Consider the following 144,179-nt stretch of genomic DNA (forward strand, 5'->3'; position numbering starts at 1 on the left):
GTGGGTACTTCTGCTGTCCGGATAGTTCCACTCGTACAGTGCTTGGTGGTGTGGTTACGCCTTCCCAACCCGTCCCGTTGGCTCATTCGGACAGTCAGAGTCGGCTACACGATTCAGTTCGCCAGGCGTCCCAGCAGGTTCAGCGGCGTCCTGTTCACCTTGGTGACAGGTCCAAACGCCCCTGTCCTGCGGGCGGAGATTGCGGTCCTTTTGGCGAAGGACGCAATAGAGCCTGTTCCTCCAGCTGAGATGAAGTCAGGGTTTTACAGCCCGTACTTCATAGTACCCAAAAAAGGCGGGGGGTTACGGCCAATCTTGGGTTTGCGTGTCTTGAACCGGGCCCTTCACAAGCTCCTGTTCAAGATGCTCACACTGAAACGCATCCTCATGTGCGTTCGCGCCCAGGATTGGTTCGCAGCGATCGTCCTGAAGGACGCGTACTTTCATGTCTCGATCCTCCCTCGACACAGACTGTTTCTACGTTTTGCGTTCAAGGGTCGAGCATATCAGTACAAGATCCTACCCTTCGGGCTGTCCCTGTCACCTCGCGTCTTTACCAAAGTCGCAGAGGGGGCCCTCGCCCCACTCAGGGAAGTGGGCGTTCAATTATTCAACTACCTCGACGACTGGCTCATTCTGGCCCAGTCGCGAGAGCAGTTGTGCAAACACAGGGACTTGGTGCTCAGTCACCTCAGCCAGTTGGGGCTTCGGGTCAACTGGGAAAACAGCAAGCTCTCCCCTGTGCAGAGCATCTCTTTTCTCGGTGTGGAGCTGGACTCGGTCAACATGACGGCGCGTCTCACCAACGAGCGTGCACAGTCAGTGCTGCACTGCCTGAACTCGTTCTCGAAGAAAACAGCAGTTCCACTGAAACAATTTCAGAGGCTCCTGGGGCATATGGCATCCGCAGCTGCGATCACGCCGCTTGGATTGCTTCATATGAGACCGCTTCAGCACTGGCTTCACAGCCGAGTCCCGAGGTGGGCATAGCGCCATGGCTCACTCAGTGTGGTCATCACACCGAGTTGTCACTGCACATTCAGCCCGTGGTCGGACCTTGCTTTTCTACGGGCCGGAGTGCCCCTAGTACAAGTGTCCAGGCATGTTGTTGTCACAACAGATGCCTCCACCACCGGCTGGGGTGCCATATGCAGTGGTCAGGCGGCGTTGGGCTCCTGGACAAGCATGTACTGGTCCGGACGGACAACACGTCGACCGTAGCGTACATCAACCATCAGGATGGTCTACGCTCCCATCGCATGTCGCAACTTGCCCGCCATCTCCTCCTTTGGAGTCAGCGCCGACTCAGGTCCCTGTGCGGCATTTACATCCCGGGCGAGCTCAATCGTGCGGCTGATGCACTCTCACGACAGCTCACGCTCCCGGGAGAATGGAGACTCCACCCCCAGGTGGTCCAGCTGATCTGGAGCTGGTTCGGGGATGCACAGGTAGACCTGTTTGCCTCCCAGGAATCCACTCAGTGCCAGTTGTTTTACTCCCTGACTGAGGGGACCCTCGGCACGGATGCACTGGCACACAGCTGGCCCCGGGCCTACACAAATATGCATTTCCCCCAGTGAGCCTTCTCGCACAGACACTGTGCAAGGTCAGGGAGGATGAGGAGCAGGTCTTGCTAGTTGCGCCATACTGGCCCAACCGGACCTGGTTCCCAGAACTAATGATCCTCGCGACAGCCCATCCCTGGCACATCCCTCTGAGGAAGGACCTCCTTTCTCAGGGGCAGGGCACCATATGGCACCCACGTCCCGACCTCTGGAACCTACACGTGTGGTCTCTGGACGGGACGCAGAAGACTTAAGTGGCCTACCGCCCGCGGTGGTTGACACTATCACTTCGGCTAGAGCCCCCTCTACGAGGCGCGCTTATGCCATGAAGTGGAGTCTGTTCGCTGAGTGGTGTTCTTCCCGCAGGAAAGACCCCCGGAAATGCTCGGTCAGTGCCGTGCTTTCCTTCCTTCAAGTTGGCTTGGAGAGGAGGCTGTCCCCCTCCACCTTGAAGGTCTATGTGGCCGCCATTGCAGCACATCACGATGTGGTCGATGGCAGGTCGCTAGGAAAGCACGACCTGATCATCAGGTTCTTCAGAGGCACCAGGAGGTTAAACCCTCCTAGGCCTCACCTCGTTCCCTCTTAGGACCTCTCTGTCGCTCTGACGGGCCTACAGAGAGCTCCCTTCGAGCCCCCTGAGTCAGTCGAGCTGAAACATCTGTCTTTGAAGACAGTTCTCCTGACTGCGCTCGCCTTCTTTAAGAGGATTGGGGACCTGCAAGCATTTTCGGTCAGCGAATCGTGCCTGGAATTCGGGTCGGCCTACTCTCACGTTATCTTGAGACCCCGGCTTGGATATGTGCCCAAAGTTCCCACCACTCCCTTTCGGGACCAGGTGGTGAACTTGCAAGCACTGCCCCTGGAGGAGGCAGACCCAGCCCTAGCGTTGCTGTGTCCCATTCGTGCCCTGCGCGTTTACGTGGACCCTTTTCCCACTCCTCAGTTCAGTTCCCCACATGGTGAACTATGTGGAGTTCCTCCTGCATCCTGCGGCAGCCAGACGAGCCGGAGGCATCCAGCGCCAGGTCCAGTACTCGTGTGCATGCCCGATGGGAAATTGCATTTGGGCACGCCACAGCTTGCCAGCATCTGCTTCCCTAACACTCGTAACGTGGCTCAGTTGCTATGGCGCTTTCCATTGGACACCATTACGTCAGTATCGACATAACGTCGAACGTGACTGACTGAATGGGAACGTCTAGGTTACTATTGTAACCCTCGTTCCCTGAAGGAGGGAACGGAGACGTTACGTTCCCTTGCCATAGCCCTGAGTCACCGCTGAGCGGCCAGGACCTATCTCGGCTCCTCAGCAAAATATGAATGGAAGTGAGTATGCCGGTCCTATTTATACCCGGATGCCGGGGGTGTGGCCCGGCATGTAAATCTCACTGTCCAATTCCCATTGGCTTGTTTTGTACCTTTTGGAGGTGATTGGGCTCCCAGGCAAGACCCCATTACGTCAGTATCAACATAACGTCTCCATTCCCTCCTTCAGGGAATGGGGGTCGCAATAGTAACCTAGACGTTTCACCTCTCTGCAGCACCACTACTGCCATCTGCTGGGCAATAATGATATGCAGTTAAAAGACATAACTGAAAATAACCTAATTATTAGATAAAACTAAAAATCTCTTAACTCTGCTTTTAGGTTAATTTTAAGTAGGTTACATCATGTTATGAAAAGAGGAACCTGATGCAGGAAAGTCATAAACAAGTTTTGTGTCTGTAGATGAATAGAGTGGGGGCTTTTAAAAGGGACAAGAAGTAGTTTGCATAGACTGCCCTCTAAAGGTACATTTACATTTTCTGTGCCCTTATTAACCTAGCCATGCCTTTTAACGTATTGTTTGTTTGTTTGTTTGTTTGTTTTTATTTACTAGTTCAGAGACACAGTAGCTAATTATGATTTTTTTTTCAAAAATGTTTGTATAGCTAAAGCGTATTTGCTTCTATCATCATTGAATGATCATTGATTCTGCACTATTTAGAAAACCTGTTCAAAAGATCATTCAAAGATATTAATTTAACATACCAGTTCTAAAAGATTATATACTGTATATGATACTGTCTGAACTTTATTACAGCAGTAGTACAGTAGTACTTTGTTCTGTAATTTATTCATGATGTGTTATTTGGTATTGTGTCAATGTTTCAGAGATGCAACCAGACCACCAAATCTGGCCTGGGATTGGTGGTAACAATCTACGGTGTCAGTTGTTTTTGGGCACAAGGAGTACATTTCAAGAGGTTCTGGTTCCTGCCTTGTAGGCTGTATTTACAGCTTATCAGGATGTATTTAAAGGATGTATTTATGTATTAGTAGAGTTAATTAAGTTATTTGGTAGGAGGGTTATTAGAAAAAAAAATAATCTAGTCCATTATTAATATAAGAGAATGTAGGCTAGACTGAACAGATCTACTTCATACTGAGACATGCTGTGGGAAACAGACGAGTCAGTATGATTCGAAATAAAGAATCATTTTAATAGCAGCATGTTTTTTTTGTTTTTGTTTTTTGTATTTAACCTGGAGACACAACTACTGACTGTTCAGATTGTGTGAGCACAACCTGAGAGTCAATACCTGTGGATAAACATAAAATGTACAAATAATTAGTATTATGTATTTATTTACACTACTTACAAGACACAGCGGCAAGAGATATGGAGTGAACATGATTTATGTCAAGGCTGAACTGGTGATGAGTCCTCCACTCAACAGTGTAGTTGTTTAAATATGGAACGGACATCAGATCATTTGCATTGAAACCCTGAATTAGCAAAACTAGATCTTGAGGCCATTGAGGTTAATTTCAGGGACAATAGTTCCACATCTTAATACAGATATAATATTGTCCTTCTGCGACATTAATAAATGCGATTATTTTTCAAAGAAGGCATGAGTATACAACCTCATCTGAGTTCCATTAAATACAGATGTGATGTTGTGTTACATTCATGTGAAAGTGAATAAAGGACTGTAGCAAAGTTGTAGAGCACAAATAGTGGATCAGACTCCTAATTCTGTTGCTTTTATATGAAAATAAATATGATGAACAAGACACCCAAAGTAGGCTACTGACTCAGACTCAGTCAGTGACACCAACAGACTGAAAAATGAGCAATTCAACATTAGCATTTACAACAGTACACATTAATACGTCTGATTGTCAACAGGTTTTCAGGAGCTCTTCTTACATTCTGTGAGAGCAAACATGAAGATAAAACCCAGTTTAGACACAATATCCATTGCCATGTTTTTTTTTTTTTTTTCCTCAACATTTTGTTCTTTAAAAATATATATCCTTACATCTTTGTGAAAAGAAAAGATTATATATGAGAGATTTCCAGGTTGTTCTATTTAGTTTACACCAGTTACCAAAAAAAAAAAAAAAAAAAAAAAAAACAAGACAAGACAAGACAAATAAAATCACTTTGTCTGCAGGAATTTAATATGCTTATAATGCTTGTTGTTCATTAAGAAAGACCTCCATAAAGAAGTTTGTTTGTATAGCTAAAGCGTATTTGCTTCTATCATCATTGAATGATCATTGATTCTGCACTATTTAGAAAACCTGTTCAAAAGATCATTCAAAGATATTAATTTAACATACCAGTTCTAAAAGATTATATACTGTATATGATACTGTCTGAACTTTATTACAGCAGTAGTACAGTAGTACTTTGTTCTGTAATTTATTCATGGTGTGTTATTTGGTATTGTGTCAATGTTTCAGAGATGCAACCAGACCACCAAATCTGGCCTGGGATTGGTGGTAACAAGCTACGGTGTCAGTTGTTTTTGGGCACAAGGAGTACATTTCAAGAGGTTCTGGTTCCTGCCTTGTAGGCTGTATTTACAGCTTATCAGGATGTATTTAAAGGATGTATTTATGTATTAGTAGAGTTAATTAAGTTATTTGGTAGGAGGGTTATTAGAAAAAAAAATAATCCAGTCCATTATTAATATAAGAGAATGTAGGCTAGACTGAACAGATCTACTTCATACTGAGACATGCTGTGGGAAACAGACGAGTCAGTATGATTCGAAATAAAGAATCATTTTAATAGCAGCATGTTTTTTTTTTTTGTTTTTTGTATTTAACCTGGAGACACAACTACTGACTGTTCAGACTGTGTGAGCACAACCTGAGAGTCAATACCTGTGGATAAACATAAAATGTACAAATAATTAGTATTATGTATTTATTTACACTACTTACAAGACACAGCGGCAAGAGATATGGAGTGAACATGATTTATGTCAAGGCTGAACTGGTGATGAGTCCTCCACTCAACAGTGTAGTTGTTTAAATATGGAACGGACATCAGATCATTTGCATTGAAACCCTGAATTAGCAAAACTAGATCTTGAGGCCATTGAGGTTAATTTCAGGGACAATAGTTCTACATCTTAATACGGATATAATATTGTCCTTCTGCGACATTAATAAATGCGATTATTTTTCAAAGAAGGCATGAGTATACAACCTCATGAGTTCCATTAAATACAGATGTGATGTTGTGTTACATTCATGTGAAAGTGAATAAAGGACTGTAGCAAAGTTGTAGAGCACAAATAGTGGATCAGACTCCTAATTCTGTTGCTTTTATATGAAAATAAATATGATGAACAAGACACCCAAAGTAGGCTACTGACTCAGACTCAGTCAGTGACACCAACAGACTGAAAAATGAGCAATTCAACATTAGCATTTACAACAGTACACATTAATACGTCTGATTGTCAACAGGTTTTCAGGAGCTCTTCTTACATTCTGTGAGAGCAAACATGAAGATAAAACCCAGTTTAGACACAATATCCATTGCCATGTTTTTTTTTTTTTTTTCTCAACATTTTGTTCTTTAAAAATATATATCCTTACAACTTTGTGAAAAGAAAAGATTATATATGAGAGATTTCCAGGTTGTTCTATTTAGTTTACACCAGTTACCAAAAAAAAAAAAAAAAAAAAAAAAAAAAAACAAGACAAGACAAGACAAATAAAATCACTTTGTCTGCAGGAATTTAATATGCTTATAATGCTTGTTGTTCATTAAGAAAGACCTCCATAAAGAAGTATGTTACGGATTTAAAACCATATTTTAATCAAGAAAAAAAAAAAATTAAAGTAACTTCTTGTATTTTAGGGAAAAGTGCTCTTGGGCCGTCAGAGATCACATGAATAGTTTTTGTTCAGCCCTGCAGCTTTTTGTGTAACTGTGAATCTCTCGCACAGTAATAAACAGCTGTGTCTTCAGTCTTCAGGCTTTTCACCTCTAAATACAGCATGTTTTTGCTGGTGTCTTTTGTGATTGAGAACTGGCCTTGTAGAGACTGAGCAAAAATAGTGCCAGTGCCACCGTCAATACGGCCGATCCACTCCAGTCCTCTCCCTGGTTTCTGACGGATCCAGTGCATGTAGTAGCTGCTCATTGAGATTCCAGACACACTGCAGGACAGAGTGACTGATTCTCCTGGTCTTTTCACCACAGAATCTGAAGAGGTCAGAGACTGACCACTAACGGCTGAAAAAACAGAAAATTAATGTTAGATGGATTAGAGAGCAATGAAATAACAATAACAATCTACTACAAATGGGAGTTTCTCACATGCACTAATAATCATCAGTAGGAGTCCATACAGCAGCATCTCCATTACAACAGAAAAACTGTCAAACTAAAAGGCAGTAAAACAGTTATAGGTTATACTGCAGCTGTTTTAGTCACTGGACACATGCACTGACTGAAAGTTCAGCTTATAACACAATCTTTCAGGAGTCTGGAAGACATTGACCCTTCCCACAAAATAATTTGCATCTTTGGAGGTTTGCAGACCTGTAGTTTAAAGCAGTAATCTGAATATCTGAATGTTTTATAGTAGACAAGGGGGAAAAAAATCTTAACTTGTATTTGATAAATGATAAATATTTGATATTGACCCACATCCTGTCATTTTCAACAATCCAGTTTCTAGCTCAGAAAGGATTTTTATTTATTGCTTTGTCTCCTTTCTAATGAATGTCATTGGTATCAGTGTCAGAGAGGCTCTTAGACACTCTTTTTTATTATTTGAATAATATGAATTTTGAATAATAAATGCACTTAACAGATTTTATTATATTTTCTCTGTGTATTGAGCAAGAAAATGAAGACAAACTACTTAGGACTGTTTATTGCACCAAAAGTAATTTGAACAAAATCCTTAATATACAGTTATGGAGTTATGGTTACAAGTTTACATAGGCCTATACCTTGCACAATCTTAAAAAAAAAAAAAAAAAAGTAATAATTAAAAAAAAAAGAGGGATCATAATTTATATAGTGCTGCTCTGGTGCAGCTATTTCACATAGCAGACGTTTACATATAGTCCACAAGTCAGAATAATTATTGGATTTACACAAAAATCACCCAGTTCAAAAGTTGAAACTTTTTATTCTTAATGACCAATTAATGTGCAGGACCTGGAAGATTTTTCTGAAAAACAATAGGCAGTTTAACTGCTCAAGACAAACATGGGACTCGTGAACAATTATCACAAAACAACAACAACAGCAACAAAAACAAAAACAACAACAATTCATCCAGGAAATAACAAGCAGTATTAAGAATCAAGCATATATGTAAACTTTTGAATGTGGTCATTTTTATACATTTTTATAAACATATTATAAAGTTGTTATTGTAAATGTAAATGTAAATGTAAAATGTGAATGTTGTCCTGTGGATTGTAAACATCTGTTAGGTGAAATAGCTTCAACATGTCAGTAACTATAAATATAACATTTTAATGATCCCTTTTATTTTTTTAATTATTAGTATTTTGCTGATTCTGCAAGATGGATGTAAACTCAATAGCCTATATCAACTGTACATGCAGGCTACTTGGAATACAACAAAGATTGTAATATGCTGATAAAGTATTTTTTATTTATTTACATTATTTTTCCTGGCTTGGGAATCAATATTCTCTGATATTTCTTCCATTATTGTGCATCAATGTGGTTTGAGTGCATCTGACTAGAGATTAGAGTGTGATTGTGATTATTATTTGCTTAGTCAGTCAGTGGCTGTCCTGAGAAGCGATCACAAACGAGGTGATTGGAAGCTTCAGAAAACTGCTCAGAAATAATTCCAGTTAGAGTTACAACACAGGGCTGGAGCAATCCCATAAAGAACAAGAAACAGTGCTGAGCTAATGTGTCTGCGAGGGAGAGTTCAGAGGCACGCTAGAGAAATATGCCACACAATATAACTAATTTTAGAACCGGCCAAGCTGTTTGTGGTTCCACATGTATCTGGATTTGCAGCTTTTCAGGATGTATTTAAAGGATGCTGGAGTTACAGTTTTTTTTTTTTTTTTTTTTTTTTTTTTGTTAAAATAAGCTCCATCTTGACAGCATGTATTAGAGGTAATGAAGTTTAAAGGTTATTAGAAAAAAAGAATCCAGTCCATGATTAATATTAAAGAATGTAGTCTAGACTGAACAGATCTACTTCATATACTGAGACATACTTTGGGAAACAGACTAGTTAGTATAGATTTACTGAGTTGAGCAAATATGATTTGAAATAAGGAATTATTTTAATAATAACAGGTTTTTGTATTTAATGTATGTACATTCAAAACACTGACTGGCCTTATGTTACTTCAGAGGCTCTTCCCTTTCTTCAGCTTGTAAATAAACCATGTCCACTTCGTTTCTCATGATGAGTTTTTGAACAGCTGCCTGTATTAGTGTTTCCACAGTGTATCTGTTGCACAGTAATACACCGCAGTGTCTTCAGTCTTCAGCTGATTCATGTGCAGATAGAAATTAGAGCTGTCCTTAGATGCTGTGAACCTGCCCTGCACTGACTGAGCTGAGCTCTTATAAGAATCTGAATAATAATAAATAATCCATTCAAGTCCTTTTCCAGGTGCCTGACGGATCCAATGCATGTAAGCGCTACTAAGAGTGAATCCACTGCAGGCACAGGTCAGTTTGTGGGAACCACCTGGAGACACAACTACTGACTGTTCAGACTGTGTGAGCACAATCTGAGAGTCAATACCTGTGGATAAACATAAAATGTACAAGTAATTAGGATCATATATTTATTTACACACACACACACACACACACACACACAAAAAGAGTTTATTTTGTCCAGGGAATATACTTACAAGACACAGTGGCCAGCAACAGCAACAGATATGAAGTGAACATGATTTATATCAAGGCTGAACTGGTGATGAGTCCTCCACTCAACAGTGTAGTTGTTTAAATATGGAACGGACATCAGATCATTTGCATTGAAACCCTGAATTCGCAAAAACTGTGGAGTCTGTGGATCTTGAGTCCATTGAGGTTCATTTCAGGGACAATAGTACCACCTCTTGATGTAACAGTTTTTTATTTTGTTACAGTGGGCAGGTGCGTGTAACTTCTGAGTTTCTTCAAACAGATCAACAGTGATGTGTTCTGGTGAGAGTGGGTACAGGACTGTGTTTTAGTAATGGCAGAGTCATATTACTACAGCTGTGTCTTTAGCCTCTGCAATGTTATTTTGTTAAGACAGACTCTAGAGACCTTATTAGCTGTTTTAATGTTAAAAACATCACCAAGCAACAGAATAACAAGCTTTATTGAAATGTTCATAAGCTTTATTGAAATGGCAGTTTTTGTGCACAGCGCTGCAGTCATTTCAGTCACTGTGTCTCTCGGGCACAATAATATACAGCAGTGTCTTCATTCTTCAGGCTGTTCATCTGCAGATACACCTGCTTCCTACTGTTGTCTCTGGAGATGGTGAACCGTCCTTGGACAGACTGGGAGTAATAAATATACTGGCTATCATATCTGATCAATGCCAGCCATTCCAGCTCTTTTCCAGACTTCTGTCTGATCCAAGCCATCCAATAGCCATCAAAGTTAAAACCAGAAGCAGTACATGTCAGTTTATGGGATTCTCCAGGCTTGATGACTACAGCTTCAGACTCAGTCAGTGTCTGACACCAACAATCTGCAAAATAAAACATGATAAGTATGTGTAAATTCAGATAAAAAATAAACCATTATATTCTGAGCAGTAAAGACTGGAATCATACATTGAAAAGCCAGTAACAGTACTGTAAATCCCAAAACTTTACGCTCCATATTGTTGTACTGAATTATTGAGCTGCACACTGATAAAGAACTGATTATGAAGGTTCAAGAGGAAGATGAATTTGCATAACCCACTTAAATATTCAGTTAGGGATGTATTATATTTAAACAGGGGCATCATATTACTGAATCAGATATATGCATTTTATGGATCTATACAAGACATAGAAAGTAATGTACTCAAATTATTGTATATTGAACTCTAATATTTATTTATTTAGTTGTTTGATGTGTATCTGATGTGTATTATTTAAAATATATAATTCATAATTATAAATAAATGATTTTACTTAAATAAAACAATTTTTTCCACAGTTTGTTGTCAATAGTAAATATACAGATTCATTAGAGTGTTTAATGATTAAGGTCGTATCATGGTATTCAATGTCCAAACTAGTCATGCATGTTCAGTGTTTGTGCACATGTTGTTTTTGCACAAGCTTTAAAGTGGAATTCATCACAGTGCCTGTATACCGAACACAATAATACACAGCCGTGTCCTCAAATTGCAGATTTTGTCCTTTAAGATATACTGTGCTTGTAGATGTGTCTCTGGAGATGGTGAACTTATTTTTCAGTGAATCCTTGTAGTCTGTGCTACCACCAGCATGGATCATGCCAATGAACTCGAGGATCTTCCCCTGAGCTTGTCTAATCCAGGAAGGTGCCTTGGAGCCATCACTGAGAGCATAACCTGATACTGTACAGGAAATGGTAAAATATTCTCCAGGTTTTACTGAAAGTGAGCTTGGTTGGTTGTGTTCTACAGTGCTGCACACATCTGCAAATTAAGCACAAAAATATGTTCATTTTGAAAAGGAACTTTTGGTTATTATGGTTGTATCAATGGTGAACAGTTTAATACTGCTCAAAAAACCTTAAAGAATTGTACTCATAAGGCATGACAGACATCATTAGGAGTACAGACGGATAAAACATGATTTTATGAGTGGTTCTTCTTCTTCTCTACTTCGTGGGAACACAAGAAATATACAGAGCTAAGGATGGGCTGGGTATATAAATATTGGAGAATTTGCATATTGGTACAGTTCCCCCGCATGTGTACAGGGTGAATATTAAAGGGATAGTTCACCAAAAAAATGAAGATTTTGACATCATTTACTCACTCTCATGCCGTCCCATATGACTTCTGTGGAACTGAAAAGGTGGCTGCTTTTTCCATACAAAGAAAATAAAAAGACTATGTCTCCAAAATGACAAAATAAATAGCATTAAATTTATCATTAATGTAGTCACAATGAAACAAAACCATATAGGTTTGGAAAGAGACTGCATTTCACTGTTCTATAAAGTTAAATGTAATGACACAATGTTTTGCTTTTAGTCATATTTTTGGTGAATTATTCCTTTAATGTGAAACGATCTGATTTTAAATGTATCTTATGGGAGTTACTAGTTTTTAGTTTTTATTCATCTGTTGAGAGCTCCATCATTAAGAAGAATTCCAGACAACTGCTGAAATTTAGAGACTGCTGTTTTTAAACTGACTTCAACACTTTTTTAAGGATAAGAGAGAGTTAGAGAGAAAGATGGTATCAGAGTAATGTATTAATTTGAAAATAAATCATTAAGTCACTGTACAAATGAACAGATAAATTAAAATACATAAAAAAAACAAACAAAAAAAAAAAACAATAAATTAAAATACAGTCTGGCCCGTCATTTCCATTCTTCGCCCCTCCCCTTCAGGGTTTTTGAAAGCTGAATGAAAACAAAGTAAATCTTGCACAGTAATACACCGCAGTGTCTTCAGTCTTCAGCTGATTCATGTGCAGAAAGAAATTAGAGCTGTCCTTAGATGCTGTGAACCTGCCCTGCACTGACTGAGCTGAGCCTGAGCCTGTTTGCTGTAGGTGTGCTCAAACAAAAATTACTCCAATTATTCATTTTTTTCGTATAATGGGGAAGGGTACCCTCTTCTGTCCTCTGAATGATTCTTAAAATTTTGCTTATTGCATATTAGCTTGTTTGCTTATTGCACACAAGGATATTACATGCAATTTAACACTTAAAGATAAGTGATTTACACACGCTAATACCTCACCTGACCTGTGCAAGATATTTGTCTGTCTATCTATCTATCTATCTATCTATCTATCTATCTATCTATCTATTAACCTATCTTTGGCATACAAACTTTGGTATTTTGTCATAAGCTATACTAAAAGTCTGAAGGGTCTAATATTATGTCAACAAATAAACTTTTTTATTGAAAATGTCTTCATTGAAGAGAGGTTCTTGTGCAGGTCCTGTGGCAGTTTGTGGTACAGTGTATCACGAGCACAATAATACACAGCTGTGTCTTCAGTGTTGAAGTTTTGTCCTGTTAAAATGACTGCGTTGCTGGAGGATTCAGATGAGAAACTGATCTTATTTTTCAGTGAATCTTTGACACCATTGCTACTGGAAGTGTAGAACCAGCCAATCCATTCCATCGGTTTTCCACTTGAATGTCTGATCCAGTTTGTATAGCCACCGCCTGAAGCTGAATATCCAGTGATCTTACAGGCGATGGTAAATGTTTCTCCTGGTTTTACTACCATGACAGGAGGCTGTTCAGCTCAATACAGAAAAGACCTACAATCATTAAAGCATTTTTAGTAATACAAATTTAGTTTATTAGTTTTATTAGTTATTTATTATTAGTTTATTAGTTTTTTTTTTGTTTTACTCACAGGGTGCAGTTGCCAAAACCAGCAGTATGGAAATGCAGTCCATGATTCTGGTTGTATTTTCACTGCACTGTGGCTCTGTAAAACACTAAGAGCCTTTATTATGTCTGTGTGCTCCTGTTTACATGAGAGAAGGGTGGAGATTTGCATTATGTAAAATGTATCTGTCAGTAGTTCATATGATAATTATTAACAATGATGCAAATTTAGTTGCTTGACATTGTGTTATTGATTTATAAAATAAAGTCTCAAAGAGAAACAAGATACACGTTTATTCATATTTATAGTGTAAATATCTTGATACTACTGACACATTTTATCCAAAGAAAACATCAAATGCACAATATTTTACTTTCATTTTTAGTTTGTTTGTACTTGTATACAGCAGTTCAATAATAAGTTAATACTGAGTAATTTACAGTTTAGACAAAATTTATGGTAACACTTTAGAATACTGATCCTTCATTAATGAATAACTACACAGGGACAAATGAGTAATGCATTATTAACACTCTAGTAACTACTATTAACTAACAAGAAACTCTGATTAATGAATTAGTAAGTAATAGTGCTCATTTGAAGGTGGTAGTTCACTATTAGCTAATCAGTAACTACGTTTTTTTTTTTTTTTATTTTTTTTTATACTGCCCAGAGAACTACTAAGAACTACTATATACCAACCCGTTCTCACTCCCGAGGCGTCAAAAATTGAAGCATGGTCGAGCGCCCCCAGCGTCGCTTGGGATTCGCCAAAGTTGCCCCTCGGCGTCACTCTATGGATGAACTGGGAACTCCATTTGCTTTCAATAGGAAACCTCTTTTGCTTTTCATTGCTTTCTAAATTAAAGCACCTTACTAAACTAGGGTGATTAAACACTGTCACGTGACGTGCAATAGACCTTCAATCAATTAATCATATTCAGGTTCAAAGTAGTACAAGTGTAGTTTCAAAATGGTATTTGTAGTAGAAGCACAGTAAAAACAACACTTACCATGCTTTTACCACAGTATTGGTAGTTTTAATGTGGTATTTGTTGTCAATACAGAGTAACCACAACACTTACCATGCTTTTAATGCCTAATAATGTAAAATCCAAAAATTTTAAGGTCAATCAGTACTTTTTTCCTATATATAATCCTATATATTATAAATAATGATATTTTCTATTCTCTTGTTTCAGCTGAAAAGACCAAAAGGGCCTTTCGGAAATAAACGGAGGAGATAGAAAGCTGCAAAGGCAAATATATGTGCAATGGTATGTATGTGTTGATTTTAACCCTTTATCAAACATTTTATCAAGCATTTGTTAGAGCATAGTCTCAAAGTCTTAAATTAAAGTTAAAGTCAATTCCTGTACATATTTATCACCATATTTGTAAATCAGTTGTGCCCCTTCTTGGACAGTCGGATGTCACACACACTGTCAGAAAGTTTACATTAATTCCATTGAATTCTTCAAAAAGAATACAAATTGGGCCCAAAATGTTCCAATGATACATGATGTCTCTCCGTACCTCATAACCTACCTCTGTTTGCAAGAGTGGAAATGATCATTTGACTTGTCACATGACATCAGATATTCGATTATTTTGTCATAATCAGTTACACTGCTGATAATGTCCTGCTTGCATGTGAAACATGTTATTTTTTATTTTTTTTAATTATATGAATATAGCTTGCTATTAAAGACATACTTTTAATCATGGAAATGCCCACATATCAGTGAACTTATTACTTAAATGCATTTAACATTTAATTATGCAACACTCTTTACAGAAGCAAATCCTACAGTTATGTATAAACTCATAACATCATCAAGTCCTGTGCTGGGCACATTGGGCAACAAGTGTCCTCCAACATATCCAATCTGTGGCCACATTCTCCACATCTTCCCATGGGACACCGGCATTCTTCAGGTCTTCGTGAAACATCTGTCTCCACGTCTTCCTTGGTCTTCCCTGTCCCCTGCATTCTCCTGGTGGTGTCCACTTCATAACTGTGTTTGGGTGTTGTTGTTCAGGCATGCTTAGGATGTGTCCAGGGAGGTGCACCCTTCGCTCCGTCACAGTTTTTAAAAGGCTTCACGTGGACTCCTTCTTATGATCTCTTTGAAACATGCAGAACCAATATTGAAAATAGTAATTTATCTTTTTCCATATTGTTGCCTTTATCAAAGAAGCACCAGTGCTCATCAGGAGTTTTGGTAAAGGACATATTGCCATCCACTAGTTCTAGTCATGCAGCGACTTCATGAAGCGATAGTCAAATATATATTTCTGCATGTGTATATAGCAGGTGTTTGTCCAAACAATTGAAGATAGTGAGAATGTTCAGGAAAACCCTTTGAAAACAATCAATATTTATGTAATTCTGTTTGGTGCTGATAGAATATAACAGAAATGACACATTGACATACTGGACATTATTCTGTGAGTTTGTTACCTTTATTTAGATGGACTTAAAAATGTCTTGCATTTTGCTTCATTAAACCTTTTATTACAGTGGTCACTATAGCAAATGTCCACCTTAACTTCATCTATGGTTATGGTTATGGTATCATTATATCAATACCTGGATAATGTAAATGTAACACCCATGAATGTATTTTTTATAAGCTTTTTATTGCTGAAAATATTTAACATTTATGATATGCATTAACTATTTTAATTTGCCTTTCATTTAGTTACAGTAAAAGTGAACAATAATCACAAGGATATTGTATTATGGTATTGTATTGTTTCACTATAATAGATTGTAACTCTGTAACTGGATACATTTTTTTTTTTTCTCTCTCGTAATTAACTGATTTTTATACTGTTGTGCAGTAGTTTGGGTCCTATGTTTGTCTTTAAACAGTTTGACATTAAATATTGGAATATGATTACAAAATTGCAAAACTCTTCCAAATATATTTATGCATCAGTTTAACTACACAAAGGAGTCTTTCGTTTTAAAATGTGAGTTTTATTATATTTAATTAGATTAATTACATATTTACAGTTTTTTTCAACTGCTTACACACAAAATCTTTACTTGTCACACAATTTCTGAAACCTGACACTCAAACAGCAATACCACACACCACATCTGCAAAACCATACACTAATTCTCGGCCTTCGACTCAGTTTTCAATTTCATAAAACACTTTTTACAAAACACAACACACAATTCTCTATGTAACACACAAAAATCTAACAGGAAGTATCTTGATTTCCTTTTTCAAACACAACCAATCAAAATGCCACACTAATTCATCAGTGCCTCACACGAACTCCTCACATGTGCAAACACTCATTGCTTTACTTAACACCAACCAATCATGGCTTTAGAATAGGCCTATAAATAGGCCAAAGGTCAAGTTATAGATTTTGAACAACTTTTCTGTTGTTTACTTGCTTCCATATTCATCATTTCTAAACCCTATTGAGGATTTTTTTCTCCACATGGTTGCTGGAAAGTGCATGATCGTCATCCCTATGTCAACATAACACTTCTCCAGGCAATGGAAGAGGCATGTGGAGACACTGACACTGCCTCCATCCAACGTTGGATACGCAAGAGAGAACATAGCATGTGACGTGGATGAAGTATTGTGGCCGGACCCAGCCAGGTGGAGAGATGGAGCCTAGATACACCCAACCATCTCGCCCACCAACACACACACACACACACACACACACACACACACACACACACACACACACACACACACACACACACACACACACACACACACACACACACACACACACACACACACACGTTGGGTTTCCATGTTTTATGGGGACACTCCATAGGTGTAATGGTTTTTATACTGTATATTCTGTATATAAATGTCCCCACAAAGTCAAAATGCACTGGTATTACTATACTTGTGAAGACATTTGGTCCCCTACCAGGACACACATTCACACATTCCTTTGGAATATTCACCTTTTTCAAAAATTATGCTAGTTTTTTTTTTTTTTTTTTCAACTACACATGGTTGATGTATTATATTTTATTCTGTACTGTGCAATACTGTATTCACAACCACAAATGCTTACAGTAAAAAAAAAAAAAAAAAAAATAGTTTGGTTTCAATCTTGCTTTCCTGTTTACCATGAATTTTTCAACATCTCTGCCAATTACTTTCAATCTTGTACAGAAATGTACATAGCAGCTTATGAAAGAAGAGCTTTAGGTTTTGAATAACTGTGTGTATATGATATATCCAAAAATAGAATATTATGGTAAATGTGTTTGAAAAGACAAACGTTTGCTTTTGAGATGTATTTGTGATATTTTGAATGCAGTGCTTCATTTTGCAAGAGATGTGAGCCATTTTGGATTTTGTGTGTGCAATTCTTGGATTCGTGTGTAAAGTTTTGAAAAAAAGAGGCAAAGTTTTGAAAATGTGTGTAAGCAGTTGAAAAAAAACTGTAAGGAATCTTTCCCTTTAGCCGGAACCGAAGGAGAGCTGTCATCATTTACCATAAATGGACAGGTAAGTGTGACGCCTCTGTTCAGCTGGGTTGTCATTGGCTGTGACTTTATCGCAGAACTTGCTGTGATTGGACTTTTAACGCATATAAAACGGCGCTTTATCTTACAAAGTATGTTTTAGTGTGAATATTACGTTACTCATACATTAAGTTAACTATAAAGTGTTTCTATGTTGTGAGAAATTACTCCTATACCGAGATCCCAACCCTAACCCTAGCATCTCTGCACATTTCAATGAACTACAGTGCCATGTTTTGATATTTTACTGTGAGCACTTTTAAAAAACCTTTCCATACAGCTTTCCATTTATGTCTGAAAACTGTGCCCAACATTATTTAGTAAACATAGCATAAGCAGTTGTCCTGATGATTTTCTAACCAGACTTTGAGTTACAGCAATTTGAAATGTGCACTTTTTTTGCTCTTCCAGGGGCCATTACTGGCCCCTCGGGGGTGGAAGGGCAGTAAAATCTACACAGATGTATTCTCCTCATCATGGATAACAAACTTTGTTGAATCACATTAAAATATTGGAGTATTTGATCTTTTCCCCCCTTTTCTATTCTAACATCATGCTTGTATAGGTTTTGATGGGTGTTGTGAGACCATCTGATGAAATATGGAATTATTTGAACAAAATGTTGTAATACAATAATAATAATAATAATAATAATTGATTGAATAGTAGTTGATTATTTTTTTTGTATGAACACCAATAAATATAATGGATGAACCCACAACGACTTGCCATTATCCAATTTCCAGTGTTGGCAGTAAAAAAAAAAAAAAAAAAAAAAAAACCTATAAATGTACACTTCACTATTACACAAACATAAGGCACCATTCAGTAAAATAACAAAGAAACAGTGCCAAAATTTCATCTTCACCCCCTCTTCTTGCTCCTCACATGCCTGACATCAGTAATGTCCATGCTTTCATTTTTAATGCAGTATTAGATGTACCAGAATGATCAACATGGATCATCTTCTGTTCTGCTTGAAGTGTTTGTAGCAGCATAGCCCACTGCAGCCTCTTGAACTTCACATTCCTTCCCTTTATTTCTCTGGAAACTGGCATACTTGTCACAACATGAAAGTATATGCAACTTTTGGTGCATTGTTGTCCCAAATATCATTAACCGGATCAAAAATATTTATGTCCTAATTAGAAGAATCATGGTAATTAATTATATGTAGTTTTTTTAAATTATGAAATAAACTCATAAGAGCCTAGTAAAATTTTGTATTCACTGTACCAAACAACACATTCACACCATATTCACCATATTTTAATTACACAACACTTCATTGGAAGATACAGCATAACATTGAAAGTAGCATAAAGACAAATGAGATTGAAGATAAACAAAAATGTGTCTTCAAAAATACGTTAACGTCATATTAATCCATTCACAGCTGCTGAAGCCACACAAATGAGTGCCACAGAATCCCATCCAGTCAACTGTGATACAGAAAACAGATCTGATATTGTGTTTAAAATAAAGATTCATTATCACAGCTAAACTGGTTTCTTGCTCTTCCCTGTACATGTCTCTATCATGTTCATGTTCTTCTTCTAAACAGTTTGTTCAGTTGTACCCTACAGTACAACTGATGAACAGAAGATGTGATCACTGATGTGGTGTAGCTTTTTCTCAACCAGAGGAAGAAGTCTTAAATCCCATTGTCAGGTGTTCTCCAGTCCTGGTCTAAAAGTAAAACAAAAACACAAACAATTCAAATGAAGTAGTTTAATGGACAGCCAGGTAAACCTGAAGACTTTGGTCAAAATTTTCAGGTGTGTTTGATTATATATATATATATATATATTAAAAAAATGCAGCACAGACTGTAAGCTAAGCACTGAACAAAAACTGTTTTACTTATATCAACAGCAACCTGTTTTAAAAGATCTTTTAGAAAGGCATGCTCTTTTTGCCAGTGATTCTTGATTTCTTTCAAGACAACATACTCTTCTGTCACTTGTTTCAAGAGCATCATTTGGTCAAAAACCAAGTGATAACCTGTACAATGTAAAATTGTAATAATACAAACTTTATGGCAAGAATTAAGAATAGGCACAGGACTTAGCATATTCATGAAGCACCCATGGCCGTGCATAGTTTTTGCCTCTTGTATTCCTCTGTGGCTGCACATTAGTTTTTTCTCTCTAGAATCTTCTGTTAGTGACTTCTCTTGCTATCCGTCTTAAAACACAAATACAGTGTTTTTGGTCTGTGCAGTATAAGGCCTTGTTTCAAGCCAAAGAACTAACCAGATATTACACATAATTTAAAGAACATTTATTATTTCATTCCTATTATATGCCACAAATCATTATCTTCCAAAGCTTCCCAGAACTCCAGCATTTACAAAACAATGTAATGTGTTTTTGTTAACTAAATGTTTAGCACACGTCTGCTTTTATCTAAGAAAAACAGAAGGTGCCGTTTTTAAGAACTTAATAGTCCTTTGAGAGATCAACATCAAATTCTGTATTACATATTACAGCATTACCTCAACACAAGACATACCAATGGACTTGCGCACCTTTGGGCACGAGATGGTCATGTTCCTTCCTCACCCAAAACAAAGGACTTCAATGAGCTTGCTTTGATATAAGGACTGGTGTTCCTTCTCTGCACAAAAAAACAAAGTCTCTACTTACACTATGTGCAATTACTATTGTTCTTAAAACATACAAATTGAGACAGTTATAAATAAGTTAATTTACCATACAATTCAGGAGAGCATTTGATGAGTAAATACTGATTTAAATATCTAGAAACTTTACCTGGGAAGGGCTGATCACGGCAAGATTTGCAGCAACTCACTAGTAGCTCTTGTGAGGGTTGGCTCTTAAAAGAGTTGTTGAGTTTGATATTGTAGAGATCTTAAAAAGAAGTACTAAGTAATCTGCAAGTAATCCCGCAAGATAGAAAGGAAGGTAATTTTATTACATTACATTCAAGTTGTCAATTTATACATAACTGTAGGATTTCCTTCTGTAAAGAGTGTTGCGTAATTAAATGTTAAATGCATTTATGTAATAAGTGGGCATTTCCATGATTAAATGCTGGGCAACACTGGCACACATACACATGCACTCACACAGTGACTAACCTTGGTAATGGTCCACGCTCATTTCCCCTCCCACTGTTGCTGCTGTCGGCGGCACGGGTGCACACGCAGTCCCGATGGCACACGGACATGTTGAACATTATTTCTTTTACCACAGCCTGAGATTAAGTGAAGGTCTGACAATGAATATCTGTGGAGTAGAAACAAAATGAAGACACTGAAACATTTCCAGAATCTAAAGTAGACAACAGTAAATGAAATGTAATCCCACTGATGAATGGCATTATTTACTGACCATGTGTAAATAATATTAGTAAGAGTGAGTGAATTAATACTGTCATTGTCAATTGATTCTCCTTCTCAGTAATTGGATCTGTGCTGTCAGCGAATACAGACATCTTACAATTGCAGCTTAGGAAGGGAAAAAAACATCAGTTTTGCATGAACTCCTTCCACCTACATGTGCAAATTTTCTTGCCAATAAACAAGTGCAGAGGAATTTATAAAGATTTATTAAAAATCATTATTAAAACACATTATTTTAGGGTCTTTTAACTAGTTGCTTAGTAGCATGTATATTAATAGAATATTGGCTATTTATTAGCAATTATTAAACACATATTAATGACTTATTTTGCATGACCTTATTCTACATTCTTAATCGTGCCCAATACCTGAACTTAACAACTACCTTACTAACTATTAATAAGCAGTAAATTAGGAGTTTATTGAGGGAAAAGTCATAGTTAATAGTTTATATGTGTTTCCTATACTAAAGTGTTACCAAAAATGTTATAGAGTTAGTGGTACAAGTACTCTCAAGCATATCAAAAGTGGGTCACACAATTACCTTTATTACAGCGAATCCCAATTCTTGACAGGAAAAAAAATTGCTATTTAAAGGGATATGATTTATATATATATAAATCATATAATATATAATATATATATATATATATATATATATATATATATATATATATATTTATATATATATATATATATATATATTTTTTTTTTTTTTTTAAGATGATAATATTACAGTTTTTTTCATCTGCTTACACACATTTTTTTTAAACTTTGCCTCTTTTTAATTTTTTCAAAATTTTACACACAAATCCAAGAATTGCACACACAAAATGCAAAATGCCTCACATCTCTTGCAAAATGAAGCACTGCATTCAAAATATCACAAACACATCTCAAAAGCAAACATTTGTCTTACGTTGCAAACACCTTTGCCATAATAATCTATTTTTGGATATATCATATACACACAGTCATTCAAAACCTAAAGCTCTTCTTTCATGAGCTCCTACGTACATTTCTGTACAAGACTGAAAGTAATTGGCCGAGAGATGTTGAAAAATTCACAGTAAACACTAAAGCAAGATTTTTTTTTTTTTTTACTGTAAGCATTTGTGGTTGTGAATACAGTATTACACAAAGAAAATAAATACATCAACCATGTGTAGTTGGACAGAAACAATGGTTGTGTTTAAAAAAAGGGAATCAACATACTTCCTGTTAGATTTTTTTTTTGCAAAAAGTGTTTTATGAAATTGAGTCAAAAGGCTGAGAATTAGTGTATGGTTTTGCAGATTTGGTGTGTGGTTCTGGTGTTTGAGTGTCAGGTTTTAGAAATTGTGTGACAAGTAACGATTTTGTGTGTAAGTAGTTGAAAAAAAAAAACTGTAAATATTTATATATGGATGCGAAAAGATGGTTTTAACCTGAGAACATTTTAGTTGTGTCTTGTTTAGTCTGTGTATCTGGCACAGTCATATACAGCTGTGTCTTCAGTCTGAAAATTCTTTCCCTGTAGAAACACTGTGTTTTTGGACATGTCCTGGCTGAAACTCATCTTGTTTTGCACCATCACTGCAAAGATATCCCAGCCATTCCAGGGGTTAAGTGAGCTCAACACCACCTGAAAGCAACAATAAAAGAATGAAATTTATTATGTCTCCAAACTTCTGGTAACAGAACAAGCCCATTTTATTTCTTTAGAATTTAAATAAACATCAGTGAAGCTCACAGGATGAAGCTGCTGCCAGATCATGATTTGAAGTCAAAGCAGTTTTATTGTACTTGAAACACACTGTAATGGATCGGTGACTGTAATAAGTGCACAATGCAGGAGAATCAGAAAAGTAATTTAATAAATCCAACAGAAACACAGGAAAACACAGGAGCTACAATAATCCACAACCATGTCAAAAGTATTTACAATAGCAGACAATGAACTGAGGAAAACTCAGGACTTATATCCATGTGGAGTAATCAGGGAGAACAGAAACAGGTGTGATGAAATAATAAACAACCGAGGAGACTGACTAGGGAACACAACAACTATGTACAAAAAACATTTTTCCTTTGCGTTTCACACATAAAGACATTGTCCCCGTTCCCATGGATCCGCAAAAATTACTAAAAATGCTGTATGCCAGGCCAGTAGTTGGTGATGTCACTTTGTAAAGAAAAACACGCGTCTGTAGACTGAACACTTAATATGCATCCACATGACGTCACCGTTTTCACAGGTTCATGTTTTCAAAAGTTTGCCTTTTCAGGCCCTTAAAACGCTGTTGTCATGTAAATGTTCAGCCAAAAAGCATAATTTTTTTTTAGTTTGTCAGTGTCATGTAAATGGCCCCTATAAGGAAAAGGGGCACACAGAATCTAAACAGAAACAGAGCATTCATGTGACACAAAATCTAGAGCAGATTTTGTGATGAAGCTACTCTAAGGCTTCTGCTATTTAAAGAATTATTTGTGTTGTTTCTTCAGACTTTCAAAATACAGTCTCTTTCTTGGTCAAGAAAACAAAAGTAATGCTCAAAACAGACAACTAAGACTGCTTGACAAGAGCGCCACCTCTTGGAAATACAAAAGTACATCTGGATCATAAATGAAGTCAACAGGAAAGGAAGAGGTTTTTATATTGCTTTGACTCTGAACTCATTCACAGTGACTCTCTAGCACAGTAATACACAGCAGTGTCTTCAGTCTTGAGGCTGTTCATCTGCAGGTACAGTTGACTGCTGGAGTCATCTCTGGACACTGTGAACCTTCCCTGGACTGACTGGGAATAGTAGATCGGAGTACTGGATGTGCTGATGAATGCAACCCATTCCAGTCCTTTACCGTGACCCTGTCTCACCACAGATGGCCAGGAGCTGCTGAATGTGAATCCAGAGGCGGTACAGACCAGCCGAAAAGATTCACCAGGTCTTTTTACCACAGCTTGAGACTGAGTGAAGGTCTGACAATGAATATCTGTGGAAGAGAGAGGAAAAAAGGCTTAAGTCTAAATGTAAAGATGTAAAACTATAAAAAAAAATTACCTGTTGTAGTGGGCTTTCTAAAATTATTTATACATATATTATTGTTATTATTTATAAATTAACAAACCATGTAAAAATAGTAATATCAGGAGTGAACTGATCATTGTTGTCATTGCTGATTGATTCTCCTCTACAGGATCCACATACAGTCAGTGAACACAGACACAGAAATATACAGCACAGTTTTGCATAAACTCCTCCTCCAGTCTGTCAATGCTTGTTTGTACCGTTGTGTATGAAAAACAGAAATATATACAAACAAATAAAAGAAGACCATAACGTATAATGAAAGAGCACAACGGTGCTAGATAAAGTAAGCAAAAAAAAAAAAAAAAAAAAAAAGAAGAGAAAAGTGAAGCAGCTTTAGTTGCCTCTTTTGAGCATCACTCAATAAACTTTTATTTTATGGTTAAGCTACTCTGAGACTGCTGATTTAATGTGTTAAAGGGTTAGTTCACCCAAAAATTTAATTTCTGTCATTAATTACTTACCTTCATTTCATTCCACATCCGTAAGACCTTCGTTATCTTCAGAACGCAAATTAAGATATTTTTGATAAAATCCAATGGCTCAGTGCACAGCAAAATCCCCAGTGTTAAATTAACACCCAAAGTGTACATATGAGTCCATCTTGCCAGGTGTTAAAAGTAACACTGAAGCAGTGTTAAAGTTAATGAAATAATTGATTGATGATTGAGTGATGATTGACAAGTAGTGGTGACACCTGATGTTAATAAGCAGAATCACTGAAGGAAAGAGAGAAAAAAGGTGTTAATTAATGTTTTATGGAATGTTTCATTTCAAGTCACCATGAAAGAGGTCAGCGTTTGCTTTAGTTGGGCTCTTGACGCTTTACCTTTTATTGTTAGTTTTTCTTTGGCTGTTCCAACTTTGTGTTTGTAAAGCACATTTGTTATGACCAGAGAACATATGAGCTGGTCACAATATGTTTTAATGATGATATTATGGCTGGAAGTCAGTTGTAGTTGTCGTGTCTCTCTCTTTTTCTCTTGTTGTTTCTTCAGTGATTCTACTTATTAACATCAGGTGTCGCCACTAATTCTCAACCATCACTCAATCATCAATCAATTATCTCATTAACTTTAACACTGCTTCAGTGTTACTTTTTAACACCTGGCAAGATGGACTCATATGTACACTTTGAGTGTTAATTTAACACCGGGGATTTTGCTGTGTGTGGCCTGCATTGACAGCAAGATAATTAACACTTTCAGGTGCCCAGAAAGCTACTAAAGACATATTTAAAACAGTTCATGAGACTACAGTGGTTCAACCTTAATGTTATGAAGCAACGAGAATACTTTTTGTGTGCCAAAAAACCCCCCACAAAATAACGACTTTATTCAACAATATCTAGTGATGGGCGATTTCAAACCACTGCTTCATGAAGCTTCGAAGCTTTACAAATCTTTTGTTTCAATTCAGTGGTTCAGAGCGTGTATCAAACCTCCAAAGTCACGCCCCTCAGTGGTGAACCATTGAAATTTTAAAACATTTATGACGTAACAAAGCCTCGTTTACTAAAATCACGTGACTTTGGCATTTTGTAACTGCTTGTGTCTGGGTCTCGCTGCTTTGATATGTTCGTAAGCAAGATGAATGAGGGAGACTGCGTGGAAGCTCAGAAGTACAGACGGCGTGCATGTAGGACCAACACAGTGGCCGTGATCGTGACAATCATTGCTCTAACCATCTTCTTAGTCTTTATGGGTCTTGGAACCTTCCATAATTTATTTGGGCATCTCTCAGCAGTGTCTCATAATTTTGGCACTTCTTTTTCCTCTGAAATATCTTCCCACGTAGAAGGTGACATTAGGGACGTTCCTAAAATGTCCTCTTTTGGTAATGAAAGTGCTGCAGTTCAAGGTTCCTATATGACATTAGGGGGAGGTTCTCTTTTGTTTATTTTATGGTTGCACAAGAACGTTACAAAGAGGACATTTGGGAAGTTAACAGAACGTCCCCTAAACATTCCCAGAATATCCTGAATGTTGCCTGAAGGTCCACCAAATAATGTCCCCCAACCCTCAAAAGAACTCCACATTGTGACCGTCTCTGAACGTTCTGAGAACGTTACCAGGTGACAGGTTAGATGTTGATGTTTTATAGAAAATAATACATTTTGAAGTCACCGTTACGGAGGTGAGCATATGCTTTAGATGGGCTCTTGATATTTTAAAAAATCTTTTTTGTGACTTTAGTAGCTTGTTTTGTGATGCTCAGAGTTAATCTGTTTATCTGAGAATTGTGTCACCATTGTTGAGGTTCATACGCAGAATCTTGATGTCTGTGTGTGTCTCTGTGATGACAGAGTAATATCTGCATGATGACATAAAAACTTACAAAATATCGAAACAGAACAGGATTTTATGCAGTATTATAGAGCTACAATAACATGAAAGAAATGCAATATTCAGAGATCATTGAAAAAGGCTGCTGTATGACACAATAAGCAAACAAATTCATCTGATCAGTTTTTTTTTTTTTTTTTTTCCCCTCACAGTTTGTTTGTTTGTAATAAATGTGCTTTAGAAACACACAGCTACAACAATTGGAGAAAAATTTCAAGGATCAGGAGCCCAATTAAAGTAAGCGCTTTACCTCCATAATGTATCCATAAATAAGGGCCCTGTTAGTGTTTAATGTTCTGTTTCTGTTGTCAGTTTTGTGAGGTTACATTGTGCTGAATTGTAGAGCCTGTGCTTCAGTCAGTGATGATCGCAGAAACACTGATGTTATGTTGCTTTATTTAAAGACACTAACTGTGTAGTTGCTGATGCAGTGATACAGTAGTTACATTAGCTCATGTATGTGTTGTCAGCTAATGGCTTACTGCAAGAGATTTGCATTTTAAAGAAAAGGTTTCATAAGAATTTAAGAACAATTAGTTTTTGTTTGAACAGCCACTTTTGTTAGTCAATTTAACTCTAATTTTCAAATTAATTTTTTGACAAGGGCAGCAGGGACGTTCAGGGAACATCACATTTCCAAATAAAATATGGTTCCCTAAATGTTCAGAGAAGGTCCTGAATGTTCTGTAAAAGTTCGCCAAATAACGTCCCCCCAAATAAATTATGGCTACCTAAATGTTTAGAGAACATCCTGAATGTTCTGTGAAGGTCCGCCAAATAACGTCTCCCAACCCTTAAAAGAACTCCACATCGTGACTGTCTCGGAACATACTGGGAACGTTACTAGGCAACGTCATTGGCACCAGTGGGGACATTCTGAGAATGTTCTGGGAACGTAAAATTTATAGCGGGGATTATGTCAGTGTACTGAGCTTTGGGTGGCAAGTAGAGAAGACAGAAATATGAATGAAATATTTGCGCATTTAAAAATAAATATATCTCTGTTTTAACTTTTACTAACAAATTTCAAAGGTTAAAACATATACTGTCATTTTTTGACCATTGAATATAATCTGGAACTGAACTATTTGTGTGGTGAGTGACAATGTTGTTTTTGAACAAGGCAGTAACTGCTCTGTGTCACTGTGACTCTCTGGCGCAGTAATACACAGCTGTGTCCTCAGTCTGCATATTCTGTCCTTGTAGAGTCACTGTATTGCTGGAAGTGTCTCTGCTAACTTGATATCTACTTTTCAGTTTATCACTGTAATATGTGTTACCGCTACCACATATGTATCCGACCCATTCCAGAGCTTTTCCTGCAGCCTGTCGTATGAAGCCAGTGCAGTAGCTGTCAGTCACTGAATATCCAGAGATCTTACAGGACAGTGTCAAAACCTGACCAGGCCTTAAGACCATAGAATCAGTCTGGGTCAGTTCAACACAGTGGACACCTGAGGAAAAATAACATGATCTGACATGTCAGAGACATTGAAAAATTAACTATACCCAGAAATAGGTCATTTTTATTATGAATTATTTCTGTAAAAACTATGGAGACTTACGAGAGACAGCTGCTAGCAGCAAAAACAACCAGAGAGATGAGGAGACCATGGTGTTAGAAGTGTGAGAGCAAGCTGTTTCTTTCCATCTTAATACTCAAATAAAAAGGGGGAAGAGGAATATTTGCATACAGTTCTGCATATGCAACCAAGAGTATCTACATATTTTGAGTTTGTATTATGGGCTCTTTTTTTCACATTTCTTTCAGAAGACAATGTTGGCAGTAATGATGGATGTACTATAAATTGTATTCTGTCAAGGGTTCTGAAAGGGAGGACCCAGACAAAGAATAAGTGGGGGGTGATATTTATTAATGCATAGCATAAGAAAGGGTGAGGCAGGAACAGTCCAAACAGAAGGGCCGACAATAAACAATGACATAAAAGGTCGAAGAACTGCTGAGGATGTAACTGATACTTGCTGAACACAGACTATAAACTGGTCTAGCTGCCAGGCAGAAGGAACCAGGAGGCGGGGAATCTCAGGGAGCAGTCAGGAACCAACACGAGACACACACGGCACGACAAAACATGAAACAAGAGACAAAAGCAAAATAAATCAGGCATATAAGAAACAAAATAAAGAACTACACTAATACTGGAACTAGCAAAAAATTTAAATAAACAAAAGAAATATAAACAAGACTGCTACCTTGCAGAGAACTAGAGAGAAAATAAATGAGCAATAAAATCTAAATCAAAAGATAAAACCAAAATTAAGAATAGAGAGAACTAGAGCAAAAAGACTTGAAATAGACTAGAATAAAAACATGAACAAAGGGGAAAAACAGAAATAAATCAAAACAAATGCAAAGCTTGGGCTGAACAGGGAATACTAAGGCCTGGTTTCACAGACAGGGCTTAGACTAAGCCAGGATTAGGCCTTAGTTCAGTTAGTGCACAAAGTGTTAATTCACCAAAAAATTAAAATTATGTAATTTATTACTCACCCTCATGTTGTTCCACACCCGTAAGACCTCCGTTCATCTTCAGAACGCAAATTGTTTTTAATAAAATCTGATGGCTCAGTGAGATCTCCATTGCCAACAAGATAATTCACATTTTCAGATGCCCATAAAGCTACTAAGAACATATTTTAAAACAGTTTATGTGAGTACAGTAGTTCAACCTAAATGTTATGAAGTGACGAGAATACTTTTTGTGCACCAAAAAAAAAAAAAACTTTATTCAACAATATCTAGTGATGGACGATTTCAAAACACTGCTTCATGAAGCTTCGAACCTTTACAAATCTTTTTTTTCAATTCAGTGGTTCGGAGCGCATATCAAACTGCCAAAGTCACGTGAACTATAGAAATTTATAAATACTTATGAGGTAACAAAGCCTTGTTTACTGAAATCACGTGATTTTGGCCACTGATTTGAAACAAAAGATTCGTAAAGCTTCATGAAGCAGTGTTTTGAAATCGTCCATCACTAGATATTGTTGAATAAAGTCGTTATTTTTATTTTTATTTTTTTGGCACACAAAAAGTATTCTCGTTGCTTTATAATATTAAGGTTGAACCACTGTAGTCACATGAACTGTTTTAAATATGTCTTTGGTATCTTTCTGGGCATTGAAAAAGGAAATAATCTTGCTGGCAATGCAGCCCTCACTGAGCCATTGGATTTTATCAACAAAAAAAAATGTGGTAACGCTTCAGATTACAGCCCGGAAAGTACTGCGTAATTACAATGAATTTATAGCATAACTTTCAGTAATTATAGTAAGTATCCAACTTATTCCTATGCCCTATGACGCTTTGCGCGAATTATGGGTGTAACTTCCGTTAAGCTGTAAACAGTCATTGAAAGGCTTGCTCTATGAACACAATAATACATTTTATTTTTAAAGTGTCAAGATACTTTCTACAGGCCATGAAAAAGCATGATTCTTTCCACAGCAATAACGGACGGGTTAAATATAACTATAGTGATATATATATCTGTATTATGTAATATACGTTGCCTTAATAAAAAATGTTCATGAACTTCAGCATTGCGTGATACTATTTTAAAGTGATTTCCATAATTTTTACAGATAATAAATTGTATTTACCTGTGAAAACAAACCTGGAAAGAGACGTGAGGCTTTGAGGAGAAAAACAAGAGATTCTTCGTGCATTCCAGTGAATTATTAATGGGATATATCGTAAATTATATCGGGAGAACAGACCACAAATGTGCAGTATATGTTGTCCTTTTTCATACTATTACAGCGGTATGCAAAGGGACAAAAGAAAATAATCACGAGGGTAGAAAGCAGCGACTGAGCTCTTGCCATATTCTTGTTATAACATGTTACGTTAAAATACCAAGCGTTACGTTATTCTCATGATGTCTGAAAATAAGACATGAAAGAAAAATTGACAGCTCATTCAGTCAAACTGACGGATATAAGCTTTATTTGTAGGGCAATCTTATGATTTGAAACGATTCGTTTCAGTCTTTTTAAATGGAAGTTCCACAAACCGGAAGTGGAACCCATAATTCGAAACACAGTAGGCTGGTCAGGAATAAGGTGGATAGGGGAACAATATGTAAAGTCTTGGGAATAAAGGGGTAACAACCAGGAAAATAACAAATTATTTATACTGTAAGTATTTTTGAACTAAGGATTTTATGCATTTTACTACTTATACTATTATGATACTTATGTTTGGGAGCAATTTAGCGAGAAAGTGCACTGATTAAGTTCTTTCAAGGCAAGTAGAAAGAACTATTGCAATCTTTTTTAATACATGTGGAAATATACTTTTGTTTCATGTAGTTACAGAGTAAGTATGACATTGCAGGCTGTAAATTAAAGTGGTGCTTGTTACACTCTTGTTTCATGTAGTTACAGGGTAAGTAATTAAAAAAAAAAACACAAACAATCTGATATCACTTGGAAACCTTTATTTGAAGGTTATTTTGAACTTATTTCAAAACAGATTTAAAGTTACAACACTTCTTATTCATTTCTCTTGCTTGGCTTCCTCCTTTCTTTCCACTGATGAATCTTAAGAGGGAATCCCATGTCATTTGCTATTCTGTATTAAAAGAAAATACAGTACACCCGGAAATGTGCTCACCGTTTACTCATCTTTTACCCTCATGCCATCTGAGATGTGTATGACTTTCCTTCTTAAGATGAACACAAACAAAGATTTTTAGAAAAATAAATAATCTCTAGGAATGCTTTATGCAAACATCATGTGTTCCTAAAAGTCGAAGTATCAAACAGCACATACAGCAATAACAACAGTATCCATACGATTCATCCATTGCGATCCCAATGGATGAATCAATGTCTTTCTGAAGTGAAACGATACGTATTTGTAAAAAAAATACCAAATATTTTAAAATGTTAAACTTTCGACCGTCAGTTTTTTTTTAATTTTTTTTTTTTATTAATGCTCACAACAAAATACACAGAATAACAGATAATGATAATGAGAAACAAACAAGACAGAATAACAGAGACGGCAGTTCTCGCACAAGTTTCACACGAATCTCCCACGAGAACGTCATGAAAGCTTCACGTTGCTCATTACAATATGCTTCGTCGAACGCAAAGTCGACTCTCATGCAGGCGCTGGTGACAGTTGTTGCAGCCTGGTCTCATTGTTAATACGTACCCAGCTAACATCAGACCAGCGGGCCACTGGCGGCCCACCGGCGGACGCCGCCAGCGGTGCACTGGCGTTTTGCTCATCGTTATTCCAGCGGACCACCAGCGGCAGCTGCCACTTTTCCGACGGTGGTCCGCTATCGAGCCGCTGGTTTATAATAAATGTTTTCTGGCGGCCCGCGGTCGGTCCACGGTTTATAATCAGTTCCTTATATTAACCACTGTCCTTCCACACTATAATGAATCAATGTACACCACTCTCAATAGCAGTTGCAAATTTATTTTTAAATACATTTTCAATGAACAGATTAAAATACATACATTTATTCATTTATCAGATGATTTTATCCAACGTGACTATTAGTCAAGTAAATTAGGAGCATTAAATTCACGTTTATTTCTAAATTAACCTTGGTTTTACCACAGCATTTGCAGTAAAAACAACAAAATGAACCATGGTTTTACTACAACTATGGTTTATCTATGATTGTTGTTGTAAAACCATAACTACAAAACGCATGGTTTCAAAACCTATGGTTACTAGTCATGATAACCATACTTTTACTCTAGTATTACTGCAATATTACAATAGTAGAACCATGATTTGAAGAAAAAAAAAACATAGTTGCTACAGTTTTACCATAGTAAAACCATATAGTGCTTTTTTATATATTAGTTTCAAAGCAGCTTTACAGAAAATGCATGTTCAAGATTATACAATTGCAAAATATCCTTTAATCAGCCAGAGGTGACTGTGACTCACTGAGGTGCATCTTCTGGCAACAAAGTACCAGTAATGTCCATATGACAATAGCTCTAAGATAAAGTCAATTTAAAGTCATGTTTAAAGTCGTGTTCAGTAAAACAGACAAAAGGATGCTATCTTCAACATTTTTAAAGAGCAAGTTTGCAGATTTTTAACACTTTGTATTGTTACAATGTTGGTCATATATGTAAATGGAGAATGTTTAATCTTTCTCTGAGTTACATGTACTGACATATATGGAAGCTTGTTTCCGCCATGAAATAAAAAATAAAAAAAGGTAATTGCGACTTTTTATCTCACAATTCTGACTTTTTCTCAGAATTGCAAGATTTAAATATCACAATTGCAAGTTATAAAGTCAGAATTGCATGATATAAAGTCAGAATTGCGTGATAGAAAGTCGCAATTACCTAGGGCTGCATGATTTATCACGATTAAATCGCACGCGATCTGGCAAAGGCTGCAATTATTTTATACGCAGCTTGTCAGAGCTGTACGGCTCTGACCAGTAGTAAATGCCTCTCCATCTGAAAACCAGAGGGCGCTCTTGTGCAGAAACTCAACATATGCCCTGCAGCAGAAGAGGATAACACTCATCATATCGCTATAGCTGAATAAACAGAAGATTGAAACGTTTCGATTGATTAAACATGACTAATAAACACACGACTGCCTTATTCTGTGTAAGAAGCCACATCATCTCACAGAAGGCTGCTAAACTCGTTATGAAGTGAGTTTGGAGTAAAGACATGTTATTAAATGTTGTCTTTTGTTGGACAAGATGTTAATAAATGCTTCTCATGTCTGGAAAGATGTTTGACGCTTGTTGCTTTTTCAAATGTACATTATAAGCGACTCAAACTCGCAGTGCTTTCAGGTGGATTAGCATTTGGAGCCATACTTCATTGACAAGCTGCGCATAAAAAAATAAAAAAAATCGCAGCCTTTGCGATTTCATAATCGAACTAAGAATTGCGTTTAAGTGATAATTGCATTCAAGTTCAATGATATTTTCCATATTGTGCAATAAACCGTGCAGCCCTACAATTACCTATTTTTATTCAGTGACGGCAACAAGCTTCCATAGAGATATCACTGTCTATTTGTCAGCAAAACTGTCATGCAAACCTTCCCTTCGAGGCACTTGCCCGGTTTCACAGACAAGGCTTAAAGGGTTAGTTCACCCAAAAATGAAATTTCTGTCATTAATTACTCATCCTCTAGTCGTTCCACACCTGTAAGACCTTTGTTCATCTTCGGAACACAAATTAAGATATTTCTGATGAAATCCGAGGGTATCTGATCCACACATAGGCAGCAAAGACATTGCACCTTTTGACATCCAGAAAGGTAGTTGAAAAAATGGTTAAAATAGTCAACCTGACTACAGTGGTTCGATCTTAATGTTATGAAGCAACGAGAATACTTTTTGAACCACTGTAGTCACGTTGACTATTTTAACTAGATGTCCATCTAGTATCTGAAGTCTTCACAAGTGAGGCTGGATCCAAACTTGAGCTGCCGTAATCCTAGTAACCTTGCTGGGCATCCTGAGATAGAAACAGCAACAGGAGAAAGATTAGCTAACTACCTCCTTTAATGGACTTTGATATGATGATTTGCTGCTCAAGAAACTTTTCTGATTATTATCAATGCTGAAAACAGTTGTGCTGATTAATATTGTTGTGAAAACTGTTTTAACAGTTTAAACCAATTTTTATTCTTTTTATTATTTTTTTTTCCACAGGATTTGTTGATCCCAAACCTATAAACTATAGCGTACTCTAATGGGGTCAATTTTTTATTTATTTTTTTTTTAAGAAATTCACACTTTTATTCAGCAAGGATGCATTAAATTGACCAAAAGTGAGAGTAAATATTTCTGTTTCAAAAAAATGTTGTTCTTTTTTTAACTTTCTATTCATCAAAGAATCCTGAAAAAAAAAATATATGAAGCAGCACAACTGTTTTCAACATTGATAATAATCAAATGTTTCTTGAGCATCAAATCATCATATTAGAATGATTTCTGAAGGATCATGTGACACTGAAGACTGGAGTAATGATGCTGAAAATTCAGATTTGACCACAGGAATAAATTACACTTTACTATATTCACATAATAAAAAGTATTTTAAAATGTAATAATATTTCAGAATGTTACTGTTTTTACTGTATGTTGATCCAATGAATGCAGCCTTTGTGAACAGAAGATACTTGTTAAAAACATTAAAAATCTTATCAACCCAACACTTTTGAACATTAGTGTATGTTTAAGAGAGTTTACTTACTAGTCATGTGGTCCGACAGGAACTTTTTTATCCGCTCCAACTCTGCTATGGTGCAGGGCATCAGCAGGGAAGTATCTAGGAACATAAACAATGTCACAGAGCCAACAATATTATTATACAATGCCAGGTTTATGAAAAGAAAAGAAGCTACAGCAGAAAAAGAAGAATACACAGAAAACAGAATTTATGTTTTTAGGTTTACTTATTCATTAAATATTGCTCATATAGTGTCACTTACATTTGGATGTCAAAGCCTTCTTAAAACAAATTAAATAAATAAAAAATGCAAATTTGAGAAAATAAAAAAGAAGAAAATAACAGATGCATGGTATAGGTGAAAAATATCGTGGGGAAAAAAAATGGATATGGAGTTATTTGGTGAGTTTCCTCAGCTTACCTGTGTTTCCTTCTTCTGTCAGCATCTTCCTTCAGAAATGTTGAAATCTTCGGAGCTTCCCCTCTGTTGTAGAGGGGTTATTTTGTTGCTGCTGAAACCACAGAACAATGTTTATCAATATTTGTTTACCATGAGAGCTCAAAACGCTTTTGAAAACTTGTGCTTCATGCAAGTTACGTCACCGATTAACAGTAGGCTACATTTATGTTTATAAATTAGCCAGCTTCTAATCGCCCATTGACAGCAAAACCTTTACAAAACTATCAAAACCTCTCATCTACACATAAAGATGTGATTAAAAGCCTAAACTATCATAAACAAATCAATTGATAGAGTTAGCCTACCTCTTCTGAAAACGGGATGCTAACGGAGTTTTTCGAAGACACTAAACTGTTTCTATAAAGTAAATATTCAACATAAGTGTGTCAATTACATGTTAGAGAAGTGACAAGAACAGTTGTGTATATTATTCGTGTGATTTTAGCGACTAAACTCACTTGAAAGGAGTGAAAACAACAGCGAGAGACTGCTGTTTTTGCTGCTTGTCAGTTGTTGTTTCTCCGTTTCCATGGCAACTCTGCGCCGCTCCAGTGAAAGCGGTTCGAATGTTCGGCGCGCACACGCATTAAAACACGTCATAGTCATGCAGCATTCACATAAATACACATCTAGAATTAAAACATTACATAAAAATCTCATTAATATTAAATCATGAATTTAAAACTCATTTTGTAGTTTTATGACCCGTTCATAGGAGCAAAATGCCACCCCAGCACGTGATAGTGGGACAATTGTGGCACTTTTATAATTTACTAATTGTATAACTTAAACTTTTATAACTTAAATATTTATTGTTGTTTTTACAAACATTCAGCCACATTATTTTATTTGAAAGCGTGCTCATAGGCAGTTATATCAAGCTTTTGATATAGATATTAGGTTAGTCTCAATATTTTTTTATTCAGTGCTTTCAAATTCTTTTTAACTGCAAAGATAATATAAAATAAATACACACTTATCAAAAAAAGATGTCCTGTAAGCGCTCAGTAGAAACTGGGCAGACTATCGGCTTGCCACTGGTGTACCAACGGTGGCCCAGCAGTGGCAAACCGCTGGTGGCGTGCCACCCAAAAAACGCTGGCAGACCGACGGCATTTTCAGATTGGTCGGCTTGCCGATGGTGTGCCGACGGTGGTCCGACCGTGTCTAGCCGCTGACTTTGTGCCACCCAAAAAACGCTGGCGGACCGCCAGGTCATTGTTAGCTGGGTAGGTATTAATACGTAGCCTAACTTTCAAAGACACAGAACGTACATTTTTGTACGTTTAGAAAGGTGCTAAAACGTACAATATTGACGTAATTATGGCACTAAAACGTAAAAATACTTACGTTTTTACAGCGAAACAACGTAAAATATTTATGAACCTTATCATGTCTTAAAGATATATGTATAATTTCCATTTTATCGTTTTGTAGATAAATGTAAGATCCCTAAACCCCATCCCGAACCTAAACCTACCCATTTTATACAGAATGTTAAAAGAATAAAACATAATGGGCAGAAATGTGTAAGAAAATGACAATTTTATATACAAATATTAAAAATATAACATTAAAATGATATTCTGAGCCACTAATCCTACACCTACCCCTAAACCCATAACCATTTCTTTAAACTACCTACTGTTATAAATAAAAGAATGACAGACAAACAAGCGTAATCACAATAATTTATTTTTTGCGAAAATGTCAAAAGTGGTACCAAAAGTAGTTCAAATGAGGAGTTCCAGTCACAGTCCTCTCTGGCGGTAATAGTTTTTTATAGGGTACAGAGCAGAATTAACTTATTAATCCATGAAAATATGATGAATCCGGCTTCTCTCCGTGAAGGCGCGCACTCATTTCAAATGTCAATCCACTGAAACACGGCATGTCGCAATCTGTGACGAAGCAGGTGAGAACCAATGAGCGTTTGATATCAGTGCCGTAAACCATGTCGTAACACTTCTCGAGGGTGGCGCTACTTTCAAATTTGAATCATAACGAGCGCGAGCTTTGACTGTGACGGTAGCTGTTGCTGAGAATGAAGATGAAGATCGATGGATAAAGGGCTGAATTTGGATCTGTTCCTTACAAACATATGAATTCTAAAGATTTGGAGTACAGCGAACAAATAAAATGGATGTGATTTGTGAATTTATGTTGTGCTTTGGACAATACAATCTTATGGTTGTATTGTCAGTCGCTGCATAGGAGAAAACGCCTTCTGTGTCGCACAGCAAACAAACTAAATATTACAAAATGGTTAAACAATTACATACATTTTATTCATAAGGTTTCAAATTGTAGTCTTGTTTAACATTATGTAATCCTCCGAAATGAGCAGCACAAGTCACGAACAGAAATGTTACTTCATATTAAGTAGATGAGTAAACTGCTTTCAATAAATTCGACTAAAAACATCGTTAAATCATTAAAGCCACGATTTTAATATTAATATATTCCTTCTTATGATTCATCAGTTGAGAAACAAGAGGAGGAGGAAGCCAAGCAAGAGAAACAACAAAAACAAAAAAAAGGGGTTACTTTCTGCCAGGACTTTAGAATTTGAAATTAAAAGTTTATTTAAAAAAATGAATAAATGAATAATAAGTGTTGTAGACATGTTTTTAATTAAGTTGTTTTTCAAATAAAGGTTTCGGAGTCAGTGATATCAGATTGTTTGCGTTTTTTTTTTTTTTACTTACCCTGTAACTACATGAAACAAGAGTGTAACAAGCACCACTTTAATTTACGGCCCGCAATGTCATACTTACCCTGTAACTACATGAAACAAAAGTATATTTCCCCATGTGTTAAAAAAGATTGCAATAGTTCTTTCTACTTGCCTTGAAACAACTTAATCAGTGCACTTTCTCACTAAATTGCTCTCAAACATAAGATTGTTTCCATCATAATAGTATAAGTACCCCTTAGTTCTAAAATACTTATAACTAATTAGTTATTTTCCTGGTTGTTACCCCTTTATTCCCAAGACTTTACATATTGTTCCCCTATACTTACACGTACTTACTTTATAGGTACACTATAATTATCGAAAGTTACGTGGTAAATTTATTGTACAATTGTACACAGTCTATTGTGTAACTGTGAATCTCTTGCACAGTAATAAACAGCTGTGTCTTCAGTCTTCAGGCTTTTCACCTCTAAATACAGCATGTTTTTACTGGTGTCTTTTGTGATGGAGAACTGGTCTTGTAGAGACTGAGCATAATATGCAGTTGTGCCACTATCTATATACCCAATGCACTCCAGTCCTCTCCCTGGTTTCTGATCGATCCAGTGCATCCAGTTGCTGCTCATTGAGAATCCAGACACACTGCAGGACAGAGTGACTGATTCTCCTGGTCTTTTCACCACAGAATCTGAAGAGGTCAAAGACTGACCTCTAACAGCTGAAAAACAGAGAAAATTAATGTTAGATGGATTAGAAATGAAATAACAATAACTATTATTAGTGTTATAACAATGAAATTGTTGTTATTGTTATACCAATGAAATAACAATAACAATCTACTACAAATGGGAGTTTCTCACATGCACTAATCATCAGTAAGAGTCCATACAGCAGCATCTCCATTACAACAGAAAAACTGTCAAACTAAAAGGCAGTAAAACAGTTATAGGTTACACTGCAGCTGTTTTAGTCACTGGACACATGCACTGACTGAAAGTTCAGCTTATAACACAATCTTTCAGGAGTCTGGGAGACGTTGACCCTTCCCACAAAATTATTTGCATTGTTGGAGGTTTGCAGACTTTGTAGTTTAATGCAGTAATCTGAAAACAGTACCAGGGAAACAGTAGACAAGGGAAAAATCTTGACTATAACATTTCATAATTGATAAAATATATATTACTTTATCAGTGTACATCTTTGTTCTGTAATTTAGTCATGGTGTGTTATTTGCTATTGATTTAGTGTTTCAGAGATGCAACCAGATCACAGAGTCTGGCCTGTGGTTGGTGGTAACAATCTACGGTGGAAAGATCAATTGTTTTTGGAAATTCACTAGCAATTCATTAATCGGTCATTTTTAGGCGTTGAATTTCTAAACTAATATCCAGTTTAGAGTGAATATTTGTTTTTAGTATATTGTTGTTGTTGTTGTTGTTGTTTCCTCTCTTTTCCGGATTAGTATAACAGGTATTAGTGTGTCAGTTGTGGGCACAATGAGTTAGTTTCAAGAGCTGGTTGTGGTTCCACAAGGATCTGCCTTCTGGATTTGCAGCTTATCAGGATGTATTTAAAGGATGCTGGAGTTACAGGTGCACTTGCTGCATCATGGTGCATATTAAGTTTAATATTTGAATTATTTTAATAATTACTTCTGTTTTTTGTTTGTTTGTTTGTTTTGTTAAAATAAGCTCCATCTTGACAATGCATGTATTAGTAGAGGTAGTGAAGTTTTGTGGCAGAAGGATTATTAGAAAAAAGAATCCAGTCCACAATTATTATAATAAAATTTATGCTTTAGATTGAACAGATCTGCTTCATACTGAGACATACTGTGGGAAACAGACGAGTCAGTATAGATTTACTGAGTTGAGCAAGTATGATTCGAGCGAAATAAGGAATCATTTCAATATTAACAGTTTTTGTATTTAATGTATGTACATTCAAAACACTATAGACTGGCCTATGCCACTTCAGAGGCTCTTCCCCTTTTTCAGTTTGTGTAACTCAACCATGCCCACCTGAGTTTTTGAACTGCTGTCTGTATTAGTGTTTCCACAGTGTCTGTCTTGCACAGTAATACACCGCAGTGTCTTCAGTCTTCAGCTGATTCATGTGCAGATAGAAATTAGAGCTGTCCTTAGATGCTGTGAACCTGCCCTGCACTGACTGAGCTGAGCTCTTATCAGAATCTGAATAATAATAAATAATCCATTCAAGTCCTTTTCCAGGTGCCTGACGGATCCAATACATGCTAGTGCCACTAACAGAAAACCCACTGCAGGCACAGGTCAGTTTGCGTGAACCACCTGGAGACACAACTACTGACTGTTCAGACTGTGTGAGCACAACCTGAGAGTCAATACCTGTGGATAAACATAAATTGTACAAATAATTAGGATTATGTATTTACACTAAGAAAATAGTTTATTTTGTCCTAATATACTTACAAGACACAGTGGCCAGCAAGAGCAAGAGATATGAAGTGAACATGATTTATATCAAGGCTGAACTGGTGATGAGTCCTCCACTCAACAGTGTAGTTGTTTAAATATGGAACGGACATCAGATCATTTGCATTGAAACCCTGAATTAGCAAAACTAGATCTTGAGCCATTGAGGTTAATTTCAAGGACAATAGTTCCACATCTTAATACAGATATAATATTGTCCTTCTGCGACATGAATAAATGTGATTTATTTTTCAAAGAAGGCATGAGTATACAACCTCATCTGAGATCCATTAAAAACAGATGTGATGTTGTGTTGTTCATGTGAAAGTGAATAAAAGACTGTAGCAAATTTGTAGAGCTTCAGTGTGCTGTAGTTACACCTTTTTCACCACTGGGTCATTGTTCTCATGTTTTGTAGCACACATAGTGGATCAGACACCTAATTCTGCTGCTTTTATATGAAAATAAATATGATGAACAAGACACCCAAAGTAGCCTACTGACTCAGACTCAGTCAGTGACACCAACAGACTGAAAAATGAGCAGTTCAACATTAACATTTACAACAGTACACATGAATAAATCTGATCAAGTTTTCTAAAGCCCTTCTTACATTCTGTGAGAGCAAACTTGAAGATAAAACCCAGTTTAGACACAATATCCATTGCCATGTTATGAAAAGAGGAACCTGATGCAGGAAAGACACAAACAAGTTTTGTGTCTGTAGATGAATAGAGTGGGGACTTTTAAAAGGGGACAAGGAGAAGTAGGTTTGCATAGACTGCCCTCTAAAGGTACATTTCTATTTTCCATAACCTTAATAACCTCTGTAACCATGTCTGCCTATTGTTATTCTTATTTAATAGTTCAGGTAGCTAATTATGAATTGTCAAAAATGTTAAAAAAAAAAAAAAAAAAAATGTTTATATAGCTTTTCCAAAAGCTTATATATATATATATATATATATATATATATATATATATATATATATATATATTATTATTATTATTATTTTTTACAAATAAATAATTACATATACTGTTTACAAACACACTGTAATGGATCGGTGACTGTAATAAGTGCACGAAGCAAGAGAATCAGAGCAGTAATTTAATAAATCCAACAGAAACACATAGGAAAACACAGGAGCTACAATAATCCACAAAAATATTACAATAGCAGACAATGAACTGAGGAAAACTCAGGACTTATATCCATGTGGAGTAATCAGGGAGAACAGAAACAGGTGTGATGAAATAATAAACAACCTAGGAGACTGACTAGGGCACTAAGGGTACATTTACACAACAACTATGTACTAAAAACAGAAAATTTTTCCCTTCTGTTTTTCGCATACAGACGACGTCCCCGTTCCCTTGGATCCACAAAAACGACTAAAAATGCTGTATGCCAGGCCAGTAGTTGGCGATGTCACTTTGTAAAGAAAAACTATGCGTCTGTAGACTGAACACGTAATATGCATCCACATGACGTCACCGTTTTCACAAATTCGCATTTCTGTAGTTTAAACGGAGACAATTACTGTATCGTTGTCAAAAACTTGCACTGTAAAATGCGTTTTCAAAAGTTTGCTTTTTCAGGCCCTTAAAACGCCATTGTCATCTAAATGAACGACCAAAACACATAAAAAAAAAAAAAAAAAACATCTGTTTTTAGTTTAAAACAGTGTCATGTAAACGGCTCCAAGGAAAACGGGAACACAGAATCTAAACAGAAACAGAGCATACTGCTGCTGTATGAAGAATTATTTGTGTTTCTTCAGACTTTCAAAATTGTACAGTCTGTTTCTTGGTCAAGAAGACAAAAGTTTACTGAGTGATGCTCAAAACAGACAACTAAGACTGATTGACAAGAGCGCCACCTCTTGTAAATACAAAAGTACTTCTGGAGCATAAGTGAAGTCAACAGGAAAGGAAAAGGTTTTTGTATTGTTTTGACTCTGAACTCATTCACAGTGACTCTCTAGCACAGTAATACACAGCAGTGTCTTCAGTCTTGAGGCTGTTCATCTGCAGGTACAGTTGACTGCTGGAGTCATCTCTGGACACTGTGAACCTTCCCTGGACTGACTGGGAATAGGAGATCGGAGAACTGGATGTGCTGATGTATGCAATCCATTCCAGTCCTTTACCGTGACCCTGTCTCACCACAGCTGCCCTGTAGCTGCTGAAAGTAAATCCAGAGGCGGTACAGACCAGCCGAAAAGATTCACCAGGTCTTTTTACCACAGCTTGAGACTGAGTGAAGGTCTGACAATGAATATCTGTGGAAGAGAGAGGAAAAAAACTGAAAAGTCAAAAATCCTGTTGTAGTGGGCTTTCTAAAATTATTTATAAATATATTATTGTTATTTATAAATTAACAAACCATGTAAAAATAGTAATAGCAGGAGCAAACTGATCATTGTTGTCATTGCTGATTGATTCTCCTCTACAGGATCCACATACAGTCAGTGAACACAGACACACAGAAATATACAGCACAGTTTTGCATAAACTCCTCCTCCAGTCTGTCAATACTTGTTACTTTTGTGTATGAAAAAAACAGACATTTGTAAAAACAAATTAAAGAAAACCATAATTATAATGAAAGACCACAATGGTAATAATATCTCTGAATTTAAATCATTACTCAAAACTCACTTGTTTTCTGAATGTTGTACCTCTGATTTGATGGATTGATTGCTCTGCTTAATTAACTAATAGTTCTCTGAATGTTATGTTATGTCTCTTAAGTCCTGTTTTGTATTTTATTGTGCTTGACTCTATTCTTCTGTATGCTTCCCTGTCCATGTAATGTTAATTTACTGTATCTTCAAACTATTGTTTTTCATCATTGTTTACTCGTATTATCTCGTCCTTGTTAAATGTACATTGTAAAGCGTCCTTGAGCCCTGGAAAGGCACTATATAAATAAAACTTATTATTATTATTATTATTATTATTATTATTATTATTATTATGGTACTAGATAAAGTAAGTAAAAAAAAAAAAAAAAATTGTTAAGCAGCTTTAGTTGCCTCTTTTGAGCATCACTCAATAAACTTTTATTTTATGGTTAAGCTACTCTGAGACTGCTGATTTAATGTGTTAAAGGGTTAGTTCACCCAAAAATTTAATTTCTGTCATTAATTACTCACCTTCATTTCGTTCCACATCCGTAAGACCTTCATTCATCTTCGAACCACAAGTTAAGATATTTTTGATAAAATCCAATGGCTCAGTGAGGCCTGCATTTCCAGCAAAATAATTAACACTTTCAGGTGCCCAGAAAGCTATTAAAGACATATTTAAAACAGTTCATGAGACTACAGTGGTTCAACCTTAATGTTATGAAGCAACAAGAATACTTTTTGTGTGCCAAAAAAAAAAAAAAAAAAACCCCACAACGACTTTATTCAACAATATCTAGTGATGGGCGATTTCAAACCACTGCTTCATGAAGTTTCAAAACTTTACAAATCTTTTGTTTCGATTCAGTGGTTCGGAGCGTGTATCAAAGTCACGCCCCCCAGTGGTGAACCATTGAAATTTTGAAACACTTATGACGTAACAAAGCCTTGTTTACTGAAATCACGTGACTTTGGCAGTTTTGTAATTACTTGTGTCTGGATCTCGCTGCTTTGATATGTTCATTAAAGGTAAGTGCAAGCACGTGTTTGGAACAACATGTTAGTCTATACTCAGATTTACTCAGTTAAGTTTTCCTCTATTTTTTTAAGGCGAGAAGCAAAATGAATGAGGGAGACAGCGTGGAAGCTCAGAAGTACAGCCGGCGTGCATGTAGGACCAACACAGTGGCCGTGATCGTGACAATCATTGCTCTAACCATCTTCTTAGTCTTCGTGGGTCTTGGAATCTTCCATAATTTATTTGGGCATCCCTTAGCAGTGTCTCATAATTTTGCCACTTCTTTTTTCTCTGAAATATCTTCCCACATAGAAGGTGATGTTCTCGTGACCTTGCGCAACGTTCCCTAAAAATTCTCTCTGACGAAAATTCCGAACCTTTACAGAACATTAGGGACGTTCCTAAAATGTCCTCTTTTGGTAATGAAAGTGCTGCAGTTCAAGGTTCCTTATATGACTTTAGGGGGACATTCCATTTTGGTTAATACTATGGTTACATAAGAATGTTACAAAGAGGACATTTGGGACATTAACAGAACGTTCCCACAAGGTCCTCTGTTGGTCATTTAATAATGTTCCCGATATGACATTAGGGGGACGTTCTCTTTTGGTTATTTTATGGTCGCACAAGAACGTTACCAAGAGGACATTTGGGAAGTTAACAGAACGTCCTATTGTAATAGTCCCCTAAACATTCCCAGAATTCCTTAATCTTCCATGAAGGTCCACCAAATAATGTCCCCCAACCCTTAAAAGAACTCCACATCGTGACTGTCTCTGAACGTTACCAGGTGACAGGTTAGATGTTGATGTTTTATAGAAAAGATAAATTGATAAATTGATTCAATAAACCGGTTAAAAAAAGTGGTTCACACATATACAGACAGTGATGTACAAACGAAGTTTTACAGTTATAAAGTTAATAAATTAGTCTTCATCAGTGCAGAGACCATGATCCTCTTACATTACGATATATTTGTAATTAAATAAACTTACGTTTCGCCAGATTGGCCCCTCATTCGAGTCCTCTCATAGCATCAGTTGTCCTACTAGTTAACCGGTGCTGTGACAGTCATTACTGTTCGGTAGCTTCAGATCACATGCTGAATCACGCATGCGCCGTATCATCAGCTCATCGGTTCTCAAATCGGACACGTCCGAAAAAAGCAGTTCTCGGTTGTGTACTGATGATCCGAAAACCGTTGCAACCGATTCTTCTCGAGAACGAGATTGAGATTCGAGAACCGCGAGAGCGATTCAAAAGGAGTCGCTTGTTTGCTCTTGCTGCAGTTTAATTGTGTCATTTTTATCTTTATATCACCTTGTTTATAAATTAAATAAGCTGTCCATGGATTATTTATGAAACAAATAAATGTTTAGTTTGATAGTTTTACAAACAATTAATTTTTTCCAATCTTTAAAAAAAAAAAAAAAATGAAAGCACAACTGCACAACTTTTACTATACTGCTTTTTAAATAACATTAATATAGAAAAAGAAATTTGTAGAACTATTTCTGAACATTAGTTTGATCTGTGTACAAAATATTATGTTCATGTTGGCATGTAGTTATGTACAGTATTATGTACAGTATTTTGTATGCTATTAATATGTTATGGTGTATTTATAAAAGCACAATACACTTTTTGTATTTTGAATTGTCATAAACATATTTCCAGTATGTTTTATGTTATCACACTTTCCGATGTTCAACAAAACTTGACTAATGTACTTTTCGTTCTTTTGAGAAGTTACACGCATGCGCATTATCATCAGCTCATCGGTTCTCAAATCGGACATGTCCGAAAGAAGCAGTTCTCGGTTGTGTACTGGTGATCTGAAAACCGTTGCAACCGATTCTTGACTCGTGAACAAGAACGGTGACAGGCCGTGTACATTCGTTTGTGTGCGCCGTGCATGCTCAGTATATCAGCTGCTCATGCTCATCATCATCAGTTCTCTCACAGCAGGTTAAGTCAGTGTACTGTTGGAGTAACTGAATAACTCCGAGATGTTGGTTTATTTCGAGAGGTAGTGTCAGGCAGGTCAAAAAGTGAATAACTTTAGTAATTTAATGTTTGCTTACTGGAGATGCGAACTGAACGATTCAGTCCGATTTAGTGAACTGGCTCGACCAGTTCACTAAAAAAAACAGTTAAACAGAACAATTCATTCGCGAACTGGACATCACTACTTTAACTGTGTTTTCAAAACATGCTTATTACAACCAAAATTGCAAAAAAACTTCTGAACAGATGATTTTGGTTTTTCAATGATGGGGATCCTCTCCAGAATCTAAACTCTGAGTGTGTTAGCTGTTAGTTTTTTTTTTTTTTTTAAGACAATCAAAGGTTGAAATTTTAAAATTCACTGTATAGACAGTGTTTTAGACTCGCACAGACATCATGAATACAGCGTATGAACCTCAACAATGGTGACAATAAACAAAAATCTTTTTTTGTGACTTTAGTAGCTTGTTTTGTGAGGCTCAGAGTAAATCTGTTTATCTGAAAATTTTGTCACCATTGTTGAGGTTCATACACTGAATCTTGATGTCTGAATATTATGTGCATAATGACCTAAAAACTTTCAAAATATCAAAGCAGGACAGAATTTTATGTGGTATTATTGAACTACATTAACATGAAAGGAATGTAAATATTCAGAGATCAGTGAAAAAGGTCACTGTATGGCACAATATGCAACCAAATTTATCTGATCAGATTTTTTTCCTCACAACTGTTTTTTTTTTTTTTTGTAAAAAATGTGCTTTCGAAACACACAGCTACAACAATTAGAGAAAAACTAAAGTTAAAATTTCAAGGGTCAGGAGCCCAACTAAAGTAAGTGCTTTACCTTCATAACATATCCATAAATAAGGGCCCTGTTAGTGTTTAATGTTCTGTTTCTGTTGTGAGTTTTGTGAGGTTACATTGTGCTGAAGATTAGAGCCTGTGCTTCAGTCAGTGATGATCGCAGAAACACTGATGTTATGTTGCTTTATTTAAAGACACTAACTGTGTAGTTGCTGATGCAGTGATACAGTAGTTACATTAGCTCATGTATGTGTTGTCAGCTAATGGCTTACTGCAAGAGATTTGCATTTTAAAGAAAAGGTTTCATAAGAATTTAACAAAAATTAGTTTTTGTTTGAACAGCCACTTTTGTTAGTCAATTTAACTCTAATTTTCAATTCAATTTTTTAACAAGAGCAGCAGGGACATTCTGGGAACATCATATTTCAAAATAAAATATGGTTCCCTAAATGTTCAGAGAAGGTCTTGAATGTTCTGTAAAAGTCTGCCAAATAATGTTCCCCCCAAATAAATCATGGTTACCTAAATGTTCAGAGAACATCCTGAATGTTCTGTGAAGGTCCGCCAAATAACGTCTCCCAACCCTTAAAAGAACTCCACATCGTGACTGTCTTGGAACATACTGGGAACGTTACTAGGCAACGTCATTGGCACCAGTGGGGACATTCTGAGAATGTTCTGGGAACGTAAAATTTCTAGCGGGGATTATGTCAGTGTACTGAGCTTTGGGTGGCAAGTAGAGAAGACAGAAATATGAATGAAATATTTGCGCATTTAAAAATAAATATATCTCTGTTTTAACTTTTACTAACAAATTTGGTACACTTTATAATAACTGCACACTATGAAGCATTAGTTAAGCATTAGTAAATTGTCAATTCATCATTTATGAGGCATTAATAGACATTAGTAAGCAGTTTATAAATACAGCTATAAATGCTTTGTTCTTGATTTATAAGCATATCTATAATGTGTCTAATAATTGTATTTTCATACTTTATTAATGATCAATTTATCATTTCTAAATTAAGTATTACATTACTTACAAACCAGTTATTTAGAAGCTGTCAGTGGTTCATAAGATCATTTAGAATGTGTAAGTAAATGATTAATAAACTATTTAAACATACATTTATACATCTTACAATTTAGACATATAGTAATAGTTACTCAGGTGTTAATAAATGCTTTATTAACACATATTTCTACTGTAATTCATGATTAACTCAGGTAGTTATAAAACATTTAGTAGTGGTCAGTTAACTATTTTTGTGAGCTCATCTAAAGTGAGGACTATTCATGCTTCGTAAAGCTTTACATAGAAGATTTAAAGGCACAGTTATCTTCTGTACTGCTGTTCTCTAATGTTTTAAAATTAGTACTGAGGTAGTTTTGACACTGTGAAATATTTTATTATATTATTTTTTATAATATATATATATATATATATATATATATATATTTGTTGTATTTGGCACTCCTGTAATCCAGTGTTGGCACTGGTAAATTTTTATTCAGCAATGTTTACACTTTACAGAAATATATATATATATTTTTTTTTTATATATCAGATCAAAGGGTTAGTTTCAGTTTACTGCACAGTTATGTTTTCTGGAGGTGTACAGGATTTTTTTTATTTTCTGTGACATTGCAGAGATTTGTTTTTAATTTTATATCAAGTTACCCATTGTAAAGTTTAATTTTTTTACCTGAAATAAATATTTCTATGTTCTGTATCCTTGAAATCTCCTTTATAAAAGCTTTACAAAGCATAAATAGTCCTCACTTTAAATGAACTCACAAAAATAGTTAACTGACCACTACTAAATGTTTTTTTAACTACCTGAATTAATCATGAATTACAGTAGGAATATGTGTTAATAAAGCATTTATTAACACACTGAGTAACTATTACCATATGTCTAAATAATAAGATGTATAAATGTACATTTAAATAGTTTATTAATAATTTACTTACACTTTATAAATGATCTTATGAACCACTGACAATTTCTGAATAACTGGTTTGTAAATAATGTAATACATAATTTAGTAATGATAAATCAATCATTAATAAAGTATGGAAATACAATTATTAAACACATTATAAATATGCTTATAAATTAAGAACAAAGCACTTATAGCTGTATTTATAAACTGCTTACTAATGTCTATTAATGCTTCATAAATGATGACTTGACTATTTACTAATGCTTAACTAATGCTTCATAGCATTATTCATAGTTATTATAAAGTGTTACCACAAATTTCAAAGGTTAAAACATATACTGTCATTTTTTGACCATTGAATATAATCTGGAACTGAACTATTTGTGTGGTGAGTGACAATGTTGTTTTTGAACAAGGCAGTAACTGCTTTGTATCACTGTGACTGTCTGGCGCAGTAATACACAGCTGTGTCCTCAGTCTGCATATTCTGTCCTTGTAGAGTCACTGTATTGCTGGAAGTGTCTCTGGTAACTTGATATCTACTTTTCAGTTTATCACTGTAATATGTGTCACCGCTACTACATATCTCTCCAACCCATTCCAGAGCTTTTCCTGCAGCCTGTCTTATCCAGTGAGTGCAGTAGCTGCTGTCAGTTAATCAATATCCAGAGATCTTACAGGACAGTGTCAAAACCTGACCAGGCCTTAAGACCATAGAATCAGTCTGGGTCAGTTCAACACAGTGGACACCTGGGGAAAAATAACATGATCTGACATGTCAGAGACATGGAAAAATTTACTATAACCATAAATAGATAATTTTTATTAGGAATTATTTCTGTAAAAACTATGGAGACTTACGAGAGACAGCTGCTAGCAGCAGAAACAACCAGAGAGATGAGGAGACCATGGTTTGAGAAGTGTGAGAGCAAGCTGTTTCTTTCCATCTTAATACTCAAATAAAAAGGGGGAAGAGGAATATTTGCATACAGTTCTGCATATGCAACCAAGAGTATCTACATATTTTGAATTTGTATTATGGGCTCTTTTTTTCACATTTCTTTCAGAAGACAATGTTGGCAGTAATGATGGATGTACTATAAATTGTATTCTGTCAAGGGTTCTGAAAGGGAGGACCCAGACAAAGAATGAGTTGGGGGTGATATTTATTAATGCACAGCATAAGAAAGGGTGAGGCAGGAACAGTCCAAACAGAAGGGCCAACAATAAATAATGACATAAAAGGTCGAAGAACTGCTGAGGATGTGACTGATACTTGCTGAACACTATATAAACTATAAACCGGTCTAGCTGCCAGGCAGAAGGAACCAGGAGGCGGGGAATCTCAGGGAGCAGTCAGGATCCAACACGAGACACACACGGCACAACAAAACATGGGAAACAAGAGACAACAGCAAAATAAATCAGGCAAATGAGAAACAAAATAAAGAACTACACTAATACTGGAACTAGCAAAAAATTAAAATAAACAAAAGAAATATAAACAAGACTGCTACCTTGCAGAGAACTAGAGAGAAAATAAATGAGCAATAAAATCTAAATCAAAAGACAAAACCAAAATTAAGAATAGAGAGAACTAGAGCAAAAAGACTTGAACTAGACTAGAATAAAAACATGAACAAAGGGGAAAAACAGAAATAAATCAAAAGAAAACAAATGCAAAGCTTGGGCTGAACAGGGAATAAGGCCTGGTTTCACAGACAGGGCTTAGACTAAGCCAGGATTAGGCCTTAGTTCAATTAGGGCATTGCAAGTGTTAGTTCACCAAAAAATGAAAATTATGTCATTTATTACTCACCCTCATGTCGTTCCACACCCATAAAACTTTCGTTCATCTTCGGAACACAAATTATTTTTGATAAAATCCAATGGCTTAGTGACATCTCCATTAGTTAATGGAGATCTTAGTTAATTAGATCTTCATAATTAACACTTTCAGATGCCCAGAAAGGTACTAAAGACATATATAAAACAGTTCATGTGACTACAGTGGTTCAACCTTAATGTTATGAAGTGACGAGAATACTTTAAATCAAATTTTAATACAAAAAAAAAAAAAAAAAATAGCAACTTTATTCAACAATCTAGTGATGGGCGATTACAAAACACTGCTTCGAAGCTTTAGGAATCTTTTTTTTTTTTTTTTTTTTTTTCTCGAATCAGTAGTTCAGAGCACCAAAATCATGTGATTTCAGTAACAAAGTGATGGAAATCCAAAAAAGGAAATGATCTTGCTGGCAATGCAGGCCTCACTGAGCCATCGGATTTTATCAAAAATATCTTAATTTGTGTTTGTTCAAAAGATGAATGAAGGTCTTACGGGTGTGGAATGACATGAGGGTGAGTAATTAATGACTGAATTTTCATTTTTGGGTGAACTAACCTTTTAAGTAGCTTTATAAACATACCTTTGAAAAAACATTACTGGTGTGCATCTTGAGACAAAACAATGGCAGTGACATATTTTAAGATATGTCAGTACAAGTTGCTTTCAGTTAAAACGGCTACAATGTGCAATTTAGTCTAGGGCTAGCTCAAGCCTTGTCTGTGAAACAGGGGGTATGTAGCACTGACTAATAAGCAAGAGATCTTCACACACAAAGAACGCTCACAACAGATTCAACGAACCAGCAAAAACATGAATGAAAAGGATAAGGGCAGCAGAGCACATGAGGATCAGGTGAACATAATGAGGACTAGACAAGTACTAAACAAGGGGGCGTGGCAACAGGAAACAAGGAGGTGGGACCAGAGGAGCACATGGCCAACACAAACAAAGAGAACCATGTGCTCAGATTCAAGACAATCAAAGAAACATTAAACAGTGACGAGACAGAAAAGACTGTCAGGTCAGGACCCTGACATATATAGCTTATGTATTTTATACTTCAGCAGAAGGTGCGTCTGTTTCTTTGGACCATAATTGTATATGCTCTAGCGTCATCTCCCCATATTCCTCCCTGACATGTTTTTGTACAGCCATGTACTTTTTTTTTTTTGCATCGTGTATGTCTTGCACATTAATAAACAGTTGAATCCTCTGTTGTCAGACCAGAGGATTTCAGATACACCATGCTGTTTGAATTATCTCTGGTGATCTCTATTCGTCCCTCAACACTTTTTGGATACACTGTTTTATTGGAGCTAAACTTTGCAGGACAGTGGCCTTCCAGGAGCAGGACTGGACACCCCTGCGTTACACCACCAACAACAACAACCAACAAGAAAACTTTGCAGCTCATTTCTCAAATGTTTGTTTGGCTGTAAAACACGAATATTATAACCCAAGGAAAGCCAAAACAGTTTGGCCCAATAAAGGCCCAGATCCGGCAGGCCAGAAGAAATAACTTAGCCCGGTTGCGGTTGCCAGACTCGGGATGGATGCGGGATGAATGACGCCCCAGAATCAGCCCAAATACATTGGCCCGAGTCTGGCTGCCAAAACTGCTTGCATTGGGCCACAATCACACCGACCAAGATTGAACACTTACTTGGTACTGGCCCGAGTCTGGGTACTAAAACTGAGCCGACACTACCGGCATTGGGCCACAATCATGCCAACAAAAATCTTACACTTAGCCGGTACCCTTATGGAATGAAAATATATTTCCATATATTTATGATCAATATATTATATGCTGTAAATATACAGTACATTGGGGTAAGATCCATGTTTCAGAATGTTTGATGATTATGTCTTCATCCACAGCATTTCTCTCGGCTTTTTAACATAACGACTGTGTTTTACAAACACACAGTTACAGCAGCCAGAAAAAAAGCTAAAGTTATAAAGTCAAGAGTCCAACTAAAGTAAACACTCCTGAACACTGAACTTTTTTTATTTTCAATAAATCATCAACATCTAAACCTCTGTTGATTTTCAATAAGAACCTCTGTAGACATCTGACAGAAATAAATTCAGTCTGGTTAGTAATAAGTGAAGCTGGTAATGCTGTTTTTGTTGTTTAATCCTCTTCTGCTGAGATCTTGAGTGATCTGTTTTTTAATGTTCTGTTAGGATTTAAAGGGTTTATGTTGTCTGAGTTTTGTGGGTCACCATTGTGCTGAAATATTAATAGGAATTAAAATAAAAAAATACACTAATAAATAACATATAACATTGACAGGAAAAAGGATATTACATTTAAGTTTAAGGGTCACTGCTACATACAATTTACCACATTGTAAAAGGAAACCCACCCCCAGCACTCAACCTAAACTGGTCCGGGTCTGTATGGCCATATCTCACCCAAAATCAGACCAGCCCTTATGGTCCGTAATCGGGCCAAATGTGGCTAAATGTGCCATGTCTCAGTGTAAATTGGGCCAAATCCGCACATCCAAAGCCTAGCCAAATCTGGAAACCATTACTGGGCCAGAAAGGGCTCACTTTTGGTCAGCCGCTGTCAGAACACAGCTGAGTAAGCCGACACTCAGCCGCAATTGGCCCGATTGCGCTGGCTACCTGGGAAAGTTACTTATAGTCAGTATGTCTGTTGGGAGACCATCACTACAAAGTGTTACCTAGACATTTCTAAAGCTATCACCATTGATTCTGCATTGTTTGACTGGAAACTTCAAAAGATCATCATTCAAAGATATTAATTTAACTTACAAGTTCTAAAATTCTAAATAATTTGTGAATGTTTTTATTCTAGCAATCTACACATTTTGTTCTTTAAAATTATATGTCCTGACATTGTTGTGAAAAAAAGATTCAGTTACAGTATATATAGTTCATTCAGATTAAATCAATTACTAAAACACTCAGAGATTTTACAAGTTTTACAACTTAAAGGTTGCGGTATGCCTATAATGCTTCTCGTGCATTTAGGAAGACCTCGATGAAATGTGTGTTAAGGGTTTAAATAAATATTTAAAATGTAGCTTGTTGAATTTTTGGGGAGTGCACTGAACAATGATCCTGAGCCCTCAGAGATCACGTGACTAGTTTTTGTTCAGCCCTGCAGTTTTTTGTGTAACTGTGGCTGTCTTGCACAGTAATAAACAGCTGTGTCTTCAGTCTTCAGGCTTTTCACCTCTAAATACAGCATGTTTTTGCTGGTGTCTTTTGTGATGGAAAACTGGCCTTGTAGAGACTGAGCAAAAATAGTGCCAGTGCCATAGTCAATATGGCCGATCCACTCCAGTCCTCTCCCTGGTTTCTGATGGATCCAGTGCATCCAGTAGCTGCTCATTGAGGATCCAGACACACTGCAGGACAGAGTGACTGATTCTCCTGGGGCCGTATTCACTAACATCTTCTTAAGAAAGAAGTTAAGAAAATTCTTAAGATAAATTCTAAGAAGTTCTTAAGAATGTTCCTACATGATGTGCAATTCTTGAAAAATTCTTAGGAAATATTTTCTTAAGAACTTAGGGCAAGATCTTAATTTTTTACTTAAGAAGAAAATGAAAGGTGTTTATTTGATTGGAAGGGAGTAAGTGCTGAAGACTTGCTGAATGAAAAACACCTCAAAGCCTGTCACTGCCTGTAGATTACAGGTGCTGGTCATATAATTAGAATATCATCAAAAAGTTGATTTATTTCACTAATTCCATTCAAAAAGTGAAACTTGTATATTATATTCATTCATTACACACAGACTGATATATTTCAAATGTTTATTTCTTTTAATTTTGATGATTATAACTGACAACTAAGGAAAATCCCAAATACAGTATCTCCGAAAATTAGAATATTACTTAAGACCAATACAATGAAAGGATTTTTAGAAATCTTGGCCAACTGAAAAGTATGAACATGAAAAGTATGAGCATGTACAGCACTCAATACTTAGTTGGGGCTCCTTTTGCCTGAATTACTGCAGCAATGCGGAGTGGCATGGAGTCGATCAGTCAATGGCACTGCTCAGTGTTATAAGAGCCCAGGTTGCTCTGATAGTGGCCTTCAGCTTTTCTGCATTGTTGGGTCTGGCATATCGCATCTTCCTCTTCACAATACCCCATAGATTTTCTTAAGGTCAGGCGAGTTTGCTGGCCAATTAAGAACAGGGATACCATGGTCCTTAAACCAGGTACTGGTAGCTTTGGCACTGTGTGCAGGTGCCAAGTCCTGTTGGAAAATGAAATCTGCATCTCCATAAAGTTGGTCAGCAGCAGGAAGCATGAAGTGCTCTAAAACTCCCTGGTATACGGCTGCGTTGACCTTGGACCTCAGAAAACACAGTGGACCAACACCAGCAGATGACATGGCACCCCAAATCATCACTGACTGTGGAAACTTTACACTGGACCTCAAGCAACGTGGATTGTGTGCCTCTCCTCTCTTCCTCCAGACTCTGGGACCCTGATTTCCAAAGGAAATGCAAAATTTACTTTCATCAGAGAACATAACTTTGGACCACTCAGCAGCAGTCCAGTCCTTTTTGTCTTTAGCCCAGGCGAGACGCTTCTGACGCTGTCTGTTGTTCAAGAGTGGCTTGACACAAGGAACGCGACAGCTGAAACCCATGTCTTGCATACGTCTGTGCGTAGTGGTTCTTGAAGCACTGACTCCAGCTGCAGTCCACTCTTTGTGAATCTCCCCTACATTTTTGAATGGGTTTTGTTTCACAATCCTCTCCAGGGTGCGGTTATCCCTATTGCTTGTACACTTTTTTCTACCACATCTTTTCCTTCCCTTCGCCTCTCTATTAATGTGCTTGGACACAGAGCTCTGTGAACAGCCAGCCTCTTTTGCAATGACCTTTTGTGTCTTGCCCTCCTTGTGCAAGGTGTCAATGGTCGACTTTTGGACAACTGTCAAGTCAGCAGTCTTCCCCATGATTGTGTAGCCTACAGAACTAGACTGAGAGACCATTTAAAGGCCTTTGCAGGTGTTTTGAGTTAATTAGCTGATTAGATTGTGGCACCAGGTGTCTTCAATATTGAACCTTTTCACAATTCTAATTTTCTGAGATACTGAATTTGGGATTTTCCTTAGTTGTCAGTTATAATCATCAAAATTAAAAGAAATAAACATTTGAAATATATCAGTCTGTGTGTAATGAATGAATATAATATACAAGTTTCACTTTTTGAATGGAATTAGTGAAATAAATCAACTTTTTGATGATATTCTAATTATATGACCAGAACCTGTAGGCTACCGTAGATATCATAATGAGCACGCAGACTATTTTTCATTGTGGTTGTTTGACAGGAGCTAATCACTCTGTCATGTTTTTAATGGACCAAAAAAAACCTGTCTCAAGATGCAACGTTCTTTCCCATTCATTTGTACACTGTCTTTTTTGCGCTCTCTCTAGAGTGAATGCGTCCTGTATCTGTGTGTGCTGCCTCGCTAGTTCTAGCTTATGGAGCCCCGCACATGACATGCAGGAAAAAAAATAGTATGCTAAATCATGCTCATGATTTACTAATTCTTTCTCTTGATTTGCTAAATCGTGCACACTGTTTATAAATCGAGGAAACGACTTAGTAAATTGTGCTAACGTCTTGTGCCGTTCTCTATACAAGCTTGAGTGAGCGCATCATATACAGGTATGCACAAATGATCAATAGTGAAATTTCAGACTTTAGAGTGCTCGTCCACATTCAGGGTACAAGTAATATGTATTATATTTAGCTAGCGTTATGTTGTATGCTTAATATTTGAAACAACCCAATAAATTCATTGAGCATCTATTTAAGACAGGTTGGAGGTTATCCTAACTTTAATAAGTTATTTATGATGATTTTTAAGAACATTCTTTTCGGGAATATGAATACTTCTTAAATTTGATCTTAAGAGCAATCTTAAGAAAAAAGATAAGAACATTCTGAAGAAAAGTTTTTTAGAATAAAAAATATTCTTATCTTTTTTCTTAAGTTTGAAAATAAGAAGAAATTAGCAGTTAAGAAGAATTTTATTCTTAAGAATGTTTCGTGAATATTTTACGTTTTTTCACCATAGAATCTGAGGAGGTCAAAGACTGACTACTAACAGCTGAAAAAAAATGAGAAAATGAATGTTAGATGGATTAGAAAAATGAAATAACAATACCAATCTACTTGAAATCAAAGTTTCTTACATGTGCTAATCATCAGTAGGAGTCCATACAGCAGCATCTCCATTACAACAGAAAAACTGTAAAACTAAAAGGCAGTAAAACAGTTATAGGTTACACTGCAGCTGTTTTAGTCACTGGACAAATGCACTGACTGAAAGTTCAGCTTATAACACAATCTTTCAGGAGTCTGGAAGACGTTGACCCTTCCCAAATCATTTGCATCTTTGGAGGTTTGATTTAATGATTTAATGCTATTTCATGCATTCTGACTTATGTACACTGTTAAAGAGTTGCATTCTCATGCTAAACATGGACAGAGTTTCAAAACACGAGTTGGACGTATGACGGAGTATTTCTGTGCCAAATCCACTACTTCCGGTTTCGATACAGGATTCGTAGAGTTTTTTTCAAGTATGGCCCTTTATCACGTAATAAAGGATGGAATTCATTGTATAGGCACTTCTTCCTGATAAGCGTGCGCACACACATCAACCAGAGCAAGAGCAATAGCACGCCCATCAACGCGTTTCATTCGGGATACGGAAGCCGAGAGATTTTTCAACAACGGCTGTGTCCCAATTCAGGGGCTGCACCCTTTGAAGGCTGCATACATCATCAAGGCAGTCTCATTTAATAAAAATGAGATGCAACTCCTGTAAACAAAGGAGTGTGTTTTTGCTTGTGAGGGAAAGATTACCTTTTTCAGCTTCCCAAAGAACTCAGCGTTAAAGGGAACAGTGGATGAAATTTTTTCCAGGGCAGCAATGGAGTTGTGCACGTATGTTTGTTTGTTCCCGGGAATTCGGTGATGAATACTTTGTAAACAAGTCCCAGTTCGGCGCTGGATTTGCAGATCGCGGGTGGTGAGTAAAGCTGCATCAGATGTCTGTGTTTTGTTGGCAATAAAGTGCATAAATTGTAAACAACACAAACGTTTTTGTTTCCTTTGTATTTATAATGATGTCGCAGCTAGCATGCAATCTCTACGCAGAAGCTGCGCACGCTTGTGACTCTTTAGCTCCGCCCCCGGGGCACTGACGGCAGACACGCCTCCGGGATCTTGGCTTTTTCGGAAAACTCGGTTTAGCTTATCTATCTTTTAAAAATATTACAAAATGAAAGACTTTTCAGAGATATGAAGGATGCATTGTTACTCTATATGTACTCAAGATTAACATGAGACTGGCAGAAACTGTGTGTGATACTGTGTGATGATTAGTATAACAGGGATTAGTGTGTCAGTTGTGGGCACAAGGAGTTAGTTTCAAGAGCTGGTTGTGGTTCCACATGTATCTGCCTTTGTAGGCTGGATTTACAGCTTATCAGAATGTATTTAAATGCCGGAGTTACAGGTGCACTTGCTGCATCATGGAACATGTTAGGTTTAATATTTGAATTATTTTGATAATTTCTTCTGTTTTTATTTGTTTGTTTGTTTGATAAAATAAGCTCCATCTTGACAATACCTATGTATTAGTAGAGGTAATGAAGTTTTGTGGCAGAAGGATTTTTAGAAAAAAGAATCCAGTCCACAATTAATATAATAAAATGCATGTTTTAGATTGAACAGAGAGCAAATATGATTCTAAATGAGGAATCATTTTAATAATAGGTTTTTGTATTTAATGTATGTACATTCAAAACACTGTAGACTGGCCTTATGTCACTTCAGAGGCTCTTCCACTTATTTCAGCTTGTGTAACTCAACCATGTCCACCTCATTTCTCATGATGAGTTTTTGAACAGCTGTCTGTATTAATGTTTCCACAGTGTATCTGTTGCACAGTAATACACCGCAGTGTCTTCAGTCTTCAGCTGATTCATGTGCAGATAGAAATTAGAGCTGTCCTTAGATGCTGTGAACCTGCCCTGCCCTGCACTGACTGAGCTGAGCTCTTATAAGAATCTGAATGATAATAAATAATCCATTCAAGTCCTTTTCCAGGTGCCTGACGGATCCAATACATGTAAGCGCCACTAACAGAAAACCCACTGCAGGCACAGGTCAGTTTGTGGGAACCACCTGGAGACACAACTACTGACTGTTCAGACTGTGTGAGCACAACCTGAGAGTCAATACCTGTGGATAAACATAAAATGTACAAATAATTAGGATCCTGTATTTATTTACACTAAGTAAAGAGTTTCTTTTGTCCAGGGAATATACTTACAAGACACAGTGGCCAGCAACAGCAACAGATATGAAGTGAACATGATTTATGTCAAGGCTGAACTGGTGATGAGTCCTCCACTCAACAGTGTAGTTGTTTAAATATGGAACGGACATCAGATCATTTGCATTGAAACCCTGAATTAGCAAAAACTGTGGAGTCTGTGGATCTTGAGTCCATTGAGGTTCATTTCAGAGACAATAGTACCACCTCTTGATGCAACAGTTTTTATTTTGTTACAGTGGGCAGGTGCGTGTAACTTCTGAGTTTCTTCAAACAGATCAACAGTGATGTGTTCTGGTGAGAGTGGGTACAGGACTGTGTTTTAGTAAAGGCAGAGTCATATTACTACAGCTGTGTCTTTAGCCTCTGCAATGTTATTTTGTTAAGACAGACTCTAGAGACCTTATTAGCTTTTTTAATGTTAAAAACATCACCAAGCAACAGAATAACAAGCTTTATTGAAATGTTCATAAGCTTTATTGAAATGGCAGTTTTTGTGCACAGCGCTGCAGTCATTTCAGTCACTGTGTCTCTCTGACACAATAATATACAGCAGTGTCTTCATTCTTCAGGCTGTTCATCTGCAGATACACCTGCTTCCTACTGTTGTCTCTGGAGATGGTGAACCGTCCTTGGACAGACTGGGAGTAATAAATATACTGGCTATCATATCTAATCAATGCCAGCCATTCCAGCTCTTTTCCAGACTTCTGTTTGATCCAAGCCATCCATTTATTATCAAAGTCCAAACCAGATTATGAAGGTTCAAGATGAAGGTGAAATTGCATAACCCACTTAAATATTCAGTTAGGGTTGTATTGTATTTAAATATGGGCATCATATTCCTGGATCAGATAAGCATTTTATGGATCCATACAAGGCATAGAAAGTAATGAACTCAAATCTTTGTATATTGAACTCTAATATTTATTTATTTAGTTGTTTGATGTATATCTGATGTGTATTATTTAAAATATAATTTATAATTAGAAATAAATGATTTTACTTAAATAATTAAAACAATTCTTTCCACAGTTTGTTGTCAATAGTAAATATACAGATTCATTAGAGTGTTTAATGATTAAGGTCGTATCATGGTATTCAATGTCCAAACTAGTCATGCATGTTCAGTGTTTGTGCACATGTTGTTTTTGCACAAGCTTTAAACTGGAATTCATCACAGTGCCTGTATACCGAACACAATAATACACAGCCGTGTCCTCAAATTGCAGATTTTGTCCTTTAAGATATACTGTGCTTGTAGATGTGTCTCTGGAGATGGTGAACTTATTTTTCAGTGAATCCTTGTAGTCTGTGCTACCACCAGCATGGATCATGCCAATGAACTCGAGGATCTTCCCCTGAGCTTGTCTAATCCAGGAAGGTGCCTTGGAGCCATCACTGAGAGCATAACCTGATACTGTACAGGAAATGGTAAAAGATTCTCCAGGTTTTACTGAAAGTGAGCTTGGTTGGTTGTGTTCTACAGTGCTGCACACATCTGCAAATTAAGCACAAAAATATGTTTTGAAAAGGAACTTTTGGTTATTATGGTTGTATCAATGGTGAACAGTTTAATACTGCTCAAAAAACCTTGAAGAATTGTACTCACAAGGCATGACAGACATCATTAGGAGTACAGACGGATAAAACATGATTTTATGAGTGGTTCTTCTTCTTCTCTACTTCGTGGGAACACAAGAAATATACAGAGCTAAGGATGGGCTGGGTATATAAATACTGGAGAATTTGCATATTGGTACAGTTCCCCCGCATGTGTACAGGGTGAATATTAAAGGGATAGTTCACCAAAAAAATGAACATTTGGTCATCATTTACTCACTCTCATGTTGACCCGTATGACTTACTGTCTTCTGTGGAACAGAAAAAGGTGGCTGCTTTTTCCATACAAAGAAAATAAAAAGGGACTACGTCTGTCAAACTCCAAAATCATTATCATTATCATTATTATCATGTAATGACTACATGATTTATCATTAATGTAGTCATTACAAAAAAAAAAAAAAAGGTTTGGAAAGAGACTGCATTTTATTGTTCTATAAAGTTAAATCTAATGACATATTTTGATTTTTGATTATATTTTTGGGTGAATTATTCCTTTAATGTGAAACGATCTGATTTTAATGCATATTATGGGGGTTATTAGTGTTCATCTGTTGAGAGCTCCATCGGAAGAATTCCAGAAAGCTGCTGAGATTTAGAGACTGCTATTTTTAACCTGACTTCAAAACTTGTTTAAGGATAAGAAAGAAAGAGAGAGAGAGAGAGAGAGAGAGAGAGAGAGAGAGAGAGAGAGAGATGGAATCAGAGTAAATTACTCATTTGAAAATAAAACATGTAACTATATAAGTCACTGTACAAACGAACGGATAAGATAAAATACATAACAAAAACAATAAATTAAAATACAGTCTGGCCCATCATCTCCATTCTTCGCACCTCCTCTTCTGGGCTTTTGAAAGCTGAATGAAAACAAAGTAAATCTTGCACAGTAATACACCACAGTGTCTCCAGGCCTTAGTTCATTTAGACAGAAATTAGAGCTGTCCTTAGATGCTGTGAACCTGCCCTGCACTGACTGAGATGAGCCTGAGCCTGTCTGCTCATGCATGTGGACAACGGGTGTACTCAAACAAAACAATTATTCATTTTTTCGTATAGTGGGGAAGGGTGCCCTCTTCTGTCCTCTAAATGATTCTTAAAAAGGGTTTTTGCTTATTGTATATTTACTTGTTTTCTTATTGAACACAAGGTAAAAACAAGCCAATTAGAACCCTTAAAGATAACTGATTTACACACGCTAATACACCACCTGTTATCCAATGTTATCCAATCCATTCCATCGGTTTTCCACTTGAAAGTCTGATCCAGTTTGTAGAGTCACCACCTGAAGCTGAATATCCAGTGATCTTACAGGCGATGGTAAATGTTTCTCCTGGTTTTACTACCATGACAGGAGGCTGATTCAGCTCAATACAGAATAGACCTACAATCATTAAAGCATTTTCAGTAATACAAATTGAATTTGATTTATTAGTTTTTTTGTGTTGAGCTGAGGATACTCACAGGGTGCAGTTGCCAGAACCAGCAGTATGAAAATGCAGTCCATGATTCTGGTTGTATTTTCACTGCACTGTGGCTCTGTAAAACACTAAGAGCCTTTATTATGTCTGTGTGCTCCTGTTTACATGAGAGAAGGGTGGAGATTTACACTGATGTAAAATGTTTCCGTCAATAGTTCATATGATAATTATTAACAATGATGCATTGATTTATAAAATAAAGTCTCAAAGAGATGCAAGATACACATGTTTATTCATATTTATAGTGTGAAAAGTGTCTTGCTACGTATGACAAATTTTATCCAAAAAAAAAAATCTAATGCACATATTAGCCTTTAAAAAATATATAGTTTGTAGTAACAGAGGAAGTGTGTTATGGAGAAACATGAACATTTAAGGAGAGGTTTTGCGAGTCATGTAAAACAAAGGATCTTTTTTAAGAATCATGAGGACAGGACAGTAAGCCGTAAACATATTTATGTATTACATATATCTATTGCATAAATGTAATACATAGTGTATATAGTACACTTAAAAAAAAAAAATACAGTTGTTACTTGTTAAGCTCACTTAACAATAATATGAAGTCTTTAAAAATTGTAGCAGTTTAAAACCACAGACCATCAATAAACTGTAAATATTATGGATTTTAAAGTACAAGCCAGTAATGCCTGAAAAGTAATATATTAATGTAGCAAACAATCTTATACAGCTAGTAGGCTAACTATGTTCTGTAGCATCTGCGCTATGTTGCTAAAACTATCTTTTGGATCTAACTGTAATAATTTTCCACATGCAAGTTCCAGGTTATACTATGCAAAAGTCTAAACATTAATCTTTTAATTTTGCAGTAAGTACTTATAACTACCCCCAAAAAAGGCTTAACCACCTTAAAAATGCACATTTAAGAGGCTCCTCTTTTGGTGAAAGTTTTCAGACAGCTTTCAAAATGGCCGCCAGACAGTGTGAACACATGGATACCTATATCTCAGTGTGCAATGGTCTAATTTTATTGAAATTACAGGAAGTATGTAGTAACAAACACATCAATTGGTTAAGACATCAAGTAGGATAATACATTATTTTTTCTTTTTATAATCTGAGCTCAAGGATTGTAGTGTGCTTAATGGGTACTTGAGCTTAATAGGTACGTTTACCCTAATTTAACTTGTCTGTTGGGTTTATCTGATTCCAGTGTCTAATGAAAGTATTGGTAAAATAAGTGTAGTTAGAAAGATGAATCAAATATTTTAGGGAGAACTGCAAAATGCAAGTCCTACATTTGGTATTTTGTATCTAGTGAGAATTGTGTTTTATTTTCATACAAAACACTGAACTGCTTGCCATATAGTTGCCTCCAATTCCTTTCCATGCACAGTTAAACTTCAGGACTCTTGGTGACATGGCTGTTAACCATGTGCTGTATTCAAAGGCAAAATGACTTAAATTTCAAGAACCCTTCTATATAAGGAGATTATTTCAATTTTTCCTAGTGATAAAGAATGTTTATGAGGTGCTTAATTCATACAATTTAATTAAAAATTAATTAAAACAAAAGTAATTCATTAATTAAATCCATAAAATGATGATGGGAAAAGGTTGTTATATGTGAAGCGCCTGAACACTTTGTGTGAACCCAGTGTATGATGAAGCATTCAGTGCTCAAAAAATTGAGGAGTGAGAAAAGAATGAAGACTTTATGTCATAAAGTCATAAGAATGAAGAGTTTACTGGGTTTGTAGAACACTGAGAATCTACACAAGCAGTTCTGTCAGCACTGATGACTAAATTTATTGCATGATTGATTAAATTGTGCAAAATGTCTGATGCAAAAACAATTAATATACCAAGATTCCAAATAAGCTGTAGAAGCAAATAAATGATGCAGCAGTCATATAGCACCTGAAGAAAGTCATATTATACACTGCCCGGCCAAAAGAAAAAGGTCGCTGTTTGGATTTTAAAAGGCAAATACTTAAGAATCTATGAATGGATCATGATTACAGTGATTATTATGTTTCTAGCATGTTGTTTGGCAACGGTCCTTTTAACCCTTAAAGATGGAGTGTGTAGCTTTTCATTTCTTAAACAACCATGTAGGAAGACACATCATGGCCATATTCCAGGATGACAATGTCAAGATTCACCAGGGATAAAATTGTGAAAGAATGGTTCAGAGAGCATGAAGAATCATTTTCACACATGAATTGGCACCTCTGAGTCCAGACCTTAATTTCATTGAAAGTCTTTGGGACATGCTGGAGTAGTGCTCACCTCTTGCATTGGCAATACAAGATCTTGACCAAAAATTGATGCACCTCTTGATGGAAATAACATCACAATATTTATTTTAATCTAGAGGTGCATCATTTTTTGGTCGAGATCTTGTATTGACAATGCAAGAGGTGAGCACTCTGTAAAGTCTCCTCCAGCACATCCCAAAAACTTACACTGAGGTTAAGGTCAGTGCCAATTCATGTGTGAAAACGATTCTTCATGCTCCCTCCCAACAATTCTTTAACAATTTGAGCCTGATGAATCTTGACATTGTCATCCTGGAATATGGCCATAATACATCTTAATACATGGTTGTTTAAGAAATGAAAAGCTACACACTCCATCTTTTAGGGTTAAAAGAAATATTGCCAAACATATAACATGCTAGAAAAATAAAAATCACTGTAGTAATGATCCATCCATAGACTCCTTAAAGTGTTAGTTCACCCAAAAATGAAAATTACCGCATGATTTACTCACCCTCAAGCCATCCTAGGTGTATATGACATTCTTCTTTCAGACGAATATAATCAGAGTTATATTAAATAATGTCCAGGGTAATCCATGCTTTATAATGGGAGTGGATGGTGCCCCAAATTCTAAAGACAGAAAAAATGCACTCATCCATTATAAAAGAAGTCCACACGGCTCCAGGGGGTTAATAAAGGCCTTCTGAAGCAAAGCGATGCGTTTGTGTAAGAAAAATATCCATATTTAAAACTTTATAAACTGTAATCTCTAACTTCCGCTAGCTGTCGTACGCGCGTTCACGAGAGAGTGGCGTTCCAGCTTGTGACGTAAGACGCATGTGCAGCGTGAGCTCCGGTGAGAATATGCTAGTCTCACGAGAACCAAGTTGTGTACAGCAAAGGAAATCTACGTGAAGAAGAGAATTATTTGAGTTATACTCTACATTTTATTAGTGTTAAAATGCTGATTTTTTGTGAATATCCGGGTTGCTTCAACAAAGCTAAAGTCTTGAGATTATGTGTGCCGACATCAAAGGGAGATGCAGAGCGCTGTGCATGACTGGCTGCCGCTTCAAATCTGGATTGTTTGTTTGTATGTTTGCTGCACTGATCGGATTACTGCTTTATTTGTATTTCTATATCACCATCGGATTACTGTGCTTTTCGGATTACTCCAATTCTAACTGTTGGTGCTTTGGACTTGATTGTTGACTGCAATTTTTATTGCCTGCAAGTTTTGCCATCGGGCTGCTGCGAGCTCTCTACCCTGTTGCGTCTTCCACCACTTTCGGCTCATCAGATGAGTGAGTTACCGCTCTCTCTATCAGTTGCGCGGTTTGTTTACTGCTTGCTATCTGGGTGTGTTGTCTCTCTCTTAGTCTGCTGTTTTTGGTGATGTGACTTACAGGGTTTGGCTAACGTGGTTTTCGCTAGTGATTGGCATTTACTCCAACAATATAAACATGCCTCAGCCAACAGTTTTTCAGTTTGTTTTGCTGCTGCAGCCTCCTCCGTCTCCCGGAGTTCCTGGTCGGTATACTCCGGTTCAAACAAATATGGCTGGGCAAAAAACAAAGTCTTCTCTTGGCTTATATCGAAATCCTCCAACATTTTTCTTAAGAAATCCTAGTTTTGTACTTTTAATTCATGACCGGTATTTTGTTTTGCTCTCTCCTCTGCACTTCCGTGTTCGTCACCGGAGCTCACACTGCGCATGCATCCTACGTCATAAGCTGGGACACCACTCTCTGGTGAATGCACGCATGACAGTTAGCGGATGCTAAAGATTACAGCTCATAAAGTTTTAAATATGGATATTTTTCTTACACAAATGCATCGCTTCACTTCAGAAGGCCTTTATTAACCTCCTGGAGCATGTGGACTTCTTATATAATGGATGAGTGCATTTTTTACTGTCTTTAGAATTTGGGGCACCATCCAGTCCCATTATAAAGCATGGATTAGCCTGGACATTATTTAATATAACTCTGATTATATTTGTCTGAAAGAAGAATGTCATATACACCTAGGATGGCTTGAGGGTGAGTAAATCATGGGGTAATTTTCATTTTTGGGTGAACTATCCCTTTAAATATTTGCCTATTAAAATCCAAGCAGCGACTTTTTTTTTTTTTTTTTTTTTTTTTTTTTTTTTTGGCTGGGCAGTGTAAAATGTAAATAACAGATAAATGAAATATTCAAGAAACTTTTCTTACATTAATGTATTGCATTTGTGTATTTACAAACAGTCTGGTATGGAGAGAATATAAGAATTATTGCACAGGTCCCCAGACAATTCGTGGCACTGTGTATTCGTGCACAATAATATACAGCTGTGTCCTCAGTCTGAAAGTTTTGACCTCGTAAGAAAACTGTGTTGCTGGAAGTTTCAGCTGTGAAGCTGATCTTATTCTTCATTGTGTCGCTGGTGCCTGTATCACCAGAACTACAGAACCAGCCAATCCATTCCATCGCTTTTCCAGTTGCCTGTCGTATCCAGTTGGTACAGCCACCTCCTGATGCCGAATATCCCGTAATCTTGCAGCCGATGGAAAATGATTCCCCAGGTTTTACCACCATTAGAGCAGGCTGATTCAACTCAATGCAATTACCACCTGGGAACATCCATTTAAAAACATTGTCATTGACTGAAATGAGTTATGCACATTGTCACCAAACCTCTCAAAATTAACCTGGACTGATTGTATTTTAAAGGACTAGCAGCTACAAAACACATTAATAAAACAGTGTTATGTAGTGTTGATGCTGATACTCACTGAGCACAGTAGATAAAATCATCAGCAATAATATAAAGTACATGATTCTGTCTGTCTGTAGTCTCTCAGATGGGACCTGTGACTCTCTCCACTGCAGGACTTGAAAAGCTCTTTATTGTGTCTGTATGCTCCTGTTTACATACGGAAGGAGATTTGCATCAATGCTTTTTAGTGAACAAATTAAATTAAAATGACAGCCCTAAAATGAAAATGTCCCTAAATAAAAATAACAACATTGCCAATGACAACAGTCTATTTTGCTTATTATAAATGAGCCATTAAAATAATTAAATATCTTCTGTTTCTTTCTGACACCTATTTTATTAAAAAAAATGACAATAAAGATAATCAATCTAATTATAGAAATTTCATCTTTCATTATTCAGCACATGAACAATTTACAGATCTCAACACAGCAGTACAGAAATATGATTTAGGTGAAATTTCTTATACGTTTTTCCTTCTTAAATAAAAGGGCAAACATATCCTGTGGCACCTGTTGCATTGATCAAAGCTGATATTTTACAAATAAATAATTACATATACTGTTTACAAACACACTGTAATGGATCGGTGACTGTAAAAAGTGCACGATGCAGGAGAATCAGAAAAGTAATTTAATAAATCCAACAGAAACACAGGAAAACACAGGAGCTACAATAATCTACAACCATGTCAAAAGTATTTACAATAGCAGACAATGAACTGAGGAAAACTCAGGACTTATATCCATGTGGAGTAATCAGGGAGAACAGAAACAGGTGTGATGAACTAATAAACAACCTAGGAGACTGACTAGGGAACTAAGGGTACATTTACACAACTATGTACTAAAAACAGAAAATTTTTCCCTTCTGTTTTTCGCATACAGACGACGTCCCCGTTCCCTTGGATCCACAAAAATGACTAAAAATGCTGTATGCCAGGCCAGTAGTTGGCGATATCACTTTGTAAAGAAAAACTATGTGTCTGTAGACTGAACACGTAATATGCATCCACATGACGTCACCGTTTTCACAAATTCACAATTACTGTATCGTTTTCAAAAACTTGCACTTTAAAATGCGTTTTCAAAAGTTTGCCATTTCAGGCACTTAAAACGCCGTTGTCATCTAAATGAACGACCAAAACGCATTAAAAAAAACAAAAAAACATCTGTTTTTAGTTGAAAACGGTGTCATGTAAACGGCCCCTAAGGAAAAGGGGCACACAGAATCTAAACAGAAACAGAGCATTCATGTGACACACAAAGTCGAAAACAGATTTTGTGATGAAGCTACTCTAAGGCTGCTGCTGTATGAAGAATTATTTGTGTTTCTTCAGACTTTCAAAATTGTACAGTCTCTTTCTTGGTCAAGAAAACAAAAGTTTATTGAGTAATGCTCAAAACAGTCAGCTAAGACTGCTTGACAAGAGCGCCAACTCTTGTAAATACGACAGTACTTCTGGATCATAAGTGAAGTCAACAGAAAAGGAAGAGGTTTTTGTATTGCTTTGACTCTGAACTCATTCACAGTGACTCTCTAGCACAGTAATAGACAGCAGTGTCTTCAGTCTTGAGGCTGTTCATCTGCAGGTACAGTTGACTGCTGGAGTCATCTCTGGACACAGTGAACCTTCCCTGGACTGACTGGGAATAGGAGATCGGAGTACTGTATGTACCAATATATGCAATCCATTCCAGTCCTTTACCGTGACCCTGTCTCACCACAGCTGCCCCGTAGCTGCTGAAAGTAAATCCAGAGGCAGTACAGACCAGCCGAAAAGATTCACCAGGTCTTTTTACCACAGCTTGAGACTGAGTGAAGGTCTGACAATGAATATCTGTGGAAGAGAGAGGAAAAAAACTGAAAAGTCAGAAGGATGTAAAGCTAAAAAAAAAAAAAAAAAAAAAATCCTGTTGTAGTGGGCTTTCTAAAATTATTTATAAAATATTTTTTTGTTATTTATAAATTAACAAACCATGTAAAAATAGTAATATCAGGAGTGAACTGATCATTGTTGTCATTGCTGATTGATTCTCCTCTACAGGATCCACATACAGTCAGTGAACACAGACACAGAAATATACTGCACAGTTTTGCATAAACTCCTCCTCCAGTCTATCGATGCTTGTTTGTACCGTTGTGTATGAAAAACAGACATATGTACAAACAAATAAAAGATGACCATAATGCATAATGAAAGAGCATAAGGGTACTAGATAAAGTAAGCATAAAGTAAGCCAAAAAAAAAAAAAAGATTTGTTGCATAAATGTTTCAGAACATGTTTCATAAATGTTAAATGACTATGGCTATCTGATATTTTTATATAAGGATGGTTGAATGGATGGATTAGATTAGATTAGAAAACTTTATTAATCCCTGTAAGGGGAAACTCATTCGTCACCATTACACAATACAAACAACACAAATAGACATTTAAACATTAAAAAAAAAAAAAAAAAAAAAAAAAATGATTGGATGGATGGATGTATTAATGTGTTCAGGTTTTTGTACAGAACTGTGTCTTGTTTAATCACTGTGTCTCTTGCACAGTAATACACAGCTGTGTCTTCAGTCTGAAAATTACTTCCCTGTAGAAACACTGTGTTTTTGGACGTGTCCTGGGTGAAACTGATCTTGTTTTTTATGGAGTCTTTTATATTACTGCTACCACCACTGCAAAGATATCCCAGCCATTCCAGAGCTTTTCCAGTGGGTTGACGTATCCAGTGAATGCAATAGCTTGATTCTGAAATCCTGCAGGAGATGGAAAATGATTCTTGAGGTTTCACAACCATAGATGGAGGTTGCGTGAGCTCGACACAGTAAACACCACCTGAAAACAACAATGAAGTAATGTGTTATTAATTATGCCTCAAAACTTCTGTTAACAGTTATAAAGCTTATTTCATTCCCTTAGAGTTTAAATAAACATCAGTGAAGCTCACAGGATGAAGCTGCTGCCAGCAGGAGTAGAGCTGATGAGAGGATCATGATTTGAAGTCAACGCAGTTGTATTACTCCTACTGATCCACAAAGCAGATACTCCTCTTTTGTATAGAGAGCTAGTAGAGAATTTGCATATACAGCTCTTCAGTTGTCCAAGATGTTGCGATTGGTCATTTATTTGGTAGATAATAATTGCTTTCCACAAAAGAGGACAACATCTGTGACCACATAAACATATGAAGAAAACTGGAAAGATGCAATATAGCACCTCAAGACAGTTTTTAATGTCTATAACTGTTTGTTTGTTTGTTTGTTTGTTTTAAAGTTTTGTTAAGGTCTAAACTTGTCTGCCAGGTGTCTGATGAAAGTGTTTGTAAAATAAATCTACTGTAGTTAAAAAATGTTCTTCAAAAATTATATTTAGCTACTCCTGTAGCCTACAGGAGAATTATTTAACCAATACTTTCATCACATTCCTAACAGGCAAGTTAAATAAAGTAATATTTGAATAATGTATGAAGTACATTATATATTTTTACATTGCTTAATACATTAAATCAGCAGTCTCGGAGTAGCTTAACCATAAAACAAAAGTTCATTGAGTGATGCTCAAAAGAGGCAACTAAGACTGCTTGACAAGAGCGCCACCGCTTGGAAATACAAAAGTACTTCTGGATCATAAGTGAAGTCAACAGGAAAGGAAGAGGTTTTTGTATTGCTTTGACTCTGAACTCATTCACAGTGACTCTCTAGCACAGTAATACACAGCAGTGTCTTCAGTCTTGAGGCTGTTCATCTGCAGGTACAGTTGACTGCTGGAGTCATCTCTGGACACTGTGAACCTTCCCTGGACTGACTGGGAATAGTAGATATAAGAACTGGATGTGCTGATAGTTGCAACCCATTCCAGTCCTTTACCGTGACCCTGTCTCACCACAGCTGCCCTGTAGCTGCTGAAAGTAAATCCAGAGGCGGTACAGACCAGCCGAAAAGATTCACCAGGTCTTTTTACCACAGCTTGAGACTGAGTGAAGGTCTGACAATGAATATCTGTGGAAGAGAGAGGAAAAAAGACTAAAAAGTCTAAATGTACAGATGTAAAACTATAAAAAAAAAAAATACCTGTTGTAGTGGGCTGTCTAAAATTATTTCTATATATATTATTGTTATTATTTATAAATTAACAAACCATGTAAAAATAGTAATAACAGGAGTGAACTGATCATTGTTGTCATTGCTGATTGATTCTCCTCTACAGGATCCACATACAGTCAGTGAACACAGACACAGAAATATACAGCACAGTTTTGCATAAACTCCTCCTCCAGTCTGTCAATACTTGTTACTTTTGTGTATGAAAAAAAAAAAACAGACATTTGTAAAAACAAATTAAAGAAAACCATAATGCATAATGAAAGACCACAATGGTAATAATATCTCTGAATTTAAATCATTCAGTCGTTTATTTTATGATTGCATGAGAACGTTACAAAGAGGACATTTGGGAAGTTAACAGAACGTCCTATAGTAATAGTCCCCTAAACATTCCCAGAATTCCTTAATGTTCCATGAAGGTCCACCAAATAACGTCCCCCAACCCTTAAAAGAACTCCACATCGTGACCGTTTCTGAACGTTCTGGGAGCGTTACCAGGTGACAGGTTAGATGTTGATGTTTTATAGAAAATAATACATTTTGACATTTACATTTGACATTTTTGTACATTTACTTACGTTTTCATACACAAAAACGTAAAACATTGACGTATTTAGAGGACTAAAACGTAAAAATACTTACGTATTAACAGCAATAAAAACGTAAATCATGTAACGTAAAGTGTGAATGTATATGAATTCCCATGTATTAATATTAAAATCGTGGCTTTATTGATTTAATGTTGTTTTTAGTCGAATTTATTGAAAGCAGTTTACTCATCTACTTAATATGAAATAACATTTCTGTTCGTGACTTGTGCTGCTCGTTTCGGAGGATTGCATAATGTTAAACAAGACTACAATTTAAAACCTTATGAATAAAATTCCTGTAATTGTTTAACCATTTTGTAATATTTAGTTTGTTTGCTGTGCGACACAGAAGGCGTTTTCTCCTATGCAGTGACTGACAATACAATAAGATACACCAAAGCACAACATAAATTCACAAATCACATCCATTTTATTTGTTCACTGTACTCCAAATCTTTAGAATCCATATGTTTGTAAGGAACAGATCCAAATTCAGCCCTTTATCCATCGATCTTCATCTTCATTCTCAGCAACAGCGACCGTCACAGTCAAAGCTCGCGCTCGTTATGATTCAAATTTGAAAGTAGCGCCACCCTCGAGAAGTGTTACGACATGGTTTACGGCACTGATATCAAACGCTCATTGGTTCTCACCTTCGTCACAGATTATGACATGCCGTGTTTCAGTGGATTGACATTTGAAATGAGTGCGCGCCTTCACGGAGAGAAGCCGGATTCATCATATTTTCATGGATTAATAAGTTAAATTCTGCTCTGTACCCTAAAAAACTATTACCGCCAGAGAGGACTGTGACTGGAACTCAATCATTTGAACTACTTTTGGTACCACTTTTGACATTTTTCGCAAAAAATAAATTATTGTGATTACGCTTGTTTGTCTGTCATTCTTTTATTTATAACAGTAGGTAGTTTAAAGAAATGGTTATGGGTAGGTTTAGGGGTAGGTGTAGGATTAGTGGCTCAAAATATCGTTTTAATTTTATATTTTTACTAAGCAGGGACGTTCTGGGCACATCATATTTCCAAATAAAAAATGGTTCCCTAAATGTTCAGAGAACATCCTGAATGTTCTGTAAAAGTCTGCCAAATAACGTCCCCCAACCCTTAAAAAAACTCCACATCGTGACTGTCTCGGAACATACTGGGAACGTTACTAGGCAACGTCCTTAACACCAGTGGGGACATTCTGAGAATGTTCTGGGAACATAAAATTTCTAGTAGAGAAGACAGAAATATGAATGAAATATTTGCGCATTTAAAAATAAATATATTTCTGTTTTAACTTTTACTAAAACATTTCAAAGGTTAAAAAATGTACCGTCATTTTTTGATGATGGAATGTAATCTGGAACTGAACTATTTGTGCGGTGAGTGACAATGTTGTTTTTGAACAAGGCAGTAACTGCTCTGTGTCACTGTGACTCTCTGGCGCAGTAATACACAGCTGTGTCCTCAGTCTGCATATTCTGTCCTTGTAGAGTCACTGTACTGCTGGAAGTGTCTCTGGTAACTTGATATCTACTTTTCAGTTTATCACTGTAATATGTGTTACCGCTACCACACATCGTTCCAACCCATTCCAGAGCTTTTCCTGCAGCCTGTCGTATCCAGTGAGTGCAGTAGCTGCTGTCAGTCAATGAATATCCAGAGATCTTACAGGACAGTGTCAAAACCTGACCAGGCCTTAAGACCATAGAATCAGTCTGGGTCAGTTCAACACAGTGGACACCTGAGGAAAAATAACATGATCTGACATGTCAGAGACATGGAAAAATTTACTATAACCATAAATAGGAAATTTTTATTATGAATTGTTTCTGTAAAAACTATGGAGACTTACGAGAGACAGCTGCTAGCAGCAGAAACAACCAGAGAGATGAGGAGACCATGGTTTGAGAAGTGTGAGAGCAAGCTGTTTCTTTTCATCTTAATACTCAAATAAAAAGGGGGAAGAGGAATATTTGCATACAGCTCTGCATATGCAACCAAGAGTATCTACATATTTTGAATTTGTATTATGAGCCCTTTTTTTCACATTTCTTTCAGAAGACAACGTTGGCAGTAATGATGGATGTACTATAAATTGTATTCTGTCAAGGGTTCTGAAAGGGAGGACCCAGACAAAGAATGAGTGGGGGGTGATGTTTATTAATGCACAGCATAATAAAGGGTGAGGCAGGAACAGTCCAAACAGAAGGGCCGACAATCAACAATAACAGGACAGCTAAGGGTGACTGCTGGAACCAGCTCTGGAAGTCAACAGGTCGAAGAACTGCTGAGGATGTGACTGGGCCAGATAGATGGTAGTGGTGAAGACAGGGCAAGACACAATGATGCAGAGATCTGATACTTGCTGCACACAGACTATAAACTGGTCTAGCTGCCAGGCAGAAGGAACCAGGAGGCGGGGAATCTCAGGGAGCAGTCAGGATCCAACACGAGACACACATGGCAAAACAAAACATACGAAACAAGAGACAACAGCAAAATAAATCAGGCAAATGAGAAACAAAATAAAGAGCTACACTAATACTGGAACTAGCAAAAAATGAAAATGAACAAAAGAAACATAACAAGACTGCTACCTTGCAGAGAACTAGAGAGAAAATAAATGAGCAATAAAATCTAAATCAAAAGATAAAACCAAAATTAAGAATAGAGAGAACTAGAGCAAAAATACTTGAAATAGACTAGAATAAAAACATGAACAAAGGGGAAAAACAGAAATAAATCAAAAGAAAACAAATGCAAAGCTTGGGCTGAACAGGGAATACTAAGGCCTGGTTTCACAGACAGGGCTTAGACTAAGCCAGGATTAGGCCTTAGTTCAATTAGGGCATTGAAAGTGTTAGTTCACCAAAAAAATGAAAATTATGTAATTTATTACTCACCCTCATGTTGTTCCACACCCATAAGACCTTCGTTCATCTTTAGAACACAAATTATTTTTAATAAAATCTGATGGCTCAGTGACATCTCCATTGCCAACGAGATAATTAACATTTTCAGATGCCTAGAAAGCTACTAAGAACATATTTAAAACAGTTCATGTGAGTACAGTAGTTCAACCTTAATGTTATGAAGTGACGAGAATACTTTTGTGCGCCAAAAAAAAGCCTTTATTCAACAATATCTAGTGATGGGCGATTTCAAAACACTGCTTCATGAAGCTTTGAAGCTTTATGAATCTTTTGTTTCGATTTAGTGGTTCGGAGCACATATTTTTGAAACATTTATGACGTAACGAACCCTTGTTTACTGAAATCACGTGATTCTGGCGCTCTGAACCACTGATTTGAAACAAAAGATTCGTAAAGCTTCGAAGCAGTGTTTTGAAATCGCCCATCACTAGATATTGCTAAATAAAATCTTTATTTTTATTTTATTTTTTGGCGCACAAAAAGCATTCTCGTCGCTTTATAATATTAAAGTTGAACCGCTGTAGTCACATGAACTGTTTTAAATATGTCTTTGGTATTCTTCTGGGCATGGCGATGCAGACCTCACTGAGCCATCGGATTTTATCAAAAAAAAAAAAAATTGTTCAAAAGATGAACGAAGGTCTTATGGGTGTGGAACGACATGAGGGTGAGTAATTAATGACAGAATTTTCATTTTTGGGTGAACTAACCCTTTAAGTAGCTTGTATAAACATACCCTTGAAAAAAACATTACCGGTGTGCATCTTGAGACAAAACAATGGCAGTGACATATTTTAAGATATGTCAGTGCAAGTTGCTTTCAGTTAAAACGGCTACAATGTGCAATTTAGTCTAGGGCTAGCTCAAGCCTTGTACTCCCATCTCCTCATATTCCTCCCTGAAATGTTTTTGTACAGCCAAGTGCTTTTTTGCATTGTGTATGTCTTGCACATTAATAAACAGCTGAATCCTCTGTTGTTAGACCAGAGAGTTTCAGATACACCATGCTGTTTGAATTATCTCTGGTGATCTCTATTTGTCCCTCAACACTTTTTGCACACTGTTTTATTGGAGCTAAACTTTGCAGGACAGTGGCCTTCCAGGAGCAGGACTGGACACCCCTGGGTTACACCACTAACAACAACAACAACAACAAAGGTCTGCAGCTCATTTCTCAAGCGTTTGTTTGGCTGTAAAACACGAATGTTACAACCCAAAGAAAAGCCAAAACAGTTTGGCCTAATAATGGCCCAGATCCAACAGGCCAGAAGAAATAACTTGGCCCGGTTGTGGTTGCCAGACTCGGTATGGACGCGGGATGAATGACGACCCAGAATTGGCCCAAATACACTGGCCCAGTCTGGCTGCCAAAACTGCCGGCATTGAGCCACAATCACACCGACAAGGATTGAACACTTACTTGGTACTGGCCCGAGTCTGGGTACTAAAAGTGAGCCGACATTGGGCCATAATCATGCAAACAAAACTGGTACACTTAGCTGGAACGGGTCCAAGACTGGGTACTGAAACTGAGCCGATACTGCCAGAAATGGGCCACAATCATGCCAACAAAAATGTTACACTTAGCCGGTACCCTTACAGAATGAAAATATATTTCCATATATTTATAATCAATATATTATATGTTGTAAATATACTGTACATTGGGGTGAGATCCATGTTTCAGAATGTTTGATGATTATGTCTTCATCCACAGCATTTATCTTGGCTTTTTAACATAACAACTGTGTTTTATAAACACACAGTTACAGCATCCAGAAAAAAGCTAAAGTTATAAAGTCAAGAGCCCAACTAAAGTAAACACTGATCTCCATCGTGGTAACTACAAACTTTATTATTTTCAATAAATCATCAACATCTAAACCTCTGTTGATTTTCAATAAGAACGTCTGTAGACATCTGACAGAAATAAATTCAATCTGGTTAGTAATAAGTGAAGCTGGTAATGCTGTTTTTGTTGTTTAATCCTCCTCTGCTAAGATTTTGAGTGATCTGTTAGTTTTTTAATGTTCTGTTAGGATTTAAAGGGTTTCTGTTGTCTGGGTTTTGTGGGTTACCATTGTGCTGAAATATTAAGAGGAATTAAAATAAAAAATACACTAATAAATAACTTATAACATTGACAGGGAAAGGATATTACGTTTAAGTTTAAGGGTCACTGCTACATACAATTTACCACATTGTAAAAGGAGACCCACCCCCAGCACTCAACCTAAACTGGTCCGGGTCTGTATGGCCATATCTTACCCAAAATCAGACCAGCCATTACGTCCGTGATCGGGCCGAATGTGGCTTAAATGTGCTGTGTCTCAGTGCAAATTGGGCCAAATCTGCACATCCAAAGCCTAGCCAAATCTGGCAACCATTACTGGGCCAGAACTGGCTCACTTTCGGTCAGCCACTGCCAGAACACAGCCGAAACTCAGCCGCAATTGACCCGATTGCGCTGGCTACCTGGGAAAGTTACTTATAGTCAGTATGTCTGTTGGGAGACCATCACAAAAAAGTGTTAGCAGATATTAAGCAGAATAGTCTATACTAATACTCTAATGCGAGTTAGTTGACATGTAGGTGCAATGTTACTTTTAGTCAACAGAATGTCTAAAGGGGACCATCAAAATAAAGAGTTACCTAGCCATTTCTAAAGCTATCTACTGATTAGCTAATAGTGAACTACCACCTTCAACTGAGCACTATTACTTACTAATTCATTAATCAGAGTTTCTTGTTAGTTAATAGTAGTTACTAGAGTGTTAATAATGCATTACTCATTTGTTCCTGTGTAGTTATTCATTAATGGAGGATCAGTATTCTAAAGTGTTACCAGTTTAATATTTGAATTATTTTAAAAACCATATCTTAAACTTAAAAAAAAAAAAAAATATATATATATATATATATATTATATATATATATACATAAAAAGTAAGCTCCATCTTGACAATAGCAAAACAAAAAAGTGAAACAACCCCCATTCTAGCTAGTGAGAATAATTAACTAATCTCTCTCTAAGAAAAAAAGAAAGGCAAAAAAAAAAAAAAAAGATCTTAAGCGTCCGTAATGCCCTGACTACACTACACTAACTAACACACAAAACAAAATGTGCAGTGGGTGGTTTTCGCCCCTAACCTAGTGTGTCTAATACAAATATCCAATACCTACGTGTGCGCAATGTACGTCACGTGACATACTTACCTGTTCGCGTTTTCCCCTGTGTTACAAATAAATCGAAAACAAACAATACAGTACAAGAACTGTAAGTAACATATAAAACAAGTAACAAGCAGATGGGAAACAACCAGAACAAAGTCACAATGACGAACAACACAACCCAGATAGCACACATACATGTGGCCGACGTCGGCCCCAGAGCGGAACGTCGGGCTCATATCTGTAACATCTAAGAAGGATCGGCCAGGCATAGGCGCGTGTCTTCAGTCAGTGCTCTATTTCCAGCTCGTCGGCTTTGGGTCGGATCACGACTGCAGGCCGATGCCGCGCTTATCTGTTTGCGCGTGACCATTCATCTCTGCAACCGACGAGAGTAATGGCGACTCCGGCGACATCTGTGGTTTACAGGTAAGTTTTCATTTTAAGTGAATTAGAAAAATCTTTTGTTAATTCTGTGACACTTAAAAGTTACTAAGGCACTCAGTTTACTACAGGCAGTTTGTAATCACAGTTTCTCGGAGGCGAAGGGCCAGATTAGCAGCGGAATAATAGGTCAGCCCAGCTTGTTTAGCTCAGAAAAGTTTTTGTAAGTAGCCAAATTATCTGAACATATCCCGTCCTCCGCAAAATAAACGGATCAGGTCATAAACCGGTAATGGTAGATGTTTATTTGTGTAAATGCTGCGTGACTTTGACGTGTTTTAATGGGCGCGCGCGTTTTAAACATTCAAACACTGGAGGAGTTACCATGGTAACGGGCGGCACAGCAGTAACGGACAAGCTGCAAAATCTCCGTCTCTCGCTGTTGTTTTCTCTGCTTTCGGGTGAGTTTAGTCCCCAAAATCACATAAATAATATAAAACTGTTCTGGATACGTTTCTTACCTGTAATTGACACGCTTCTGTCGAATATTTACTTTATTGAAATAGTTTATTTTCTTCGAAAAAGTCCGTTAGCATAACCGTTTTCAGAACTGTTTGGCTAATATACTGAGCTCTTATGAAAGTTTGCGTTTTTAATCACATCTTTATGTTCAGAAGAGAGGCTTTGATAGTTTTGTTAAGGTTTTGTTGGTAATCTGTCAATGGGTAATTGGAAGTGAGCTAATTTATTTAAACTGCTGTACTGACATCCCTTACAGGAAGCGCGAAAATCAAATGAAACGAAATGAAATGATCTTTCATGGTAAACAAATTACCTCAATTACATTTAATGTTTAATAATTTAATACCAATCACATTAAAGAAAAAATGTTCTGTGATTTCAGGAGTGAACAAATCTACAACACCGGAGGGGGAAGAGCTGCTGACAGGAGTAACTTTTACCTAAGGAAACTCAGGTGAACTGAGAAAGCTCATTAAATAACTTCATACGCATTTTTTCCACAAAGGGTAACGGTATGGGGAACAATTCTCACTTTAAACTAGTTGCTTATTAGCTTGCATATTGGCTGTTTATTATTATTTATAAAGCTGATATTAATGCCTTATTCTGCATGAATTTATTCTACAACATCCCTAAATCCTACCTGATATCCACCCTTAATTGCTAACAGTAACTACCTTACTGTCTATTAAAGGGTTAGTTCACCCAAAAATGAAAATTCTGTCATTTATTACTCACCCTCATGCCGTTCCACACCCGTAAGACCTTCGTTCATCTTTGGAACACAAATTAAGATATTTTTGTTTAAATCCGGTTGCTCCGTGAGGCCTTCGTAGGGAGCAATGACATTTCCTCTCTCAAGATCCATAAAGGTACTAAAAACATATTTAAACCAGTTCATGTGATTACAGTGGTTCAATATTAATATTATAAAGCGACGAGAATATTTTTGGTGCGCCAAAAAAAAACAAAATAACGACTTATTTAGTGATGGCCGATTTCAAAACACTGCTTCAGGAAGCATCGGAGCACAATGAGCACAGTGTATCGAATCTGCAGTTCGGAGCGCCAAAGTCACGTGATTTCAGCCGTTGGCAGTTTGACACGCGATCTGAATCATGATTCGATACATGATTCATAACGCTCCGATGCTTCCTGAAGCAGTGTTTTGAAATCGGCTATCACGTTATTTTGTTGTTGTTGTTTTTTTGGCGCACCAAAAATATTCTCGTCGCTTTATAATATTAATATTGAACCACTGTACTCACATTAACTGATTTAAATATGTTTTTAGTACATTAATGGATCTTGAGAGAGGAAATGTCATTGCTGGCTATCGGATTTTAACAAAAATATCTTAATTTGTGTTCCGAAGATTAACGAATGGCTTACGGGTGTGGAACGGCATGAGGGTGAGTAATAAATGACAGAATTGTCATTTTTGGGTGAACTAACCCTTTAACCCCTGGTTGTTTCAGTGAGAGTGTCTGTGAAAAGCCTTTAGGGTAAAATAATCAGCAAAATGAGATTAGGTGACAAATAATGTTATATTGTTTGTATTTATGATAAACTATTATGATAACAGGATGTTATGGTCATTAATATATTTTCTCTAGGTCTTTTTGAGTTATTTATTTGTATGTATTTTTTACTGATACATTCTTAAATACATTTACTAAATATTTGGTAACACTTTACAAGAAGTTTCATTAGTTAAACATTAGTTAATTATTAACTAACATGAACAAACTATGAGCAATACATTTGTTGCTGTCTTTACTAATCTTCGTTAATGTTAGTTAATGAAAATACAGTTGTTCATTGTTTGTTCACAGTGCATTAATTAATGATAACAAAATGTTAATAATGTATTAGTATCTAAGGTTAACTAATAGACCTTATTGTAAAGTGTTACCAAATACTTAAATACTTTAAATGCTGACTGGTTCAGGGGGTCAACAACTTCAGGCATTTAAGTTATTTTTCACATAAATCTGGTCAGCTTACACACTGCTCATACTCAGCCTCTAAAATGTTTGAATTGAATCACCAATACAATATCAGGGGGTAAAGATGTCATTAGAGTTCTTACAGTTATGGCTGTGCTCTTGTTACCAGATGAGATGTGATCCCCAGCGTTTGGCGCTGAGATTCTTCAGGACAAAGGCCTTGATGCCATGAAGATGGTGAGTTTCCCCCATAGCTGCCACTACCCAGATCAAGAGACTGTATTAGTCTATCTGTATTAGTCTATTTTGATAGGTATATATGTTATGTGTCTTTTCTTTTTCATTACAGCCCATAACTGACAGGCTTTCCTGTGTAAACCATCATATTTATCCAAATGAGGTTTGTAAATGCATGAATTCTTTATATTTTATATTAATCATTAATTTTGAATAAAAATTACTTATAGAAGAAAATGTGACAAAGCCTCTCACAAAATGCCATATTAAAGGAATATTCAGAGTGCAAGTCAAAACTGTTTCTTTTGGGCAATATTATGCTACAAATATCGTCTATTGAGCTAAAGTTAAATTGAACCTGGAATGTTGATTTATGTTACCATGTGATACTTTGTAATGGGCATGTACAATGGATTTTGAACTCTACTATTTTTATTGCAGGGTCTCTGGGATCCCCAGCTGAAGGCATGAAGACATCAGATCTTGGCCTGGACAGATGTACCAACAGTACACCACACCGACCTCTGCTTTTGCATGGATGGCTGATTACTACCATGTTCTGAGAGGGTATTACTATAGCAAAACTGAGCACCTGTGACAGTGGGATTTCTAGTTGTAAAGAATAATCACACAATGTTTTTTAGAAGTTGCAAACTTTTCTCTCTCTTACAAACACAACAGTTAAACCTTTTCAAATTCTTTTCTGGTGGTGCACAAGTCCTATTCTTCAAAACAGAAATTAAGATATTCATATGCTCACATTTAAGCTGTGGACACACGACTTTGAGCGTGCAAAATTTCTTCAGACACTGTAACTGGCGTGATATGACGTCTGCAGAGTCTTTTTATAAACATGAATTAACAAATAGTATATTCAAAATATAAAAATATACAGTCTACTCGACTTTACTACATTTTTTTTTTTTTTAAATTTAGCCAAGAGGTCACACGTTCATGTAGCGATTTTGTACTCTTTACACATAGTCGTGTGATGTGAATTCGCAGGTCCGAGTTCCAAACCAAACTTTTTGCATGAGCTTGCGTTTCTGGTCTCATGCATTTGTGTGCATATGAATGGAGGTCAATGGAATGAAAAGCGTAGTGTGACCGCACCTTTATTCTGCAGTTGCGGCACACCTGTATCAAAAGTGTGAAGTCATGGAAAGATTTTATTTGTGAACTGATATGCGAGATCTCACATAGGACACATCAGTATGTGACATACCGCTCAAACACGTGCTCTATCCAGTGATAAACATGTTCTTGTTGTTATTAATCAATCAGTAATCAACACAGCACCACCCCGAAATTGCCTTGCACTGTAGAATTATGGTTTTGGCAAGAAATGAAAAATAGCCAATTATTTATTATAAATGCTACTATTTTACAATTAATATTTAAGACTATGTTAGAGAGGGATAGAAGTCATTTTTATGGATGATAGGATTTTTTCATTACAGGTCATTTATTTGAATGATCAGCAAAAATTTAAGCCTATGAGTTTAATAATTTGAATTCGTAGAATAAGATTAGTACAAATTTAACTGTTGTGTTTGTGAGAGAGAAAAGAAAACTACAAGTTTGCAAATCCTAATACATTTTCTCAGTGACTACTGAAATATTCTCTACAAATTCCACTGTCACAGGTGCTCAGTTTTGCTACAATAATACTATATATTATACAGAACATGGATAATTTGAGACAATATTCTGATTCTCATTTTACCAATGACAAACCACATCTATCTTATTAACAACTATTCATTTTGTGTATAATCAATATCTAAACAAGTGATATTTAGTTGTTAACGAGGGATTGGCTGGACTCTGCTGACCCAATCAGTATTTCTCGTCCAATGGTCATACTTTAATTTTCCGGTTTCTCTAGTATTGCATCCTTCTCATGGGCATTTCATGACTTTTCAGTGTGGGTTAAACCTCTTTTTTGGCCCATAATATGTATTTTTTTAAAAAGTAATTAAAAATAGTTTTGTCTATGCTATTGAAATTGTGGGTTACATCTTTGTCACCTTTTTCACCCAAGGAGTTTACATTCCTGATAATACAAGCGCGAGGAACTTACATTTTAATTACAAAGGAAAACCAATTAATCTGCTATATTCTTCTGTCCTCCATTTTCATGGGTAAGATTTCTTTATAAACCATCACCCATGTCTTTATTTTTGTGGAACACAAAAAGAGAGAGTCACTTAGTCTCAGTCACCATTAGAAAAGAAACTGATAGTGAATTGTGACTGAGGCTGTCAGTCTCTTGATGTTCTGCCTTACATCTCCTTTAGTGCTCCAATAAAAATAACATGTTTGGTACAAAAGAACATGACCAGATTTGTTCATAAGTAAATATTGCTTTTAATTTTTTAACTTGAGACTGTTTAGCCTGTAATTTTCTGTATACCTCTGCGTGTATCTGAATGTAAATGCCTTCTCTGTTAGTCATATTGACGGGTTGTATTTAGGAGGATGTATGCCTTAAACATGCAGGCTATCTGTAACTGTATTTTGTAAATATTAAAACAATGTTAATTGAATGTGATGTGTGATTATTACATAAACATGCTCATTTATCTATTAGTATTAAGTATTTGAGATTTTAAAAAACGAAAATGTGTTAACTGTGTAAAACTTCAGCCCAACTGAAATCAACATCGTTTCAGCATAAGGTAAGCAAACGATCCGCGTCGATTTCCCGTTAGTTTTGAATGGCGTGTCTGACATTGGTCTTTGATGTCGTGAGAAACATCGATTCTAGGTTGATTCTGTGTCAGTGTGCTCTCTGGGTATAGCCTGAAAGGTTCAGCCTAAATAAATAAAGGCCCTAGAAAGCCCCTGCACAGCGGCCAGTATTTACAGATTTGGATTGTCCACACATCGGCCGGAGAGCATTCGCGATCAGAGGCCGACGTCTCGGCGACATTTTCCCGATGAGCAAACGTTCCGTGAGCTACGTCCCGGCGATGGAACTTTGTCCATCGAGACAACATCGGCCCGACGTATGTGTGTTATGTGGGAAGGAATCGACAATATCAAAGTTAGTACGTGTACAGTAACAAGCCAAAAAGCAGCGTACAATGGGGGGCGAACAACTGGAATACGGCGGTCTTTTAAACTGACTGGAGCAACGGGATTGGTAGTGACGTCAGTGGGCAGATGGTGATTGGTGCCAGCCTCCGCCAACGGGAATCTGAGAGAGAGAGAGAGAGAGAGAGAGAGAGAGAGAGAGAGAGAGAGAGAGAGAGACGTTCCCACAACACAGGGACGTAACACCCATGTATTATAGAGTTAATACAGTTTTGTGGTAGAAGGATTATTAGAAAAAAAAAAAAAATCCAGTCCATTATTAATATAAGACAATGTAGGCTAGATTGAACAGATCTGCTTCATACTGAGACATACTGTGGGAAACAGACAAGTCAGTATGATTCGAAATAAAGAATAATTTTAATAGCACCATGTTTTTTTTATTTATTTATTTATTTATTTTATTTATTGTATTTAAATGTACACTACCAGTCAAAAGTTTGAAAACATTACTATTTTTCATGTTTTTGAACGAAGTCTCTTATGCTCATTAAGGCTGCATTTATTTCATAATAAATACAGAAAAAACAATAATATTGTGAAATATTATTACAATTTAAAATCATGGTTTTCTATTATATAATTATATATATTTATATAATTATATAATTGTGATAAAGTCACATTAGCTGCCACCGCTGGGGAAGCAGCACTGGCGTACACAGACACACACAGACACACACACAGACACACACACAGACACACACACAGACACACACAGACACACAGACACACACAGACACACACAGACACACACAGACACACACACAGACACACACACAGACACACACACAGACACACACACAGACACACACACAGACACACAGACACACACACAGACACACAGACACACACACACACAGACACACACACACACAGACACACACAGACACACACACACACAGACACACACAGACACACACAGACACACAGACACACACACAGACACACACACAGACACACACACAGACACACACACACACACACACACACACACACACACACACACACACACACACACACACACACACACACACACACACACACACACACACACACACACACACACACACACACACACACACACACACACACACACACACACACACACACACACACACACACACACACACACACACACACACACACACACACACACACACACACACACACACACACACACACACACACACACACACACACACACACACACACACACACACACACACACACACACACACACACACACACACACACACACACACACACACACACACACACACACACAGTGCTGCTTCCCCAGCGGTGGCAGCTAATGAGACTTTATCACAATTATATAATATATATAAATATATATAAAGTTTGGAATTGTAATAATATTTCACAATATTATTGTTTTTTCTGTATTTATTATGAAATAAATGCAGCCTTAATGAGCATAAGAGACTTCGTTCACACACACGTGAACCTGCCCTGCACTGGCTGAGCTCTTATTACAATCAGAATAATAATACATAATCCATTCAAGTCCTTTTCCAGGTGCCTGACGGATCCAATGCATGTAAGTGCTACTAAGAGTGAATCCACTGCAGGCACAGGTCAGTTTGTGGGAACCACCTGGAGACACAACTACTGACTGTTCAGACTGTGTGAGCACAACCTGAGAGTCAATACCTGTGGATAAACATAAAATGTACAAATAATCAGAATTATGTATTTACACTAAGAAAAGAGTTATTTTGTCCTAATATACTTACAAGACACAGTGGCCAGCAACAGCAAGAGAGATGAAGTGAACATGATTTATATCAAGGCTGAACTGGTGATGAGTCCTCCACTCAACAGTGTTGTTGTTTAAATATGGAACGGACATCAGATCATTTGCATTGAAACCCTGGATTAGCAAAAACTAGATCTTGAGCCATTGAGGTTAATTTCAGGGACAATAGTTCCACATCTTAATACGGATATAATATTGTTCTTCTGTGACATGAAGAAATGTGATTATTTTTCAAAGAAAGCATGAGTATACAACCTCATCTGAGTTCCATTAAAAACAGATGTGATGTTGTGTTACGTTCATGTGAAAGTGAATAAAGGACTGTAGCAAAGTTGCAGAGCTTTGGTGTGCTGTAGTTGAATGCATGCACCTTTTTCACAATTGGGTCATTGTTCTCATGTTTTGTAGCACAAATAGTGGATCAGAATTCTGAAATGTATATAGCTTTTCCTAAACCTTATTTACTACTATCATAATTGTTTCATTATTTCTGCACTGTTTAGTCTGAAAACCTGTTCAAAAGATCATCACTTGAAGAAATTCAATAATGTGGATGTAACATTTAACTTATCAGTTGTTAAAAAAAAAAAAAAAAAAAAAAAAAAAAAAAATCACACATCCGAATTCCTTAACTTGGTTGCATTTTAATGTAAGTTTTGTTTTTGTTTTTTGTTTTTAATTCTAGCATGAATTCAACATTCTGTAAAAGTATATATACATTTTTGTGAAAGAAAAGATTATATATGAGAGATTTTCCAGATTTTTTTATTCAGTTTACACCAGTTACTAAAACACTAACAGCAAGAGATATGATTTAAGTGAACATGATTTATATCAAGGCTGAACTGGTGATGAGTCCTCCACTCAACAGTGTAGTTGTTTAAATATGGAACGGAAATCAGATCATTTGCATTGAAACCCTGAATTCGCAAAAACTGTGGAGTCTGTGGATCTTGAGTCCATTGAGGTTCATTTCAGAGACAATAGTACCACCTCTTGATGTAACAGTTTTTTATTTTGTTACAGTGGGCAGGTGCGTGTAACTTCTGAGTTTCTTCAAACAGATCAACAGTGATGTGTTCTGGTGAGAGCGGGTACAGGACTGTGTTTTAGTAAAGGCAGAGTCATATTACTACAGCTGTGTCTTTAGCCTCTGCAATGTTATTTTGTTAAGACAGACTCTAGAGACCTTATTAGCTTTTTTTAATGTTAAAAACATCACCCAGCAACAGAATAACAAGCTTTATTGAAATGTTCATAAGCTTTATTGAAATGGCAGTTTTTGTGCACAGCGCTGCAGTCATTTCAGTCACTGTGTCTCTCGGGCACAATAATATACAGCAGTGTCTTCATTCTTCAGGCTGTTCATCTGCAGATACACCTGCTTCCTACTGTTGTCTCTGGAGATGGTGAACCGTCCTTGGACAGACTGGGAGTAATAAATATACTGGCTATCATGTCTGATCAATGCCAGCCATTCCAGCTCTTTTCCAGACTTCTGTCTGATCCAAGCCATCCATTTATTATCAAAGTCCAAACCAGAGGCAGTACATGTCAGTTTATGGGATTCTCCAGGCTTGATGACTACAGCTTCAGACTCAGTGAGTGTCTGACACCAACAATCTGCAAAATAAAACATAAGTATGTGTAAATTCAGATAAAAAAATAAATTATTATATTCTGAACAGTAAAAACTGGAATCATACATTGAAAAGCCAGCAACAGTACTGTAAATCCCAAAACGTTACGCTCCATATTGTTGTACTGAATTATTGAGCTGCACACTGATAGAGAACTGATTATGAAGGTTCAAGAGGAAGATGAATTTGCATAATCCACTTAAATATTCAGTTAGGGGTGTATTGTATTTAAATATGGGCATCATATTACTGAATCAGATATATGCATTTTATGGATCCATAGAAGGCATAGAAAGTAATGTACTCAAATCATTGTATATTGAACTCTAATATTTATTTATTTAGTTGTTTGATGTGTATCTGATGTGTATTATTTAAAATATATAATTCATAATTAAAAATAAATGATTTTACTTAATTAAAACAATTTTTTCCACAGTTTGTTGTCAATAGTAAATATACAGATTCATTAGAGTGTTTAATGATTAAGGTCGTATCATGGCATTCAACTAGTCATGCATGTTCAGTGTTTGTGCACGTTTTTTTTTTTTTTTTTTTTTGCACAAGCTTTAAAGTGGTATTCATCACAGTGCCTGTATACCGAACACAATGATACACAGCCGTGTCCTCAAATTGCAGATTTTGTCCTTCAAGATACACTGTGCTTGTAGATGTGTCTCTGGAGATGGTGAACTTATTTTTCTGTGAATCCTTGTAGTCTGTGCTCCCACCAGCATGGATCATGCCAATGAACTCGAGGATCTTCCCCTTGAGCTTGTCTAATCCAGGAAGGTGCCTTGGAGCCATCACTGAGAGCATAACCTGATACTGTACAGGAAATGGTAAAATATTCTCCAGGTTTTACTGAAAGTGAGCTTGGTTGGTTGTGTTCTACAGTGCTGCACACATCTGCAAATTAAGCACAAAAATATGTTTTTTGAAATGGAACTTTTGGTTATTATGGTTGTATCAATGGTGAACAGTTTAATACTGCTCAAAAAACCTTAAAGAATTGTACTCATAAGGCATGACAGACATCATTAGGAGTACAGACGGATAAAACATGATTTTATGAGTGGTTCTTCTTCTCTGCTTCGTGGGAACACAAGAAATATACAGAGCTAAGGATGGGCTGGGTATATAAATACTGGAGAATTTGCATATTGGTACAGTTCCCCTGCATGTGTACAGGGTGAATATTAAAGGGATAGTTCACCAAAAAATGAACATTTTCTCATCATTTAGTCACTCTCATGTCATCCCATATGATTTACTGTCCTCTGTTGAACAGAAAAGGTGGCTGCTTTTTCCATACAAGGAAAATAAAAAGACAACATCTCCAAAATGACAAAATAAATAGCATTAAATTTATCATTAATGTAGTCATTAAAAAAAAAAAAAAAAAAAAAAAAAAAAAAATCATATAGGTTTGGAAAGAGACCGCATTTTATTGTTCTATAAAGTTAAAACTAATGATACAATGTTTTGCTTTTTGGTTATATTTTTGGTGAATTATTCCTTTAATGTGAAACTGTTACATACAGAAGGGAGCGGAGACACAGGTAAGGGTTAACAGGTTTATTTCTGGTAAAGCAGAGCGTGAGCAGAGTGCAGGTGAGTAATGGCAGATGATAAGGTCGATGAGCCGATGAACTGGAACTGATACTTGTCTGTGTGTTCTAGGAAGCGTGGATGCCGGGAGACGTGGAACAGACGAACACACAGGAGATGCACAGGAGACGAGGAGACACAAGGGATCACTGAAGACACTGGAGACAGGTAAGTAGTCGAGCAAAGGGAGTCCTGGAGGTAAGTAAACACTGGCATGTGTAAACAAGACCGGACAGTGACTGAGTGAACTGGCGTGTCTTTTATGTGGCTGTGGTGATGAGTGTGAATGAGCGTCAGGTGTAGCTTGTCAGTACTCAGGAGAGGGAGTGCGATGTAATTGGGTGAGTGTAGAGCCTGGCGTGTCTGTGACAGAAACAATCTGATTTTAAATGTCTCTTATGGGAGTTATTAGTTTTTAGTTTTTATTCATCTGTTGAGAGCTCCATCATTAAGAAGAATTCCAGACAACTGCTGAAATTTAGAGACTGCTGTTTTTAAACTGACTTCAACACTTTTTTAAGGATAAGAGAGAGTTAGAGAGAAAGATAGTATCAGAGTAATTTATTAATTTGAAAATAAATCATGTAAGTCACTGTACAAATGAAAAGATAAAATAAAATACATTAAAAGAAAAAAACAAACAAACAATAAATTAAAATACAGTCTGGCCCGTCATCTCCATTCTTCGCCCCTCCCCTTCAGGGTTTTTGAAATCTGACTGAAAACAAAGTAAATCTTGCACAGTAATACACCGCAGTGTCTTCAGTCTTCAGCTGATTCATGTGCAGAAAGAAATTGGAGCTGTCCTTAGATGCTGTGAACCTGCCCTGCACTGACTAAGCTGAGCCTGAGCCTGTTTGCTCATGCATGTGGACTAACAGAGTAGGTGTGCTCAAACAAAACTGCCAATTACTCATTTCTCCCAATTACAATTACTATCTATCTATCTATCTATCTATCTATCTATCTATCTATCTTTGGCAAACAAATTTTGGTATTTTGTCATAAGCTATGCTAAAAGTCTGAAGGGTCTAATATTATGTCAACAAATAAACTTTATTATTGAAAATGTTTTCATTGAAGAGAGAGGTTCTTGTGCAGGTCCTGTGGCAGTTTGTGGTACAGTGTATCACGAGCACAATAATACACAGCTGTGTCTTCAGTGTTGAAGTTTTGTCCTGTTAAAATGACTGCGTTGCTGGAGGATTCAGATGAGAAACTGATCTTATTTTTCAGTGAATCTTTGACACCATTGGTACTGGAAGTATAGAAATATCCAATCCATTCCATCGGTTTTCCACTTGAATGTCTGATCCAGTTTGTGTAGTAGCCACCGCCTGAAGCTGAATATCCAGTGATCTTACAGGCGATGGTAAATGTTTCTCCTGGTTTTACTACCATGACAGGAGGCTGATTCAGCTCAATACAGAAAAGACCTACAATCATTAAAGCATTTTCAGTAATACAAACTGAATTTGATTTATTAGTTTTTTTGTGTTGAGCTGAGGATACTCACAGGGTGCAGTTGCCAAAACCAGCAGTATGGAAATGCAGTCCATGATTCTGGTTGTATTTTCACTGCACTGTGGCTCTGTAAAACACTAAGAGCCTTTATTATGTCTGTGTGCTCCTGTTTACATGAGAGAAGGGTGGAGATTTGCATTATGTAAAATGTATCTGTCAATAGTTCATATGATAATTATTAACAATGATGCAAATTTAGTTGCCTGACATTGTGTTATTGATTTATAAAATAAAGTCTCAAAGAGAATCAAGATACACGTGTTTATTCATATTTATAGTGTAAATATCTTTATAGTGTAAATATCGACAAATTCTATCAAAAGAAAACATCTAATGCACATATTAGCTTTTAAAAATGTATTGTTTGTAGGAACAGAGGACATGAGTTATGGAGAAACATGGACATTTAAGAAGAGGTTTTGTGAGTCATGTAAAACAAAGGATCTTTTTTAAGTCATGAGGATAGGTATCAATAGGACAATAAGCTGTAAACATATTTATGTATTGCATATATCTAATGCATAATTTGCAAGATCAGTGTAAATAGTACGCTTTAAATATATATATATATATATATTTAAAGTGTACTATTTACACTGATCTTGCAAATTATGCATATATATATATATATATATATATATATATATATATATATATATATATATATATATATATATATATATATATATATATATATTTACAGTTGTTACTTGTTAAAGAATTATTTGTATACCTGATCTTAACCATAAAAATTAGTTGTGTTGGTATAGTCATGTATTCAGTCATGTTAAATAATATTTTTGAATTAATTAACCAGTTAAGCTGCTGTGTATTTTGTTTTTGTACAGAGATGTGTCTTTTTTAGTCACATTGTGTATCTGGCACAGTAATATACAGCTGTGTCTTCAGTCTGAAAATTCTTTCCCTGTAGAAACACTGTGTTTTTGGATGTGTCCTGGGTGACAGATGGAGAATATGGTAGATGTCACATGTAAGGATCAACCAGTATTTGTCAGAAAGAGCTGCATCTCTTCTAATGTTGCTGTAGGCCTCTCAACAGCCTCCCTGACCAGTTTTATCTTTGTCTTCTTATCAATTTTGGAGGGACGGCTTGTTCTTGATAATGTCAATGTTGTGCCATAACTTTTCCACTTGTTGATAACGTCCTCACGGTGCTCCATGCTAGATATCTAATGCCTTGGTAATTTTTTTAGCCCTCACCTGAGCTGTAAATTTCAACAATGAGATCACATTGATGCTTCGTAAGCTCTTTGTGGCCCATGGCTCTTTTGGTAGCATGTAACCTAAAACATTAGAAAAATCTCACAAAAACTGCTCAGATTTATTCGGAGTTAGTCAATGTCATTTCTGGTGAAGACAGATGTGTATTTTTTCACATGAGCTGAACACAGCAACACAACCAATTATGCAATTATATTATACAAAATTGTTAATTAAGTTGTTAATTAACCACTGACTCAGACTCAGGGTGTACTCACACTAGGCACTCTGAACCGTGCCCGAGCGCGTTTGACCCCCAATGCCCGGTTCATTTGACTAGTGTGATCGCTCCAAACCGTGCCCGGGCGCGGTTCGTTTAGCAGGCCGTGGTCCGCTTGGAAGAGGTGGGCCAGAGCGCGGTTCAGTTGGGCTCGAGTGTGGTTCGCATGCAGTGTGAGCGCTAACTGTGCCTGAGCACGGAACAGCTGCTACTTTTGTGTGTACTACTGTCATCATTACGACGGCAAACATCTTTATTACTACTCTGATAGTACACTTAACAATTCATGTAATTAATTTGAGTGTATTTGGAATTATAACAGGTCTGCTTCTCACCTTTGATGAACAGGAATTGTAGTTTGCGAGTAAAGCTGCAAATTCCTCAATTAATGTCAGCTGCCTTTGTAATAATCCTCTGATATGTGCAAGTGAAAATCAATGCGCGGCAATCGCGCTCGGGCTCGGTTCAAGGCAACTGTGCCTAGTGTGATTACACCCTCAGTCAGTGTCTGACACCAACAATATGAAAAATTAACAATTCAACATTAACATTTACAACAGTACACATGAATAAGTCTGATTGTCAACAGGTTTTCAAAAGCTCTTCTTACATTCTGTGAGAGCAAACATGACGATAAAACTCTCATTAGAGTATTAGTAGATGTAGGGGTAGTTGAATAAGGGGTTAAGGTTAGCAGAATAAGTTGACATGTTACAAAGTTACTTATAGTGGGTAGAATAAAGTCACAATAAAGTGTTAGTAGATATGAAGCAGACAGAAATCACATGAATAGTTTTTGTTCAGCCCTGCAGTTTTTTGTGTAACTGTGAATCTCTTGCACAGTAATAAACAGCTGTGTCTTCAGTCTTCAGGCTTTTCACCTCTAAATACAGCATGTTTTTGCTGGTGTCTTTTGTGATTGAGAACTGGCCTTGTAGAGACTGAGCAAAAATAGTACCAGTGCCAGTGTCAATACGGCCGATCCACTCCAGTCCTCTCCCTGGTTTCTGACGGATCCAGGCCATGTAGTAGCTGCTCATTGAGAATCCAGACACACTGCAGGACAGTCCATACAGCAGCATCTCCATTACAACAGAAAAACTGTCAAACTAAAAGGCAGTAAAACAGTTATAGGTCACTGGACACATGCACTGACTGAAAGTTCAGCTTATAACATAATCTTTCAGGAGTCTGGGAGACTTTGCCCTTCCCACAAAATTATTTGCATCTTTGGAGGTTTGCAGACTTACATAGTAATTTAATGCAGTAATCTGAAAACAGTACCAGGGAAACAGTAGACAAGGGAAAAATCTTGACTATAACATTTGATAAGTGATAAAAGATATATTACTTCATCAGTGTACACCTTTGTTGTGTAATTTATTCATGGTGTGTTATTTGGTATTGATTCAGTGTTTCTGAGATGCAACCAGATCAAAGAGTCTGGCCGTGGTTGGTGGTAACAATCTATGGTGGAAAGATCAATTGTTTTTGGAAATTCACCAGCACTGCATTGATGGGTCATTTTTTAGATGTCTAATTTGTTTTTAGTATATTGTTGTTGTTTCTTCTCCTTTCTGGATTAGTATAACAGGGATTAGTGTGCACAAGGAGTTAGTTTCAATAGCTGGTTGTGGTTCCACATGTATCTTCCTTCTAGACTGGATTTACAGCTTATCAGGATGTATATCAAGCGTTAGCATCAGTTCTGGCAGGTCACGTCAGTCAAGCTCGCATCAGCTGACTCCCAGGTGACTAACGTCTACCTATAGGAATACGACGCCTATCACAGCATCCATATATAAGCTCCTCAGTATTATCAGCAGCTATCGCATTTCTCAAGAGCTAATTACCCTCTTCCATCCCCAGCTCCTCCTCTCTTCAGTCATGATTTGGCCTTATGATTCCCCTGGATTCCCCTTCAATTCTTGAAGTATGTGTACATGTTAAATTATTGACATTAATGATATCTGCATATGATGGTTCTGTTCTGTTTACCCTAAGCCGGTTATTGCTGCTCTCCCTGCTCTTATCCATACTATGCTGCATGAATGCGCAGGGAGTTCTTGCCCAGAACAGAACCGTACTGCAAATACAAACTCTATGCAGTTATCAATCATATTTGACGATAGTGGTCCTGACAGAATTAAAGGATGCTGGATTTACAGGTGCACTTGCTGCATCATGGTGCGTATTAAGTTTAATATTTGAATTATTTTAATCATTTCTTCTTTTTGTTCGATTTGTTTTTTTAATAAGCTTTATCTTGACAATAATACATAATAGTAGAGGTAATAAATGATAGAAGGATCAGAAAAAAGAATCCAGTCAATTATTAATATAAGAAAATGTATGCTTCAGATTGAACAGATCTGCTTCAAACTGAGACATACTGTGGGAAACAGACGAGTCAGTATAGATTTACTGAGTTGAGCAATTTTGAAATAAAGAATCATTTTAAACTTAACAGTGTGGGATTTAATTTGGGATTACAAATTTAAGAATCTGTTTAAGATCTGCTGATCCTACATCCTGACATAACCTCACATGAAATACTAAGGTGAAGTATATTGTATTTAACATTTTGAGGTAAAGATAATGACAATTTAAGGAGATCAAGGCAGGCAGCCCAGGTGTCTGTAACATTAACCTTTTGTCTTCATGCACTTCTTGACCATTTGGCAGGACAAGCTCAAGATACAACGGTGCCTTTGTCTCTATGATAAAGTAAAGGTATGGGCGATACTGTCAGACTGAGTGGATTAGCACTTATGCATTTGAATGACACAGTTATGCTGATTAGATCATGGCTGGGAAATGTAGGGAATGGGCTGATTCCTGCACTTGCATGCTTTGTTTAGATTGTCTCCACCTCTACTCTATGTATCCCTCCCCCTTGAATGTATATGAACTACCAAGTACGCTGCCTTAGTTGGACTTGGATGACTACAGCGACGCACAGCGCGTTTCTCAATAAAGAGTAACTTCTGCTTGAAAGATATCCCAACGTCTCCTGGTCTCTGCTTCGACGAGGAAAAAGTTTCCTACACATCCTGGAATATGGCCATAATACATCTTAATACATGGTTGTTTAAGAAATGAAAAGCTACACACTCCATCTTTTAGGGTTAAAAGAAATATTGTCAAACATATAACATGCTAGAAAAATACAAATCACTGTATAATGATCCATCCATAGACTCCTTAAAGTGTTAGTTCACCCAAAAATGAAAATTACCCCATGATTTACTCACCCTCAAGCCATCCTAGGTGTATATGACATTCTTCTTCCAGACGAATATAATCAGAGTTATATTAAATAATGTCCAGGGTAATCCATGCTTTATATTTTATTAAAAAAATGACAATAAAGATAATCAATCTAATTATAGAAATGTCATCTTTCATTATTCAGCACATGAACAATTTACAGATCTCAACACAGCAGTACAGAAATATGATTTAGATGAAATGTCTTATACGTTTTTCCTTCTTAAATAAAAGGGCAAACATATCCTGTGGCACCTGTTGCATTGATCAAAGCTGATATTTTACAAATAAATAATTACATATACTGTTTACAAACACACTGTAATGGACCGGTGACTGTAATAAGTGCACAATGCAGGAGAATCAGAAAAGTAATTTAATAAATCCAACAGAAACACAGGAAAACACAGGAGTTACAATAATCCACAACCATGTCAAAAGTATTTACAATAGCAGACAATGAACTGAGGAAAACTCAGGACTTATATCCATGTGGAGTAATCAGGGAGAACAGAAACAAGTGTGATGAAATAATAAACAACCTAGGAGACTGACTAGGGAACTAAGGGTACATTTACACAACAACTATGTACTAAAAACAGAACAATTTTCCCTTCTGTTTTTCGCGTACAGACGACGTCCCCGTTCCCTTGGATCCACAAAAACGACTAAAAATGCTGTATGCCAGGCCAGTAGTTGGCGATGTCACTTTGTAAAATAAAACTATGCGTCTGTAGACTGAACACGTAATATGCATCCACATGACGTCACCGTTTTCACAAATTCGCATTTCTGTATTTTAAAGACAATTACTGTATCGTTTTCAAAAACTTGAAAAGTTGTCATCTAAATGAACGACCAAAACGCATAAAAAAAAAACAAAAAAAAAAACATCTGTTTTTAGTTGAAAACGGTGTCATGTAAACGGCCCCTAAGGAAAAAGGGCACACAGAATCTAAACAGAAACAGAGCATTCATGTGAAACACAAAGTCGAGAACAGATTTTGTGATGAAGCTACTCTAAGGCTGCTGCTGTATGAAGAATTATTTGTGTTTCTTCAGACTTTCAAAATTGTACAGTCTCTTTCTTGGTCAAGAAAACAAAAGTTCATTGAGTAATGCTCAAAAGAGGCAACTAAGACTGCTTGACAAGAGCGCCACCTCTTGTAAATACAACAGTACATCTGGAGCATAAGTGAAGTCAACAGGAAAGGAAGAGGTTTTTGTATTGCTTTGACTCTGAACTCATTCACAGTGACTCTCTAGCACAGTAATACACAGCAGTGTCTTCAGTCTTGAGGCTGTTCATCTGCAGGTACAGTTGACTGCTGGAGTCATCTCTGGACACAGTGAACCTTCCCTGGACTGACTGGGAATAGTAGATTGGAGTACTGGATGTGCTGATGAATGCAACCCATTCCAGTCCTTTACCGTGACCCTGTCTCACCACAGCTGCCTCATAGCTGCTGAAAGTAAATCCAGAGGCGGTACAGACCAGCCGAAAAGATTCACCGGGTCTTTTTACCACAGCTTGAGACTGAGTGAAGGTCTGACAATGAATATCTGTGGAAGAGAGAGGAAAAAAACTGAAAAGTCAGAAGGATGTAAAGCTAAAAAAAAAAAAAAAAAAAAAAAAAAAAAAATCCTGTTGTAGTGGGCTTTCTAAAATTATTTATAAAATATTTTTTTGTTATTTATAAATTAACAAACCATGTAAAAACAGTAATAACAGGAGTGAACTGATCATTGTTGTCATTGCTGATTGATTCTCCTCTACAGGATCCACATACAGTCAGTGAACACAGACACAGAAATATACAGCACAGTTTTGCATAAACTCCTCCTCCAGTCTGTCAATACTTGTTACTTTTGTGTATGAAAAAAAAAACAGACATTTGTAAAAACAAATTAAAGAAAACCATAATCATAATGAAAGACCACAATGGTAATAATATCTCTGAATTTAAATCATTACTCAAAACTCACTTGTTTTCTGAATGTTATACTTTCATCATTGTCTACTCGTATTATCTCGTCCTTGTTAAATGTACATTGTAAAGTGTCCTTGAGCCCTGTAAAGGCGCTATATAAATAAAACTTATTATTATTATTATTATTATTATTATTATTATTATGGTACTAGATAAAGTATTAAAAAAAAAAAAAAATTGTTAAGCAGCTTTAGTTGCCTCTTTTGAGCATCACTCAATAAACTTTTATTTTATGGTTAAGCTACTCCGAGACTGCTGATTTAATGTGTTAAAGTGTTAGTTCACCCAAAAATGAAAATTATGTCATTTATTACTCACCCTCATTTCGTTCCACACCCGTAAGACCTTCGTTCATCTTCAGAACACAAATTAAGATATTTTTGATAAAATCCAATGGCTTAGTGAAGCCTGCATTGCCAACAAAATAATTAACACTTTCAGGTGCCCAGAAAGTTACTAAAGACATATTTAAATCAGTTCATGTGACTACAGTGGTTCAACCTTAATGTTATGAAGCAACAAGAATACTTTTTGTGTGCCAAAAAAAAAAAAAACACAAAATAACGACTTTATTCAACGATATCTAGTGATGGGCGATTTCAAACCACTGCTTCATGAAGTTTCGAAGCTTTTCAAATCTTTTGTTTCAATTCAGTGGTTCAGAGCGTGTATCAAAGTCACTCCCCCCAGTGGTGAACCATTGAAATTTTGAAACACTTATGACGTAACAAAGCCTCGTTTACTGAAATCACGTGACTTTGGCAGTTTCGTAACTATTTGTGTCTGGATCTCGCTGCTTTGATATGTTCATTAAAGGTAAGTGCAAGCACGTGTTTGGAACAACATGTTAGTCTATACTCAGATTTACTCAGTTAAGTTTTCCTCTATTTTTTTAAGGCGAGAAGCAAAATGAATGAGGGAGACAGCGTGGAAGCTCAGAAGCACAGTCGGCGTGCATGTAGGACCAACACAGTGGCCGTGATCGTGACAATCATTGCTCTAACCATCTTCTTAGTCTTTGTGGGTCTTGGAATCTTCCATAATTTATTTGGGCATCCCTCAGCAGTGTCTCATAATTTTGCCACTTTTTTTTTCTCTGAAATATCTTTCCACATAGAAGGTGACGTTCTCGTGACCTTGCGCAACGTCCCCTAAAAGTTCTCTAAAGGTGACGAAAATTCTGAACCTTTACAGAACATTAGGGACGTTCCTAAAATGTCCTCTTTTGGTAATGAAAGTGCTGCAGTTCAAGGTTCCTTATATGACTTTAGGGGGACGTTCCATTTTGGTTAATTTTATGGTCACATAAGAATGTTACAAAGAGGACATTTGGGACATTAACAGAACGTTCCCACAAGGTCCTCTGTTGGTCATTTAATAACGTTCCTGATATGACATTAGGGGGACGTTCTCTTTTGTTTATTTTATGATTGCATGAGAACGTTACAAAGAGGACATTTGGGAAGTTTACAGAACGTCATATAGTAAAAGTCCCCTAAACATTCCCAGAATTTCCTGAATGTCCCCCACCCCTTAAAAGAACTCCACATTGTGACCGTCTCTGAACGTTCTGAGAACGTTACCAGGTGACAGGTTAGATGTTGATGTTTTATAGAAAATAATACATTTTGAAGTCACCGTTATGGAGGTGAGCATTTGCTTTAGGTGGGCTCTTGATATTTTAACATTAGATTCTCTCTGGTTGTTTTAACTGTGTTTTCAAAACATGCTTGTTACAGCAGAAATTGCAAGAAAACTTCCGAGCACATGAATTTGGTTATTCAATGAGGGCAATTCACTGATCTTTTCCAGAGTTTAAACTTTGAGTGTGTTAACTTTTCTTTTTAATGAAAATTCATTATACTGTGTTTTAGACTCAGACATCATGAATCAGCGTATGAACCTCAACAATGGTGACAATAATAATAAAAAAAAAAATCTTTTTTTGTGACTTCAGTAGCTTGTTTTGTGAGGCTCAGAGTTAATCTGTTTATCGGAAAATTTTGTCACCATTGTTGAGGTTCATACACTGAATCTTGATATCTGTGTGTGTCTACGTGATGCCAGAACAATATCTGCATAATGATATAAAAACTTACAAAATATCAAAGCAGAACAGGATTTTATGCAGTATTATAGAACTACAATAACATGAAAGAAATATGATGTTCAGAAATCACTGAGAAAGGCTGCTGTATGACACAATAAGCAAACAAATTCATCTGATCAGTTTTTTTTTTTTTCCCTCATAGTTTTTTTTGTTTGTAATAAATGTGCTTTAGAAACACACAGCTACAACAATTGGAGAAAAATTTCAAGGGTCAGGAGCCCAACTAAAGTAAGCGCTTTACCCTGTTAGTGTTTAATGTTCTGTTTCTGTTGTGAGTTTTGTGAGGTTACATTGTGCTGAAGATTAGAGCCTGTGCTTCAGTCAGTGATGATCGCAGAAACACTGATGTTATGTTGCTTTATTTAAAGACACTAACTGTGTAGTTGCTGATGCAGTGATACAGTAGTTACATTAGCTCATGTATGTGTTGTTGTCAGCTAATGGCTTACTGCAAGAGATTTGCATTTTAAAGAAAAGGTTTCATAAGAATTTAAGAACAATTAGTTTTTGTTTGAACAGCCACTTTTGTTAGTCAATTTAACTCTAATTTTCAATTAAATTTTTTAACAAGGGCAGCAGGGACATTCTGGGCACATCACATTTTCAAATAAAAAATGGTTCCCTAAATGTTCAGAGAACATCCTGAATGTTCTGTAAAAGTCTGCCAAATAACGTCCCCCAACCCTTAAAAGAACTCCACATCGTGACTGTCTCGGAACATACTGGGAACGTTACTAGGCAACGTTACTAGGCAACGTCCTTAACACCAGTGGGGACATTCTGAGAATGTTCTGGGAACATAAAATTTCTAGTAAAGAAGACAGAAATATGAATGAAATATTTGCGCATTTAAAAATAAATATATTTCTGTTTTAACTTTTACTAACAAATTTCAAAGGTTAAAAAATATACCGTCATTTTTTGATGATGGAATATAATCTGGAACTGAACTATTTGTGTGGTGAGTGACAATGTTGTTTTTGAACAAGGCAGTAACTGCTCTGTGTCACTGTGACTCTCTGGCGCAGTAATACACAGCTGTGTCCTCAGTCTGCATATTCTGTCCTTGTAGAGTCACTGTACTGCTGGAAGTGTCTCTGCTAACTTGATATCTACTTTTCAGTTTATCACTGTAATATGTGTTACCGCTACCACACATCGTTCCAACCCATTCCAGAGCTTTTCCTGCAGCCTGTCGTATGAAGCCAGTGCAGTAGCTGCTGTCAGTCAATGAATATCCAGAGATCTTACAGGACAGTGTCAAAACCTGACCAGGCCTTAAGACCATAGAATCAGTCTGGGTCAGTTCAACACAGTGGACACCTGAGGAAAAATAACATGATCTGACATGCCAGAGACATGGAAAAATTTACTATAACCATAAATAGGAAATTTTTATTATGAATTATTTCTGTAAAAACTATGGAGACTTACGAGAGACAGCTGCTAGCAGCAGAAACAACCAGAGAGATGAGGAGACCATGGTTTGAGAAGTGTGAGAGCAAGCTGTTTCTTTTCATCTTAATACTCAAATAAAAAGGAGGAAGAGAAATATTTGCATACAGCTCTGCATATGCAACCAAGAGTATCTACATATTTTGAATTTGTATTATGAGCCCTTTTTTTTCACATTTTTTTTCAGAAGACAATGTTGGCAGTAATGATGGATGTACTATAAATTGTATTCTGTCAAGGGTTCTGAAAGGGAGGACCCAGACAAAGAATGAGTGGGGGGTGATGTTTATTAATGCACAGCATAAGAAAGGGTGAGGCAGGAACAGTCCAAACAGAAGGGCCGACAATAAACAATAGCAGGACAGCTAAGGGTGACTGCTGGAACCAGCTCTGGAAGTCAACAGGTCGAAGAACTGCTGAGGATGTGACTGGGCCAGATAGATGGTAGTGGTGAAGACAGGGCAAGACACAATGATGCAGAGATCTGATACTTGCTGCACACAGACTATAAACCGGAAGGAACCAGGAGGCGGGGAATCTCAGGGAGCAGTCAGGATCCAACATGAGACACACACGGCACGACAAAACATGAGAAACAAGAGACAACAGCAAAATAAATCAGGCAAATGAGAAACAAAATAAAGAACTACACTAATACTGGAACTAGCAAAAAATGAAAATAAAAGAAATATAACAAGACTGCTACCTTGCAGAGAACTAGAGAGAAAATAAATGAGCAATAAAATCTAAATCAAACGATAAAACCAAAATTAAGAGCACAGAGAACTAAAGCAAAAAGACTTGAACTAGACTAGAATAAAAACATGAACAAAGGGGAAAAACAGAAATAAATTAAAAAAAACAAAAAAAACAAATGCAAAGCTTGGGCTGAACAGGGAATACTAAGGCCTGGTTTCACAGACAGGGCTTAGACTAAGCCAGGATTAGGCCTTAGTTCAATTAGGGCATTGAAAGTGTTAGTTCACCAAAAAATGAAAATTATGTAATTTATTACTCACTCTCATGTTGTTCCACACCTGTAAGACCTTCGTTCATCTTTAGAACACAAATTATTTTTAATAAAATCTGATGGCTCAGTGAGATCTCCATTGTCAACGAGATAATTAACATTTTCAGATGCCCAGAAAGCTACTAAGAACATATTTAAAACAGTTCATGTGAGTACAGTAGTTCAACCTTAATGTTATGAAGTGACGAGAATACTTTTTGTGTGCCAAAAAAAACGTTTATTCAACAATATCTAGTGATGGGCAATTTCAAAACACTGCTTCATGAAGCTTTGAAGCTTTATGAATCTTTTGTTTCGATTTAGTGGTTCGGAGCACATAACAAACTGCCAAAGTCACGCGAACTATTGAAATTTCGAAACACTTATGACGTAACGAAGCCTTGTTTACTGAAATCACGTGACTTTGGCGCTCTGAACCACTGATTTGAAACAAAAGATTCGTAAAGCTTCGAAGCTTTGTTTTGAAATCGCCCATCACTAGATATTGTTGAATAAAGTCCTTATTTTTTGCCGCACAAAAAGCGTTCTCGTCGCTTTATAATATTAAAGTTGAACCGCTGTAGTCACATGAACGGTTTTAAATATCTCTTTGGTATCTTTCTGGGCATTGAAAAAGGAAAAGATCTTTCTGGCAATGCAGGCCTCACTGAGCCATTGGATTTTATCCAAAAAAAAAAAAAATTGTTCAAAAGACGAACGAAGGTCTTATGGGTGTGGAACGACATGAGGGTGAGTAATTAATGACAGAATTTTCATTTTTGGGTGAACTAACCATTTAAGTAGCTTGTATAAACATACCCTTGAAAAAAACATTACCGGTGTGCATCTTGAGACAAAACAATGGCAGTGACATATTTTAAGATATGTCAGTGCAAGTTGCTTTCAGTTAAAACGGCTACAATGTGCAATTTAGTCTAGGGCTAGCTCAAGCCTTGTACTCCCATCTCCCCATATTCCTCCCTGAAATGTTTTTGTACAGCCAAGTGCTTTTTTGCATTGTGTATGTCTTGCACATTAATAAACAGCTGAATCCTCTGTTGTCAGACCGGAGAGTTTCAGATACACCATGCTGTTTGAATTATCTCTGGTGATCTCTATTTGTCCCTCAACACCCCTGGGTTACACCACCACCACCACCAACAACAACAACAACAACAAAAAGGTCTGCAGCTCATTTCTCAAGCGTTTGTTTGGCTGTAAAACACGAATGTTACAACCCAAAGAAAAGCCAAAACAGTTTGGCCTAATAATGGCCCAGATCCAACAGGCCAGAAGAAATAACTTGGCCCGGTTGTGGTTGCCAGACTCGGTATGGACGCGGGATGAATGACGACCCAGAATTGGCCCAAATACACTGGCCCAGTCTGGCTGCCAAAACTGCCGGCATTGAGCCACAATCACACCGACAAGGATTGAACACTTACTTGGTACTGGCCCGAGTCTGGGTACTAAAAGTGAGCCGACATTGGGCCATAATCATGCAAACAAAACTGGTACACTTAGCTGGAACGGGTCCAAGACTGGGTACTGAAACTGAGCCGATACTGCCAGAAATGGGCCACAATCATGCCAACAAAAATGTTACACTTAGCCGGTACCCTTACAGAATGAAAATATATTTCCATATATTTATAATCAATATATTATATGTTGTAAATATACTGTACATTGGGGTGAGATCCATGTTTCAGAATGTTTGATGATTATGTCTTCATCCACAGCATTTATCTCGGCTTTTTAACATAACAACTGTGTTTTATAAACACACAGTTACAGCATCCAGAAAAAAGCTAAAGTTATAAAGTCAAGAGCCCAACTAAAGTAAACACTGATCTCCATCGTGGTAACTACAAACTTTATTATTTTCAATAAATCATCAACATCTAAACCTCTGTTGATTTTCAATAAGAACGTCTGTAGACATCTGACAGAAATAAATTCAATCTGGTTAGTAATAAGTGAAGCTGGTAATGCTGTTTTTGTTGTTTAATCCTCCTCTGCTAAGATTTTGAGTGATCTGTTAGTTTTTTAATGTTCTGTTAGGATTTAAAGGGTTTCTGTTGTCTGAGTTTTGTGGGTTACCATTGTGCTGAAATATTAAGAGGAATTAAAATAAAAAATACACTAATAAATAACTTATAACATTGACAGGGAAAGGATATTACGTTTAAGTTTAAGGGTCACTGCTACATACAATTTACCACATTGTAAAAGGAGACCCACCCCCAGCACTCAACCTAAACTGGTCCGGGTCTGTATGGCCATATCTTACCCAAAATCAGACCAGCCATTACGTCCGTGATCGGGCCGAATGTGGCTTAAATGTGCTGTGTCTCAGTGCAAATTGGGCCAAATCTGCACATCCAAAGCCTAGCCAAATCTGGCAACCATTACTGGGCCAGAACTGGCTCACTTTCGGTCAGCCACTGCCAGAACACAGCCGAAACTCAGCCGCAATTGACCCGATTGCGCTGGCTACCTGGGAAAGTTACTTATAGTCAGTATGTCTGTTGGGAGACCATCACAAAAAAGTGTTAGCAGATATTAAGCAGAATAGTCTATACTAATACTCTAATGCGAGTTAGTTGACATGTAGGTGCAATGTTACTTTTAGTCAACAGAATGTCTAAAGGGGACCATCAAAATAAAGAGTTACCTAGCCATTTCTAAAGCTATCTACTGATTAGCTAATAGTGAACTACCACCTTCAACTGAGCACTATTACTTACTAATTCATTAATCAGAGTTTCTTGTTAGTTAATAGTAGTTACTAGAGTGTTAATAATGCATTACTCATTTGTTCCTGTGTAGTTATTCATTAATGGAGGATCAGTATTCTAAAGTGTTACCAGTTTAATATTTGAATTATTTTAAAAACCATATCTTAAACTTAAAAAAAAAAAAAAAATATATATATATATATATATATACATAAAAAGTAAGCTCCATCTTGACAATAGCAAAACAAAAAAGTGAAACAACCCCCATTCTAGCTAGTGAGAATAATTAACTAATCTCTCTCTAAGAAAAAAAGAAAGGCAAAAAAAAAAAAAAAAAGATCTTAAGCGTCCGTAATGCCCTGACTACACTACACTAACTAACACACAAAACAAAATGTGCAGTGGGTGGTTTTCGCCCCTAACCTAGTGTGTCTAATACAAATATCCAATACCTACGTGTGCGCAATGTACGTCACGTGACATACTTACCTGTTCGCGTTTTCCCCTGTGTTACAAATAAATCGAAAACAAACAATACAGTACAAGAACTGTAAGTAACATATAAAACAAGTAACAAGCAGATGGGAAACAACCAGAACAAAGTCACAATGACGAACAACACAAGGAATCGACAATATCAAAGTTAGTACGTGTACAGTAACAAGCCAAAAAGCAGCGTACAATGGGGGGCGAACAACTGGAATACGGCGGTCTTTTAAACTGACTGGAGCAACGGGATTGGTAGTTACGTCAGCGGGCAGATGGTGATTGGTGCCAGCCTCCGCCAACGGGAATCTGAGAGAAAGAGAGAGAGACGTTCCCACAACACAGGGACGTAACACCCATGTATTAGTAGAGTTGATAAAGTTTTGTGGTAGAAGGATTATTAGAAAAAAAAAAAATCCAGTCCATTATTAATATAAGACAATGTAGGCTAGATTGAACAGATCTGCTTCATACTGAGACATACTGTGGGAAACAGACAAGTCAGTATGATTCGAAATAAAGAATAATTTTAATAGCACCATGTTTTTTTTATTTATTTATTTATTTTATTTATTTATTGTATTTAAATGTACACTACCAGTCAAAAGTTTGAAAACATTACTATTTTTCATGTTTTTGAACGAAGTCTCTTATGCTCATTAAGGCTGCATTTATTTCATAATAAATACAGAAAAAAACACTAATATTGTGAAATATTATTACAATTTAAAATCATGGTTTTCTATTTTAATATACTTTAATATATAATTTATTTCTGTGATGCAAAGCTGAATTGTCAGCATCATTACTAAAGTCTTCAGTGTCACATTATCCTTTAGAAATCATTGTAATATGCTGATTTATTATCAATGCTGGAAACAGTTGTGCTGCTTAATATTATTTTAGAACCTGCGATACTTTTTCAGGATTCTTTGATGAATAAAAAGTTAAAAAAAAATATCAGCATTTATTTAAAATTGAAATCTTTTGTAAAAATATACACTACCATTCAAAAGTTTGGGGTCAGTAATTTTTTTTTCGTTCTTTTTTTTTTTTTTTTGAAAGAAATTAATACTTTTATTCAGCATGAATGTGTTAAATTGATAAAAAGTGATAGTAAAGATTTATATTGTTAGAAAAGATTTATATTTCAAATAAATGCTGTTCTTTTTAATCTTTTATTTATCAATGAATCCTGAAAAAAGTATCACAGGTTCCAAAATAATATTAAGCAACACAACTGTGTTCAACATTGATAATAACGGAGTATCAAATCAGCATATTAGAATGATTTCTGAAAGATCATGTGTCACTGAAGACTGGAGTAATGATGCTGAAAATTCAGCTTTGCATCACAGAAATAAACTATATTTTAAAGTATATTAAAATGGAAAACCATCATTTTAAATTGTAATAATATTTCACAATATTGTTGTAATTTTCTGTATTTATTTTGAAATAAATGCAGCCTTAATGAGCATAAGAGACTTCGTTCAAAAACATTAAAAATAGTAATGTTTCCAAACTTTTGACTGGTAGTGTATGTATTCAAAACATTTTAGATCGGCCTTATTACTTATATCACTTTATATCATCTTCCCCTTTATCAGCTCAACTATGTCCACCTCATGATGAGTTTTTGAACAGCTGCCTGTATTAGTGTTTCCACAGTGTATCTGTTGCACAGTAATACACCGCAGTGTCTTCAGTCTTCAGCTGATTCATGTGCAGATAGAAATTAGAGCTGTCCTTAGATGCTGTGAACCTGCCCTGCACTGACTGAGCTGAGCTCTTATCAGAATCTGAATAATAATAAATAATCCATTCAAGTCCTTTTCCAGGTGCCTGACGGATCCAATACATGTTAGTGCCACTAACAGAAAACCCACTGCAGGCACAGGTCAGTTTGTGGGAACCACCTGGAGACACAACTACTGACTGTTCAGACTGTGTGAGCACAACCTGAGAGTCAATAGCTGTGGATAAACAAACAAAAAAAAAAATACAAATAATCAGGATTATGTATTTATTTACACTAAGAAAATAGTTTATTTTGTCCTAATATACTTACAAGACACAGCGGCCAGCAACAGCAAGAGATATGAAGTGAACATGATTTATGTCAAGGCTGAACTGGTGATGAGTCCTCCACTCAACAGTGTAGTTGTTTAAATATGGAACGGACATCAGATCATTTGCATTGAAACCCTGAATTAGCAAAAACTAGATCTTGAGCCATTGAGGTTAATTTTAGGGACAATAGTTCCACATCTTAATACAGATATAATATTGTTCTTCTGTGACATGAATAAATGCGATTATTTTTCAAAGAAAGCATGAGTATACAACCTCATCTGAGTTCCATTAAAAACAGATGTGATGTTGTGTTACGTTCATGTGAAAGTGAATAAAGGACTGTAGCAAAGTTGCAGAGCTTTGGTGTGCTGTAGTTGAATACATGCACCTTTTTCACAATTGGGTCATTGTTCTCATGTTTTGTAGCACAAATAGTGGAACAGAATTCTGTTGCTTTTATATGAAAATAAATATGATGAACAAGACACCTAAAATAGTTGAGTCCATTGAGGTTCATTTCAGGGACAATAGTACCACCTCTTGATGTAACTTTTTTTTTTTTTTTAATTTTTAATTTTAATTTTTTATTTTGTTACAGTGGGCAGGTGCGTGTAACTTCTGAGTTTCTTCAAACAGATCAACAGTGATGTGTTCTGGTGAGAGCGGGTACAGGACTGTGTTTTAGTAAAAGCTGTGTCTTTAGCCTCTGCAATGTTATTTTGTTAAGACAGACTCTAGAGACCTTATTAGCTTTTTTTAATGTTAAAAACATCACCCAGCAACAGAATAACAAGCTTTATTGAAATGTTCATAAGCTTTATTGAAATGGCAGTTTTTGTGCACAGCGCTGCAGTCATTTCAGTCACTGTGTCTCTCGGGCACAATAATATACAGCAGTGTCTTCATTCTTCAGGCTGTTCATCTGCAGATACACCTGCTTCCTACTGTTGTCTCTGGAGATGGTGAACCGTCCTTGGACAGTAATAAATAGACTGGCTATCATATCTAATCACATCCGCAAATTAAGCACAAAAATATGTTCATTTTGAAAAGGAACTTTTGGTTATTATGGTTGTATCAATGGTGAACAGTTTAATACTGCTCAAAAAACCTTAAAGAATTGTACTCACAAGGCATGACAGACATCATTAGGAGTACAGATGGATAAAACATGATTTTATGAGTGGTTCTTCTTCTTCTCTACTTTGTGGGAACACAAGAAATATACAGAGCCAGGGATGGGCTGGGTATATAAATACTGGAGAATATGCATATTGGTACAGTTCCCCCGCATGTGCACAGGGTGAATATTAAAAAGATAGTTCACCAAAAAATGAACATTTGGTCATCATTTACTCACTCTCATGTCGACCCATATGACTTACTGTTTTCTGTACAACAGAAAAAGGTGGCTGCTTTTTCCATACAAAGACAATAAAAAGGGACTACGTCTGTCAAACTCCAAAATGACAAAATCAATAGCATTAAATTTATCATTAATGTAGTCATTACAAAAAAAAAAAAAAAAAAAGGTTTGGAAAGAGACTGCATTTTATTATTCTATAAAGTTAAATCTAATGACACATTTTGATTTTTGATTATATTTTTGGGTGAATTATTCCTTTAATGTGAAACGATCTGATTTTAATGCATATTATGGGGGTTATTAGTGTTCATCTGTTGAGAGCTCCATCGGAAGAATTCCAGAAAGCTGCTGAGATTTAGATACTGCTGTTTTTAACCTGACTTCAAAACTTGTTTAAGGACAAGAAAGAGAGAGAGAGAGAGAGAGAGAGAGAGAGAGAGAGAGAGAGAGAGAGAGAGAGAGAGAGAGAGAGAGAGAGAGAGAGAGAGAGAGAGAGAGAGAGAGAGAGAGAGAGAATCAGAGTAAATTACTCATTTGAAAATAAAACATGTAACTATATAAGTCACTGTACAAACGAACGGATAAGATAAAATACATAACAAAAACAATAAATTAAAATACAGTCTGGCCCGTCATCTCCATTCTTTGCACCTCCTCTTCTGGGTTTTTGAAAGCTGAATGAAAACAAAGTAAATTTTTCACAGTAATACACTGCAGTGTCTCCAGGCCTTAATTCATTTAGATAGAAATTAGAGCTGTCCTTAGATGCTGTGAACCTGCCATGCACTGACTGAGATGAGCCTGAGCCTGTTTGCTCATGCATGTGGACAACAGGTGTGCTCAAACAAAACATGTGTATCTTGCATCTCTTTGAGACTTTATTTTATAAATCAATGCATCATTGTTAATAATTATCATATGAGCTAGCGTAAATATCTTGCTACTATTGACAAATTTTATCCAAAAGAAATACATTTTTAAAGGCACATATTAGCCTATAAAAATGTATTGTTTCTAGGAACAGAGGAAGTGAGTTATGGAGAAACATGAACATTTAAGGAGAGGTTTTGTGAGTCATGTAAAACAAAGGATCTTTTTTAAGAATCAGGACAGGACAGTAAGCCGTAAACATATTTATGTATTACATATATCTATTGCATATATGTAATACATACACTTAACAATAATATGAAGTCTTTAAAAGTTGTACCGTTTAAAACCACAGACCACCAATAAACTGTAAATATTATGGATTTTAAAGTACAAGCCAGTAATGCCTGAAAAGTAATATATTAATGTAGCAAACAATCTTATTGTTACATACAGAAGGGAGCGGAGACACAGGTAAGGATTAACAGGTTTATTTCAGGTAATGCAGAGCGTAGCAGAGTGCAGGTGAGTGATGGCAGAAGAATAGATCGCTGAGCAGATGAACTGGAACTGATACTTGTCTGTATGTTCTTAGGGAGCGTGGATGCCAGGAGACGTGGAACAGACAACACACCGGAGAAGCACAGGAGACAAGGAGACACTGGGAATCACTGAGGACGCTGGAGACAGGTAAGTAGAAAGCAAGGGAGTCCAGGAGGTAAGTGAACACGGGTTAGTGTTAACGAGACCGGACAGTGACTGAGTGAACTGGCGTGTCTTTTATGTGGCTGTGGTGATGAGTGTGAATTGGCGTCAGGTGTAGCTTGTCAGTACTCAGGAGAGGGAGTGCGATGTGATTGGGTGAATGTGGAGCCTGGCGTGTCTGTGACACTTATACAGCTAGTAGGCTAACTATGTTCTGTAGCATCTGCGCTATGTTGCTAAAACTATCTTTTGGATCTAACTGTAATAATTTTCCACATGCAGGTTCCAGGTTATACTATGCAAAAGTCTAAACATTAATCTTTTAATTTTGCAGTAAGTACTTATAACTACCACCAAAAAAGGCTTAACCACCTTAAAAATGCAAAAAAGAGGCTCCTCTTTTGGTGAAAGTTTTCAGACAGCTTTCAAAATGGCCGCCAGACAGTGTGAACACATGGATACCCATATCTCAGTGTGCAATGGTCTGATTTTATTGAAATTACAGGAAGTATGTAGTAACAAACACATCAATTGATTAAGACATCAAGTAGGATAATACATTATTTTTTCTTTTTATAATCTGAGCTCAAGGATTGTAGTGTGCTTAATGGGTACTTGAGCTTAATAGGTACGTTTACCCTAATTTAACTTGTCTGTTGGGTTCATCTGATTCCAGTGTCTAATGAAAGTATTGGTAAAATAAGTGTAGTTAGAAAGATTAATCAAACATTTTAGGGAGAACTGCAAAATGTTCCTCAAGAATTATACGTTTCACATGAAGTTGCATGTCCTAAATTTGGTATTTTGTATCTAGTGAGAATTGTGTTTTATTTTCATACAAAACACTGAACTGCTTGCCATATAGTTGCCTCCAATTCCTTTCCATGCACAGTTAAACTTCAGGACTCTTGGTGACACGGCTGTTAACCATGTGCTGCATTCAAAGGCAAAATGACTTAAATTTCAAGAACCCTTCTATATAAGGAGATTATTTCAATTTTTCCTAGTGATAAAGAATGTTTATGAGGTGCTTAATTCATACAATTTAATTAAAAATTAATTAAAACAAAAGTAATTCATTAATTAAATCCATAAAATGATGATGGGAAAAGGTTGTTATATGTGAAGCGCCTGAACACTTTGTGTGAACCCAGTGTATGATGAAGCATTCAGTGCTCAAAAAATTGAGGAGTGAGAAAAGAATGAAGACTTTATGTCATAAAGTCATAAGAATGAAGAGTTTACTGGGTTTGTAGAACACTGAGAATCTACACAAGCAGTTCTGTCAGCACTGATGACTAAATTTATTGCATGATTGATTAAATTGTGCAAAATGTCTGATGCAAAAACAATTAATATACCAAGATTCCAAATAAGCTGTAGAAGCAAATAAATGGTGCAGCAGTCATATAGCACCTGAAGAAAGTCATATTATACACTGCCCGGCCAAAAGAAAAAGGTCGCTGTTTGGATTTTAATAGGCAAATACTTAAGAATCTATGAATGGATCATTATTACAGTGATTATTATGTTTCTAGCATGTTGTTTGGCAACGGTCCTTTTAACCCTTAAAGATGGAGTGTGTAGCTTTTCATTTCTTAAACAACCATGTAGGAAGACACATTGTGGCCATATTGCAGGATGACAATGTCAAGATTCACCAGGGATAAAATTGTGAAAGAATGGTTCAGAGAGCATGAAGAATCATTTTCACACATGAATTGGCACCTCTGAGTCCAGACCTTAATTTCATTGAACGTCTTTGGGACATGCTGGAGTAGTGCTCACCTCTTGCATTGGCAATACAAGATCTTGACCAAAAATTGATGCACCTCTTGATGGAAATAACATCACAATATTTATTTTAATCTAGAGGTGCATCATTTTTTGGTCAAGATCTTGTATTGACAATGCAAGAGGTGAGCACTCTGTAAAGTCTCCCCCAGCACATCCCAAAAACTTACACTGAGGTTAAGGTCAGTGCCAATTCATGTGTGAAAATGATTCTTCATGCTCCCTCCCAACAATTCTTTAACAATTTGAGCCTGATAAATCTTGACATTGCCATCCTGGAATATGGCCATAATACATCTTAATACATGGTTGTTTAAGAAATGAAAAGCTACACACTCCATCTTTTAGGGTTAAAAGTAATATTGTCAAACATATAACATGCTAGAAAAATAAAAATCACTGTAGTAATGATCCATCCATAGACTCTTAAAGTGTTAGTTCACCCAAAAATGAAAATTACTGCATGATTTACTCACCCTCAAGCCATCCTAGGTGTATATGACATTCTTCTTTCAGACAAATATAATCAGAGTTATATTAAATAATGTCCAGGGTAATCCATGCTTTATAATGGGAGTGGATGGTGCCCCAAATTCTAAAGACAGAAAAAATGCACTCATCCATTATAAAAGAAGTCCACACGGCTCCAGGGGGTTAATAAAGGCCTTCTGAAGCAAAGCGATGCGTTTGTGTAAGAAAAATATCCATATTTAAAACTTTATAAACTGTAATCTCTAACTTCCGCTAGCTGTCGTACGCGCGTTCACGAGAGAGTGGCGTTCCAGCTTGTGACGTAAGACGCATGTGCAGCGTGAGCTCCGGTGAGAATATGCTAGTCTCACGAGAACCAAGTTGTGTACAGCAAAGGAAATCTACGTGAAGAAGAGAATTATTTGAGTTATACTCTACATTTTATTAGTGTTAAAATGCTGATTTTTTGTGAATATCCGGGTTGCTTCAACAAAGCTAAAGTCTTGAGATTATGTGTGCCGACATCAAAGGGAGATGCAGAGCGCTGTGCATGACTGGCTGCCGCTTCAAATCTGGATTGTTTGTTTGTATGTTTGCTGCACTGATCGGATTACTGCTTTATTTGTATTTCTATATCACCATCGGATTACTGTGCTTTTCGGATTACTCCAATTCTAACTGTTGGTGCTTTGGACTTGATTGTTGACTGCAATTTTTATTGCCTGCAAGTTTTGCCATCGGGCTGCTGCGAGCTCTCTACCCTGTTGCGTCTTCCACCACTTTCGGCTCATCAGATGAGTGAGTTACCGCTCTCTCTATCAGTTGCGCGGTTTGTTTACTGCTTGCTATCTGGGTGTGTTGTCTCTCTCTTAGTCTGCTGTTTTTGGTGATGTGACTTACAGGGTTTGGCTAACGTGGTTTTCGCTAGTGATTGGCATTTACTCCAACAATATAAACATGCCTCAGCCAACAGTTTTTCAGTTTGTTTTGCTGCTGCAGCCTCCTCCGTCTCCCGGAGTTCCTGGTCGGTATACTCCGGTTCAAACAAATATGGCTGGGCAAAAAACAAAGTCTTCTCTTGGCTTATATCGAAATCCTCCAACATTTTTCTTAAGAAATCCTAGTTTTGTACTTTTAATTCATGACCGGTATTTTGTTTTGCTCTCTCCTCTGCACTTCCGTGTTCGTCACCGGAGCTCACACTGCGCATGCATCCTACGTCATAAGCTGGGACACCACTCTCTGGTGAATGCACGCATGACAGTTAGCGGATGCTAAAGATTACAGCTCATAAAGTTTTAAATATGGATATTTTTCTTACACAAATGCATCGCTTCACTTCAGAAGGCCTTTATTAACCTCCTGGAGCATGTGGACTTCTTATATAATGGATGAGTGCATTTTTTACTGTCTTTAGAATTTGGGGCACCATCCAGTCCCATTATAAAGCATGGATTAGCCTGGACATTATTTAATATAACTCTGATTATATTTGTCTGAAAGAAGAATGTCATATACACCTAGGATGGCTTGAGGGTGAGTAAATCATGGGGTAATTTTCATTTTTGGGTGAACTATCCCTTTAAATATTTGCCTATTAAAATCCAAGCAGCGACTTTTTTTTTTTTTTTTTTTTTTTTTTTTTTGGCTGGGCAGTGTAAAATGTAAATAACAGATAAATGAAATATTCAAGAAACTTTTCTTACATTAATGTATTGCATTTGTGTATTTACAAACAGTCTGGTATGGAGAGAATATAAGAATTATTGCACAGGTCCCCAGACAATTCGTGGCACTGTGTATTCGTGCACAATAATATACAGCTGTGTCCTCAGTCTGAAAGTTTTGACCTCGTAAGAAAACTGTGTTGCTGGAAGTTTCAGCTGTGAAGCTGATCTTATTCTTCATTGTGTCGCTGGTGCCTGTATCACCAGAACTACAGAACCAGCCAATCCATTCCATCGCTTTTCCAGTTGCCTGTCGTATCCAGTTGGTACAGCCACCTCCTGATGCCGAATATCCCGTAATCTTGCAGCCGATGGAAAATGATTCCCCAGGTTTTACCACCATTAGAGCAGGCTGATTCAACTCAATGCAATTACCACCTGGGAACATCCATTTAAAAACATTGTCATTGACTGAAATGAGTTATGCACATTGTCACCAAACCTCTCAAAATTAACCTGGACTGATTGTATTTTAAAGGACTAGCAGCTACAAAACACATTAATAAAACAGTGTTATGTAGTGTTGATGCTGATACTCACTGAGCACAGTAGATAAAATCATCAGCAATAATATAAAGTACATGATTCTGTCTGTCTGTAGTCTCTCAGATGGGACCTGTGACTCTCTCCACTGCAGGACTTGAAAAGCTCTTTATTGTGTCTGTATGCTCCTGTTTACATACGGAAGGAGATTTGCATCAATGCTTTTTAGTGAACAAATTAAATTAAAATGACAGCCCTAAAATGAAAATGTCCCTAAATAAAAATAACAACATTGCCAATGACAACAGTCTATTTTGCTTATTATAAATGAGCCATTAAAATAATTAAATATCTTCTGTTTCTTTCTGACACCTATTTTATTAAAAAAAATGACAATAAAGATAATCAATCTAATTATAGAAATTTCATCTTTCATTATTCAGCACATGAACAATTAATTACAAATAAATAATTACATATACTGTTTACAAACACACTGTAATGGATCGGTGACTGTAAAAAGTGCACGATGCAGGAGAATCAGAAAAGTAATTTAATAAATCCAACAGAAACACAGGAAAACACAGGAGCTACAATAATCCACAACCATGTCAAAAGTATTTACAATAGCAGACAATGAACTGAGGAAAACTCAGGACTTATATCCATGTGGAATAATCAGGGAGAACAGAAACAGGTGTGATGAACTAATAAACAACCTAGGAGACTGACTAGGGAACTAAGGTTACATTTACACAACAACTATGTACTAAAAACAGAAAATTTTTCCCTTCTGTTTTTCGCATACAGACGACGTCCCCGTTCCCTCGGATCCACAAAAATGACTAAAAATGCTGTATGCCAGGCCAGTAGTTGGCAATGTCACTTTGTAAAGAAAAACTATGCGTCTGTAGACTGAACACGTAATATGCATCCACATGACGTCACCGTTTTCACAAATTCGCATTTCTGTATTTTAAAGACAATTACTGTATGGTTTTCAAAAACTTGCACTTTAAAATGCGTTTTCAAAAGTTTGCCATTTCAGGCACTTAAAACGCCGTTGTCATCTAAATGAACAACCAAAACGCATTAAAAAAAAACAAAAAAACATCTGTTTTTAGTTGAAAACGGTGTCATGTAAATGGCCCCTAAGGAAAATGGGAACACAGAATCTAAACAGAAACAGAGCATTCATGTGACACACAAAGTCGAAAACAGATTTTGTGATGAAGCTACTCTAAGGCTGCTGCTGTATGAAGAATTATTTGTGTTTCTTCAGACTTTCAAAATTGTACAGTCTCTTTCTTGGTCAAGAAAACAAAAGTTTATTGAGTAATGCTCAAAGCAGTCAGCTAAGACTGCTTGACAAGATCATAAGTGAAGTCAACAGGAAAGGAAGAGGTTTTTGTATTGCTTTGACTCTGAACTCATTCACAGTGACTCTCCAGCACAGTAATACACAGCAGTGTCTTCAGTCTTGAGGCTGTTCATCTGCAGGTGCAGTTGACTGCTGGAGTCATCTCTGGACACAGTGAACCTTCCCTGGACTGACTGGGAATAGGAGATCGGAGTACTGTATGTACCAATATATGCAATCCATTCCAGTCCTTTACCGTGACCCTGTCTCACCACAGCTGCCCCGTAGCTGCTGAAAGTAAATCCAGAGGCGGTACAGACCAGCCGAAAAGATTCACCAGGTCTTTTTACCACAGCTTGAGACTGAGTGAAGGTCTGACAATGAATATCTGTGGAAGAGGGAGGGAAAAAAACTGAAAAGTCAGAAGGATGTAAAGCTAAAAAAAAAAAATAAATAAAATAAAAAAAAAATCCTGTTGTAGTGGGCTTTCTAAAATTATTTATAAAATATTTTTTTGTTATTTATAAATTAACAAACCATGTAAAAATAGTAATATCAGGAGTGAACTGATCATTGTTGTCATTGCTGATTGATTCTCCTCTACAGGATCCACATACAGTCAGTGAACACAGACACAGAAATATACAGCACAGTTTTGCATAAACTCCTCCTCCAGTCTGTCAATGCTTGTTTGTACCGTTGTGTATGAAAAACAGACATATGTACAAACAAATAAAAGATGACCATAATGCATAATGAAAGAGCATAAGGGTACTAGATAAAGTAAGCAGAAAGTAAGCCAAAAAAAAAAAAAAAAAAGATTTGTTGCATAAATGTTTCAGAACATGTTTCATAAATGTTAAATGACTATGGTCATCTGATATTTTTATATTAGGATGGTTGAATGGATGGATTAGATTAGATTAGAAAACTTTATTAATCCCTAAGGGGAAACTCATTCGTCACCATTACACAATACAAACAACACAAATAGACAATTAAACATTAAAAAAAAAAATATTTGGATGGATGGATGTATTAATGTGTTCAGGTTTTTGTACAGAACTGTGTCTTGTTTAATCACTGTGTCTCTTGCACAGTAATACACAGCTGTGTCTTCAGTCTGAAAATTACTTCCCTGTAGAAACACTGTGTTTTTGGACGTGTCCTGGGTGAAACTGATCTTGTTTTTTATGGAGTCTTTTATATTACTGCTACCACCACTGCAAAGATATCCCAGCCATTCCAGAGCTTTTCCAGTGGGTTGACGTATCCAGTGAATGCAATAGCTTGATACTGAAATCCTGCAGAAATGGAAAATGATTCTTGAGGTTTCACAACCATAGATGGAGGTTGAGTGATCTCAACACAGTAAACACCACCTGAAAACAACAATGAAGTAATGTGTTATTAATTATGCCTCAAAACTTCTGTTAACAGTTATAAAGCTTATTTCATTCCCTTAGAGTTTAAATAAACATCAGTGAAGCTCACAGGATGAAGCTGCTGCCAGCAGGAGTAGAGCTGATGAGAGGATCATGATTTGAAGTCAACACAGCTTTATTACTCCTACTGATCCACAAAGCAGATACTCCTCTTTTGTACAGAGAGCTAGTAGAGAATTTGCATACAGCTCTTCAGTTGTCCAAGATGTTGCGATTGGTCATTTATTTGGTAGATAATAATTGCTTTCCACAAAAGAGGACAACATCTGTGACCACATAAACATATGAAGAAAACTGGAAAGATGCAATATAGCACCTCAAGACAGTTTTTAATGTCTATAACTGTTTGTTTGTTTGTTTTAAAGTTTTGTTAAGGTCTAAACTTGTCTGCCAGGTGTCTGATGAAAGTGTTTGTAAAATAAATCTACTGTAGTTGAAAAATGTTCTTCAAAAATTATATTTAGCTACTCCTGTAGCCTACAGGAGAATTATTTAACCAATACTTTCATCACACTCCTGACAGGCAAGTTAAATAAAGTTATATTTGAATAATGTATGAAGTACATTATATATTTTTACATTGCTTAATACATTAAATCAGCAGTCTCGGAGTAGCTTAACCATAAAACAAAAGTTCATTGAGTGATGCTCAAAAGAGGCAACTAAGACTGCTTAACAAGAGCGCCACCGCTTGGAAATACAAAAGTACTTCTGGATCATAAGTGAAATCATCAGGAAAGGAAGAGGTTTTTGTATTGCTTTGACCCTGAACTCATTCACAGTGACTCTCTAGCACAGTAATACACAGCAGTGTCTTCAGTCTTGAGGCTGTTCATCTGCAGGTACAGTTGACTGCTGGAGTCATCTCTGGACACTGTGAACCTTCCCTGGACTGACTGGGAATAGGAGATCGGAGTACTGGATGTGCTGATGTATGCAATCCATTCCAGTCCTTTACCGTGACCCTGTCTCACCACAGCTGCCCCGTAGCTGCTGAAAGTAAATCCAGAGGCAGTACAGACCAGCCGAAAAGATTCACCAGGTCTTTTTACCACAGCTTGAGACTGAGTGAAGGTCTGACAATGAATATCTGTGGAAGAGAGAGGAAAAAAGACTAAAAAGTCTAAATGTACAGATGTAAAACTATAAAATACCTGTTGTAATGGGCTTTCTAAAATTATTTATACATATTGTTATTATTTATAAATTAACAAACCATGTAAAAATAGTAATATCAGGAGTGAACTGATCATTGTTGTCATTGCTGATTGATTCTCCTCTACAGGATCCACATACAGTCAGTGAACACAGACACAGAAATATACTGCACAGTTTTGCATAAACTCCTCCTCCAGTCTGTCAATGCTTGTTACTTTTGTGTATGGAAAAAACAGACATTTGTAAAAACAAATTAAAGAAAACCATAATGCATAATGAAAGACCACAATGGTAATAATATCTCTGAATTTAAATCATTCAATCGTTTATTTTATGATTGAACGAGAACGTTACAAAGAGGACATTTGGGAAGTTAACAGAACGTCCTATAGTAATAGTCCCCTAAACATTCCCAGAATTCCTTAATGTTCCATGAAGGTCCACCAAATAACGTCCCCCAACCCTTAAAAGAACTCCACATCGTGACCGTTTCTGAACGTTCTGGGAGCGTTACCAGGTGACAGGTTAGATGTTGATGTTTTATAGAAAATTATACATTTTGAAGTCACCGTTATGGAGGTGAGCATTTGCTTTAGGTGGGCTCTTGATATTTTAACATTAGATTCTCTCTGATTGTTTTAACTGTGTTTTCAAAACATTCATGTTATAGCAGAAAATGCACAAAAAAAAAAAAAAAACTTCTGAGCACATGAATTCGGTTATTCAATGAGGGTGATTTGCTGTTTAAACTTTGAGTGTTAATTTTTTATTTTTAATGAAAATTCATTATACAAGACAGTGTTTTAGACCAACGTGATCTCATGAGAAAACGTGTGTATTTTTAGGTAAATTGTGGTTCTACCACACGTACATTTACTTACGTTTTCATACACGCAAAAACGTACAACATTGACATATTTAGAGGACTAAAACTTAAAAATACTTACGTATTAACAGCAATAAAAACGTAAATCATGTAACGTAAAGTGTGAATGTATATGAATTCCCATGTATTAATATTAAAATCGTGGCTTTATTGATTTAATGTTGTTTTTAGTCGAATTTATTGAAAGCAGTTTACTCATCTACTTAATATGAAATAACATTTCTGTTCGTGACTTGTGCTGCTCGTTTCGGAGGATTGCATAATGTTAAACAAGACTACAATTTAAAACCTTAAATACATTTTCTGTAATTGTTTAACCATTTTGTAATATTTAGTTTGTTTGCTGTGAGACACAGAAGGCGTTTTCTCCTATGCAGCGACTGACAATACAATAAGATACACCAAAGCACAACATAAATTCACAAATCACATCCATTTTATTTGTTCACTGTACTCCAAATCTTTAGAATCCATATGTTTGTAAGGAACAGATCCAAATTCAGCCCTTTATCCATCGATCTTCATCTTCATTCTCAGCAACAGCGACCGTCACAGTCAAAGCTCGCGCTCGTTATGATTCAAATTTGAAAGTAGCGCCACCCTCGAGAAGTGTTACGACATGGTTTACGGCACTGATATCAAACGCTCATTGGTTCTCACCTGCTTCGTCACAGATTGCGACATGCCGTGTTTCAGTGGATTGACATTTGAAATGAGTGCGCGCCTTCACGGAGAGAAGCCGGATTCATCATATTTTCATGGATTAGAGAGTTAAATTCTGCTCTGTACCCTAAAAAACTATTACCGCCAGAGAGGACTGTGACCGGAACTCATCATTGAACTACTTTTGGTACCACTTTTGACATTTTCGCAAAAAATAAATTATTGTGATTACGCTTGTTTGTCTGTCATTCTTTTATTTATAACAGTAGGTAGTTTAAAGAAATGGTTATGGGTAGATTTAGGGGTAGGTGTAGGATTAGTGGCTCAAAATATCATTTTAATGTTATATTTTTAATATTTGTATATAAAATTGTCATTTTCTTACACATTTCTGCCCATTATGTTTTATTCTTTTAACATTCTGTATAAAATGGGTAGGTTTAGGTTCGGGATGGGGTTTAGGGATCTTACATTTATCTACAAAACGATAAAAATGGAAATTATACATATATCTTTATGACATGAAAGATTCGTAAATATTTTACGTTTTTTCGCTGTAAAAACGTAAGTATTTTTACGTTGTAGTGCCATAATTACGTCAATATTGTACGTTTTAGCACTTTTCTAAACGTACAAAAATGTACGTCGTGTCTTTGAAAGTTACGTATTAATACCTACCCAGCTAACAATGACCTGGCGGTCCGCCAGCGTTTTTTGGGTGGCACAAAGTCAGCGGCTAGACACGGTCGGACCACCGTCGGCACACCATCGGCAAGCCGACCAATCTGAAAATGCCGTCGGTCTGCCAGCGTTTTTTGGGTGGCACGCCACCAGCGGTTTGCCACTGCTGGGCCACCGTTGGTACACCAGCGGCAAGCCGATAGTCTGCCCAGTTTCTACTGAGCGCTTACAGGACATCTTTTTTTGATAAGTGTGTATTTATTTTATATTATCTTTGCAGTTAAAAAGAATCTGAAAGCACTGAATAAAAAAATATTGAGACTAACCTAATATCTATATCAAAAGCTTGATATAACTGCCTATGAGCACGCTTTCAAATAAAATAATGTGGCTGAATGTTTGTAAAAACAACAATAAATATTTAAGTTATAAAAGTTTAAGTTATACAATTAGTAAATTATAAAAGTGCCACAATTGTCCCACTATCACGTGCTGGGGTGGCATTTTGCTCCTATGAACGGGTCATAAAACTACAAAATGAGTTTTAAATTCATGATTTAATATTAATGAGATTTTTATGTAATGTTTTAATTCTAGATGTGTATTTATATGAATGCTGCATGACTATGACGTGTTTTAATGCGTGTGCGCGCCGAACATTCGAACCGCTTTCACTGGAGCGGCGCAGAGTTGCCATGGAAACGGAGAAACAACAATAAGTGCTATAATTACGTCAATATTGTACGTTTTAGCACCTTTCTAAACGTACAAAAATATACGTTTTGTGTCTTTGAAAGTTACGTATTAACATCTACGCATTAACAGTGAGACCAGGCTGTTTAGACAGACATCATGAATCAGCGTATGAACCTCAACAATGGTGACAATAAAAAAAAAAAAAAAAAAAAAAAAAAAAAAAAACATTTTTTGTGACTTTAGTAGCTTGTTTTGTGATGCTCAGAGTTAATCTGTTTATCTGAGAATTTTGTCACCATTGTTGAGGTTCATATGCAGAATCTTGATATCTGTGTGTGTCTACGTGATGCCAGAACAATATCTGCATAATGATATAAAAACTTGCAAATTATCAAAGCAGAACAGGTTTTTATGCAGTATTATAGAACTACAATAACATGAAAGAAATACAATATTCAGAAATCACTGAGAAAGGCTGCTGTATGACACAATAAGCAACCAAATTCGTCTGATCTGTTTTTTTTTTTTTCCTCACAATTTTTTTGTTTGTAATAAATGTGCTTTAGAAACACACAGCTACAACAATTGGAGAAAATTTTCAAGGATCAGGAGCCCAATTAAAGTAAGTGCTTTACCTCCATAACATATCCATAAATAAGGGCCCTGTTAGTGTTTAATGTTCTGTTTCTGTTGTGAGTTTTGTGAGGTTACATTGTGCTGAAGATTAGAGCCTGTGCTTCAGTCAGTGATGATCGCAGAAACACTGATGTTATTTTGCTTTATTTAAAGCAGTAACTGTGTAGTTGCTGATGCAGTGATACAGTAGTTACATTAGCTCATGTATGTGTTGTCAGCTAATGGCTTACTGCAAGAGATTTGCATTTTAAAGAAAAGGTTTCATAAGAATTTAACAAAAATTAGTTTTTGTTTGAACAGCCACTTTTGTTAGTCAATTTAACTCTAATTTTCAATTCAATTTTTTAACAAGGGCAGCAGGGACGTTCTGGGCACATCACATTTCCAAATAAAAAATGGTTCCCTAAATGTTCAGAGAACATCCTGAATGTTCTGTGAAGGTCCGCCAAATAACGTCCCCCAACCCTTAAAAGAACTCCACATCGTGACTGTCTCGGAACATACTGGGAACGTTACTAGGCAACGTCCTTAACACCAGTGGGGACATTCTGAGAATGTTCTGGGATCATAAAATTTCTAGTAGAGAAGACAGAAATATGAATGAAATATTTGCGCATTTAAAAATAAATATATTTCTGTTTTAACTTTTACTAACAAATTTCAAAGATTAAAAAATATACCATCATTTTTTGATGATGGAATGCAATCTGGAACTGAACTATTTGTGTGGTGAGTGACAATGTTGTTTTTGAACAAGGCAGTAACTGCTCTGTGTCACTGTGACTCTCTGGCGCAGTAATACACAGCTGTGTCCTCAGTCTGCATATTCTGTCCTTGTAGAGTCACTGTACTGCTGAAAGAGTCTCTGGTAACTTGATATCTACTTTTCAGTTTATCACTGTAATATGTGCTACCGCTACCACATATCGTTCCAACCCATTCCAGAGCTTTTCCTGCAGCCTGTCGTATCCAGTGAGTGCAGTAGCTGCTGTCAGTCAATGAATATCCAGAGATCTTACAGGACAGTGTCAAAACCTGACCAGGCCTTAAGACCATAGAATCAGTCTGGGTCAGTTCAACACAGTGGACACCTGAGGAAAAATAACATGATCTGACATGTCAGAGACATGGAAAAATTTACTATAACCATAAATAGGAAATTTTTATTATGAATTGTTTCTGTAAAAACTATGGAGACTTACGAGAGACAGCTGCTAGCAGCAGAAACAACCAGAGAGATGAGGAGACCATGGTTTGAGAAGTGTGAGAGCAAGCTGTTTCTTTCCATCTTAATACTCAAATAAAAAGGGGGAAGAGGAATATTTGCATACAGTTCTGCATATGCAACCAAGAGTATCTACATATTTTGAATTTGTATTATGAGCCCTTTTTTTCACATTTCTTTCAGAAGACAACGTTGGCAGTAATGATGGATGTACTATAAATTGTATTCTGTCAAGGGTTCTGAAAGGGAGGACACAGACAAAGAATGAGTGGGGGGTGATGTTTATTAATGCACAGCATAATAAAGGGTGAGGCAGGAACAGTCCAAACAGAAGGGCCGACAATAAACAATAACAGGACAGCTAAGGGTGACTGCTGGAACCAGCTCTGGAAGTCAACAGGTCGAAGAACTGCTGAGGACGTGACTGGGCCAGATAGATGGTAGTGGTGAAGACAGGGCAAGACACAATGATGCAGAGATCTGATACTTGCTGCACACAGACTATAAACTGGTCTAGCTGCCAGGCAGAAGGAACCAGGAGGCGGGGAATCTCAGGGAGCAGTCAGGATCCAACACGAGACACACATGGCAAAACAAAACATACGAAACAAGAGACAACAGCAAAATAAATCAGGCAAATGAGAAACAAAATAAAGAGCTACACTAATACTGGAACTAGCAAAAAATGAAAATGAACAAAAGAAACATAACAAGACTGCTACCTTGCAGAGAACTAGAGAGAAAATAAATGAGCAATAAAATCTAAATCAAAAGATAAAACCAAAATTAAGAATAGAGAGAACTAGAGCAAAAATACTTGAAATAGACTAGAATAAAAACATGAACAAAGGGGAAAAACAGAAATAAATCAAAAGAAAACAAATGCAAAGCTTGGGCTGAACAGGGAATACTAAGGCCTGGTTTCACAGACAGGGCTTAGACTAAGCCAGGATTAGGCCTTAGTTCAATTAGGGCATTGAAAGTGTTAGTTCACCAAAAAAATGAAAATTATGTAATTTATTACTCACCCTCATGTTGTTCCACACCCGTAAGACCTTCGTTCATCTTTAGAACACAAATTATTTTTAATAAAATCTGATGGCTCAGTGAGATCTCCATTGCCAACGAGATAATTAACATTTTCAGATGCCTAGAAAGCTACTAAGAACATATTTAAAACAGTTCATGTGAGTACAGTAGTTCAACCTTAATGTTATGAAGTGACGAGAATACTTTTGTGCGCCAAAAAAAAAGCCTTTATTCAACAATATCTAGTGATGGGCAATTTCAAAACACTGCTTCATGAAGCTTTGAAGCTTTATGAATCTTTTGTTTCGATTTAGTGGTTCGGAGCACATAACAAACTGCCAAAGTCACGTGAACTATTGAAATTTTGAAACATTTATGACGTAACGAACCCTTGTTTACTGAAATCACATGATTCTGGCGCTCTGAACCACTGATTTGAAACAAAAGATTCGTAAAGCTTCGAAGCTTTGTTTTGAAATCGCCCATCACTAGATATTGCTAAATAAAGTCTTTATTTTTTTGGCGCACAAAAAGCATTCTCGTCGCTTTATAATATTAAAGTTGAACCGCTGTGGTCACATGAACTGTTTTAAATATGTCTTTGGTATTCTTCTGGGCATTGAAAAAGGAAATGATCTTGCTGGCAATGCAGACCTCACTGAGCCATCGAATTTTATCAAAAAAAAAAAAAAATTGTTCAAAAGATGAACGAAGGTCTTACGGGTGTGGAACGACATGAGGGTGAGTAATTAATGACAGAATTTTCATTTTTGGGTGAACTAACTCTTTAAGTAGCTTGTATAAACATACCCTTGAAAAAAACATTACCGGTGTGCATCTTGAGACAAAACAATGGCAGTGACATATTTTAAGATATGTCAGTGCAAGTTGCTTTCAGTTAAAATGGCTGCAATGTGCAATTTAGTCTAGGGCTAGCTCAAGCCTTGTACTCCCATCTCCTCATATTCCTCCCTGAAATGTTTTTGTACAGCCAAGTGCTTTTTTGCATTGTGTATGTCTTGCACATTAATAAACAGCTGAATCCTCTGTTGTTAGACCAGAGAGTTTCAGATACACCATGCTGTTTGAATTATCTCTGGTGATCTCTATTCGTCCCTCAACACTTTTTGCACACTGTTTTATTGGAGCTAAACTTTGCAGGACAGTGGCCTTCCAGGAGCAGGACTGGACACCCCTGGGTTACACCACTAACAACAACAACAACAACAACAAAAGGTCTGCAGCTCATTTCTCAAGCGTTTGTTTGGCTGTAAAACACGAATATTACAACCCAAGGAAAGCCAAAACAGTTTGGCCCAATAATGGCACAGATCCGACAGGCCGGAAGAAATAACTTGGCCCGGTTGCAGTTGCCATGCTCGGTATGGACGTGGGATGAATGACGACCCAGAATTGGCCCAAATACACTGGCCCAGTCTGGCTGCCAAAACTGCCGGCATTGAGCCACAATCACACCAACAAGGATCAAACACTTACTTGGTACTGGCCCGAGTCTGGGTACTAAAACTGAGCCAACATTGGGCCATAATCATGCAAACAAAACTGGTACACTTAGCCGGTACCCTTACGGAATGAAAATATATTTCCATATATTTATAATCAATATATTATATGTTAAATATACTGTACCACGGGGTGAGATCCATGTTTCAGAATGTTTGATGATTATGTCTTCATCCACAGCATTTATCTCAGCTTTTTTACAAACACACAGTTACAGCAGCCAGAAAAAAGCTAAAGTCATAAAGTCAAGAGCCCAACTAAAGTAAACAGTGATCTCCATCGTGGTAACTACAAACTTTATTATTTTCAATAAATCATCAACATCTAAACCTCTGTTGATTTTCAATAAGAATGTCTGTAGACATCTGACAGAAATAAATTCAATCTGGTTAGTAATAAGTGAAGCTGGTAATGCTGTTTTTGTTGTTTAATCCTCCTCTGCTAAGATTTTGAGTGATCTGTTAGTTTTTTAATGTTCTGTTAGGATTTAAAGGGTTTCTGTTGTCTGAGTTTTGTGGGTCACCATTGTGCTGAAATATTAAGAGGAATTAAAATAAAAAATACACTAATAAATAACTTATAACACTGACAGGGAAAGGATATTACGTTTAAGTTTAAGGGTCACTGCTACATACAATTTACCACATTGTAAAAGGCTCACTTTCAGTCAGCCACTGCCAGAACACAGCCGAGTGAGCCGACACTCAGCCTCAATTGGCCCGATTGCGCTGGCTACCTGGGAAAGTTACTTATAGTCAGTATGTCTGTTGGGAGACCATCACAAAAAAAGTGTTAGCAGATATTAAGCAGAAAAATCTATACTAATACTCTAATGCGAGTTAGTTGACATGTAGGTGCAATGTTACTTATAGTCAACAGAATGTCTAAAGGGGACCATCAAAATAAAGAGTTACGTAGCCATTTCTAAAGCTATCTACTGATTAGCTAATAGTGAACTACCACCTTCAACTGAGCACTATTACTTACTAATTCATTAATCAGAGTTTCTTGTTAGTTAATAGTAGTTACTAGAGTGTTAATAATGCATTACTCATTTGTTCCTGTGTAGTTATTCATTAATGAAGGATCAGTATTCTAAAGTGTTACCAGTTTAATATTTGATTTTAAAAACCATATCTTAAAAAAAAAAAAAAAAAAAAAAAAGTAAGCTCCATCTTGACAATAGCAAAACAAAAAAGCAAAACAACCCCCATTCTAGCTAGTGAGAATAATTAACTAATCTCTCTCAGAAAAAAAGAAAGGCAAAAAAAAAAAAAAAAGAAGATCTTCAGCGTCCGTGATGCCCTGACTACACTACACTAACTAACACACAAAACAAAATGTACAGTGGATGGTTTTCGCCCCTAACCTAGTGTGTCTAATACAAATATCCAATACCTACGTGTGCGCAATGTACGTCACGTGACATACTTACCTGTTCGCGTTTTCCCCTGTGTTACAAATAAATCGAAAACAAACAATACAGTACAAGAACTGTAAGTAACATATAAAACAAGTAACAAGCAGATGGGAAACAACCAGAACAAAGTCACAATGACGAACAACACAAGGAATCGACAATATCAGTTAGTACGTGTACAGTAACAAGCCAAAAAGCAGCGTACAATGGGGGGCGAACAACTGGAATACGGCGGTCTTTTAAACTGACTGGAGCAACGGGATTGGTAGTGACGTCAGTGGGCAGATGGTGATTGGTGCCAGCCTCCGCCAACGGGAATCTGAGAGAGAGAGAGAGAGAGAGAGAGAGAGAGAGAGAGAGAGAGAGAGAGAGAGAGAGAGAGAGAGAGAGAGAGAGAGAGAGAGAGAGAGAGAGAGAGACGTTCCCACAACACAGGGACATAACACCCATGTATTATAGAGTTAATACAGTTTTGTGGTAGAAAAAAAAAAAAAAAAAATCCAGTCCATTATTAATATAAGACAATGTAGGCTAGATTGAACAGATCTGCTTCATACTGAGACATACTGTGGGAAACAGACAAGTCAGTATGATTCGAAATAAAGAATAATTTTAATAGCACCATGTTTTTTTTATTTTTTATTTATTTATTTATTGTATTTAAATGTACACTACCAGTCAAAAGTTTGGAAACATTACTATTTTTCATGTTTTTAAACGAAGTCTCTTATGCTCATTAAGGCTGCATTTATTTCATAATAAATACAGAAAAAACAATAATATTGTGAAATATTATTACAATTTAAAATTATGGTTTTCTATTATAAAATTATATAATATATAGGTGCTGGTCATATAATTAGAATATCATCAAAAAGTTGATTTATTTCACTAATTCCATTCAAAAAGTGAAACTTGTATATTATATTCATTCATTACACACAGACTGATATATTTCAAATGTTTATTTCTTTTAATTTTGATGATTATAACTGACAACTAAGGAAAATCCCAAATTCAGTATATCAGAAAATTATAATATTGTGAAAAGGTTCAATATTGAAGACACCTGGTGCCACACTCTAATCAGCTAATTAACTCAAAACACCTGCAAAGGCCTTTAAATGGTCTCTCAGTCTAGTTCTGTAGGCTACACAATCATGGGGAAGACTGCTGACTTGACAGTTGTCCAAAAGACGACCATTGACACCTTGCACAAGGAGGGCAAGACACAAAAGGTCATTGCAAAAGAGGCTGGCTGTTCACAGAGCTCTGTGTCCAAGCACATTAATAGAAAGGCGATGGGAAGGAAAAGATGTGGTAGAAAAAAGTGTACAAGCAATAGGGATAACCGCACCCTGGAGAGGATTGTGAAACAAAACCCATTCAAAAATGTGGGGGAGATTCACAAAGAGTGGACTGCAGCTGGAGTCAGTGCTTCAAGAACCACTACGCACAGACGTATGCAAGACATGGGTTTCAGCTGTCGCATTCCTAGTGTCAAGCCACTCTTGAACAAGACAGCGTCAGAAGCGTCTCACCTGGGCTAAAGACAAAAAGGACTGGACTGCTGCTGAGTGGTCCAAAGTTATGTTCTCTGATGAAAGTAAATTTTGCATTTCCTTTGAAAAATCAGGGTCCCAGAGTCTGGAGGAAGAGAGGAGAGGCACACAATCCACGTTGCTTGAGGTCCAGTGTAAAGTTTCCACAGTCAGTGATGGTTTGGGGTGCCATGTCATCTGCTGGTGTTGGTCCACTGTGTTTTCTGAGGTCCAAGGTCAACGCAGCCGTATACCAGGAAGTTTTAGAGCACTTCATGCTTCCTGCTGCTGACCAACTTTATGGAGATGCAGATTTCATTTTCCAACAGGACTTGGCACCTGCACACAGTGCCAAAGCTACCAGTACCTGGTTTAAGGACCATGGTATCCCTGTTCTTAATTGGCCAGCAAACTCGCCTGACCTTAACCCCATAGAAAATCTATGGGGTATTGTGAAGAGGAAGATGGGATATGCCAGATCCAACAATGCAGAAGAGCTGAAGGCCACTATCAGAGCAACCTGGGCTCTTATAACACCTGAGCAGTGCCACAGACTGATCGACTCCATGCCACGCCGCATTGCTGCAGTAATTCAGGCAAAAGGAGCCCCAACTAAGTATTGAGTGCTGTACATGCTCATACTTTTCATGTTCATACTTTTCAGTTGGCCAAGATTTCTAAAAATTCTTTCTTTGTATTGGTCTTAAGTAATATTCTAATTTTCTGAGATACTGAATTTGGGATTTTCCTTAGTTGTCAGTTATAATCATCAAAATTAAAAGAAATAAACATTTGAAATATATCAGTCTGTGTGTAATGAATGAATATAATATACAAGTTTCACTTTTTGAATGGAATTAGTGAAATAAATCAACTTTTTGATGATATTCTAATTATATGACCAGCACCTGTATATAATTATATATATTTATATAATTATATAATTGTGATAAAGTCACATTAGCTGCCACCGCTGGGGAAGCAGCACTGGCGTGCACACCCACACCCACACCCACACACCCCTGCATACTTACCTCATTCATTCTCTGTATCGTTCCTCCCGGCCGTTGCCGCTATCGTAGTAGCGGGTGCACACGCAATCCCGATAACACATGGACATTCTCCCATTTCTCCACTCTCTTCCCGCCATCCATTCCATATCCATTTCCCGGTCATTTCATACACCTAAACTGCACTTGTCGTCTTGTTTCATCTCTGTGCTGTTTGTCGATGTGGGCGTAGTCAGTCTTCTGGTGGGAAACGCTGCGCTGGCGACGATCGAGCGACGGCCGCTTATGACGTCACGGCCTGGTACGCAGCGCAACCGGAAGCTGACGAAACCATTGTCTACTGTGAATGGGTGTTTGACTGGGTATTTAAATGTCCAGATTATGTGTTAAGTGTATTATGTGTGAATGGATTATGTGTTTATTAGTAATATATATATATATATATATATATATATATATATATATATATATATATATTTAGGAATTAATAATTGTTGGTTGTTATATTGAATATTAAATAGATGAAGTATTTTGGATATGTATTACATGTTATATGTACCCAAAGATGGGGTGGCCCAAAAAGGGGCGGGGTTTGGCCTATATAAGCCGCGCCAAACCAAAAGACAGTACTTGTTTACCAAGTCGACGCAAGAGTGCTACCGTGGTGCCTCGAGCAAACCCAAACCTTTTTTTGTATATTGTGGATACCTGTTTATTGCTTGTATGTATCGTTGGATTATTTTCTGGTTTATTTTCCCTTTTTGTTGGTTTTTGGTATTTTTGTCATTTTTGTGGACACTTGTATATATTCTTCACTGTGGACTAACTTTTTGGCACTGTAAATAAACTGCACTTTGCACAAAAGTGCTTCTGTGAGTGAGCCATCCTTTTTTTTTTTTACATCCCCTCACAGACTCACATTTCCTCCCCGAAGGTGAGCTGGTGGGCTCGTCTTCATCACAATATTATTTTATAACCTGTGATACTTTTTCAGGATTCTTTGATGAATAAAAAGTAAAAAAAAAAATATCAGCATTTATTTAAAATAGAAATCTTTTGTAAAAATATACACTAAAATGATGCTGAAATGATGCTGATGGAGTAATGATGCTGAAAATACAGCTTTGCATCACAGAAATAAATTATATTTTGAAGTATATTAAAATGGAAAACCATCATTTTAAATTGTAATAATATTTCACAATATTGTTGTATTTTTCTGTATTTATTTTGAAATAAATGCAGCCTTAATGAGCATAAGAGACTTCGTTCAAAAACATTAAAAATAGTAATGTTTCCAAACTTTTGACTGGAAGTGTATGTATTCAAAACATTTTAGATCGGCCTTATTACTTATATAACTTTATATCATCTTCCCCTTTATTAGCTCAACCATGTCTACCTCGTTTCTCATGATGAGTTTTTGAACAGCTGCCTGTATTAGTGTTTCCACAGTGTCTGTCTTGCACAGTAATACACCGCAGTGTCTTCAGTCTTCAGCTGATTCATGTGCAGATAGAAATTAGAGCTGTCCTTAGATGCTGTGAACCTGCCCTGCACTGACTGAGCTGAGCTCTTATTAGAATCTGAATAATAATAAATAATCCATTCAAGTTCTTTTCCAGGTGCCTGACGGATCCAATGCATGTAAGTGCTACTAAGAGTGAATCCACTGCAGGCACAGGTCAGTTTGTGGGAACCACCTGGAGACACAACTACTGACTGTTCAGACTGTGTGAGCACAACCTGAGAGTCAATACCTGTGGATAAACATAAAATGTACAAATAATCAGAATGATGTATTTACACTAAGAAAAGAGTTTATTTTGTCCTATAAATATATTTACCAGACACAGTGGCCAGCAACAGCAAGAGAGATGAAGTGAACATGATTTATATCAAGGCTGAACTGGTGATGAGTCCTCCACTCAACAGTGTCGTTGTTTAAATATGGAACGGACATCAGATCATTTGCATTGAAACCCTGAATTTGCAAAAACTAGATCTTGAGCCATTGAGGTTAATTTCAGGGACAATAGTTCCACATCTTAATACGGATATAATATTGTTCTTCTGTGACATGAAGAAATGTGATTATTTTTCAAAGAAAGCATGAGTATACAACCTCATCTGAGTTCCATTAAAAACAGATGTGATGTTGTGTTACGTTCATGTGAAAGTGAATAAAGGACTGTAGCAAAGTTGCAGAGCTTTGGTGTGCTGTAGTTGAATACATGCACCTTTTTCACAATTGGGTCATTGTTCTCATGTTTTGTAGCACAAATAGTGGATCAGAATTCTGAAATGTATATAGCTTTTCCTAAACCTTATTTACTACTATCATAATTGTTTCATTATTTCTGCACTGTTTAGTCTGAAAACCTGTTCAAAAGATCATCACTTGAAGAAATTCAATAATGTGGATATAACATTTAACTTATCAGTTGTTAAAAAAAAAAAAAAAAAAAATCACACATCCGAATTCCTTAACTTGGTTGCATTTTAATGTAAGGTTTTTTTTTTTTTTTTTTTAATTCTAGCATGAATTCAACATTCTGTAAAAGTATATATACATTTTTGTGAAAGAAAAGATTATATATGAGAGATTTTCCAGATTTTTTTATTCAGTTTACACCAGTTACTAAAACACTAACAGCAAGAGATATGATTTAAGTGAACATGATTTATATCAAGGCTGAACTGGTGATGAGTCCTCCACTCAACAGTGTAGTTGTTTAAATATGGAACGGACATCAGATCATTTGCATTGAAACCCTGAATTCGCAAAAACTGTGGAGTCTGTGGATCTTGAGTCCATTGAGGTTCATTTCAGAGACAATAGTACCACCTCTTGATGTAACAGTTTTTTATTTTGTTACAGTGGGCAGGTGCCTGTAATTTCTGAGTTTCTTCAAACAGATCAACAGTGATGTGTTCTGGTGAGAGCGGGTACAGGACTGTGTTTTAGTAAAGGCAGAGTCATATTACTACAGCTGTGTCTTTAGCCTCTGCAATGTTATTTTGTTAAGACAGACTCTAGAGACCTTATTAGCTTTTTTTAATGTTAAAAACATCACCCAGCAACAGAATAACAAGCTTTATTGAAATGTTCATAAGCTTTATTGAAATGGCAGTTTTTGTGCACAGCGCTGCAGTCATTTCAGTCACTGTGTCTCTCGGGCACAATAATATACAGCAGTGTCTTCATTCTTCAGGCTGTTCATCTGCAGATACACCTGCTTCCTACTGTTGTCTCTGGAGATGGTGAACTGTCCTTGGACAGACTGGGAGTAATAAATTTCCTGGCTATCATATCTGATCCATGCCAGCCATTCCAGCTCTTTTCCAGACTTCTGTCTGATCCAAGCCATCCATTTATTATCAAAGTCCAAACCAGAGGCAGTACATGTCAGTTTATGGGATTCTCCAGGCTTGAGGACTACAGCTTCAGACTCAGTCAGTGTCTGACACCAACAATCTGCAAAATAAAACATAAGTATGTGTAAATTCAGATAAAAAAATAAATTATTATATTCTGAACAGTAAAAACTGGAATCATACATTGAAAAGCCAGTAACAGTACTGTAAATCCCAAAACGTTACGCTCCATATTGTTGTACTGAATTATTGAGCTGCACACTGGTAGAGAACTGATTATGAAGGTTCAAGAGGAAGATGAATTTGCATAATCCACTTAAATATTCAGTTAGGGATGTATTGTATTTAAATATGGGCATCATATTACTGAATCAGATATATGCATTTTATGGATCTATACAAGACATAGAAAGTAATGTACTCAAATCATTGTATATTGAACTCTAATATTTATTTATTTAGTTGTTTGATGTGTATCTGATGTGTATTATTTAAAATATATAATTCATAATTAAAAATAAATGATTTTACTTAATTAAAACAATTTTTTCCACAGTTTGTTGTTAATAGTAAATATACAGATTCATTAGAGTGTTTAATGATTAAGGTCGTATCATGGCATTCAACTAGTCATGCATGTTCAGTGTTTGTGCACGTTTTTTTTTGTTTTTTTTTTTGTTTTTTTGCACAAGCTTTAAAGTGGTATTCATCACAGTGCCTGTATACCGAACACAATGATACACAGCCGTGTCCTCAAATTGCAGATTTTGTCCTTCAAGATACACTGTGCTTGTAGATGTGTCTCTGGAGATGGTGAACTTATTTTTCAGTGAATCCTTGTAGTCTGTGCTACCACCAGCTTGGATCATGCCAATGAACTCGAGGATCTTCCCCTTGAGCTTGTCTAATCCAGGAAGGTGCCTTGGAGCCATCACTGAGAGCATAACCTGATACTGTACAGGAAATGATAAAATATTCTCCGGGTTTTACTGAAAGTGAGCTTGGTTGGTTGTGTTCTACAGTGCTGCACACATCTGCAAATTAAGCACAAAAATATGTTCATTTTGAAATGGACCTTTTGGTTATTATGGTTGTGTCAATGGTAAACAGTTTAATACTGCTCAAAAAACCTTAAAGAATTGTACTCATAAGGCATGACAGACATCATTAGGAGTACAGACGGATAAAACATGATTTTATGAGTAGTTCTTCTTCTCTGCTTCGTGGGAACACAAGAAATATACAGAGCTAAGGATGGGCTGGGTATATAAATACTGGAGAATTTGCATATTGGTACAGTTCCCCTGCATGTGTACAGAGTGAATATTAAAGGGATAGTTCACCAAAAAATGAACATTTTCTCATCATTTAGTCACTCTCATGTCATCCCATATGATTTACTGTCCTCTGTTGAACAGAAAAGGTGGCTGCTTTTCCATACAAGGAAAATAAAAAGACAACATCTCCAAAATGACAAAATAAATAGCATTAAATTTATCATTAATGTAGTCATTACAAAAGAAAAAAAAAAAAAAAAAAAAAAATCATATAGGTTTGGAAAGAGATTTTATTGTTCTATAAAGTTAAAACTAATGATACAATGTTTTGCTTTTTGGTTATATTTTTGGTGAATTATTCCTTTAATGTGAAACTGTTACATACAGAAGGGAGCGGAGACACAGGTAAGGGTTAACAGGTTTATTTCTGGTAAAGCAGAGCGTGAGCAGAGTGCAGGTGAGTAATGGCAGATGATAAGGTCGATGAGCCGATGAACTGGAACTGATACTTGTCTGTGTGTTCTAGGAAGCGTGGATGCCGGGAGACGTGGAACAGACGAACACACAGGAGACGAGGAGACACAAGGGATCACTGAAGACAGGTAAGTAGTCAAGCAAAGGGAGTCCTGGAGGTAAGTAAACACTGGCATGTGTAAACGAGACCGGACAGTGACTGAGTGAACTGGCGTGTCTTTTATGTGGCTGTGGTGATGAGTGTGAATGAGCGTCAGGTGTAGCTTGTCAGTACTCAGGAGAGGGAGTGCGATGTGATTGGGTGAGTGTAGAGCCTGGCGTGTCTGTGACAGAAACAATCTGATTTTAAATGTCTCTTATGGGAGTTATTAGTTTTTAGTTTTTATTCATTTGTTGAGAGCTCCATCATTAAGAATTCCAGACAACTGCTGAAATTTAGAGACTGCTGTTTTTAAACTGACTTCAACACTTTTTTTAAGGATAAGAGAGAGTTAGAGAGAAAGATAGTATCAGAGTAATTTATTAATTTGAAAATAAATCATGTAAGTCACTGTACAAATGAAAAGATAAAATAAAATACATTAAAAGAAAAAAACAAACAAACAATAAATTAAAATACAGTCTGGCCCGTCATCTCCATTCTTCGCCCCTCCCCTTCTGGGTTTTTGAAATCTGACTGAAAACAAAGTAAATCTTGCACAGTAATACACCGCAGTGTCTTCAGTCTTCAGCTGATTCATGTGCAGAAAGAAATTGGAGCTGTCCTTAGATGCTGTGAACCTGCCCTGCACTGACTAAGCTGAGCCTGAGCCTGTTTGCTCATGCATGTGGACTAACAGAGTAGGTGTGCTCAAACAAAACTGCCAATTACTCATTTCTCCCAATTACAATTACTATCTATCTATCTATCTATCTATCTATCTTTGGCAAACAAATTTTGGTATTTTGTCATAAGCTATGCTAAAAGTCTGAAGGGTCTAATATTATGTCAACAAATAAACTTTATTATTGAAAATGTTTTCATTGAAGAGAGAGGTTCTTGTGCAGGTCCTGTGGCAGTTTGTGGTACAGTGTATCACGAGCACAATAATACACAGCTGTGTCTTCAGTGTTGAAGTTTTGTCCTGTTAAAATGACTGCGTTGCTGGAGGATTCAGATGAGAAACTGATCTTATTTTTCAGTGAATCTTTGACACCATTGGTACTGGAAGTATAGAAATATCCAATCCATTCCATCGGTTTTCCACTTGAATGTCTGATCCAGTTTGTATAGCCACCGCCTGAAGCTGAATATCCAGTGATCTTACAAGCGATGGTAAATGTTTCTCCTGGTTTTATTACCATGACAGGAGGCTGATTCAGCTCAATACAGAAAAGACCTACAATCATTAAAGCATTTTCAGTAATACAAATTGAATTTGATTTATTCGTTTTTTTGTGTTGAGCTGAGGATACTCACAGGGTGCAGTTGCCAAAACCAGCAGTATGGAAATGCAGTCCATGATTCTGGTTGTATTTTCACTGCACTGTGGCTCTGTAAAACACTAAGAGCCTTTATTATGTCTGTGTGCTCCTGTTTACATGAGAGAAGGCTGGAGATTTGCATTATGTAAAATGTATCTGTCAATAGTTCATGTGATAATTATTAACAATGATGCAAATTTAGTTGCCTGACATTGTGTTATTGATTTATAAAATAAAGTCTCAAAGAGAAGCAAGATACACGTGTTTATTCATATTTATAGTGTAAATATCTTTACAGTGTAAATATCGACAAATTCTATCAAAAGAAAACATCTAATGCACATATTAGCTTTTAAAAATGTATTGTTTGTAGGAACAGAGGACATGAGTTATGGAGAAACATGGACATTTAAGAAGAGGTTTTGTGAGTCATGTAAAACAAAGGATCTTTTTTAAGTCATGAGGATAGGTATCAATAGGACAATAAGCTGTAAACATATTTATGTATTGCATATATCTAATGCATAATTTGCAAGATCAGTGTAAATAGTATGCTTTAAATATATATATATATATATATATATATATATATTTAAAGTGTACTATTTACACTGATCTTGCAAATTATGCATATATAAATATATATATATGTATATATATATATATATATATATATATATATATATATATATATATTTACAGTTGTTACTTGTTAAAGAATTATTTGTATACCTGATCTTAACCATAAAAATTAGTTGTGTTGGTATAGTCATGTATTCAGTCATGTTAAATAATATTTTTGAATTAATTAACCAGTTAAGCTGCTGTGTATTTTGTTTTTGTACAGAGATGTGTCTTTTTTAGTCACATTGTGTATCTGGCACAGTAATATACAGCTGTGTCTTCAGTCTGAAAATTCTTTCCCTGTAGAAACACTGTGTTTTTGGATGTGTCCTGGGTGACAGATGGAGAATATGGTAGATGTCACATGTAAGGATCAACCAGTATTTGTCAGAAAGAGCTGCATCTCTTCTAATGTTGCTGTAGGCCTCTCAACAGCCTCCCTGACCAGTTTTATCTTTGTCTTCTTATCAATTTTGGAGGGACGGCTTGTTCTTGATAATGTCACTGTTGTGCCATAATTTTTCCACTTGTTGATAACGTCCTCACGGTGCTCCATGCTAGATATCTAATGCCTTGGTAATTTTTTTAGCCCTCACCTGAGCTGTAAATTTCAACAATGAGATCACATTGATGCTTCGTAAGCTCTTTGTGGCCCATGGCTCTTTTGGTAGCATGTAACCTAAAACATTAGAAAAATCTCACAAAAACTGCTCAGATTTATTTGGAGTTAGTCAATGTCATTTCTGGTGAAGACAGATGTGTATTTTTTCACATGAGCTGAACACAGCAACATAACCAATTATGCAATTATATTATACAAAATTGTTAATTAAGTTGTTAATTAACCACTGACTCAGACTCAGGGTGTACTCACACTAGGCACTCTGAACCGTGCCCGAGCGCGTTTGACCCCCAATGCCCGGTTCATTTGACTAGTGTGATCGCTCCAAACCGTGCCCGGGCGCGGTTCGTTTAGCAGGCCGTGGTCCGCTTGGAAGAGGTGGGCCAGAGCGCGGTTCAGTTGGGCTCGAGTGCGGTTCGCATGCAGTGTGAGCGCTAACTGTGCCTGAGCACAGAACAGCTGCTACTTTTGTGTGTACTACTGTCATCATTACGACGGCAAACATCTTTATTACTACTCTGATAGTACACTTAACAATTCATGTAATTAATTTGAGTGTATTTGGAATTATAACAGGTCTGCTTCTCACCTTTGATGAACAGGAATTGTAGTTTGCGAGTAAAGCTGCAAATTCCTCAATTAATGTCAGCTGCCTTTGTAATAATCCTCTGATATGTGCAAGTGAAAATCAATGCACGGCAATCGTGCTCGGGCTCGGTTCAAGGCAACTGCGCCTAGTGTGATTACACCCTCAGTCAGTGTCTGACACCAACAATATGAAAAATTAACAATTCAACATTAACATTTACAACAGTACACATGAATAAGTCTGATTGTCAACAGGTTTTCAAAAGCTCTTCTTACATTCTGTGAGAGCAAACATGACGATAAAACTCTCATTAGGGTATTAGTAGATGTAGGGGTAGTTGAATAAGGGGTTAAGGTTAGCAGAATAAGTTGACATGTTACAAAGTTACTTATAGTGGGTAGAATAAAGTCACAATAAAGTGTTAGTAGATATGAAGCAGACAGAAATCACATGAATAGTTTTTGTTCAGCCCTGCAGTTTTTTGTGTAACTGTGAATCTCTTGCACAGTAATAAACAGCTGTGTCTTCAGTCTTCAGGCTTTTCACCTCTAAATACAGCATGTTTTTGCTGGTGTCTTTTGTGATTGAGAACTGGCCTTGTAGAGACTGAGCAAAAATAGTACCAGTGCCAGTGTCAATACGGCCGATCCACTCCAGTCCTCTCCCTGGTTTCTGACGGATCCAGGCCATGTAGTAGCTGCTCATTGAGAATCCAGACACACTGCAGGACAGTCCATACAGCAGCATCTCCATTACAACAGAAAAACTGTCAAACTAAAAGGCAGTAAAACAGTTATAGGTTACACTGCAGCTGTTTTAGTCCCTGGACACATGCACTGACTGAAAGTTCAGCTTATAACATAATCTTTCAGGAGTCTGGGAGACTTTGCCCTTCCCACAAAATTATTTGCATCTTTGGAGGTTTTCAGACTTACATAGTAATTTAATGCAGTAATCTGAAAACAGTACCAGGGAAACAGTAGACAAGGGAAAAATCTTGACTATAACATTTGATAAGTGATAAAAGATATATTACTTTATCAGTGTACACCTTTGTTGTGTAATTTATTCATGGTGTGTTATTTGGTATTGATTCAGTGTTTCTGAGATGCAACCAGATCAAAGAGTCTGGCCGTGGTTGGTGGTAACAATCTACGGTGGAAAGATCAATTGTTTTTGGAAATTCACCAGCACTGCATTGATGGGTCATTTTTTAGATGTCTAATTTGTTTTTAGTATATTGTTGTTGTTTCTTCTCCTTTCTGGATTAGTATAACAGGGATTAGTGTGTCAGTTGTGGGCACAAGGAGTTAGTTTCAAGAGCTGGTTGTGGTTCCACATGTATCTTCCTTCTAGACTGGATTTACAGCTTATCAGGATGTATATCAAGCGTTAGCATCAGTTCTGGCAGGTCACGTCAGTCAAGCTCACATCAGCTGACTCGCAGGTGACTAACGTCTACCTATAGGAATACGACACCTATCACAGCATCCATATATAAGCTCTTCAGTATTATCAGCAGCTATCGCATTTCTCAAGAGCTAATTACCCTCTTCCATCCCCAGCTCCTCCTCTCTTCAGTCATGATTTGGCCTTATGATTCCCCTGGATTCCCCTTCAATTCTTGAAGTATGTGTACATGTTAAATTTTTGACATTAATTATATCTGCATATGTTGGTTCTGTTCTGTTTACCCTAAGCCGGTTATTGCTGCTCTCCCTGCTCTTATCCATACTATGCTGCATGAATGCGCAGGGAGTTCTTGCCCAGAACAGAACCGTACTGCCAATACAAACTCTATGCAGTTATCGATCATATTTGACGATAATGGTCCTGACAGAATTAAAGGATGCTGGATTTACAGGTGCACTTGCTGCATCATGGTGCGTATTAAGTTTAATATTTGAATTATTTTAATCATTTCTTCTTTTTGTTCAATTTGTTTTTTTAATAAGCTTTATCTTGACAATAATACATAATAGTAGAGGTAATAAATGATAGAAGGATCAGAAAAAAGAATCCAGTCAATTATTAATATAAGAAAATGTATGCTTCAGATTGAACAGATCTGCTTCAAACTGAGACATACTGTGGGAAACAGACGAGTCAGTATAGATTTACTGAGTTGAGCAATTTTGAAATAAAGAATCATTTTAAACTTAACAGTGTGGGATTTAATTTGGGATTACAAATTTAAGAATCTGTTTAAGATCTGCTGATCCAACATCCTGACATAACCTCACATGAAATACTAAGGTGAAGTATATTGTATTTAACATTTTGAGGTAAAGATAATGACAATTTAAGGAGATCAAGGCAGGCAGCCCAGGTGTCTGTAACATTAACCTTTTGTCTTCATGCACTTCTTGACCATTTGGCAGGACAAGCTCAAGATACAACGGTGCCTTTGTCTCTATGATAAAGTAAAGGTATGGGCGATACTGTCAGACTGAGTGGATTAGCACTTATGCATTTGAATGACACAGTTATGCTGATTAGATCATGGCTGGGAAATGTAGGGAATGGGCTGATTCCTGCACTTGCATGCTTTGTTTAGATTGTCTCCACCTCTACTCTATGTATCCCTCCCCCTTGAATGTATATGAACTACCAAGTACGCTGCCTTAGTTGGACTTGGATGACTACAGCGACGCACAGCGCGTTTCTCAATAAAGAGTAACTTCTGCCTGAAAGATATCCCAACGTCTCCTGGTCTCTGCTTCGACGAGGAAAAAGTTTCCTACACATCCTGGAATATGGCCATAATACATCTTAATACATGGTTGTTTAAGAAATGAAAAGCTACACACTCCATCTTTTAGGGTTAAAAGAAATATTGTCAAACATATAACATGCTAGAAAAATACAAATCACTGTACAATGATCCATCCATAGACTCTTAAAGTGTTAGTTCACCCAAAAATGAAAATTACCCCATGATTTACTCACCCTCAAGCCATCCTAGGTGTATATGACATTCTTCTTCCAGACGAATATAATCAGAGTTATATTAAATAATGTCCAGGGTAATCCATGCTTTATATTTTATTTAAAAAATGACAATAAAGATAATCAGTCTAATTATAGAAATGTCATCTTTCATTATTCAGCACATGAACAATTTACAGATCTCAACACAGCAGTACAGAAATATGATTTAGATGAAATGTCTTATACGTTTTTCCTTCTTAAATAAAAGGGCAAACATATCCTGTGGCACCTGTTGCATTGATCAAAGCTGATATTTTACAAATAAATAATTACATATACTGTTTACAAACACACTGTAATGGACCGGTGACTGTAATAAGTGCACAATGCAGGAGAATCAGAAAAGTAATTTAATAAATCCAACAGAAACACAGGAAAACACAGGAGTTACAATAATCCACAACCATGTCAAAAGTATTTACAATAGCAGACAATGAACTGAGGAAAACTCAGGACTTATATCCATGTGGAGTAATCAGGGAGAACAGAAACAGGTGTGATGAACTAATAAACAACCTAGGAGACTGACTAGGGAACTAAGGGTACATTTACACAACAACTATGTACTAAAAACAGAAAATTTTTCCCTTCTGTTTTTCGCGTACAGACGACGTCCCCGTTCCCTTGGATCCACAAAAATGACTAAAAATGCTGTATGCCAGGCCAGTAGTTGGCAATGTCACTTTGTAAAGAAAAACTATGCGTCTGTAGACTGAACACGTAATATGCATCCACATGACGTCACCGTTTTCACAAATTCGCATTTCTGTATTTTTAAGACAATTACTGTATCGTTTTCAAAAACTTGAAAAGTTGTCATCTAAATGAACGACCAAAACGCATAAAAAAAATAAATAAAAAAAAACATCTGTTTTTAGTTGAAAACGGTGTCATGTAAACGGCCCTTAAGGAAAAGGGGCACACAGAATCTAAACAGAAACAGAGCATTCATGTGACACACAAAGTCGAGAACAGATTTTGTGATGAAGCTACTCTAAGGCTGCTGCTGTATGAAGAATTATTTGTGTTTCTTCAGACTTTCAAAATTGTACAGTCTCTTTCTTGGTCAAGAAAACAAAAGTTTATTGAGTAATGCTCAAAACAGTCAGCTAAGACTGCTTGACAAGAGCGCCACCTCTTGTAAATACAAAAGTACATCTGGAGCATAAGTGAAGTCAACAGGAAAGGAAGAGGTTTTTGTATTGCTTTGACTCTGAACTCATTCACAGTGACTCTCTAGCACAGTAATACACAGCAGTGTCTTCAGTCTTGAGGCTGTTCATCTGCAGGTACAGTTGACTGCTGGAGTCATCTCTGGACACTGTGAACCTTCCCTGGACTGACTGGGAATAGTAGATCGGAGTACTGGATGTGCTGATGTATGCAATCCATTCCAGTCCTTTACCGTGACCCTGTCTCACCACAGCTGCACTGTAGCTGCTGAAAGTAAATCCAGAGGTGGTACAGACCAGCTGAAAAGATTCACCAGGTCTTTTTATCACAGCTTGAGACTGAGTGAAGGTCTGACAATGAATATCTGTGGAAGAGAGGAAAAAAACTGAAAAGTCAGAAGGATGTAAAGCTAAAAAAAAAAATCCTGTTGTAGTGGGCTTTCTAAAATTATTTATAAATATATTATTGTTATTTATAAATTAACAAACCATGTAAAAATAGTAATATCAGGAGTGAACTGATCATTGTTGTCATTGCTGATTGATTCTCCTCTACAGGATCCACATACAGTCAGTGAACACAGACACAGAAATATACTGCACAGTTTTGCATAAACTCCTCCTCCAGTCTGTCAATACTTGTTACTTTTGTGTATGAAAAAAAAAACAGACATTTGTAAAAACAAATTAAAGAAAACCATAATCATAATGAAAGACCACAATGGTAATAATATCTCTGAATTTAAATCATTACTCAAAACTCACTTGTTTTCTGAATGTTATACTTTCATCATTGTCTACTCGTATTATCTCGTCCTTGTTAAATGTACATTGTAAAGTGTCCTTGAGCCCTGTAAAGGCGCTATATAAATAAAACTTATTATTATTATTATTATTATTATGGTACTAGATAAAAAAAAAAAAAATTGTTAAGCAGCTTTAGTTGCCTCTTTTGAGCATCACTCAATAAACTTTTATTTTATGGTTAAGCTACTCCGAGACTGCTGATTTAATGTGTTAAAGTGTTAGTTTACCCAAAAATGAAAATTCTGTCATTTATTACTCACCCTCATTTCGTTCCACACCCGTAAGACCTTCGTTCATCTTCAGAACACAAATTAAGATATTTTTGATAAAATCCAATGGCTTAGTGAAGCCTGCATTGCCAACAAAATAATTAACACTTTCAGGTGCCCAGAAAGTTACTAAAGACATATTTAAATCAGTTCATGTGACTACAGTGGTTCAACCTTAATGTTATGAAGCAACAAGAATACTTTTTGTGTGCCAAAAAAAAAAAAAACACCACAAAATAACGACTTTATTCAACGATATCTAGTGATGGGCGATTTCAAACCACTGCTTCATGAAGTTTCGAAGCTTTTCAAATCTTTTGTTTCAATTCAGTGGTTCAGAGCGTGTATCAAAGTCACTCCCCCCAGTGGTGAACCATTGAAATTTTGAAACACTTATGA

At 36.6% G+C, this 144,179-nt stretch overlaps 10 long non-coding RNA genes across 10 annotated transcripts in view; 1 reads left to right on the forward strand and 9 right to left on the reverse strand.

The window, feature by feature from the left end:
* Nucleotides 1–9,326: 9,326 nt before the first annotated feature.
* LOC127509650 (uncharacterized) lies at nt 9,327–40,531 on the reverse strand. The gene is made up of 3 exons (XR_007929335.1): nt 40,514–40,531; nt 40,373–40,429; nt 9,327–9,566 (listed from the first exon to the last, which is right to left on the reverse strand). It is a non-coding gene; the product is annotated as an uncharacterized LOC127509650 (long non-coding RNA).
* On the reverse strand, nt 32,133–36,276 carry LOC127509645 (uncharacterized). The gene is made up of 5 exons (XR_007929330.1): nt 35,824–36,276; nt 35,671–35,722; nt 35,327–35,417; nt 34,930–35,004; nt 32,133–34,188 (listed from the first exon to the last, which is right to left on the reverse strand). It is a non-coding gene; the product is annotated as an uncharacterized LOC127509645 (long non-coding RNA).
* Nucleotides 40,532–42,498: 1,967 nt separating the features above from the next.
* On the reverse strand, nt 42,499–117,848 carry LOC127509634 (uncharacterized). Its single transcript, XR_007929299.1, has 4 exons — nt 117,694–117,848; nt 69,210–70,068; nt 68,864–69,071; nt 42,499–42,593 (listed from the first exon to the last, which is right to left on the reverse strand). It is a non-coding gene; the product is annotated as an uncharacterized LOC127509634 (long non-coding RNA).
* On the reverse strand, nt 70,930–71,767 carry LOC127509626 (uncharacterized). Its single transcript, XR_007929291.1, has 2 exons — nt 71,371–71,767; nt 70,930–71,231 (listed from the first exon to the last, which is right to left on the reverse strand). It is a non-coding gene; the product is annotated as an uncharacterized LOC127509626 (long non-coding RNA).
* LOC127509647 (uncharacterized) lies at nt 78,481–83,906 on the forward strand. The gene is made up of 5 exons (XR_007929332.1): nt 78,481–79,244; nt 79,327–79,398; nt 81,063–81,130; nt 81,243–81,293; nt 81,572–83,906. It is a non-coding gene; the product is annotated as an uncharacterized LOC127509647 (long non-coding RNA).
* LOC127509633 (uncharacterized) lies at nt 90,638–92,635 on the reverse strand. Its single transcript, XR_007929298.1, has 3 exons — nt 92,621–92,635; nt 90,777–90,890; nt 90,638–90,696 (listed from the first exon to the last, which is right to left on the reverse strand). It is a non-coding gene; the product is annotated as an uncharacterized LOC127509633 (long non-coding RNA).
* LOC127509635 (uncharacterized) lies at nt 96,806–116,860 on the reverse strand. The gene is made up of 3 exons (XR_007929300.1): nt 116,737–116,860; nt 116,380–116,587; nt 96,806–96,910 (listed from the first exon to the last, which is right to left on the reverse strand). It is a non-coding gene; the product is annotated as an uncharacterized LOC127509635 (long non-coding RNA).
* LOC127509641 (uncharacterized) lies at nt 114,187–115,104 on the reverse strand. Its single transcript, XR_007929326.1, has 2 exons — nt 114,897–115,104; nt 114,187–114,734 (listed from the first exon to the last, which is right to left on the reverse strand). It is a non-coding gene; the product is annotated as an uncharacterized LOC127509641 (long non-coding RNA).
* Nucleotides 117,849–136,313: 18,465 nt separating the features above from the next.
* Nucleotides 136,314–138,556, reverse strand: LOC127509632 (uncharacterized). Its single transcript, XR_007929297.1, has 3 exons — nt 138,542–138,556; nt 136,702–136,815; nt 136,314–136,621 (listed from the first exon to the last, which is right to left on the reverse strand). It is a non-coding gene; the product is annotated as an uncharacterized LOC127509632 (long non-coding RNA).
* A 4,211-nt stretch (nt 138,557–142,767) lies between these two features.
* Nucleotides 142,768–144,179, reverse strand: part of LOC127509644 (uncharacterized) — a 1,518-nt gene continuing 106 nt past the window's right edge. The window contains exons 1-2 of the long non-coding RNA XR_007929329.1: nt 143,194–144,179; nt 142,768–143,069 (exon numbers count right to left, since the gene is read on the reverse strand). The exon at nt 143,194–144,179 is cut by the window's right edge and continues 106 nt beyond it. This is a non-coding gene — a long non-coding RNA (uncharacterized LOC127509644). The remainder of the gene's footprint in view (nt 143,070–143,193) is intronic.

This window comes from Ctenopharyngodon idella, chromosome 3, assembly GCF_019924925.1.
Source record: "Ctenopharyngodon idella isolate HZGC_01 chromosome 3, HZGC01, whole genome shotgun sequence".
Lineage (NCBI taxonomy): Eukaryota > Metazoa > Chordata > Actinopteri > Cypriniformes > Xenocyprididae > Ctenopharyngodon > Ctenopharyngodon idella.